This window comes from Mustela erminea, chromosome 14 (genome assembly GCF_009829155.1).
Source record: "Mustela erminea isolate mMusErm1 chromosome 14, mMusErm1.Pri, whole genome shotgun sequence".
Classification (NCBI taxonomy): Eukaryota; Metazoa; Chordata; class Mammalia; order Carnivora; family Mustelidae; genus Mustela; species Mustela erminea.
The window spans coordinates 28,923,240-29,065,591 of NC_045627.1; the positions used below are offsets into that span (position 1 = coordinate 28,923,240).

Consider the following 142,352-nt stretch of genomic DNA (forward strand, 5'->3'; position numbering starts at 1 on the left):
ACACCACATACTGGATGCTCATTTGGAGCCTATACAGCCTTTTGGAGAAACTTGCCTTAGCCCTACCAGGTACTGACACCTCGCTGGTATCTTCAAACCGAGTGACTGAGCCTTCAAGAGGCCATGCCACACTGTTCCATCACATGCTCCACTTCAGGATGAGGAGAAACATTGTTAAAGACCAATGAGCATGAGGGCGCCTGGGTGGCTCAGTGGGTTAAAGCCTCTACCTTCGGCTCAGGTCATGATCCCAGGATCCTGGGATTGAGCCCCACATCGGGCTCTCTGCTCAGCAGGAAGCCTGCTTCCTCCTCTCTCAGACTGCCTCTCTGCCTACTTGTAATCTCTGTCTGTCAAATAAATAAATAAAATCTTAAAAAAAAAAAAAAAAAGACCAATGAGCATGGGCCCATTGCCTTGCTTCTTTTGCTGTGAAATAATTTCCTTGATCAAAAGCAATGCTATGTGGAATACTGTAAAGGTGGATTCAGGTGATTAAATAATATAATGTATGTTATTTTACTTTCTTAGAATCATAAGCAAGCATATATACCAGAATTGTTTAATAACAGTAATATTGTCTATTTGCCAAAGTGAACATTTTAGACAATGAATGCTTTGGGAAATTATGTTGTAATAGCATTTTTATAGATGAAGTTTCCTTAGAGATTATCTAGAGGCTTTTAAACTTTTCCAAGCTCACAATCCATCCTTCTAACAAAATTTATAAGAAAACTATTATGTAAAACAGGTAAAATTAGACTTGCTATATTTAAAAGTAGGATGGGGTGGGAGGCAGTGCAGAGAAGAAGGCAACGCTCACCCGCCCAGTCAGGCACTTCCCAGAATCCCCCAGGATAAGCGTTCTCAAAAACACATTGAAAGAGTAATAGATTCCCTGCCTTTAATGAAGTGGCACCCAGTCACTTTTAGGCAGTTTTAAAAGGAGAGAAAATAAATGTAACTATTTTGATCCTACATATTTCACAAACGTAAAATATGGGATAGATTTTGATTTTTACAAAAATTCTTTATGAATAACTCAAATCGTGTGTTTAAAGATTCTGCTTGCACTTTAAGAATTTAGGTCAGGCTGCTTTGGCTAACATTCTGGAAACAAGGTGCAGTTTTTTGTCAGCTGAAGCATTTCACTTAATATATATGCCATTGCCTAGGTTTAACTTGTTTTTTGACATTAAATTACCACTCAGCAAATATGGATGGATGATTCAAAACTAGTTCACTGAAGCATAAAAGGAATGATGAAACTATTGACATAAATAATACAATAAAGAATAATTTGTAAATGAAAATAAGTAGAACTTGTGTGCAAATACGATTATAAATCTAAATGTGTTGGGACGAGTGAAGCTGGGAACCACATGCGTTCTCACAAGCCACTCCCCTTGCTGTTGTGGCGCTCCTGGTTTCCAGACGAATCCCAGACCACATGGCATGGGAGGTTTTATTGGGAAAGGTCAAACCTTCAGGGCCAGGATCAGCATGAAAGAAGGCACTGCTGCTCCCCCACACTTCCCATCAATCATGGAAAGAGCAGGACCTGGGCTGAGGCCCAGATGATCTGCTATTTTGTGTTTTTATAAGACAAATTTTAAAGAGTTGTCAACAGGGGAACTATATAGACTGCTTGGCATCCAAAGGTTAGAATTTGGAGAGCCAGGAGTTTATATGAGCTGTCTGAGACAGACAGCTGCTTAGGACATAGATGACACAAGTCCCATGGGTATTTACAATACTCCCCTGCCTGACATCAATTCTGAGAGTAGTGGAACTTGGGTGCGGCTCTTCTAGGTAGAGAATGGGTGAGGGTGGGATGCAGTCCTACCTAAATTATTGTTTAAGATTTCTTATAGACAATATTGCTCATTGCAAAACAACTAAATGGTAGACAACAATGGTGTTGAGCAAGCCAGGCTTAGTCTTTCGTGCTAAATATTCTAGAGTTAATTTTTGCTGATACCAGTCAAGGTGCCAGCGGGAAACAGATGGCAAAAGGTGGGAATGAGAAAAATTTAGTAAAGGAGCTATTTATAAACATGTGGGCAGACATGAGGGAAAGCAGCAAGGGATGGAGAACCATCCTGGGGTTAGCAGCAGGAGGGAGGCATCACCACTTCTAGGCCTGGAAGGGGAAAGCGGACACATTTACCAAAACCAAGAGACAGCTGTAGCTCTTCTAGGCCTGGAAGGGGAAAGGGGACACAGTTACCAAAACCCAGGGACAGCTGTAGCTCTGGAGAAGCTAAGGGATGGGCTGTGGCCTTGAAAGCCTTTGGTGTAGGAACCTGGTATTTCCAACCAACTATCCTGCAGGGAGGAAACAAGGGAGAAGAAATGACCCTCACCTCACTCTTCCCCGCCTCCAAATCCCTGCTGGTGTTTCCATTGGCCAAAATGAACCACAAGTCAGAGCTCAAGGAATGTAGTAAATCTAACTGTTGGAGTCCGTAAAGGTCAACCATCCCAGTCACAAGGATGAGTGGAGAAGGAAAAGAGTGGATATGAAGGGAAACAGAATGTCCACACACCAGCGAAGACAGAGTCTAGTGGCAGCTCTCGGTGGCGGACAGCTTGGGGAGAGCAACGGAAACAAGGGCATGGAGTGGTTTAAAGGGAGATGAGGAGTAAGATCCCGCTTTTTCAACAGATTGATCAGGAAGAAAAAGTGTAAGTTATAAAGCTATCGTAAAGAGGTCTCTGGATTGGGAAAAGAGAGTATTTTCTGATTAAGGAAAGAAACTTGCTCCATTTGACGAACAAAAAGGATCCACTGTGAAAGGAATCCCTGGAGAAAGAATAACAGATAAACCCACAATAGAGAGTATAGAGTTTTGAAGACAAGTTGCACATAATGAACAACGTCAAAATTGTACCAACTTTTTGTTGAAAATCATTACCAGTTCCCATAGTTAGTCTTAGAAGTACTTAAAGCTACTGCAATACGCCGTCTCCTAAACATATTTTACTAAGCTTTAAAATGTTCTCACATATGACTTGAACAGGTTAAGTACTTGATTGAAATAAGAAGGCCACTGCTGCTCCGCCACACTTCCCATCATTCATGGAAAGAGCAGGACCTGGGCTGAGGCCCAGATGATCTGCTATTTTGTGTTTTTATAAGACAAATTTTAAAGAATTGTCAACAGGGGAACTATATAGACTGCTTGGCATCCAAAGGTTAGAATTTGGAGAGCCAGGAGTTTATATGAGCAGTAGGTAAAGGTTAAGAAAATGGAATAGATTTCAAAATTGATTATCTATTGGACTACTTTCTTGGCTAAAATTAAATACAGAACAGAGAATGAGGGCAATTACTCACAGATTAACTCTTTTTGTATATTTTTTTCTTTCCACATCTAACAATTTTAATGTATTTCGAGGCAGATACGTGTGGTCTGAATTCCATCTGCAGAATGTCAGGGTGTCTCAGAACTGCTTCAAGGCCAAATTGGAATTTTTCCAGCTTGATCACTTAAGATCATCAGGAGTGTTAAAAGATTGAAGACCTCAGGAATCACCTTGTTTGAACTACTAGTATATCATTAATCACACTAGTGACATTATTTCATTTGTTTTTAAAGAACTTCATTCATATTTAAAAGGAGCCATTAACACAGGTACCATGAAATGTTTCCTTACCCTAAGAAGTCAGCTGACATCTTGCTATTGGAGCTCATTGCCATATATTGCCACACTAAGCCATCAACATCCATCATAGCATTGTCTAGACATTTCCTAAATGTTTCTCAGGTATTTAAAAATAAGGTTTATTTTAAACATCTAATACTTGAATTAGCAAAATTGTGAAAATGCCTCTCTTCCAGAAAATCTGATTCTATTTATAAAAAGCACAGGTTTACAGGTATATGGATGAGAATACTTTCATGAGAACAGGGACCAATCCGAATGGTCAAAATAACAGTATTGAGCTATCCCATATTTCACTGTGATGTGGTAAAAGTCAAAGGTCTTTTCAAACAATAATTGTAAACTACAAGACCCATATGTTTCCCTTTCTCTTCCATCCTACAACAATAAGATAAAAAATTGAATTTTACAGGCTTTGGTTTGAAGCCTTTATCTTCAAAAGAGACCTGAGAAGGAAGACTTAACTGACCTTTCCATGTAAGAAAGCACATCACCTACTGAGATTTGTCTTCCTTGTTGGCACCTCCCTACAAAAGAAGTGGGAGGCTAAAATCAGCTTCAACTTGTGCAAATTAAAAGTAACCTTCAGGCTAATGGGCTTTCAACACCACTCCTTACTGGGCAAAAAATTTTGTGTCCCATAAAATTAAATTACCTCCTCGAAAATGACTTCTCCAATAAATTACACCATTAAATACAGTAAAACTGGAATTCCTACAAAACAATTCTCCCCTTTCTGAGGAAACACTCCCATCACTGTGAAAATTGATTCCATCTTTAATGGAGTATCCATCTAGTCCAAAAAAGGGGCACAGAAAACCTAAAAACTATCAAAGAAATAGCAGTACAATTAAAGGCCAGAGAAATAAATCAGACCTTTGAGGTGACTAGAATGGCAGTTTGGAGAGATCAATGCTTTAGCACTTTATCAAATGCTAGATTTAAAGAACGTGGAGAATTGTCACCTAGCAGAAGGTGACTTGTTATTTTCAGTTTCTTTGAAGTAGCTATCAGAAGGAAGCAATCAAATAATGAAGCATTGTAATGAGTTTGTGAGGTGGTAGCTCTTATATTAACTCTGGCAGTCACTATAAATCGACTATATTTTCACTAATTGAGGAAGTTCTAATGTAGTTCTCTTTGAATGGGTTTGGAAGTCATAAACACATTGTTGAATGACTACTCTGTGTTAGGAGCTAAACCAGTTTCTTTAAGAATGAAGATATCAAGGAAAGGACCCTACAATTCACGTGAAAGATTGACCAAACATACACAAAATGGGAGAATTCATGAACAATAGTTGACAGTATGAATTGTATGCATAATTGAACTGTGAGGCAATTGGGCACAATTATTATGAGGCTATGTAAAGCTACAGTGCTCAATTTGACCTGAAAGGCCAAATATGAGTATATAGAGGGGGTAAATATAAGAGGTCCATGATGAAATATTGTCCTGGCTGCTGTGTCCTGGGTGGATTAAGGTGACAAGAAGCATAACACAACTTAATGCAAATCCTAATAACATCTAACACTTACAGGTGCCAGACATTGTTCTAAACATTTTCATATATTAACATGGTAAATCCTCACATGTAAAAGCCTCCTGTATTAGCATGTTAAATCCTCAATGCTTTGAGGAAGTCCCTGTTACCATCTCCTTTTACAGATGCGGAAACCAAAGCACTTAAGTAATGTCTGATCTTTACAGTAAACTTTCTGCATAGCAACCCCCATGCAGTTAAATACAAAGTGAACTTTCAAAGCGGGTGTTGTCATTAAAGAATACTAATAGAGCCACTAGATATATTATTTGTAAATGCTTTATTATGGAAAATCTCAAACATATCTAAAATATAGAGTAGTATAATGACCCCGCCCCCTCCATGTACTCAATCTTGATTCACCTACCATAACTCCACTCAATGATCCAAACCCCTCCCCTCACTATTTTGGAGTAAATGTAAACATTGTATCACTTCATCATCCCTAAATCTGTCCGTATGCATCTCTAAGAGGAGCCTCCTTTTTTTTTTTTCTTTCCTTCTTCTTCTTCTTTTTTTTTTTTTTAAGATTTTATTTATTTGACAGAGAGAGCCAGCGAGAGAGAGAGAGAGAGAGAGAGAGAGAGAACACAGGCAGGGGGAGTGAGGGAGAAGCGGGCTTCCCTCCGGAGCAGCTAGCCCCATTGGGAGCTTCATCTCATGATCTTGGGCTCATGACCTGAGTCAAAGGCAGACACTTAAGGACTGAGCCACCCAGGCGCCCCAACCTTTTTTTCTTAATATCGCCTTAAAAGTACAATAACTCCTTAATATCCAAAATCAATGATCAAGTTCCAAAAATATATCTCACTTTTTAAAAAAAATATATTTATTTATTTATTTGACAAAGATCACAAGTAGGCGGAGAGGCAGGCAGAGAGGAGGAAGCAGGCTCCCTGCCCAGCAGAGAGCCTGATGCGGGGCTTGATCCCACGACCCTGAGATCTTGACCTGAGCCGAAGGGGGAGGCTTTAACCTCTGACAACCCAGGTGCCCAGGTGCCGCATATATCTCACTTTAATATTTATTGAGAACTTGCTATGCTAGCATTAGACACCTCTCCACATACTAACTCATTTAAATTGCCTTTTTTTTTTTTTTCCCTTCTTGCTTTCATTCTTACTAAAAGGAACAAGTCTGTCTCCAGCAGAGGATTCAAAGCGCTCCTGAGTGGGTCTTTCCCCGCGGAGCAGCCCTGCAGCGGCCCGGGCCCCGCCCCTGCCCTCCCCCTGAGCGGCCCAAGTTCCGACCCGGAAGCCTCTTCGCGGAGGGATTCGTTCCCCAGGCTCGCGCCTGCGGCCCCGCCTCGGTTGCCTAGGCGACGAAGGGCCGCAACTCCGGGGCGAGATCCTGAGGATGTCCGTGGGGACCACTCCCGGGGGGACGACCCCCGCGGCGACGACCCCGGCGGGAACCACACCCGAGTCGGAGGTACGCCGCCCCTTCCCGGCACCCGCGACCCTCGACCTCACGCCTCAGGCCCACGCGGCGCGCGGCTGGGGCCCGTCCCCAGGGAGGCGCCTGGTTCCGGGATTGGGAGCGCGGCGACGAGTGGCGGCGGGGCAGGGAGCGGACCCAAGCGGACCGGAGCGGACCGGAGCGGACCGGAGCGGTGCCAGGGTCGGGGAAGCGCCCTGCGCTCCCGGAGCCTTACCGCCGGCCGCGCCCCGCCCCGGAGCGCCGCGAGAGGTGCCCTGGAGTGGAAACTGTAGAAATTCCTCCCTTGGTCGGTTCCAGGTCCCCGCGACCTCACAACGCAGTGCTTCTCCCGGATTCTCTGCCCTTGAACGGGATCTTGGGATCTAAAATGGACCGGTCCCGTTTGGAAAGTGCTGCTAATTCTTTCGCAGTGATCATAGTTCTGTTGCTCAAAGGTGTCATGGAATAATAACTCTTCATTGTTAGTAGATTGATTAATATTTGAAGGTCAGGGCTTGGTGTCTCCCTGATTATTTTACCTCTTCTCTAAATACGGAGATACATGATAGGACAAAGGAGGGGCCCTGGAAAATCGACCTTTTGGTTTTGGCTTCGTTGCTCATCATCCACTTGTCTCTTTACGAAGGTTAACTTTCTCCAGTGGTTTCCTGTATGTGGAAAAAAGAAAAAAAAAAAAAAGGAAGAAAAAAGGATTTATCTTTAGGCCCCTCCCAACACCAGCTCTCAATAATAAATGGGTTTTAGATTACTTTAATTGCGCATAAACTTGGTATCCTGAGATTTTAATGAAGAACATATCTGCCATTCCACATACTGCTAAAAGAAAATGTTTAAATCTTCACACGGAGTCCATCATGTTCTAGAAAGTTTTTTCTTGAGGTTTTTTTTTTTTTTTTAAGACTGAAGGTGAATAATAATGTTGTAATTTACATGGCTATACCCAACTCCCTTCTTCGTCTAAATAAGATTTTTTGTGCAGAAGCTAAGTATTAGCTGCTATTTTCTAAATGTAGAAACACACAGCCAATAATCTGGTGTCTTGCCGCAGAGATACATACAAGCCGTTCCCAATCCAGATTCTTCCCAATACTGCAGACCGCTAAATTAGCACACTGACTGTCCTAGGAGTCTGTTGAAATTAGCATACATTAAAAATACATTTTAATGTGATAAACTGGTTACTAAGCTAGTTACTCCCTTGTGATCTCTAATGTAAGTAATACAATTTCGAAAGTGGCAGAGCAAATTTCCCAATTAAGTCGTGTTATTTAAAAATACACAAAAACTTACCTAAGAAAATGCGCAATTGTCAGTGTACACTTGTTTGTATGTACTTGTCCATGTAGATATAGATATGTCCTTTCTGATAATTTGGAGCTGATGAATCTGCACTTCAAAAAAATAAAGGAAGAAAAGAAAAAGAAATACCCCCCCTTTTTTTAAGATGCAAAGAAGTGCTATGTTCCAAGAGAAAAGAAAATCACTTTTGTTTTTTATTTTTTTTTTTTTTTAAGATTTTTTATTATTCATTTGACAGAGAGAGATCACAAGTAGGCAGAGAGACAGGCAGAGAGAGAGAGAGGAGGAAGCAGGCTCCCTGCTGAGCAGAGAGCCGAATGCGGGACTCGATCCCTGAACCCTGGGATCATGACCTGAGCCGAAGGCAGCAGCTTAACCCACTGAGCCACCCAGGCGCCCCACTTTTGTTTTTTAGATGGGTCAGAGGAGTTGAGTTAATTATAGACCTCAGGTGATTGTCTGCCATCTTAGCACTGTTGGTGGGCATATTTGTTAACTTCTTGGAGGAGCAGGTATTCCCCGTGACAGGCAATTCAGAAAATATTCAGTCTTTTAGTTGGTAACAAACTGAAGAAATCAAGAGGGAATTTGGACTCATTGAGCTGTACTCACTTAGCCTATACTGAGATGAACAGGCTGATACACTGCATGGTAGAACCCAGTTTCCATTCCAATGATAGCAGGGTTCCTCTAGGCCACAGAGAAGCCAGTGGATCTGTAGAGCCTGCATTCTTTAGAGTGATGAGGTCTGCTGGCTGCCCATTTGTGCCCACAATATGTTTTAGGGGTTAGATGGAAAATATGGCAGAGACCCCTCTTTCAGTTAGATACTGAAAGGTTCTTCTTAGGTCAGATTCTTTCCAGTATTGATCTCCCAAGACCTGAGCAGGACCATGGGGGAGGATAACAAAATTATTACTTAAAATACTGTTGAGAAAACGGTACTAATATTCCTTAAAATGTTAATATACAGTAGTAGTATTTATAAAACATTTAGAACTTCTGGGAGTAGTGGCTATGGGTGTGGCGAATTTGACAAATATTTGGGCTTGTCCTTCTTTTTATTAGTGGTCTTTGGGTTTCCTTTCTTATTTTCAAGGTCCTGTTTCTCCTGTCTTCATCCTCCCTTTCAGATGATGCAAGTAATCTTTACTCTTTTCCTAATATATAAAGTATTGTTTTACTAAGGTTTAGTCTTTAACATGGCTAAAATTAATTTTTGATAGATATATTTGATATATTTGAAATGAGTACCTAATTTTATTTTCTTCTAGACATGAACCATCAGTTATGCCAGCTTCATTTACTGAATAACCATCCTCTCTCTTCCCCTTGAGAATGGACTACCACTATCACATTATGTGTATATACATGTGAATGAACACAAGGATGGGCAGAATAGTGGAACTGAATAGACACGCCAAACATTTATTTATTTATTCACACACACACACACACACACACACACACCCCACACACATATGTATACATGTATATGTATTTTTGAATTTCTGAAAATTTATATATGTTATTGTATATTTTTGAATATCTTTTTCTTTTCCACTGACCAGTTTTCCCATTCTTATGTCAATGCCATACTATTTTATATTTAGCTTTAATGTCTAATTTGGAAAGGTTCCTCTCACTATTTTTCTTTTTAAAAATATGTCTATTCTTCCATAAGAATTTTTAAAAATTAGTTTATAAAGTTCTAGAATGATATAGTTGAGATTTAAAATTGCCATCATGTTACATTTATAATGTAGGAAGGATTTAATTTTTTTGAAGTTTTCCAATAAATCTCCTTTATTAAGCTTTTTATTAAATTTTTGATAAAGTTTATAATTCCTATAGGTCCTATATCTTTCTTATTATATTTATAACCAAGTATAGTTTAATCACATTTCTGCCATTTCCATTTCTAATTAGTTTCTAATATAGAGAAAAGCAATTGGCCTTTATATATTCGTGTTATGTTACCATCTTATCAAATTTCTTATTAACTGAAACCATGTTAGTACAATGTCAGGTGTCTTAGGTATATAACCATGTAACCTTCAAATAAAGATTTCTTTATTTCTTCATTTTTAATGTTTAAGCCACATGTTTTCTTATTATATTAGTTAGAATTTCTACAGAGTGTTAAATTGCAATAATGTTACTAGCCAGAATCCCTTTTTAGTTTCTGGTTTCATGAGAATGACTTCAGTTTTTTACCATTCAGTCTGATGTTTTGACAAATAATCTTTTTTGTATTTCAGCTATTTTTTTCTATTCATGTTTTACTAAGAGTTTTGCTCCTGAATTCTAGCAAATTCCCACTTAATATTTCATTATTATATCATGTTTTATCATTTAATTTGACACAAAAAGTATCTTGTTAATGATGATCCATCCATCCTTGAATTTCTGAAATTAATCTTACTTGGTCATAATGATAGCTTATTTTTCCTAGTACACTGTTGGATTCAACTTTCTAAGACAATATTTTAATTAAAATTTTTACATCTGAATTCATGAATGATTTTGATTTATAATTTCCATTTTGTGCTTGTTTAGGTTTTTGTGTGTAGACTCTGCCAGCTTCTTAAAAATGAATTGTCTACAGTCTGTAATTATTAGTCCACAGAATTTATGTGTTCTTCATTGTTAGGTAGAACTTCAAGTGTACAACTATCTGGGCATGGTGACTTTTTTAAAAAAGCAGACTTACAGTTTAGTTTATGTGGTCAATTCCATTCTCTTTCTTACCCCTGTTCAAATTTGAGGACTTACACATTGTCTTATAATTTTCAAATGTAAGTCTATAGAATGTGTCATATGTTTATTTTTTCATTTAATCATGTTTGCCAAATATTTCTGCCTATTTTATTCATCACTTTAAAGAACTAGTTCTTGTTTTCACTTATCCTTCTTTAATCTGTTTTTTTTTTTTTTTTAATAGCTTTCTTTTTCTTAAATTGGCTCCTTAGCATGGCCTGGACTGTAGTGAGGCAAGTAGAGCAGTCTTCTTGGGCATAAAATTTAAGAGATGCCAGAAATTCAGTAGTCAAGATACTTAACTCCAGTGATATAGTTGGGATTATAATGCAGTCGAGGGCATTTTTTTTAAATTAAAAGTTAATACAAAAAACTCATAATGGATCAAAATTTTAAATAAAGGCAGAATCAGTAGTACTGATCTTCCTTTTTGCCTCAGGCTTTGACATGGCTCAACACAGTGTTGCTCCTTAGTTCATTTATTTTCATGCTTGAAGAGAGACTTTCTAAGTATAGAAATTGTAGGCTAGTCTATATTCTTTATGACTGTGAAACCCCTCTTAGTCATCTTTGATGAACTATGTTATCTTTTTTTTAATGAACATTTATTAAGAATCTTTTGGGATACTACCAGTGATGGATAGAAAGATATCTCAAAAGCTTAAATTCTAGAAGGAAGACATACAATGTGGAGAGTTTAGGTGAATAAGAGAAGAAATTCAGAGAAAAGATTATCTGGCATATAATATTAGGCTTACAATTTTATTGCTTCTAGTATAATTGCTAAAATTACCAGGTGGTGGAATAAAATGAGTTACAGTGAAGTTTAGCTTACATATTTTTCTAGTCAGAGATGGAATTTTACAGAGAAAACCAAATTACATATCACATTTTTATTAGCCTATTCATGAATTTTGTATTGTATCTTTAATTTTTATAAGTCAGAATATATGTGTTGAAAGAATAAAGACTTTTACCACCTTATATCCTTTCAAGTGCAAGACAGTATGTAAACAAACAAGAAAGAGCACTTGTTTAAAATAGGTTCAGGAATTCAATTTAAGACAAAAGAAAACAAAAACCAGAGGCAAACCCTCCTACAAGATGATTATCTTAAACTATCAAGTTTTAGTAAAAAATGAAGCACTAATATTAGGCATTTTACCTAGAATTATTATTGTACAAAAGGTTTAAGATTATTGTATTCCCTTTCATACAGTCTTGTGTGACCTATTTTTCTCTGTCCAGAAAATTTTCACATCAAATAAAATTGATCTGAATGTCTGTACAGTGTACCCTCCATGCATATTTTTGTTAATAATGACAGTAATCTTGTGTTTTAAAACATTTCAAAATGATTTTTTACCATGAATTCAACTTAGATTCAAATGACTTGCTGTAAGTCACAAAATAATCAGTAGTCGAACCCTCTGAGCCCTCCAAATCCAAGTCCCACTATTCATCATTTACTATCATCTAATAATGTCATCAGGTGATAGAGATGAATTCAGACAGTCGATTAACAACCTATGTTGACATAACTAGGATCTGCAGAATTGTAAAAAGAAGTAAAAGATTGAATGACTGTCCCTGAGGAATTTACAGTCTAATGGAGTTGGCAGTATAGAATAATTATACTTTACAGCTAATAATAAAAAACATAACCAACAAACATTTAACAAATATGTAGTCATATGTTATTGACTAAAATACCATCCTGTCTAAAAACTGAGTTCATACAATTCAATTTACAAGATCTAAGAGCCCACTAGGTGCAAGGTATTCTATTAGGTACTAAAATATTTTTTTTCTTATTGAGTTTATAAACTAATTGAATGATATAGTTTAGGTTATAAACTAATTGATTAACCAGTTTACTTTGCTAACCCTAGGTTACAAAAAGATAGCTAATAAAGTAGCACATTTTATGTCTAAATTCGATTTTTAAAAATAAAAATACAATAACCTAATATTAAATACAAACATTAAGTTGTTTGTCATTACCAGTAAGTTTTAGTTTGGGGATTTTAGTACTCTTGGAAGGAAATAAGGAAAATGTAGGATGTGCTCTTGTTAGCTATAGCAAAGCATTTTCTTGTTCTTCTTATTCACTAGAACCCATTCACATAGAAGGATAAATAAATATTTATTGAATTGAAAACATTTGCCCCCACCCTCCCCAAAATCTCACAGTTTTTTATTTTTATGGAGCGACTGCTTTTTACCTCTGCTTCTCAGTCTCCTCTTCCATCCCCCATTCACAGCTCTTCTCCCCATGCTCTGGCTCTGGGCAGTTTTATCCATTGTCATACTTGGAGGGACTCTTAAGCCAATATTTTTAAACTGGACTTTTCTGAGTCTAGCATTTCTAATTACCTTCTAAACATTTCTTCCTTGATATGCGTATTTCACCTTAAATTCAACCACTGAAATCAAACTTGTCATGTCGCCTTCCTAAAACGGGCATCATCTTCCAGTGCTTTTATTTTTATTGGTGTAACAAGAGTGCCACATACGGTTTTTACAGACTGTACTCTGAACAAAAGGACTCAGCTTCTGGAGGGCCTGAGAATTTCCACCTTTCTCTTTCTTCAGTCATCTATTTCTCTGTGTCCTTTCTCTGCTTCTTTCCTTCCTTCATTCCCCTACAAATTGCCCTTCCTTAAAGGACAGATTTATCTTATCATTTCACTGCTAAAAAGTGTCATGGGTTCCTTACTGTCTGTATTACTAAGAACAAACTCTTCAGCTTGTCATTCTTTGACCAGCCAAGGATCTAAAATATTTGTGATCTCTTGTGCAATATGTTGCATTTTGTAATCACTCAGTAAATATTTATTCAAGTATTAAATTTGAGATCTCCCACAATATGTTCCCAATGCCCACTTCCCACTTATGTCCAACTAGACCCTGATTTGTACCCAAGGCACCATTGTGTGAATTACTTGATATTTACAGAACCAGTCCACATGTGTTCTGTTGCTGATTCATTCCATCATTCTTGTCTAGTCTTACCAAGTGCATTTCTGGACCTCCTCTCTATAGGCTTTCATTGTCCTGTGTCTATCCTTGTCCTTTTATTATGACTCACTTATTTTATCTTCTCGTTTTAAAGTCACCCTTGGTTTGTTCCTTCCACTAGATGTTAAATTATTGAGGCTAACAAGTTTTTTACTTGTCTTTGCCTCCTCTTGAGCCCCACGCTCAATGAGGAACATGTAAGTATTTTTTAAAGTTTGTAATTCATTCTTGTTCGATCAGTTCCTGGATGCCTAAGAGGACACATACAACAAGACCACAGTCCTCCATTAAAAGTTTCAGATACCCAAGCAAAGATGAGGCTCATGCTCCTTTTCCTTTCTGAGTCTTTAGATGCTTTTACTGGATCTGCTCTCATCTCCTTGGCTTGCATTTGATTTCCATCCTGCATGAAGCAAGCACCCACTTGGCTGGTCCTGTGGGACCCACTCTGGGTCCTTGGACTTGGGTTGCCTGCATCATCTTGATAATCATGAAGTGACCCTCAGAGGAACAATGGTACCCCAAAATTAAGTCTACACAGCACAATTTGACTTTTGGGGATTGCTAAGTTCCTCCTCTGTGAAACAGAGTTGGCGTAATGCTGCTGTAATTTCTGTCTCTGTGCACCTCTGTGTAACTGGTCTATTTTCTGGGGAAAAGGAAAACTGGGAGAACTGATATGGGACCTATTCTCATTCCCTATTCTCACTCCCTGTTCATTTCCTGTGCTCTGGATTGCTTTAGTTGGCTCTGAAACTTTACTCTCACTTTAATTGTAAGACTCTCTGGTTCAGTTCTTGGACAGTTTTTCTTAAGGCTATTAGCTGGCATAAGAGACTGAATCACTCAGCTCCAAAGAAAAGGGACACTTGTTCCTTCCCATCAGAAAGTGTTTTTAGGTGACTAAGAACCCAGGGAAGTGTCAGAAGTTATTTCTTATGTAGCAGTCCCTATCGAGGAAATCTTATGCATGATAATTATTTGTGGCTTGCCGGGAACACACACATAAGACTGATCATCCAAGTCCTCCAAGCCCCCAGTGATTTAAGACTGTCACTGGGAGTAACCAAGATGCATTTGGGGATGATCAGCCTATTGGTGATTCTCTGGGAAGCTCTTCCCATAAGCAGCACGTTTGATCCACCACATGTTTTCCCTAGAATAGAACACAGACTCCTAAGTCTTTCTTTCTTTCTCATTGCTGGGTGGATGTCTCCTCATTGTAATGGTATGATGTTGGTATTGCATTGAGGATTGGTGACCAATCCTTTTGAGGACCAAAACTCTTAGAATAAAGAAGTGGTCCTGCTATACCCCCAGTTGCACTGGGTTTTCAGCTTCTAGGAGTAAGATATATGGCATGCTGGTCACTGCCAGGTAGACGTTGCGTCCTTGAATGAGACATAGTGGATATTTCAGTGAGACACGTGGCAGACTGGTCACTGCTGGGTGGATGTCTGCTTCTTGGATTTCCTAGAGACATGTAATCTACCAAAGCTAAAGCAATGAAAAAAAAAAAGAGAGAAAAGAAAATTTGAGAAAACCAGTTACTAGCAATGAAATTTACTCAGTAACCAAAAAATGTTCAAAAGTGAAAAACCTGGGACCAGATTGCTTCACAGGCAAATTCTACCAAACATTTAAAGAAATGTTAATACCTATTTTTCTCAGACTATACCAGAGAAATACAAGAGGAAGGAAAACTCCCAGATTCCTTCTATGAAGACAGTATCACCTCAATACTCAAACCAGATAAAGACACCACAAAAAAAGTAACGATAGACCAATATCTCTCATGAATAAAGATGCAAAAATCCTTAATATCCTTAAATCCTGTATATATAATATTATATAATATATAATAATATGTGGGGTATGTAATATAATATTATATAATATAATAATTTAACAGAGTATAATTAATAATTATAATTATTAACGATAATTAATATAATATATAATAAATTATATATAATATAATATATAATAAACTATATATAATATATACACATTATTCAGCCATAAAAAAGAATAAAATCTTGCCATTCATGAAAACATGGGTAGATCTAGAGAATGTAATGCTAAGTGAAATAAAGTAGAGAAAGACAAATACCATATGATTTCACTTGTATGTGTAATTTAGGCAACAAAACAAATGATCAAAGGTTAAAAAAGAGACAAACTAAAGGACAGACTCTTAACTACAGAGAATAAACTGATGGTTACTGAAGGGGAGAAGGGGGAAGTGGGATTAAAGAGTACATTATCATGATAAAAAAAATAAATACCAAAAACGTGTTTGTTAATTGAAAGCCATCACCCAGTTTTAAATACGCATAAAAGACAGTTTAACTAGACATTCAACTTTTGAGAGGTACCATTACTTGAAAATGAAGAGAAAAATGATTATCTAGAAGACTATTGTGTTTCACTTTTATTTCTGATAGCAACTAGAAACTAAGCACATTTTGATATTATTGGGTTAATAATATTATTGAAATAACTCATTCCTGTTGTTTTGTTTTTGTTTTGATAGAGAGATGCTGAATTCCAGGAACATGAAAAGATTCTGTCTCCAGATTTTCTTTCAGCTGCTCAAATCACTGAAATGCTGGCAGAGGACATAGATGGAGTTCAACAGTAAGTATTTCAATATTACAACCAAATATAAAACAGTTCTAATTCTGCATCTATAAATCTATATCATGCAAATATAGATAGATATATAGATATAGATATAGATATAGATATATCTCCATATATATATAATCTCCAGAGTCTGAAACACCAAAATTCTCAAACAACTGACTTTTTACACTGCTCAGCTGTCGTCTTTATGTGAGAAATGCATTTCAGACCAACATGCAAATGTTAACAGAGAAGAGGGATTTATTGTTAAAAGCAATCTTTAACATATGCTCTCTTCTACTTCTTTTCTCTTTCATTCGTAAAACTGTCAATTATGCACAGTAACCTTTAGGTATTCTGTCTCATCGTGACAAGAACAAGTTGTTTTTTCTGTAATATTAAGAATTAATATATTTTAATACTTTGGAAATTATGAGTATTAGCCATCCACCTGTGATTTTTATTGGATATAAAGCTATACTAAATACTCTAATTTCATGTTTTTTTCCTAAAAATGTGAATATAACTGAATTTATGGGAATAATTCTAATACATGTACATCTCATTCTCTATAGCAAATCATTTACATAGAACTCTAGTCAGATATATCTAACACACAAGTTCCTAAAATGTGTTTTGAGTAATCAGTCATCTTAAAAGTTATCTTGCTCTAATAATATGAAGACTGATTGACTATAATGTGTAGAGAGCCCACTTTACACATGATGTGATGTTCTGGACTGTAATGTCTCTTCTACAGGCCAGTCATCTGGATGTTAGGAAGGTATTGTGGACCATAATGGACAAATAGAAAATGACTCTGTCAGTGGCTATCATTTGCAAATCTTTCAAATATTGTGGAATAGAGGTGATTTACTACTAAGAAGGAAATATGACAGATGTACTGGCTGGAAGAGAAATCTGAGAAGGGAAGACATATTAAGAGCAGGCAAATGACACTGACAGGCCTTTTCCCAGGATGGTCTTCAGTTTCAGGGCCTGCAACTCTTGCTAGAAATCCTAGTATCTGTGACTTGGCCATATTGCTTACCATCTATATCTTTATAAGTATTAAGGCAATTAAAAATTTCACAGATTTTTAAACAAGTATATCATAGTAATTTTAAGATTTTTATAGAAATGAATGGCCATTGGAAATTCTGAATTTTAGTATCAGAATTGATTAGCAAAATTCTTTTATTAGTATCACTGATTATTTATGCTTTAATAAGTATTTTCCATTTCTAGATATTCCAAATATTGATCATTAAAGTGCAAAAAATAGGTATTTCATACTAGGCAAAATAATATGATGACAGATATTTCTTAGAATTTACAGTTTATTTGTATTAAATATCAAAGATGTTATATTAAATGAAATTAATATTAAATAAAAGATAATGCAAACAAAATTTTTATACTTGTTTCATTCTTACCACATCTTAAGTTGTATTATGTACCATACCTTGTGTGATGATCTTTTTTCCCACTTAAATGGCTCTCTTTATTGCCAAATATTTAAATTCTAAAAGTATTTTTAATCTTTAAGCGGTGATGTCTAGGATAAAAGAAATAACACAGAGAGTGATACAGAAATTAACTGTATAAAAACAACCAGGTTCAACATGGGTTGACCTTTTAGACTGTTTCATTAATAGAATTCACCTGAAGTAATCTCAGATTTTTGATATCAATTTTGGATAAATGACAATGTTATGTCAGGAGGTATTTCTTTGCAGAGTAATTTTTTGAGGTTCTTTATAAGATTTTTACAATAGTAATCCTAAAATATTTGCAATCAATCCTTCACTTCCCATTTAAAATAGCATTATTCTAGATGGAGATTATATACTTTTCAAAATGACAGAAATATAATTTAGGTACCTTGTCACCAAGTAACAGAAGTATGCCAAAATCATGCAGTCTATAAAGCTATAAACCTATTTAAATAAATTATAGGAAATCACACTTCCCTACATTTTAAAATTAAAAACTGTTTCATGAAAGCAGCCAACCCAATGAAACATTATCGTATCATTAAGACATATTTCTAGATTACACTTCAAGTAAAGTTAAACCTCTGAGTACATTTCTCATGATCTCCTAACTATTATCAAACATTCATGCTTTTAATGTAACCCTGATTTTTTACAGATACACCCAAATCCTTTTTGAAAAAATGTTAAGGACTAAATTGAAAATAACTAAACACAGAAATAACCCTGAGAGATCTTTTAATAACCTTCCATAACTGGGCTTCCATGAGCTGTTCAGCTCTTGCCTTAAGGCTTATTTCTGAATGTCATCATATTTAAAAAAATAAGATGGGCTTCCGATTTCAAGAGCATATAGGAATAATTGTAATACCTTTCCTGGGCTTCTTGATGAGATGAAGTAGATAGTTACATCACCTGTCACTATAGTAAGACTTCCTAAATCCCAGTTAAGCATCTTTCTCTTTCCCCATAGTTTCTAATGCCACAGCTATAGCCTTCTCTCCTCTCCCATGTCCGTCTTCCCTATCCCCAGACGAAAAAACTTAAAGATTTGCCAGTAAAATGCTTGGGACCTTTGCATTCAAATTGCAGCAGCATCTTGCTCCAGATGCTTCCCTGCATAACCTCCTTTGGGTGAAATCTGTGAGCTGAGATTAGAAATGGTGAATAGTCAGCCCTGCAATTCAAGTCGAAGGTTAAGATTCAATGGTACTAGGGAAGGTGTTGGAGGGGGTATGGGGGAGAGCAAAGATAGAGGTGGTCAAAGAAGTTTCACTAAAATACTCTTAGACAAATAGTTGGCTTCATTTACATATAATCAGACACTGAAAAAATGAAAATTAAAAGCAAAGAGCACATCAACTATTTAAGTCAAATATCTAATTTTTTTAAGGAACAGCATGGAGATGACAGATGAAATGTACAGTGAGAAGGAAGACTAACTGTTGGGAAAAAATGTTCAGAGATATTTGACTCCGGAGTTGATTGACTCAAGTCCTCCATAGTATCATAAAGAAATTTATAATTTAGAATTGATTTTTCTTATGACTACAAGGTGGCTGCCAGTAGCAATCAAACATACTTATTTACTCTTGTATTTTTGTTCCACAGAATAAAATAAGCCTCATCCTTAGGAATTAGAACAGTTTAGGAGAGTGCCCACCACAGACCAGTAGTTACTATAGAGAATGCCATATATTGAATACCATTATATTGCATTATGGGAAGAGGGGGAGATTATCTTAATTGGTTTAGAGGAATCAGAACTCACTTTTGTGGTTGAGGTCTACCTTGACACCACTGTAGATGAGATTTATGTTAGAGGTTAAATACAACATCAGCTTAATTTTTTCCCAAACTTGTTTCATCCTGCTGTAATTATTCTGATTATAGAACCTATTTCAATATTATGAATAATAAGGACTTCCTTTTTTGAAATGGCAGTATAAAGTTGTCATACGCCCACACACAGTCCTTCAGAAATCACATATAAGCAACAAGGAAATACCAATAACTTCTTTATCCAAACAAGGAGAATGCTGTATGTCCAAACCACAAAATAGAGGATGACTGCCAGAAGCATTATAGTTCAAGCAGAAATGAAAGAGAAAGAATGAGAAAGATACACATAGTTGAAGATCTTAGAGTGAGTTAAAAAACACAATTATTCTCCTAGGTGAGAAGAAAACCCTGAAGTGCTATTTCAAGAACACTTGTTTGCAATAGCAGGACAAGGATATACAGGCTTAGAACAGATAATTCCCATATTTACAGAAATAGATTTGTTTATGTGATGGTAATGAGAACCCATCCTACTTTTTTTTTCCTTTTCCCCACTAATTGAAAAATGAGTAAAAAACTAGAATAAATGATTCTGTACAGAAAATAGCTTGTCACATGGCCAAGTCTGAGTAAAAAAAAAAAAAAAAAAAAAAAAAAAACAAGGAATATGCATACAAAACCATTTAGAAAAAAAAGTAATTAAAGAATAGGGAGAAAAAACTGGCAAGAAAGAAAATACAACCAAATGAATATAGCCATGAGCAGAAAAAAAATAGTCAAACATTTATCATGAATTTAAAAAGACAACTTATGAAGCAACCACAGCAAGAGTATAAAATAGAGATATAAAAACTCAAGGAAGAGATAACAAGAAATAAAAAGGTAATAAAGCATGTAAAAAGGTAGAGTAGAAAAGAGAGAGCTCTGTGAACAGCCCAAGGGGCAATTAACACTGCTGAAAACCCTAAGGGACCTAGAAGACAGTATTGAGAAAAGTATAAAAAATGAAAAGGAAATTATTTCAAAAAAATATTTGAAGGTTAATAGAAAATTATAGCATAGACAAAATGAGTTGTTGTACTTCGAAGACAGAAGAAGGAAGAAGAGGAGGAAGGTGAGGAGGAGAATTACAAGAAGAGACCAAATGGAAGAAGAAAGACCAACAGGAGTGCGGACTCTTGCTCTCTTTATCTCTTCTTCCTCTTCCCTCTGTCTGTTTTCCTTTTGAATGTCATTGTGGACTTAGAATTTTGATATAACTATGAATATTTTTGGATTTAGGGCATTATAGAATTTTCATTCAAGAAAAAATCTTTGTGTTTTCAAAAACTTAGAAAAGGAGCTGTGCATTAATCTGGTTTTAATGTCTGGGATTTTCTTTTTGTTACAGAAAATTGAAAAAGTTTTTGAATTTCAAAAACCTTAACACCTGTCTAAAGGAAGCCATTCTACTAGATTAATTATGTATCTGGATTTTTGTGGCCAGAGGAATGGAATTTTCTGTTATTCAATATTCAAAATTTATGACTTTACTAGATATGTTACTTCATAATCTTAGAAGTAAGTACATTATTTTTTCTTTTTTTAAAGAAAATTTAGGCCACTATCTAAATTAATGTTCTTAAGCAAAAGTTCCTAATTTTCTTGCAATTCCTTTAGTGAAAATTATAAGGTTTTTTCTGGGTAGAGCAAAGATATATATAGTTGTGAAATTCCTTAAGTTGTGAAATTTCAAACAGTATTTAATAGGCTAAAGTTCTCTTAATTAACTTGCCAAAGATCTGTTAACTTCATTTAAAAATCTTATCAATGCTGTATGTCCCCAAAATATCATGTAGTTCACATTTATTTAGGTATTTTTTCATTGTTTGAACTGTTTTCATTTCATCTTACCTACAAGTATTACTGGGATATCTCATAAATGACTAATGAGAGGAGGTACGTAAGTCAATATCTAAACCCCATTAAATAGACATTACTCACATAACTTAGATTTTGTGACTTTTTTTCTTATATAACTTTGGAATGAGTTACTATAGAAAATTTGGAAATTCTTCCTTAGAGCACTTTTCAGTTGATAATTTTTTTTTTTTTTTCAGAATAAATACAATTGCTTCTTGGAAGAAAGGAAAGAAATCTATTACTGATATATTGCCAACTCTGTGTGCTAGGCATTAGTTTGGTTCTAATCTTTAACATGCATTATTGAACCTCAGAGCAACTCCTGCATGGGAGGTATTATAACCACTACCTCAGTAGGTTAAGCATCTGCCTTTAGCTCAAGTCATGATCCCAGTCTCCTAGGATCAGGCCCTGTGTCAGGCTGCCTGCTCAGTGGGGAGTCTGCTTGTCCCTCTCGCCTGCTCATGCTCTCTTTCTTTCTCTCTCTCTCTGTCTCTCAGATAAATAAATAAAATCTTTAAAAAGCAAAAAGATAAATAATTGTACCAATAGAAGAAAAAAATAATTAAACTTGATAATGAAACTAATTTGTATGATATTAAGTGATCAGACAGACTGGTTGTTTTTTCCCTAATTGAGGAAATGGACAAATATTTATAGAATCTTTGAGTACTACATGTCTCTAAACAGTAATCTTTCAACACCATTGCCAAAATTACTTGGCAAACAAGGAATCATGTAACTCTCAACTTGCATGGAAGATAATAATAAATAGATGCCAACTATAAGATGAAATAGATATTGAGATTATATGTTAAAGACTGAAACTGGTATTACAAAAATGCTTAAATGCACAACTGTGAACATCCTTGAAATAAATTTTTTAAAGAATCATGAAAAAAAAAGGAAGGTATAAAGAAGAAATAAATGGAAATTTTGGAACAAAATTATACAATAGCCGAAATTAAAATCTCATTAGATAGAAATAATAGCAAAATGGAAAAGAGACAAAGGAAAAAAAATTAGTGAACTTGAACATAGTGTGATAGTAATTATCCAATCTGAACAATACAAGAGAAACCTGCCAGAATCCCAAGCTGATTCTAAATTTATATGGAATGGCTAAGGAATTAGAATGGCTAAAACAACTTCAAAAATAAGGATAAAGCTCCAAAAAAGCATATACCCAATTTTAAGGTTTACTGTAAAGTTACAATAATAAAGTCAATGTTGAATTAGTGAAGGGATAAAAGCATAGCTCAATGAAACAGAAGACAGAATTCAGAAATACACTGATGCAAAAGTGGTCATCTGATTTTTTTTATAAATATGTAAAAGCAATTCAACAGAACAGTGTAATCTTTTCAACAAATGTTGGAACGATTTCTCTCTATATTGAAAAAAATATATAGCTCAGCCTAAGCATTTTATTTGATACAATTAGCTCTAAATGGATCATAGGCATAAAGTTAGAATGTAAAGCTATAAATTTTTTAGAAGAAAATTGGGAGAAAATCTTCATGACCTGGGGTTTTACAAGAATTTCTTAGACATGATCCCCAGACCATGATGCATATAGGAAAAAAATGATAAATTAAGACTTCATAAAATTATAATAGTTTTGTTTTATGAAAAGTCACTGTTAAAAGAATGGACAAGCTGGGCGCCTGGGTGGCTCAGTGGGTTAAAGCCGCTGCCTTCGGCTCGGGTCATGGTCTCAGGGTTCTGGGATCGAGTCCCACATCGGGCTCTCTGCTCAGTGGGGAGCCTGCTCTCCCGCCCTCTCTCTGCCTGCCTCTCCATCTACTTGTGATCTCTCTCTGTCAAGTAAATAAATAAAATCTTTAAAAAAAAAAAAAAAAAGAATGGACAAGCTACAGATAGGGAAAAAATATCTGTAAATCACATATTGACAAAAGACTTGTTTCTGTAACATATAAAGAGCTCTCAAAACAATAAGAAAACAAATAATTCTATTAAAAAATGGGCAAAGGCTGTCAAAAGGCATAACTCATGTCAACCAAGAAGAAAACGTTAGACAAAACCCAAACTGAGGAACATTGTACAAACTATCTCACTCTGGTACCTCCCATCTGGCAAGGTTATCAAAAATAGGAAAAGATTGAGAAATGTTCGACTCCAGGGTAACCTCAGGAACAAGACTACTAAATATAATGTGATATCATAGATGGGATGCTTGAAATTTCTTATTCTTTTTCTAGAATGTTAAGTAAAAATTGAAGAAATCTAATAATAATTTTAAAAATGTATATGTAGTAAAAGAAAGGGATTTAATGAAAGCAAAATATATATACACTCTGACAAAAAACTATTTAAGAAATAAACTTTAAAAAAAGAAATGTACAAGTCCCTATGTGAAAAAACTCCGAACTTTTAAAGGTCACAAGGAAGTTTTCTACATTTGGAATAAACCTTACAACATTCTTGGAAACACTCCACATCACAGAGAAGCTAAATCTCTCTAAATTAGATATATATATATTAGTATTCCAAATAAAAAATACCAACAGTTTTTTGTTGATGTTTTTGCCTGGACTGACTTACTAGGCAAGATGATTCTAAAAATATATGGAAAGTAAGCAAATACAAATTGTCTTTAAAAACTGTAATAAACCATAACATATCTTGTTATTAGCAGTAGAATTAGTAACAGTAGTGTTATAAAATCTCAAATATTTGAACACGGTGGTTAATGACCAAACAGACCAAAAGAACACAATGGAAAGTGTAGAAATAGAACCAAGCATTGGAATTCAGTATTTGATTGAATGACATCTCAAATCTATAATGAAAATATATACTATTCAATAAATAATATTGTGTCCTTCTAGAAAAAAATAAAATTGAATCCAACCCTCTTTCTGACCATAAACCAAAATATATTTCAAGTGGGTCACATTTTTACTTAAATATAAAATAATTGGAACAATAAAAATGTTGTAGGAAAATATGAATTAATTTCTTACAACCTTGGGTGGGGAAAACCTTTATAAATATGCCTCAAAATTCCAAAGACATAAAGACAAAGATAATTAAAGTTGATATATAAAAGTAAAAGTCTACAGAGAAAGATACCCAAAAGAAACAATTAAAAGAAGAATAAGTAACTGGGAAAATTGTTGCATCACAGACCACCAGCAAACTATTAAGTTCTATAATATAAAAAGAGCATGCAGAAGCAAGAAGAAAAAGACCAATAATGCAATAGAAGAACAAGCCAAGGATATGACTAAATAAATACAAGAGTGTTTTTTTTTTTTAAAGATTGGATTTATTGAGAGAGAGGGAGAGAGCATACACACACTGCACACACACACACACAGACACACACACACACACACACACACACGTAAGTCGGGGGAGAGGCACAGGGGACGGAGAAAGAATCAGAAGCAGACTCCCCACTGAGTGCAGAGCCTGACACTGGGCTGGATTGTGAGATCATAACCTGACCTGAAACTAAGAGTCTGAAGCTTAACTGACTGAGCCACCCAGGTACCCCAAAACAAGTGATTCTTAAACAAATGAAAAAATTTAATATTAAAGATAATAAGGAAAATCCTAATTAAAACTACACAGAAATGTCATTTGTCATATATCAGATTGACAAATTGTAAAATTTTGGTAGCATTTGAGCTGTCAAAGCTATGAGAAAATGTACTATCTTATATTACTAAAGGGAGTATATATATAACCCCCACCCATGAAGTTTAGGTTAGCAGCTATCTATCAAATTTACAAATATACTGTCCCCTTTGACCCAGCAATTCTACATTTGGGAATTATCCTATATATCCACTTACACACGTGTATGTAAGGGTCATCAGTTGCAGTAATGTTTGTAAAGCAAAACCTTAGAAATATCACCTGGAGACATTAGCATGACTCATGTTTAACATAATGTAGATACAGATATATAGTTGTACATCGTTACACATATATGCTTCTTAGCTCTGTCCATGGAGAGGGCCTAGAAGCAATGACATCCAGTATTAATAAGCATACCCAGGATCTAGGTCTTGCTTTATAATTTAATTCTCCAATAAAAGAAACCAGGGCTCCTTAGAGAAATGGCTGATTGTAGACCTGGAGCAGGGAACATAGAAGATGAGCCTGGGGCATATTGTAGTGACTAAGAGTAAATGCTCAAAAAATCAAAATGCTGGTGGTATGTCAATGGAATAGAGAAGACAACTGAAAAGATTCTAGTGTCCCAAGTTGGAACAATTTGAAAAAAATAACATAGTATATTGAATTAATAGTCCAAAGTATAAAATTAACATCCACAAATCCATACTGATACAAATTAATGATTGGTATAAATAATCAACTGGATAACATACAAATTCCTAATACAGAATTCCTAATAATTTATGTAGATAATTCACCTTCCAGAAGTTAAAGCACAATTCTTCACCCTTTCAGTATGAGATATACATTGACTTCCTTCCAAAGAGGACAGCATGGAAAGTGGAAAAACTGGAACTCCACAGCAGAGAAGCCAAATAAATACTGTTCAACCAGGTGACTAAGGCTGACATCGTTAATGAAGAGCCAGGTCAAATATCATATGCCCTTGATATAATGTGATAAGAATGGCACAATGGTCTTTATCCCCCAAATCCTTAACCCCTGCCTAATCATGAGAAAAATGTAGACAAACCCAAATTGAAGGACTTACTACAATATTTCCAACTCATACCTCTCAAACTGTCGAAGCTATCAAAACCCAGGCAAGTCCTGAGAAACCGTAGGGTCTAAGGAGACATAATGACTGAATGTAATTTGGTATCCTGGGTATTAATGAGCATAATTTCTTAAGACAGAAAAAAAGACTTCAATAAAAACTAAAAAATAAAGAATCCAAAGAAAGTATGAACTCAGACAATAATAAATTATCAATATTTGTTCATTAGTTGTGTCAAATATACCACAGCAATGTTAGCAATATGGGAAACTGTCTGGGGTATATGGGAACTCTCTGTGATATTACTGAAACTTTTCTCTCAAGCTGAAACTACTCTGAAATTAAAAGCTTATCAGTAGGGATTAACTCATCCCTAACATGGAATACTATGCAGCTATAAAAATAAAAGAATGAGGATGTTTTCTAGGTATGGTATGGGGAATTGTGTATTGTTATTGAGTAAGACAAGGTGTAGAATTGTGTGCTTTTGTGTATGAAAGACAAACATGAGAATTTATGTGTTATATATACAAAGAATACTAAGGAAAAATATGGGAAAAAAACTAATAAAAAACTTTCCATAGGTATCTAAATATACAAAGAACACCTACAACTCAATAGAACAAAAATAAATAACCCAACTTAAAAATAGGCAAAAGACTTGAATAGATATTTCTCCACGGAAGATATTCAAAAGGCTAACAGGTTTATGAAAATTTCAGTAGTCATTACAGAAATGCAGATTCAAGCCACAGTGAAATACCACCCCATGACTGTTAGAATGGCCATCATCAGAAAACAAGAGATGACAAATGCTGGCATGAATGTGAACAAAAAGGAAGCCTTGTGCATTGTTGGTGGGATTGTAAACTGGTACAATATGGAAAACAGTATGCAGTTTCCTCAAAAAAATTAAAAATAGAGCAACCGTATGACCTGGCAATCCCACTTCTGGGAATATATCCAAAGGGAACAACACCACTAACTCAAAAGTATATCTGCATCCTCATTTTGGCATTATTTAGGATAGTCAAGATGTGGGAACAACCTAAGTGTCTATTGATGAATGAGTAAATAAAGAAGTTGTGGTATATATATAATAATGGAATGATATTCATCCATAAAAACTAAAAAATTCCTACCATTTGTGACAACATGGATGGAACTTGAAGGCATTATGCAAAATGAAATGTCAGACCAAGAAAGACAAATACTGTACAATCATACATGTAGAATTTAAAACAAAAACAAAACAAAACAAAACAAAAAAAGAAAGAAAGAAACAAAACACTGAACCTATAGAAAAGGAGATCAGACTTGTGTTTACCAGAGGTGGAAGGTGGTCAAGTTACAGACTTCCAGTTACAAAATAAGTACTAGGGATGTAATGAACATGATGACTACTGTTAGCACCACTGTGTGGTATAAAAGAAAGTTATTGAGAGTAAATCCTAAGAGTTCTCATCATAAAGAATTTTTTCCCCTCTATCTTCTTTCCTTTCTTTTCTTTTTATTGTATCTATATGAGATGTATATTAGCTAAAGCCATTGCAGCCACCATCTCGTGATAAATCATGCTGTGTGCCTTAAACTTACAGTGACATATGTCAATTATTTCTCAACAACACTGGGGGAAAATTTTTTGTAGGGAAGAGTGTGGGAACTGAGCATGTGTGCAACAAAGGTTAAGGAAGCTTTTTTACAATGTATTTCACATATGGTTTTTGAACCATGTGAATGTATCACCTATGCAAAAATTAAATTGTAAAAAAGAATATATGATGTGAACAGTCCTATGGTTTGCAAACTTTAAACTGAGTGTTCACAAACTAGAAACAGAATAAAGAAAAGTAAAACATTTTCATGAATCTCACATTCCAAATTTGACAAGATATTTCCATTTTAAATTTTTTCCATAACTTACAACTGACTCAAAATATTTCTTTTAGGTGAAATTTTATATTGTTGATATCAGTTCAAAAATGAATTTTAAAAACTTGAGCAGGATCCATCCACTTACTCATAAATTAGGAGAGAGTGAAAGTGCACATATAAAACTCAAGCAGGAAAAAAAGTAAAAAAGTCAGGGATCTAGTTTTTCCTTTGGGAAGGAAAAAAAAAAATCCTCTCAAACTTTTAAACCTAACAAGGTTATAACTATCATGAGGAAAGAATATAATTTTAGCCAAGCATGCCAGAGAAAGAGGAAAAGTCTGTTTATACTTAAACTAAAATGTGGTAGAGTTCTGAGCCCACAGTGAACATTCCCATCCAGCAACATTTTAATAGAAAAAGCTACAGAGAACATAGTTGGGGCTATTAGTTGTAGCATGGTTGCCCATTAATAAAACTCCAGTGAGGAACTGCATTTTCTACTGATTCAGTTTCTGATCTGTTCCTTGTCTCAAGCTAGTGCTACAAGGCATACTGCAGACAACCCACCTAGAATCAGAGTGAATCAAGCTAAAAGATTATGCAACATGGGATATATACAGTTCTCTCACTAATGCACATTCTGGGGAGCCTGTGTGGCATAGTCGTTTGAGCAACCGACTCTTGGTTTCCACTTAGGTCCTGATCTCATTATCCTGAGATCGAACCCCAAGTCCGGCTCCGTGCTCAGCATGAAGTCTGCTTGAAGATTCTCTTTCTGTTTCCCTCTGCCCCTCCTGCTCTTGTTCTCTCTCTCAATCCATCTCTCTCAAATAAATATATAAATAAATCTTTAAACAAACTAACTAACTAACAAAAAACCAGTATACATTTTTGGGTTTAGTTTTTCCAGAGCCTGACCAAGAACGAAGCTGTCAAGTATTAGATTATTTGACCTCTGTCCAAATCCATAGGCTTAGATTTACTCCATTGTATATAACACGAATATTAGCAAATAACCATAGGATACTTTTTAGTTCTATGAAATTGAATTGCTTCCCCCTAAATAAGAATGATAATAATAGGTAACATTTGGGTAGGGTTAACTTGCGCCAGTTACCGTGCATTTGCTTTCCAAATTCCATCTCATTTAATTCACACACAACCTTGAAATAGTTCTATTATTCTCTCCATTTAAAAAAATTTTTAAAAAGTAAATGAGATTTAGAAAGATTAAATAACTCCTTGAAGCCACAAGCATCAGCCGCTGTGAGTGAGAAACTCACCCTTCCTACTACTATATTAAATGTTGCCAACTTTATGCTAATTCTAGAAAACACTATACATATGTAATATACTAGTGTACATAGCATTTCAGTTTCTCAAGTATTTGGCATGCATGTGTTATTTGATCCTCACAACAGCACCATAATTTTGAAAATTGGTCTTATTCTACATTTATAGATATAGAAATGTTATAGATATAGAAAATGAAACTCAGCTCACCTAGCTAGTAAGTTAGTTAGCAGTTATAAGGTAGGTACCATCTTAAGTCTTCCAACGAATTATGGCTAGCATGCTCTTTCATTACTGTAAATTTTTGAAGATAAATTTTATTTCTAACAGAACATACTATTTAAAAGGTTTAATCTTTCACATTTTAATCACATCACTAAATGTGGTTTTTAAAAGAGCAAATATTTCAGTTAGATAAGTGAAATGATAACTTTCCTAATTTTTAAAGCCATTATCTATAGAAAGACATTAGACATAGAAAAACAGTTTTAAAGTGTCAATTATATTTCAACATAAGGAAATAGTCATATAAATGTATTTTTGTGCTTGATAAGTATAATTACATCTGGAATTATAATCAATTATCTAAGAATTTCTTTTTTCTCTGCATCTCTAATTAATACCATTTTAGTAATAAAATGATTCAGATTTTTAATCCATTCATTTTGAATTGCTTTTATCCAGTAGATATTTCATTTCTGAAGCTATCCCAAGAAAGTTTCAAAAGAAGGGGATCATAGGGAAAAAAGTGTACAATAATAATTGAGCTCCCCTTAGAATGATATAGGAAAGCTCAGTTATCCAGCAATAATTTGTGTATCTGACATCTATAAAGGATGATCTGGAGGGAGGCTATGAGAGAGGGACAAATTGCCATTCATTAAACCAGTTTTTAATTGCTAACATAGTTTGTTTCATTCTAATTCCTACAAATAGGAATCTAGATGAAACAAATTGCAAGTTAGTGATTATAGTGTCTTCCTAAAATTTTTAATTGCTTTACTATCATTTTATCAGTAATCTGGGGTCATAACACATCCCAAAGTGAAAGGGTAGCTGTGTAACCGGAAGTGGCTATGTCCAACAATCAGCTTATGTTCTCATAAATCCTGTGCATTACCCCCTCTTGCTTCCCTGAAAAATTCACTCGGTTAGCGAGAAGTCCTAACTGCACTGGTTTCCTGAGAGACATAGAGGGTTGGTTGGGACTGACCTGGAGGGAGGAGCTTACATGGAACAGCTCAGTGTTCCCTGGAGCCTTCCTCCAAGCCCCCAGCAGACACCTCCCCCAGGAAGCTGGTCCAAACTTGCCTTTGCTAGAGACTTTCAGTTCTCCACCTCCAGACTCTTCAGTTTTACGTCTATACTCGTCACTTGTCAGTGTGTGTGTGTGTGTGTGATGTAATAGTATTTTGCCTGCCACAAGTAAAAATGAGCATAACTAAACAGGAAAAGAAGATGGAAGTTCCTATTTGTATCATAGACACTATAAATGTTAAGTCTAAAGTTTTTGACATTTATCTACTTTTTTTTTCAACTGGACACATGCCATACAAGATACTTTTGCTTTTTTGTTTGTTTTTAGTTGCAAGAGAAGAGACCACAATCACTGACTTGTTTATTTTTGGTAATGGTGGCAAAGTGGTGTCAGCGTCACTCGGCACTGTCATCTGGCTCTCACCACTTCCACCAGGCATACATTTGAGAAACAGCTTACATAAGTTATAAGTCTGTAGCTTGGAAAAGAAAAAAAATATCTTGATGTTTTACATAAAAATACATATTTCTGGCATCTATTGAAAATCTTCAGTCCCAAATTCCCACATGTTAACAATCAGTCAAAGCCAAGTGTTGGTTGACTCTGTTCATTTACATTTTCAGTTCTGATCAGCTCTCCTGTCTACAGTAACCGAACCTACTATGTAGGTCTTCCTCCCCAGCTAATCCAAACAACTTTTGTTTCATTTCCATATATACACTCTTATTCTAAGACCATTAAAAAGCATAGTTTCTATTTTAAAGTAATTTTTGGGTAGATTTAAAATTATCTTTGCATCTTAAAAATGGAAACAAAGTCTTTAGACAATTGTGTTGCATTATATTGCTGGGTGTATCAGCTATTCTTTTATAAAAAATGTAATCATTAACCTATCATTAAAAAAACATTGCTATTACCGTTGTCCACACAAATATTGAAAAAGTTAATATTTGCTCACTAATGACATCTTGGATTATTTTTTTCCCAAAACATCTATGAAAATAATGCTTAAGACTTCCCTGGATCTTATTTTAGCACTGCATATGTCTTTGGAAGACAGCATAAAATGGCTTGGAGAAGTTATGGCTGAAACAGGACCATCACATTCACAGAAAAATGAGGAATGGAATGTCTTTAATATAAAACAAGCCAATGCTGTCATCGATTACTTAAAAATCAGGTATGGATTTTCTTTCAGTAGCATGTATTTTTTCATTTCATTATCTTTTACAAAATTTTATTAAATAAAAATGAATTCAGTTTTTAGATATTTACAGAATTTATGCTGTAATTAACCCAGCCAATAATGAGATAATATTAAAATAATGAGAGAAAGTTAAAATCCAACAAGTAAATTTCAGGACATTGAGATTTTGGCTAGCTTTCCATTCTTAAAAAAAGGTTTGAATTTGATAAGAATGATTTCATCTGAAATTATAATAGATTATCCAAAAATTTCTTTTTTTCTCTGAATCTCTAATTAATATCACTTTATTAACAAAATTATTCTTTTAGATTAATCAGACTTAATTACAATAGACTATATTTTAGTAGTTGGCCTTGGCATCAAAATTTCACATTTTAGAATAACATTCATTTCCATTTAAACATTTATTTTAGATGTTTTGTATTAGAAATTAAAGAGATTTATGTGCAAGTTTCCTTAGGTTTATTATGTGCCCTGAAATATTTTGTAGTATTGACCAATTAAATTCATCAAGTTTTTCTTTATGCTTAGAAAATGACAGTGAATGGAGGGAAAGTGTTTTTATTACAGTGATTCTTCATTGGTGAAATAAGAAATCCTTCTATATAATGTCACAAGGTCTGTATTACAGTCATGCACCTCTCCCAAGTGACATTTTTAGAGTTTATAAATATTTAAATAAGAGTTGGTAAAATCTTTCTTTTGCCTAACTAAAATCTTCTACAAAATATCTCTTTTCCTCCATTACTATATACTGCAGTGTTTTCCAATTTTAAATTTTAAAAATTCCAAAATAAAGCATGCTGCATGATGTCCTAGACATGCTCATCATTTGCTTGGCAAAGATCCTGGCTGTTGTCTGGAAGCTTTTTAAATATTAACATGTTTTATTTGATAATGCTTATATACTGGTTTCTGGCATGAATTAATAATAGTATATGATATAATGTGTTTTTTATATAATAACACCTGATATAACATGATTTCTTAGCATAAAACATATACCTCCTAATGTATGTCTCTCACTATAGCATCCTTCTTTCTATTCTTTATCTGTTTGAGACCACCAGATCTCTCTTTGAAGAACACACTATTACATCTGAGCTCTAAATCCCAGAGGTTTATAATGGACACTGGGACTAATAGTTAACCATAACAGCTAAACCCATGCAGATGTCCTAATGATATTTTCTAGATGGTGAAAGATGGCACCTAAATTAAATTAAATGCTATATAAATGTGCAGAGAATTCCCCTCACCCACTGATTCTGTTGGGCAGAAAGACCTCAGAAAACAAATTATCCAGTTCTGAATTTCCACTTCCTTCCTTCCTCCCACACAAGGACCTTGCTTTACTCTAATTGATATGAAGAGTACTGTAGCTTTTAGTGAGAGACATACATTAGGTTTGTCTCTCTGGACAAACACTCATCAGTGAATTTCTTGACATTTCATTTCAGAAAATGGTTAAGTTAGGAAAGGATTCCGGTGTTAGTCACCATTAAATGCTTACCAGGATAACTTTACTTACCAAAAATTTTTAGCCTCATTTCTAAAAGCAACAACAAAAAGTAGTATTTGAGAGATAGTCATGTAAAGTAAATCAAAACTATTTTTGATGCCATTAAATCTTCATATTGTGATTTAAAGAAATTATACATTTAAATGCATCTGTTACAAAAAAAATAAAATATCAGTTAATATGATATCTATAATCGATACTAAAGTTGTGTAAAGACAAATGTCATTTCCTACAATTTCTATTTAGAATGACTCATAGGTCCACAAATACAAATTTAATGGCAGTTAAACCGTATAATATTTTTCATTTTAATGACTGCAAAGAAGTTTTGTAAATATGAAGCTAACTCAATTATTGAAAGTATAAGCATGTTTCAATTTAATCTGATATTAAATTTACTCAACCAGTGAAACTCTCATCAATGTAGAGAGAGTAGTTTTTAGAACATGACCTATAGAACCTGAAACTTAACTGGCAATAAAATTGAAATTTTATTTGATACTGTTAATAGAATCTAAATTGTATACTCCATCATGTGCCTGTGATTTGAAAAAAACTAATACCAAAATTCCTCTCTAATGTTATTGTAGGTACTGACCAATCAACTCAGGTAATATATATTGATATGTTTTATGTAATACATACAAATATAAACGCTACTGCAACTTGTCAATATAAGACATCATTTAGATATATGTGGTCCAAGTATACTTCTGTCATTGTGTATTCTACCCATTCATTGGGAATCAGGTAAAGGTAATGTGCACAGGCATTTCTCAATATAAGAAAATCAACACTGCCTCTCTGTGCACAACAGGGTATCCTACTTCCTGGCACGGAGCCCAGATGTCTTGACCCATTTTATTTCTTCCTTTGATTTAGAACTAAGACAAGATGTTTAACAAAATAGTCTAGGGGTTTGAGTCAGCTGGAAGTCTTCCTTCTAAAGAAAGAGAGAGGAAATGTATTCCCATAGCAGAGGTGTCACTTTGTTCCCATAGGAAGTCATTGAATAGTTCCTTGATAAAGTTAGAGAACCTCAACCAATATGGGGACCAGAGTGAGGCAATGGAGGCAACTTATCCTAGCCCTGAAAAGTGCCTCTTCAGTAGGTGTCCTACTCCCCCCATCTGTCTTACACTAGTCCTGGCCTTGCCCCAACTTGTATCTTTGACCACTGCATCCAAGTCATGAATTTTATTTTCATTGCAAGAAGTGAATTTTCCTTTTGGCATGAGACAATCTAATTCTTATATGCAATGAGGAGAATAAGTCTGACAGATTATAAAATTGCAGGAAGGAAGATTTATGAATTAACTTATTTGTGTAACATGAGATGCAAGGAAAATTTTACACTAATTCACTGAAAGGAAGTCAAGTTATTTCCAAATACTCTACAGGCTTCAATTTTTCTACTCAAAATCAGTTATGGCCAGTCTAATATTTTTAACCTTAAAGCTCTCTCTAGGTAAGCAATGTAAGGGAAGGAGAATGTGAATTTATTTTGCTTCATTGAATCATCAAACTTCACTAATCTTGATGTATTTTCTAGCCAACAAATCAAGCTAATGTCAAAAGCTAAGTTAGTTTTCTGAGTGTTGATGACTAATTTGAATATATGAGGGGTTTTTTTCCAAAAAAAATTTAAAAACCCATGACTGAAGTCTGCATGCACATCACTTTTTAATGGATTGTGTTAGTAGTGAAATCAACTGCTGATAAAACTCAGAGAGACCCAGCTGCCTGAGGATTTCTTCATTGATTTCAAATGAATTGAAACTTTGATCCATTACAGCATTCAGGAGAAGCCATTATTATACATGCTCTGTAGCTACATTTTGCAAATGTTAATTTCTCAGTTATATTAAAATCAATTTTCTTAAATAGCAAAAGGCACCAGAGTGAAAGAGAAACCACTAAGACAATTTTTTTGTTCTTGGGCATTTTGCTGTATTATGAATCTATTAATTTTCCCAACCAGCAGGAAGAGAATTAGAAAAATCCAAATATTATCACAAACAGGATATTAGAAATCAGCCCTTCAGTAAATCTTTAACTCTCAATAATACTTCACTGAAATCTTTAAACTTACTAGAAAAACTTGTTTTAAGACTCCTATCCTTTAGCTCTTCACAGTTCTTATACACTGACCGCCTAATCTTTGGATAGAAACTGAAGAATTATCTTTCTTAAATTAATTCCTCTTTTTGACCTGTGATCAAATATTCTATAAGAAAACCAGATACCTTCTAAATGGATTTCAGTTCATGTTGCATCATTTTCAGGTGTTATCAAAGATTAATTTAAACTTGAAACAGTTTGAGAACATGAGACGTAATTGATATGGAAGTAGATTATAGAATTCAATGCCTTCATTCCAGAGGAAATTGACTCCGGTTTGAAGCAAAACATGAAAAATAATGTGAAATTTAATGTTATTTAGGGGCAGTGCATTATTTGATTGTCAACCAAGAAAAGTCAAAATGTAGTCTAATTGCTCCCTTATCCCAAACCTCTCCACACATCACAGATTAATTTACTGATCTTATATTATGTACTGTGTTATACTGTCAATGTCTCAAAAGAGTAAATCATTAGTTTCTCACCATTTCTGGACAATTCATTTGGAATAAAAGATGTAGCTAACTCCATATTAGTGTTTAATGTCTTTCGTTTGATCATTATGAACAACTTTCCTTTAATAAATACTCCTACATATTTGTTTTCTTTCCCAATATAAGCTTATCAGTGTTGCACATTTATTTTTGTATTTCAGCTTATTTCAACACTACAAGCTATATGAGTTTCTATTCTATTCTACCAGGGAAGAAATTGTGATAGGAACTGAGGTAAGTAATTTATCTAGATGGAACCAATTAAGCTGAATCACTTAATGCATGCTGATCAGCATCTGGATCTTTAACTGCTTAAAGCAACTTCTTGTCAAGATTACTCAAGTGTTAATATAACCAACTAGTAGTTTGCAAAAAGAATAATTACATAAAGTGAGCTTTGGATTAAGAAAATAAGCTGTCTTTGGGCATTAAAAGCATTGTTAATCACATATACTTTATGTATTTATGGATTATTTGACAAAGCAAAATTGAATAGGTTATGTATGTCTTCATACAAAGAAAATTTAAGGAAGTGAGATAAATTAATTGCTAAATCTCTTCTAATTTCACATTTTTTTCAATCTACTCATTTTTTTAAGGTCTAATTCAAATCCCACTTCCTCAGTGAAGCAAATCTTCCTTAATTGCATCGCATCTCAAAGGAAGGGTATAGACAATGTCTTTAATCACATTCTATTATTTTATTCTAGTTTATCTCTTTCTGCTGAATACTGGGTACTCTTACTACACCAATAAGCACATAATGATGCACTATGCTTCACACTTTTTAAAATTATTTTTTGTGGATTAAAATAGTCAACACAATTCAACTGTAATTTCCTTGAAGGCAAGGATGAGGCACTGTTTTTCTATCAAAGCGTCAAGTATAATGCACCATAGTGGCCCCTCAGTTGATACTATGTAAGTGATTCAGTGACATTGAATACAATGACATTTCTATAAAAAATTATCTACCTAAAGATACCTTGGAACAGCTTTACATATTAATTACAAACTCATAATTGCTATAAATAAATCGTGGGTAAGAAAACATCTTAAGGAGGCTAAAGATGCCATAAAAAGTGCTCCTTTTGTTGTCAACTACTGGAGAAGGTAATGTTGCCCAGAAGTACCAGACAAAGGAGAGGCCCTGGTCACAAGTAAAGAGTGAATATGGTATATTTACATGATCTTTTTAATTTTCTGGATATTAAGCACCAGGTGGAATGTGCAAACTTTTTTCCTGCCAGAGTGTTATTTTTCTGAAGTTTATAAAGTGCTTATATCATTAACACCTAAGTCACTGTTACTCATCCTCCATGTGGGTACGTTTTCTTTGTGTTCTCCTCACACTGTATCTTTTTTGTTTTTTTTCAAAGATTTTATTTATTTATTTGACAGAGAGAGATCACAAGTAGGCAGAGAGGCAGGCAGAGAGAGGAAGGGAAGCAGGCTCCCTGCTGAGTAGAGAGCCCAATGCGGGGGCTCGATCCCAGGGTCCTGGGATCATGACCTGAGCCAAGACAGAGGCTTTAACCCACTGAGCCATCCAGGTGCCCCTCTTCATACTGTATCTTAAATTATGTGTCACTTGACAGAGTTTTACTGAAAATATTTCCATTGGAGAATTGCATCATTAGTGCAGCAGAATTGCAGTAATGATCAGTTAGGAATAAAACCCTATCTCATCTATTCAGCAAAACTTTGGGAAAATGAAAATGGTTTTAACAGCAGCATAAGCAGATATTTAAAATCATCAAGAAAAAATTTCATAAAGAACTCCCTTTTCCTTTGTTAGTTACACAATCACGCCTTTCTTCTTTGTTGTAAGGATATATTTAGGTGACATTTATGCTTATGGAAAGATAAAATGGAGAAAGTAGACTGGGATTGGTGCCTTTATTTTCCTTTGTCTTTTGTATTTTCTCAAGCTGACCAGAACTATAAAAAAAATCTTTAGTGAATGGATATTGGGTTTTCAAGTATTAGACCACTCATGGTACTTTAAAGGATTAACCAAAGCAGATATTATACTATAATATTTAATGTCAGTGTAGAAGTGTCTGATAACTCTTGGTGCAAATATGTTTTTTTAATTAACGACCTTTCATAGAGGAGACAGAGGTCTGCCCTGCTAATGTGATTATTCACGCTGACTTCAGTGCTCTGGGCCCAAATAAGGTCGACACAACAACTGCATAAATGTTTCAAGTTTGACTCTCAGGCTAGTGTTCAAATTAAAGAACACTAGCAAAATTTAGTTTCTTTCTTAATTATTGATAGATGGTTATAATAAAACATGCAAATCTCCTCTAAAAATAATTACTAAATATTAATTTCCATCATGAAAAGAACATGAGTAAACTATATTCATACTTTTCTTGGGTTTTAGTTTAAAAAAATCTTCTTTTTGTTTTGGAATTTAGTGATCATTTCTGGCTGTGTCTACTCACCTTTTCCAAGAAATTTCATGTTATGCTTAGATCATTGAAGCATATTTTCAGTAAAATCATAATCTTGACTTGAGATGCTTCATAGTCTAGAAACATTTCTAATAGATACAGTTCTATACTGTTCATGTTTTATAGTTCATTTGGTGGTTCACAGATCATATATGTTGGAAGGCAGTAAACAATCTGATTGAGCTAGGATAATGACAGAATGGAAGTAGCAAATTCCCATAGTTGTGGCCTCCTGAGAGGATGCAGTATATGAGATTCTGTCACTATTTAAAGTTTTGACAATGCAATTAACCCAGATACTCTGACAGAAGAATTGTAAGGGAATCAGAATCTCCTTTGGGGATATGTATTTCCTTTAACCTAAGGCCCCACCCAGCAAGAAACCTGAAAACTGTTATGTTCTCTGCCTTTGTTACCTAAAAACTACATGAAACATTTAAAAATTGCACACAAAGAACGTATCAGATATTAACAATGGTGATGATCAAAACCTCATAGCAGATATCCAAAGTCATGGTTCTAGTCAGGTATCTGCCACCCAGCATCTATTAATATGAGATGATACAAATATAAAATTATTTATTTATTCATTCAACGTATGTTACTATTACACTGTAGGTTTTGTTAACTTCCAGGAATACACAATGATAAGCAACAGTTCTTGTCCTCAAGGAGTTGGCTGTCTAATGAGAGGAGAAAGGTGATTAAATAATTATAGTATGGAACCCAAAATGTTATGTTCCTATGGGAACAAATAGAAGACAAAGAGGAACATCTAACGTTTATAGGTTTATAGAAGTTTCTAAGAACAAGTAATATCCTAAGAGAAAATCTAAAGGTTGTGAATGAGTTAGGCAGTGTACTTTCAGCACCAAGAAAGAAATCCCACTCAAAATAGTTCATAAAATTAAAAAAAAAAAAGAAAGAAAGAAACAGATATATTACTTGATCACAAAGTGGTAAATAGAAAATGAGCTGGACTAAGGTTAACCAACTCTAAGTAGCCAAACGATGTGAACATGTGAATGTGTGTATGCATGCATATGTCTCAATTCTCATCTCTCTTGGACCTTTTTCATCACTTTTCTCTGATTCTTTTTGTTTTGGTCTCATTGCCCTCTACTGCACACAGTCTTTCCTCCAACTGGTGGGAGATATGTCAGAGGCAGCTCCAGTTTAGCAACTCCAGGAGAAAGGAACATTCCTTCTCACATTGTTGACATTATTGGCTATGCTTGTGCCATGTGTCCACTCTCAATTAGCCACCGAGGCCAGAGGAGTGGAGTCATGCTCCTGGAAGACCCAAACAGCCATACTGAATGAGTGTCAGAGGATGAATAGCTCCCCCCCAAAAACAGAAAGAGCCTTTGCAAAAGGGAAGAGTGACTTAATCAAAAGAGTGAACTAAGCAGACATGTATGACTCTTCCATCCAAAATTCCATGAGGCCAAAAAATCAAAAAATCCATAATGTAATGGGTAAAAGATTTTATAACATGTAAAACTATGTTTAGATGAAACCACAGCTAATACATGCAAAGAAGATGCTACGGAGTTAATGATATTTCCGTAAGCGTCCCTCATTGATACGAAAATGGGAGAAAGCTTTAGAAGGAAAAAAGCATGTAGGGGACTGCTTTCAGAGTAACTGCACTGTTCATCTCCTTTACCCTCTGCTGCTTGTGATAGGGACTCTATAGCATTTGCTCCCAAACTAAAGAAACTAGTTTGGACGTTGACACCAAAACTTCAGTTCTGAAGTTTCCAGGAGAAATCATGAATATACCTTCAGTATAAGGTACTGGTGCATATAATTGCCACAATTATTTTCCTTCTCCTGTAGTCTCTGGCAGCAAACTTTTGCAAACAAACATCTCCAAGCAAGTGAACCAAGACCCATCTAATGTAAAGATAAGCTGGCAGCCCAAAATCACCAAGCAGTTGAGGAAAATAAAATCATAGATAGACATTAAACTCTATTAATAAATCAAGAATAGCTAAGGAACAGAGTTGACAGAGCAAATGGAGAAGACTTTAAGTCTGATTAAGATTCTCAAGAAAGTTTGAAAGTTTATTGTATTCTTGAAAAAGGAACTAATAGAAATCTCGGAAATTTAAAATAAGATTTGAAAACTTTTAATAAAGTATCAGGTATAATGTTGAAATATAGAAAAAAAATACTTAGAACTGTGAATTACCAATATTTACTTGAAGGGATGTAGAAAATCTTAACAGAATGATAATTACATAAGACATTGAAAAATCCAAATGTAAAAATGGCTCCAGCGTTAGAAGATTTTATAGACTAGTTTCACCAACATTTCTAAAGTAGATAATTCCCTTTTATATAAAAATCATGATAGAGGATAGAAGGCATTAGGGAGCTTTCAACTCATTCTTTGAAGTTAGTATAAATCTGAGAATGCTTTCAACTTATTCTATGGTTGACAATAAATTATAATCAAGAATAAAAAAGAATGACACAAAGTTATGGTCAATCTCAGGTATGATAATAGATACAACAATCTTAAGTAAAATATTAGGTTGGTGGGATTATGGACATTGGTGCGTGCTGTGAAGTGTGTAAACCTGGCGATTCACAGACCTGTACCCCTGGAGCTAAAAATACATTATATGTTTATAAAAAATAAAAAATAAATATAAATAAATAAAAATAAATATTAGGAAGTGAAATATAGTAGAATATTGGATGTTCAGATAGGATTTATTCCATATGTGCAAGTGTGGTTTAACAGTGGGATATCTATTAATGCAATTCAGTACCTTATCAGCTTAAGAGGAGAAAAATCAAGTGACCATCTCAATAGATATGGTAAAGTATTTGATAAAATTAGACACCCATTTTTCACTTAAAAAAAACTTCAGTTATTCAGTAATATATAATTTTTAACTGAGAATATACCAACACAAGAAACTCTCTAAAACCATCTTAATGACAACATTAAAATACCATAAGGAATAAGACAAATCTGATTATTATTACCAGCATTGCATTTTAGTTCCTAGCCAATGTAATAAAACAAAAAAGAAGTCAAAGTAGAAGAAAAAGAAAAATATTAAAACAAGACACAAAGCTTTTATTATTTGCGGATGGTATGATATGAATCCATCATTAAGAAAATAATATTTTCTTATACATTAGTAACAGCTAATAGAAATAAAAAAGGATCACAATGAGAATAATGAAAACCATAACAAAAACATGCAAGGATAATACAAAAAAAATAAGTAGTTTTAGTAAAGTTAATTGGTTTTGATTCTGAGTAAATAGAAAGTAAAACATGTTCCCAGTTGAGAACACTCAATTGATGAAGACATCATTTCATTCCAAATTGGCCTGTAAACTCAGTGTAATCAAAAAGTGCCATGGTTATTGTAGTACTTTACCAAGTAATTTTTTTAAAAAATTTTTTTGTGGAACATTTCAATCAAATACAAAATAAAGGAATAGGATATTAACCCTCATATATCCATTACCTAGCTCCAACAGTTATGATCTTGTGGCCATAATGGCTAAGTATTTTTTTTAAGATTTTATTTATTTATTTGACAGAGAGATCACAAGTCGGTAGAGAGGCAGGCAGAGAGAGAGAGAGGGGGAAGCAGGCTCCCTGCTGAGCAGAGAGCCCCATGTGGGGCTTGATCCCAGGACCCGGGATCATGACCTGAGCCAAGGGCAAAGGCTTAATCCACTGAGCCACCCAGGTGCCCCATGGTTAAATATTTTAATATGTGATTCTAAAATATAATGAATTTAAAGTAGTTCTTTAAAATCATCACATATGTAGTTAATGTTCAAAATTATCTTATAACTTGTCTGTATTTGTGTTTTATGTATCCATTTGTTTGTTTGTATGTTTCTTTGAAGTAGCACCCAAATAAAATACCCATATTGCAATTAGATTCTTATGTCATTTTAAATTTATAGGTTCACTATTTGTATTTTTTTATTTCCTTATAATTTGTTGAAAAGTCCACATCTTCTATCCTATAGAATTTTCCAGAGCCTAGTTTACCAATTGTGTTCTTGTGCTATTCTTAACATTTCTCTATCTTCCATATTTCTAGTAAATGGATAGTTAAATGTTGGAAGACTGACTAAATTAAAGTTCAGATGCTTAGAAAGAAGAATTTACAGGTGGCTATGTTCAATTTTATTAAGAGGCAAATAAGGTTTAGTTTTCTTTTTGGTGATGTTAGCAACCACTGATCATTATTACTAAATCTATTATTTCATTAAGGGTTAAAATTGGTGATATTCTACTTCATCATTCTTTTTCTATTTATGAGCTGGATACTTCCATGAATAGAAACTTCCTCTCTTTAATTGTTTGATTAAATTGAGGTACAGTTCATATAGAAAAGACAGGATAAGTGCTAGGTTCTTCTCCTTTCTTCAATAGTTTTAAAAATAGTAAGTTGGATTTTTAGTATCCTCCAAAATTGACTGGTAGACTGCATGATTCCCCCCAAGCACCTCAAGATGCTTGGATACTAATTCCTGAAACCTCTGCATATGTAGCCTTACATGGCAAAAGGAGCTTTGCAGCTGTGACTAAATTAAAGGATTTGAGATGGGGAAATTATCCTGGATTATCTAAGTGAGCTCAATGTAATCATAAGATTTCTTATAAAAGAAAAAGGGAGAAAGGAGAGTCAGAGTCAGAGACAGGGAGAGAAATTTAAAGATGATATTACTAGCCTTAAAAATGGAGGAAGAAACCATGAGCAAAGGAATTAAGGTGGCCTCTAGGGGAATGGATGAGGCAAGGAAACAGATTCTCCTCTAGAGCCTCTAGGATGAATGCAACCCTGTCAACATGTTAAGTTGAGAACTTCTGACATCCATAACTGTAAGATAGATCTGTGCTGTTTCAAGCCACTCAGTTTGTGGTAATTTGCTATAGCAGGAATAGGAAACTAATATAGACTTTGATATAATAGCATGCATTTGTTGCATTTTGATCTATTTTAATTACTATTTTTATTAATGCTCAAGTTGTCTCATCTTTGATCAATGATCACATTGATCTGTTTGCCAATCCCTGTCTGAATACCGTATTGTTTTAACTACCATCACTTTACAGACTGTGCTGGTATCTGATATGGCAATGCCTTTTCCTCTTCCTCCTCCTCCCTTCATCTTCCTCCCCTGTCCACTTCCTCCTCCTCCTTCATCATCATCATCATTATCATCATCGTCATCATCATCATCATCATCATCATCGTCATCATCAGTATTTGATTGATTATATAGTTCATTATACGATAGTTTATATTTCCACCAATATGAAATTTGGAATTAAACACATGTGTGTATTTCTAGTATGTAACATATACAAGTATTTAGAAGAGTGACATTTAAAACCAGTCAGGAAACTAGAGATACAGTAAAACACATCAATGAAACTAGAAGCTGTTTTTTTGAAAGAATCAGTAAGATTGATAAACCATTGGCCAAACTAATCCAAAAGAAAAGAGAGAGGACTCAAATTAATAAAATTATTAATGAAAAGGAAGAGATCATGACTAACACCACAGAAATAGAAACAATCATCAGAAATTATTATCAGCAGTTATATGCCAATATAACTAAGCAACCTAGATGAAATGGATTGAGGCAGTGATCAAAAGCCTCCCAAAAAGCAAGAGCCCAGGATCTGATGGATTCCCTGGAGAATTCTATCAAACATTCAAATAAGAAATAATACCTATACTCCTGAAGCTGTATCAAAAAATAGAAACAGAAGGAAAACTTCTAGTTAGTTCCCATGACCTCCTCTGAACCAGTTCAGAGGAACTATACTTAAAATGCCATCCCGATCAAAATTCCACTGGTATTTTTCAAAGAGCTGAAACAAACAATCCTAAAACTTGTATGGAACCAGAAGAGACCCCGTATTGCTAAGGAAATGTTGAAAAAGAAAAAAAAAAAAAAAACTGGGGACATCACGTTGTCTGACTTCAAGCTTTACTACAAAGCAGTGATCACCAAGACAGCATGGTACTGGCACAAAAAAAGACACATAGACCAGTGGAACAGAGTAGAAACCCAGATATGGACCCTCAACTCTATAGTCAAATAATCTTCAACAAAGCAGGAAAAAATATACAGTGGAAAAAAACAGTCTCTTCAATAAATAGTGCTGGGAAAATTGGACAGCTGTATGTAGAAGAATGAAACTCGACCATTCTCTTACAACCACACACAAAGGTAAACTCGAAACATAAGGTAGGAATCTATCAAAATTCTAGAGGAGAACGTGGGCAGTAACCTCTTCAACATTGGCCACAGCAACTTCTTTCAAGATATGTCTCCAAAGGCAAAGGAAACAAAAGTGAAAATGAACTTTTGGGACTTCATCAAGATCAAAAGCTTCTGCACAGCAAAGGAAACAGTCAAGAAAACAAAGAGGCAACCCACGGAATGGGAGAAGATATTCGCAAATGACAGTACAAAGATCTGATATCCAAGATCTATAAAGAACACAAACTCAATACACACAAAACAGACAATGTTGTCAAAAAATGGGCAGAAGACATTAACAGACACTTCTCCAATGAAGACATGCAAATGGCTAACAGGCACATGAAAAAATGTTCATCATCATCAGCAATCAGAGAGATTCAAATCAAAACCACATTGCACCAGTTAGAATAGCCAAAATTAACAAGACTGTAAAAAACAAGTGTTGGAGGGGATGTGGAGAAAGGGGAACCCTCTTACACTGTTGGTGGGAATGCAAGTTGGTGCAACCACTTTGGAAAACAGTTTGGAGATTTCTTAAGAAATTAAAGATAGAGCTACCCTGTGACCCTGCAATGACACTACTGGGTATTTACCCGAAGATACAGATGTAAGGGAAAAAAGGGCCACATGTACCCCAGTGTTCATAGCAGCAATGGCCACAGTTGCCAAACTGTAAAAAGAACCAAGATGCCCTTCAACGGACAAATGGATAAGGAAGATGTGGTCCATAGACACTATGGAGTATTATGCCTCCAGCAGAAAGGATGAATACCCAACTTTTATATCAACATGGACGGGACTAGAAGAGATTATGCTGAGTGAAATAAGTCAAGGAGAGAGAGTCAAGTATCATATGGTTTCACTTAGTCGTGGAGCACAAGGAATAACACAGAGGATATAGGGAGATGGAGAGAAGAAGTGAGATGGGGGAAATCGGAGGGGGAGACAAACCATGAGAGACTGTGGACTCTGAGAAACAAACTGAGGGTTTTGGAGAGGAGGAGGTGGTGAGGTGGGGTGGGTATTATGAAGGACATGTATTGCATGGAGCACTGGGTGCAGTACATAAACAATGAATTTTGGAACACTGAAAAGAAATAAAATGGAAAAAAATAAATAAAACAAAAACCAGTCAAGATAATGGGCTGTGTGTTTAATTTTAAAAGTTAGATTTCTACCTCACCCCAAACTTGGAAATGAGTCTAACCTATTAAGAGATTTATTTTCTATAATAGCAGACATAATGACAAATTATAATTTGGCCCCATGCTTTCTCTGATAACAACTAGAAAGACTGAACAGGGTTTTTTTTTGTTTTGTTTTGTTTGTTTTGTTTTGTTTTTTTTGTTTTTTTTTTTATTTATTTTTTATTTCCAGCATAACAGTATTCATTATTTTTGCACCACACCCCGTGCTCCATGCAATCCGTGCCCTCTATAATACCCACCACCTGGTACCCCAACCTCCCACCCCCCGTCCCTTCAAAACCCTCAGATTGTTTTTCAGAGTCCATAGTCTCTCATGGTTCACCTCCCCTTCCAATTTCCCCCAACTCCCTTCTCCACTCTAAGTCCCCATGTCCTCCATGCTATTTGTTATGCTCCACAAATAAGTGAAACCATATGATAATTGACTCTCTCTGCTTGACTTATTTCACTCGGAGTGTTTTGTTTTTTTAAGACTTGATGAATTGTATGGTGATTAACATACCTCAATAAAAAAATACTGTAAAAAGTAAACATTAAAAAAAATCTTAAGTGTTTGAAAGTATATGTGCTAGACAAGTTCAAAAAAATTGGGGACCAAACATACACATGAAAATTGCTCAACATAAGCTGGCATCAGTGAAATACAAATCAAAACCACAGTAAGATACCACTTCACACCAGTCAGAATGGCTAAAATTAACCAGTCAGGAAATGACAGGTGTTGGCAAGAATGCAGAGAAAGGGGAGCCCTTCTACACTGTTGCTGGGAATGCAAGCTGGTGCAGCTACTCTGGAAAGTCCTATGGAGGTTCCTCAAAAAGTTAAAAACAGGGGTGCCTGGGTGGCTCAGTGGGTTAAGCCGCTGCCTTCGGCTCAGGTCATGATCTCAGGGTCCTGGGATCGAGTCCCGCATCGGGCTCTCTGCTCAGCAGGGAGCCTGCTTCCTTCTCTCTCTCTCTCTGCCTGCCTCTCAGTGTACTTGTAATTTCTCTCTGTCAAATAAATAAATAAAATCTTTAAAAAAAAAAAAGTTAAAAACAGAGCTACCCTATGACCTAGCAATTGCACTACTGGGTATTTATCCAAAAGATACAAATGTAGTGATCCAAAGGGGCATGTGCACCCAAATCAAACGTTTATAGCAGCAATGCCCACAATAGCATTTACACACACACACACACACACACACACACACACACACACACACAGTGGAATACTGTGCAGCCATCAAAAAACCCCAAATCTTGCCATTTGCAACAACGTGGATAGAACTAGAGGGTATTATGCTAAGTGAAATAAGTCAATCAGAGAAAGACAATTATATGATTTCTCTGATATGAGGAATTTGAGAGGAAGGGTGGGGAGCCATGGGAGGAAGGGAGGGAAAAATGAAACAATATGGGACTGGGGAGAGAGACAAACCATAAGATACTCTTAATCTCAGGAAACAAACTGAGGGTTGCTGGAGGGGAAGGAGGTGGGAGGAATGGGGTGGCTGGGTGATGGTCATTGGGGAGGGTATGTGCTATGGTGAGTGCTGTGAATTGTGAAAGACTGATGAATTGCAGACCTGTACCCCTGAATCAAATAATACATTATATGTTAATTTAAAAAATGGGAGGGCAAAGTAGTGAGCCTGGCATTTGGAAATGTTTTGGTGGACAAATGGTACTAGGAGAACAAAAACTGGAGGGGAAGGGAAACGTAGTAAATCCAACAAGTTGCATGTTGGGACTCCAAAAGACCACACTCAAAGAAATCAGCCCTGTCATAAACTGAACTTCAACTTCAAATGATCTCAGGTTTTTGTATATTTAAAGAGTATCAGTAGTTCCATTAACCTCTTCTGTAGAGTAAAACAAACTCGTGCTACACTTCAGATAATATCAGTAGTTGTTTTTTTTTTATAACCAGTGTCTGCCACTCAGTAAAATTATGAGACACACAAAAAATAGAAACAGATCCAGAAGTGTTTCCAGTGGTGGAATTATTAGTCATACACTGTAAAATAATTATGCTTAAGAAATAAAAAATATTCTGGAAAATAAAATATAAGATAGTGAATTTCAGCAGAAAATTAGAAACTATTAAAAATACTAAATGGATATTTTGGAATTAGAAAATATAATAATTGAAATTAATAACCAAATGGATGTATTTAACAACAGGCTAGTCATGACTACAGAAAAAACTGGTAAATTAGAAGATTAATCAAAAGAAAATACCTAAGGTGAATTATGGGTATGCAAAAGCATAGTAAACACAATAAGAGATATAAGAGAATACTGACAGAGTGAAAAGGTATGCCATAGAGTAACTGAAGTCAATTCCACAATAAGAAGATAGACACAACATTTAAAATTAATTTTCTAGAAATAATAAGTTTTACACCACTTTAGATTTTACTCACCTGTAAACATACCATAGTAAAATTCACATCTAAACATATAATAGTAAAATTTCTAAAAATGATAGGTTGGAGTAGTTTCCAGATCTGCACGTAAGGAGTTTGAATTCTCCACTCTATCCTAACAAAGAGTAAAAAGCTGAACAGATTGAAAATGAACAACTTCATGGATACATATGAGAAGGAAGGACACAGGGCAAATGGCTTCCCCCAAGATTGGAGAAACGGCAAATTCAGGTCACTGTGGCTTATTGTAATAGACTTATAAGTAGAAACTGTCATGGGAACGAGTGCCAGGATAAGAAGGCCTGAAATGTAATTGACGAACTGCTGGAAGCTCAGTGCCAACAACTCTTGAGATTTAAAAACTCTAAATGGGCCCAGTCATGAGGGGCCCCACGACATTCTGAGATTTGTCCCCCAGAGCATGATTAGAAATCCACAGTAAATATTGAGAAAAATATCACTGTATTTCTGGCAGGGGGAGAGGGAAAAGAGCCACTTTGAAATATGCCAGACCACATAGTTATTCTTAACAAGACCTGCACTCAAGGGAAATGAGTTAACCAGAGCCTAACCTGCTGAGGGTATTATCACAGTCTGACCAACCTGTGTAATTGGAAACACCCAACTCCAGCCCACTCTAGCCATCTGACCCATCTAAGGAGGGAGAAAAAAGCAGAAACTCTTGTGAATGCAGTCCAGAGGCAAGGGCTACCTAAAAGACTGATATGTTATCATAGAACCATAGAACATGTTCTCTACCCTCATGCTTTACCACCACATTACTGAAGGCCAACATACAGTAGTTTCTTTTGCCTTTTTACTATTTATATTAGATCCAAAAGATGAAATACTTAGGTATAAATTTAAATGAATAAGTACAAGATCTGTATAAGGAGAACTATAAAGTTCTGACAAATGAAATCAAGAACTAAATAAATGGAAAGGTATATTCCATGATCATGGATAAGAATACTCAATATTGTTGTCAGTTCTTCCCAATGTGATGCATAGATTAAATGCAATCACAGTTAAAGTCTCAAAAGTTATCTTATGAAGATCAAAAAATTCATTTTAAAGTTTACATGGATAGACAAAAGGGTCTGAATAGCCAATACAAGGTTGAAGAAGAAGAAGAAAATTGGAGAACTGACACTACCTGAACTCAAGACTTACTATAAAGCTAAAATAATCAAGATAGTGTGGTACTGGTAAAGGACAGACAAATAGATTAATAGAACAGAATAGAGAACTGAGGAATAGACCTTTATAAATATAAATATTTATAATATAAATATTGATCTTTGACAAAGGAGAAAAGCAATATAGTAGAACAAAGGTGACTTTTTGAACAAGTTATGCTGAAACAACTGGATATCCACACAACAAAGAAATGAGTCTAGATACAGAACTTATCCTATACAAAAATTAACTCAAATGAATCACAGATATAAATGTAAAACACAAACTACAAAACTCCTAGAAGATAATGTAGAAGAAAACCTGGATGATCTTGGGTATGGTGATGACTTTAAAATACATTAACACACAATTCATTGAAAAAAAATGATTTAGCTGCACTTCATTAAAATAAAAAACTCTCTGAGAAAGTCCATATCATGAGACTGTAAAGATAAGCCACAGACTGGGAGTAAATATTCATAAAAAATACATTTGATCCAGAATATACAAAGAACTCTTTAAACTCAACAATAAGAAAACCAACAATCTGATTATAAAATGGTCCAAAGATCTTAACAGATTCCACACCAAAGAAGATATACAGATGGCAAATAAGCATATGAAAAGATGCTCCACATCATATTTCATCAGGGAATTGCAAATTAAAACAATAATGGGACACCACTACACACCTATTAGAATGGCCAACTGAAACACTGACAACAACAAATGCTAATAAGGTTGTAGAGCTCCCTAATGCATTCCCAAGAAGTATTGAGACACATTTTATAAATTAAGTGCAGGCATATAAACATGTTTCCATACTAATATATTGACAGAGATCATCTGGGTGTTTACACAATAAAAGACTGAATAGAAAAAAATAGGTGAACTCCCAATCCATAAAACTAAATACTTTGCAAGTGTGTTGCTGCCACGTTTTAAATATAAATTAGGTTTAGCTGAAAAGTAATTTATAGAGTAAAAATCTGGTGTTGTGTTATAGCATCCCAAATTTTTTCTGAGAAAATAAAGTTGATATCATGAATTATGTATACATAGTACATTTTAAAAATATTTATTCATTTTAATTTTACCAAAGTGACAACATATCAAATCTTGGATCATTTGTACTTTCAAAGGTTGTGTGTATATATATATATATATATATATATATATATATATATATATGTATATATATATATTTATACACATATACAAATATATATATATTTAAACATACATGTACATATTTGTGTTTTAATATAAAAACCTTACATGATTGCTTTGATAGTTTCTCTAATTTACAAAATGTAATAGATAAAGTTTTATTTTTGACTGTTTAAGTCTGCATACTTGATATGTTTCAGAATTTTACTTTATAACATGGACTTCTTCACATAGACTCCCTCTGCACAACTCCAGGAGGCACCATTCCATTGTAGTCTATATGATTAATGGAGTTGTGCATTGTACAAACTGCAGCTGCTATGGAGGCCCTGTTTTCACAAGTGGTACTGTAACAGAATCTGATTATTATAAATATGGTATACTCAGAAAGATATTTAAAGAGAATGATAAATATACCTAAGTGGTTACCTTGCCTAGAGTCATGTTTTGGCAGTCTTTCATAACCCAAAATAATACCACTTAAAGTCAGCAAATATAGAAAATTCAGACCTCTCTAAAATCAGTGAATGTCAATTGTATATAATTTCATTTTCTGAGCACTTATTCCTAAAGCAAAAACAAAATAAAGAAAACACTTTTTTCTTTCTTATTTCAAAACCCACATAGATTATGGGTGTTAATGACACTGCACTTAAAAATTGTTAGCTTTGGGGGGGGAAAGTAACCAGATAGGAACATAAATTTTATTTTCTTTCTTTAAACTATAAAGTTACAGTGTCCTGAATAGACAAAATATGAGACTTATGTAAACACTCACTCTTTTAAGGGAAAAAAAAAAGCAGCAAAAACAACATTGCATGTCTGGTCATATTTTGAAAAGGGGAAAGGCAACTGAAGCGTATCTGTAAAGATACCTTTTTTCTATTCAGTTTACCCTTGAGATGTAATGTACCTCTCAAAATAACCTAAACTTATCCAGATGATATTTTTAATCTTGAAAAAAGACTTTTTTTTTTTTCTTGTTGGATGATCCTATTAGCAAACTGCTGGAAGGGAAAATCATACAGGACATAATTTGTAGTTTGACCTACTCACATTGGGTGTTGCTAAAGAAAATCAATCAGAAATTGTTGTGTTAAAATAACTCTATCTGCTCTGGCTGGCATGTGTGACTGACTTTAGAATCTATCATTTAAAGAAAATGGTTGACGTTTGGGTATACAATTTATCAAATTTCACTCTAGTCCTTTTTCTCCAAAGCACAGGAAAATAATCATCCCTCCCTAAATATAAATCTTTTAAGAGAAATTCAGAGATCTGTCTTCAGTAAAATAACTGATAAATAGCAGAGCATAATTTAAAGATGGTTTCCATCACAGATCACATGGCGCCTAAACTCTTGAACCTGTCACTCAAGTCTTTTCATCAGTTGGCCCACTAGCATTAATCTCAGCTCCTCTCTGACCAGTTTTCTGATTGGTCTTTTCATAATTACAGGTTTCCTGCTTACTGCTGCCATGCAGTAAACTCTTCCTACCGCCTGAAATGCTCCCCAACCTCTCTTCTGCCAACCCAAAGCTATTATTCCCTTACAGCTCAATTTGAGGAACACTTCTTTTAAGGAATCAAAGATAGAAAAAGAAAAGAAGAAAAGAGAAAGGCAGGAAGGGAAACTAGAATGGGTGGAAGGAAGGGAAGGAGGGAAGAGTACTTTCAATCATTACATTTTTATTTCCTCATTATTAAATGCCTTCCAAGTATAGCACTATATCTTGGGAACTAATTACATAGCTCTATGAGATCAGAGCAACTGATTTTTTTTTTCCTCTTGTTTTTCTCAGTATAGGAACTATTTTTATTTACCTAATGTTTTGGTAATTGTTTACTGAACCAATTAACCTAAAAGAAGGGACATTTTTTTTATTGACCAAACCCAGAACATTATAGTTGGGGCTATTATTTCAGTGGTTAATTTAAAAAATCTGAATCACCCCTTTTAAATATCAGTCATTCAACCCATTATCAGAAAATTGAAAGTTGATATAGAAGAAATATGTTTACATTACTCATTTTTAATTATGAAGATTCTACTTTATATGGACCACCTAGGGAATGTTTATTGAATAATGGGAATGTCTATTATAAATTGAGGCTACTAATATAGTAGTATTAAGACAGCAGAGGCCGCTAATGCATTGACCACATCAAAAGTATAGCTGTTTTAGGGGATGGGAACACACCACAAACAGAAATCAAACAAACCCAAAAAATAAAATTTATACTACAAATGACAGAAAGGCATAAACAGACTTAATGTTTTACACAATTTCTTATAAATCAATGAGAAAAAGGTGACCACTAATAAAAAATTAACAAAGCATATTTAGAAGAGAAGATATATAAAAAGTCAATAAATGTATATAAAGATTTTCACACTAGGACTCAAATGCAAATTGAGCTAAAATAATCATATTCCCCAAAATTACAATGGTAACATACTGTCTTGTGAGAGTGTGGTGAACTGACATTCTCATATACTGATGGGAGGAATATAAAATGGTAAACTCTCCAGAGAGCAGTTTGACAAGCTATATCAAACTTTAAAATGTGTTTACCTTTTGAGCCAACAATTTGAGTTTGAGTTTATCCCAAAGAGGAAATCAGACTATAGGCAGAATTGTTTATTTGTATAAAGTAGAAAAAAAAAAATATAACATCCGAACTGTGAATTACCTAAGTGCCTATCATTAGAAAGCAGTTTTATAAAAATATGTGGTGACTTCATATAATATATTGCAGTCATTATTAAGAATACTCATATAGGATTGTGTTTATGATGGAAAATTATTCACATTATGTTAAGTAAAAAAAAAAGACTACTGAATGTGTTTATTGTGATTGCAGTTTATAATTTTATATCCATATATATGTATATATAGAGAGAGAATACTCCCTGAAGGACAGACATCAAATCATTAGCTACAGTCATTTGATAGTAATAGTATATATCTCATAGTATCTGCTTTCCCTTTATGTTTGTCTGTATATCCTCAAATTTTTTGCAGTCAGCATGTATTACAGCATGTAGCTTTTTCCCAGAGTGAAGACTATATAAGTTTTATCTCATTTCCTTTTACTTTTCTTATTCAGCATTATTTCTTCTTTTTCTTGCTTATTTAACTTTAAAAGATTGTATAACATTATGAAAATGTCTGCTTTATTTTGAAGAGATGCTTTTCATGTTTATGTGATTAGGCAGTGTTCTTTTTCCCTAAAGCAAAAGGTTCTATTGCAGATGATTTAATTGTTACTCGAGGATGAGCATCTTATTATTCATGAGTTATATAAATCACCAAAATGTCCACAGTGATCACAACAAGACTTGGAAAACAAGGATGCTAGCTACAGGGAGTTACTTTATTACTTAAGATATTATCCAGCCAATAGATGGCAAGAAGTGGCAGGATGAATGGAGTCTAAGAAAAATCAATGTCCCTATTTTGTGATTACATACTCAGCAGAATCCATTAATAATCCAAGCTTCTGGTTTAAAGAAAAAGTACTCTTTTCATTCTTCTCTAAGATGTCTGGACATGTCTAAAATAGATTATATAATGTTCAGAGACCGCATGTTAAAAGAAGCATATTCAAATCACAATGTGTTAGGAGAAAAATAACCTGGATTTTCCATGACCAGAGAACTGACTCTGAAGAAGAAAAAGTTAAGAGAAGATATAATAACTATCTTCAGATCTAAAGATCTGGCAAGATAAAAAAGAGATTTGTCTTGTCTGTTTGACTCCCAGCTGGCAGACCAAAGACCAGTGACTGGCTACTCTGAAGGAAGATTTTGACTAGGTATATGCAATCACTTTCTAAAAAATAGACATATACAGAAATGGGAAGGATAAGCTGTGGAAAGGCAGGGGCTTATGCCTTCCTCACTCTGATACTAGCAACTCCTAGCATAGATCCTGGCAAACAAAAGGCACTTACAAAATTTTATTGAGTGAATTGAGAGGTAATAAACTTTATCTTCATTGAGTGTACTCTGATTCAGCTATATGATTATTTTGGAAAGATATTTTGTAAAATAGTTTACAGCATTAGATAGGAGATTGAGTCAGATTATCTATAAGTGTGTGGCTATCCATCCCAAATTTTTCTAGGATTTTCTAGTATAATTCCAATTTAAACTATTTTGTCCTGTTCTTCCCTTGAGTATACTTCCAAATGTTGTTTTGTTAGTAAAGTTAATAAAATTTATGATGAGCCGGTCTTACTCTAGGTAGCATAACTAATAGAATGACAAAGTAGATTCCTTTCTACAGGCTGGAAATCATGTTGGACTGCTATAGTTGGTATGGATAGAGAACTACAGTTGTTTATAACTGGGAAGTCGTTCGCTATAAATGTATAGCTAGCTCTATCTTGGTGAATGCAGACTTAACTGTTACACATTTCTGTAATCAAACAAAGCCAATCAAAATTGTATGTAGAGTAACATGTTTTTATTGATTATTTTCTTTAAGAAGATGATTTTGGTCACAGTTCTATACTATTCGGCCATACATATACCATAGCATTCAAGTGTTTCCATAGCATTCAAGTTTGATTACGAGGCCAGACTTAAGTCTTCATGTTTGACAGATGGTTGGGAATATGCAAGTAAGTGTGCATTGTGCAGAAAAGCATGCAAGTGAAGAGTCAATCAAGAGAGAATAAACATGCTTAGAAAGAGGCCACCTTATTGGTATTCTGACTACAGAATCAAGCAACTTTCTATGCAAATTATGCAGCTGCATCAGCACCATTGACACTATAGGAGTAAAGAGGATAAAAATCCCAAAGTTTTCTGTGGCAAACTAGCTCTGTGCTTTATCAAGGAAATAATAGAAGGGTAGGTGAGGTAGAGTGTTTTTTGTTGGTTGGTTTGTTTTTTTTTTTAATTGCTTATTTCTTTTGTTTGCTTGAAGCACTAATGACCATAGCAAACGTGGCAAGTTTAACTGATGAATATAGAGTTTCAAAGCTCCCAGAGCATGGCTTTTGGACTAATAGAAATTTAGATGGGAACAGCAACCTACTTTCCCTTATTTCAGGATTAGCATGCCTGCTGGTACAGACAGAATTCTTCCAGTGTTTATGGGTGGAGTGTCTCTCTCTTTCTCTCTCTCAGGCTCTATCTCTGTATGTCTGTCTTTCTGCCTCTATTTCTCTCAAAAGAACAACCAAATTGGTACAACAACCCATTATTCAGAGAATGTTTTACGGTTCTTATTCGATACTCAGTAGCTTAAAGAATTAGGACATTTTAACTAAAGAGATCAAGAATTTTAGATGGGAAGAGACACATAGAACTAACAGTTAAGTGAACAGATATGTTTGCTCCATTTAAACAGCAAGAAATCAAACTCGAATTATCTTTTTTTCAATAAAAAGCAAAATATATAAACATCACATATTAATATTTACAATTTGAAGCAACTCTTCTATGAAGCCATTCCTGACTTCCATAAGCCATGCTGAATCCTCCCTTCCTACTGACCACTGTTGGGATTTGACATTAAGGCATTGCATTTTACAGTGTTAGTTTGTATGTCACCTGACTATGGAGGGGGTTCCTCTCAGGCCTGCCCTTGCCTTTTGAAACACACACACACACACACAAACACACACACACACACACACAAACACACACACACACACACACAAATACACATGTACAAAAACACAAACACAGTTGATTCCTAGGAGATAGAGGGAGATAGTTAAATCTTTATATTGTAAGCTTTCATTACAAGGTCAGCCCAGACATTAGGCATCTGGATATATCTGGATATTTCCCTGCCCCTTCATGTTTCTTCTAACATTCTTAAATATATGTACACAAGTTCCTTAACACTTCTTCATTCAAGAGCTGAAGCTTAATTTCTCTTTCTTTAATGCAGGCTGGATTTAATGACTCTCTTTTAGAGAACAGAATATGGCAGAACTGATGGGATGTCACTCCTAAAATTAAGCTGTAAAAGAACTGTGGCTTCCATGTTGTAATTACCATAAGGCTTGCTTTCACTCTCTTGATATCTGCCTCTTGAATCATTTGCACTGGCATAAGCCATCCGCTGTGTCATAAGGACACTCGGGAAGCTTTTGGAGAAGCCCACTTGTCTGGGACCTGAAGCCTGCCACCAACCACATGAGTGATGTAGGAAGAGGATCCTCATCCCAAGGTGAAATGATTACAGCCTTGACCAACAGCCTTACTGGTGAGAGCCCCCGAGCCAAAACCACCCAGCTGAGCCAGCTTCAGATCCTGACCCACAGAATGGTTGACTTTAAGTGTTTAAGTGAATTTGAGCTGCCACATTTGGAATAATTTACATAGCAGCAGATAAATAACATATTTCCTATTTATAGCAATAGCTGAAATCTCTTTTTCCTCCAATTTCAGTCACCCTCCAGTTCTCACATCTTCATCTTTCGTTGTCTCCTCCCCTGTGTCAGGCTGCTCTTGCACAACACACTTGTCCTACTCTGATGGCTCCTCACTCTTAGGAGGCCTCCTGGAGTTGAAAAAAAATCAAATTCTCCACTGTGAATGGCTCATATCCCAAATTAGATTGCACATAATAGGTGCTTAATAAATATCTCTTCATTGTATAATCAAATTTCAATTTCTTCTGATTTGTGCAAATAAAAATCATTCATTTGAAAAATAGTATTTTCTTATTAGGTCAGACAAGAATTATAAAGAGAACTGTTTAAGTGTTTGAAACTAAGCCTTTCATAAGCAAGACTTACTAGTAACTATAAAATCTCACCTGGTACCTGAGCCAAGCAGATATTGGTCTCAGTGCCTTCTTTGGCTTCAGAAACCAGAGATAGTGTGCATTTAAGTTCCACATGGGCAAAGCTCAACAAGTATTTCACCCTGAGGAAAAATTGTAGGTTCAAGATCACTGTCTTATAAATGCATTTCCAGTACTAGGTATTGCCAGTAATTTTCAGATTTGTGTCTATTGCTACCTTTAATAATCAAGATAATTATTAAACAATTGTGGTATGCCTGCCATACTAAGTTCTCTGAGTCAGTTTGTTTACAAATACTTTTTTCACTATCGGTGTGTGACATGGGTTAGCAAAACAAACACAGTTACTTGTAATGCCAAATAGGCAAAAGAAATGGACAGTGATTTGATGAGCCCACAGGCATGTAATCATAAGCCAAGTACTGTAAAGGAAAAATACAGATTACTATAAAGACCTGTATTAGAAAGCTTTCTCTAATCTGGGACAGAGAATCACAGAAAGTTCCTCTGAGCTAATTACCTTGGGTAGAGATCTAGGATAATATGTAACTAGGTAAAAGTGTAGGGCTGACGGGAAGCTAAGTTAGCTGAGCATTTACAATATACCAGGAACTGTCTAAGCACTTCAGGTATCAACATAGGTAATCCTACCATAGGATGTGGGCTCCAACTTAACCACATTTTAAAGATATGAAACCTGAGAACTAATGTCCACATTATGTCTGCTGTTCCAGACTTTCTGCAAAGACTGTGACTTAAACCCTAGGGACACCAAAGAAAACTGTGAATGAAAGTGATTGTTCAGACCACTTTCTAGCTAAGCAGCATGTCATATTAATTACCTATGGAAGTTTTAACAATTGAAATACCAACAAATAGAACATGGTATAACTTTATTACCTTCCAAACATGTTTTCTAAAAAAACAAGATATAAATCATATAACAAAAATTTTGTTTTAAATTATTAAGCACTTTTATAATTTTCTTGATTTCTTTATGCTTTCTACACAACCACCCCAGGCTATCCTTTTTTATATAATAAATACTGCTAAACAAATACATATACTCGGCTTATATACAGTTTATGAAAATGGACACTGTTACTGTATATTAAGTTACAGCCAACATTGAGAAAAGAGCAGGGAAAGTACTTTATTATTCTTTGTTAAGTAATGAATATTTTGGAGTAATGTAATCCTTAAACACAAATGAGCATAACTTTGATATAAATGTAAATTTTTTAAATCTTGAGATGTTCCTTAAGATAAACTCTATGACTGAAGTCCTGAATGTTTAATTGTTCCATTTTTACAAAATGAATGCAGTCATTTATTCAATATAATTAGTTATCTAGATGAAAACAATTATAATTGAACATAGCTATTTCCTAAATACATTTTAAATACCATAGATAAGCCTACATTAAATACTTGGTCTATTGTTTGGATAGATTTTGTTTGCCACTCCAAGATCCACTCCCCCTTTTTCTACCCTACTCTGTGCCTCAGAAGGCCAGCATTTCTAGAAATTATCAGTAGGCTCCTTTAGCCTTTGACCTCTAGCTGAGCCAGTGGGGTGACAGGGGGCATGAGTGGGAGGAGAGAAACTGAACTGGTTTTCCTCTCAGCTCCCTCTCTACTGGGTCAGTGCATATTGGGTGTGTCCTCTAGAGAAGGATAAGGTTCCTGTCATGTCGATACAGCCCTTCCATCTGTATTCTGGAAACTGTACCATCCCTTTCCCCATAAGGCCCAAGAATAAAAATAGATAAGAGTGCTGAACCATCCTTGTTACTTTCTCCCAAACCAGCCTCCATCTTTGTAAATGATCCCGTTATTAAGCCCTCCTCAGTTACCCAGGGCCAGTAATATAGTTATTTGTAGAAGCCTGACCATATAATAATTGACAATAGGATTGGCCTCCAAAATTTGCCTTCACGGAATTCTGAACTGGGCTGATCACATATGAATGGGGTATCCAGAAAATTTACTGGACAGGAGTAGGGTGAAGTGGAAAGGCAACACCAAAGAATATGGTATTAGACAAAGAGGGCAAAACAAAAGATGAGAAAATAGAGGTTGAGGAGAATGAATGTATTGATGTGGGTGCACTTACTCAGGATTCAGGACTTGAAAGTGTGGCTCGAGTACCCAGAAGTGGCTTTACTAGTCTGCTTGGCTTGTTAACTAAAGATTGAACTCAATGGTGGACTACAGTCAATTAGGATGATGTGCCAGAATTTCTCTGCTATAATGCAAGGAGAAGATTCAGATAGCTCAGGAAGAGGAAATAATGTATAACCTATTTAGCCGCTTGCTAACCATTATCCCTAGGTGGGTCCGGAGGACACACTTCTTTGATCAAGGCATTAAGAAATGCATTGGTGAGGGAGTCAGTAAGATCACTGGTGGCTGTTCTCTGTAGGCTGACTTTGAGCATGGGAACCATGTTTGGAATATAGATCACATTTGCCATTCCTACGACATGCCTATACTTTAACCACTAAATGAATTTTTAGTAATATTAGTGAGAAAAGAATGCTACAATGAAATCCCCCTTTTAAAAAATCTCCCATAAAATCTACACTGGTCACTAACACTTTAATGAATATACTTTGCATAATTGATACAAAAAAAACCACTGAGTCCTATTTCAGGTTTGGCACAAGGTGAAAACGGAAACTGATACATGAGATTGGTCCAAAGTAAATCACTTACAAGTTGGGTTTTCATTAACAATACTCTTAATCTCTATGAAGCCCAGTTTCTTCATCCACAAAATGAAGGGAATAATATCTGTCTCTCATAGTTGTGAGGATAAGCAAAATAGAGGGCAGTAACTCAATTAATTAAGTTTGCCGTCTTCTGGGCTCCAACACCTTGGGCATTTCTCTCTCATAGCACTTGCAACCTAGTACCATATGCTATACTGCAAACCTCTTAAGTTTGGGATCCATGTCTCTTTATATCATTTTATATCCCCAGGGTCAATACCTCAACACATCATCAGAGGCCAACTGTGTGAGCAGTTGAATGAAGAATAAATGTGTTATGTTGATAATGAAATGAAAGTGGTCAGCTTGTGATTTACCTTCTTTTCTATTCCTTTGTGTGTTTAAATTTCATTGCCATCTGCTCCCTTTATAACCATAAACAAATTACTTAACCTTACTGAGCTGTAGTTTCCTCATCTTTGAAACTGGGAAAGATTTGTATCATTGAACTTTCAAGTGTTATAAAAAATACATATATAATATATAATATAAATAAATATATAATAAATATATAAATATATTTATAAATAAAATATAAAATATATAAAAATAGTGAAGTTATAAAAAACTTTCAAGTGTTATAAAAAATAAATTATAGGGGCGCCTGGGTGGCTCAGTTGGTTGAGTGTCTGACTTCATTTCAGCTCAGGCCATGATCTCAGGGTCATGAGATAAAGCCCAGGATCCGGCTTCATGCTCAGCAGGAAGTCAGCTTGAGGTTCTCTCACCTTTCCTTCTGCCCATCTCCACCCCATGCTCACTCTCTCTGTCTCTCTCAAATAAATAAATAAACCTAAGAATAAAATAAAACAAGCTATATAACATTTAAGGTATCTGGAAAATAGGGAATACTTCATAAATTTTATTTCCCTTTCTCTTCCTCCTTTGTATCTCAAGGGCCTGGCACATTATAAGCACTGAAATATTGTTATCTGTGATGGATCATACATGCATTTCTAATTTTAAAGTTTATACACCATTTATTCTTTAAAAAAACAACAACACCTAAGTATCAGATTACTGTCCATGGGATTTCAAAATATTTTTAAGTCTTTTATAGTTCAAGTGTTCTAAGAATTTGGAAGAGGCCCCACTTCTGAAAACTATTTCAATAAATCCAAAATGGATAGTTGTGGAAAATATTTAACATTCAATAGTTAATTTTGAATAGAAAGGATATATAGTTAATTTTTTCCTTTTTATTTATACAAATCACAGGAAACAGTTTAGATAGGTTATTCAAAAGAAGCTCCCCACATCATTTCTAATGGGATACATCAACTCAACTGTTGCCCGAAGATTATTCCTAACAAATGTACATATTGTTTGACTTTACTTGGAATAAACAAAAAGCTTAAAATTAAATTATTGCTTAGACATAAAACCATTAAGTTAAAATAAGTCCAGACATTTGGAATTAAGTCAGTTTAAGATAGTCACCTTTGATTAAAACATAGCTACAATGTTTGGATTATTTTATTAACTTTATGTCATAACCATAAAAACTCAGTTAAATTTTAACAGTAAGTTCATAGTGCCTTTACACAAATTCACAAACAGAAAAAATCAGTGTCTTTACACAAATTCATTTAAATACTGCAAGGGACTCCAAAAATTACTAAACCACTAAGACAAAAGACAAAAAAAGAAGACTTTAAAAAGGGTATTTAAATCTCTACTGGCCTGCCTTTCTTTCTTCCCTTCAAATAGAAAAACATATATGTGTAATTGACAAAACTCAGTGCTATTTCACTGATTTTTTTAGGGCTCTAGTACTGTATCACTATCTAAAATATAAGTAATTTGAACTGATTTAGAAAAGGAAGCTTTACTTGGAGCCTTATTTGTGTTGAGTGACTTTTCAGAAATCACATTTTTCAGATTAAAGGGAATGTTTGTGGTAACATAAGCTGCACTTGCCATTTCAAAATTATAATGAATTAAAGGATGAAGGACATGTTAAAGTATGAGTGACTTCATAAAATAAGCATTTTACATAACTTGTAAATTTAAATTTTTGTTAACTTGAAGACAGAATGATTTAAAAATGTAATGTATCAATTTGCCAAAGAAAAAGAAGAAACTTACCTACTTACTATTTTAAAAGATTTCCAGTGAGATTTTTGTATGTAGTCAATGGAAAACTTTTGTTCTATGCCATAGATTTCCAGTTCCTAATACAGCATTGTGACAGGAGGCTTTAGATACTGAATCTGTGTCCGTGTGTGTGTGTGTGTGTGTGTGTGTGTGTGTGTGTGTGTGTGTTTAAACATAGATATATATAGAGAGAGTGATAAAGATTTCATTATAATAGCCTCCTTAAGGAGCTCTTAGAGTGAACTAGAGAAATCCTAAGTTTCTGTTGAACAGTTTGGATCCTAAAAGCAGTTGTGATGTTGCTGATACTACCTGAATATACATACACTGAGATTCTCCCCTTAGGACAGTGACAGATCTTGGTACATACATCCTCAACTACTGGGAAATATTAAAAATGTAATAGGTTGTGTGGACAAGCACAAATGTTAGAGACACAATGAAGAACTGAGGCAGAATTGAGTGACAAGGATCATCTCCTACATAAGCGCACTCCTTCAAGACTGGGAAACATGACTATTTCATCCAGAAGCCAACACAGAATCAAGCAAAAGGAAGAAATAGAGGAGTATGTTTCAAATGAAAGAAAAATGTAAAACCTTGGGAAAAAACTTTAATGAAATAGAGATAAGAAATTTACCTCATAAAGAGTTGAAAATAATGGCCTAAAGATGCTCACTGAGGTGGGGAAAAGAATGAATGAACACAATGAGAACCTTAACAAAGAGATGGACAATATAAGAAAGTACCAAATAGAAGTCACGGAGCTGAAAATCATGATAGCCAAAGTGAAAAAAGAAATACACTAGAGAGGTTCAACTGCAGACTAGATGAAACAGAAGAAAAGATCAGTCAGATGGAAGAGAAGACAATGGAACTCATCCAGTCAGAGCAGCAAAAGAATGAAAAAAAAAAAAAAAAAGGTAAAGATCACCTAAGGGACTTACAAAACATCAGAATACTAACATTCACTTCAGAGTTCCCAGGAGAAGAGAGAAAAGAATAGAAATCTCATTTGGAGAAATAATTACTAAAAACCTTCCCAACCTAGAGAAGGAATCAGATATCCAACCCAGGAAGCCCAGAAAGTTCCAAATAAGATGAACCCAAAAAAGACCAACACCAACACATGTTATAATTAAAATGTTAAAGACAAGTAGAGAATAAAACAATTTATTACCTACAAGGCAACCTCCATAAGATAATCAGATTTTGACCAGAAATTTTGTAGGCCAGAACAGAATGGCATGATATAGTCAACTTACTGAAAGGAAAAACTTCCAATCAAGAATATTCCATGTGGCAAACTTATCATTCAGAATTGAAAGAAAGATAAAGAGTATTCCAGCAAAAGCAAAAGCTAAGGAGTTCATCAGCACTAAACTGGCCTTAAAAGAAATGTTAAATGAACTTCTACAAGCAGAAAGGAAAGGACACTAATTAGTAATAAGAAAACATAGAAAAGAATACATCTCACTGGAAAGGTAAAAATATAGTAAAGGTAGACATGATATTATATAAAGAAGATCCTAAGTTGTCCATCAAAAAACTGTAAGAACTAAAAAATTCAACAAACTTGCAGGATAAAATGTCAAATATACAAAAATCTGTTGTTTCTATATACTAATAACAAACCATCAGAAAGAAAAATTAATGAAACTCTCCTGTTTGTAATTGCATGGAAAGGAATAAAATGAGTAGGAATAAATTTAACCAAGAAGGTGAAAGACCTGTATATTGAAAACCACAGGATATTAATGAGAAAAAAAGGAAGACACAGATAAATGGAACAATAGTCCATGCTCAAGATTTGAAATTATCAATGTTGTTAAAATGTCCATACTACCCAATGTGATCCTACAGATTCAGTGCAATCCCTATCAAAATTCCAGTGAAAAATTTCATAGAAATATAACAAATATTCCTAAAATTTGTATAGAACCACAAAAGACCCCAAATAGCCAAAGCAATATTGAAAAAGAACAAAGCTGGAAGCATCACACTCCCATATTTCAAAATATATTAAAAACCATAGTAATTAAAACATTATGCTATTGATATAAAAACAGGCATATAGATCAATGGAATAGAATAAAGAACTCAGAAATAAACCCACACATATATGGTCAATTTATTTATTATAAAACCAAGAATATGCAATGGGGAACATTCTCTTCAGTAAATGGTGTTGGAAAACCGGAGCAGCCACATACAAAAGAATGAAAGTCAACCACTATCTTACAGCATACACAAACATGAACTCAAAATGGATTAAAAATTTGAATATAAGACCTGGGGCACCTGGGTGGCTCAGTTGTTAAGCATCTGCCTTTGGCTCAAGTCATGATCCCAAGGTCCTGGGATCAAACCCCACATCTTGCTCCCTGCTCAGCAGGGAGTCTGCTTCTCTCTCTCCCTCCCCCTATTTGACGTCCCTCTTTGTTTGTCTCTCACTCTCTCTTTCAAATAAGTAAATAAAATATTTTTTTTTAAATAAAATCTTTATTAAAAAAAAGATATAAGACCTGAAATCATAAAACTCCTAGAAAAAGCATAAACAGTAAGTACCTTGATACAGGTCTTTGTGATGATTTTTTGAATCTGGACACTATAAAAGCAAAAGCAACATAAGCAAAAATAGAGACTGTGGACTCTGACAAATGAACTGAGGGTTTTGGAGGGGAGGAGGATGGGGGTTGGGTGAGCCTGGTGGTGTGTATTAAGGAGGGCACATACTGCATGGAGCACTTGGTGTGGTGCATAAACAGCGAATCTTGGAACACTGAAAAAATTTTAAATTTAATTTAAAAATAAATAAATAAACAAGCGGGACCAAACTAAAAACTTCTGAACAGCAAAGAAAACCATAAAGTGAAAAAGCAAGCTACGGAATGGGAGAAAATATTTGCAAAGCATGGATCAGACAAGGAGCTTATATTAAAAATATATAAAGAACTCACATAATTTAATAGCAAATAAAAAACACAAGCATTCTTATAGGAAAATGGGTAGAAAATCTGAGTAAATATTTTTCCAAAGACCTACAGATAACCAAGAGGTACATGAAAGTATGTTCAACACCATTAGTCATCTGAGAAATACAAAACAAAATCACAATAAGATATTATTTCATACCTGTTAGAATGGTTATTATCAAAAAGACAAGAGATAAGTATTGGCAAAGATGTGGAGAAAAAGAAAGAAACACTTGTGCACTGTTGGTAGGAATGTAAATTGGTGTAGCCACTATGGAAAAGAGTATGAAGTTCCTCAAAAACTTCAAAATAGAACTAGCATGTGATCCTGCAATTCAACTTGAGTATCTGTCCAAACAAAGAAAATACTAACTTAAATAGATATTTATTACAGCATTATTTACAATAGCCAATACATGGAAACAACTTAAGTGTCTATCACAAATGGATAAAGAAAATGTGGTGTGTGTGTGTGTGTGTGTTATTCAACTGTTAAAAGAAAAAAATGAAGATTTTGCAACAACATGGATGGACCTCAAGTGCATTATGTTAAGTGAAATAAGGCAAAGAAAAACAAATACTTTATGATGTCTCTTATATGTGGAATAAAAAAGAGAAAGAGAGAGAGAGAGGGAGGGAAAAGAAAGAAAGGAAGAAAAAAGAGACAGAAAACTAAAAAACAAAAACAAAACCAGATAGAACTAATTGGTGATTGCCAGCAAGGTGCAGCAAATAGCAGGAGAAATTGGTGAAGAGTTTCAAAGGGTAAAATGAAAGAAATATATTCTTACTTTTCAAAATAGTAGAAATATGTTCTTTGGGGGCATTAAACAATAAAGCATAAATTTTACAGATAATTACAGATTTCTTCAATGTGAAAAGTTCTTCATTCAAAAAATAATTATTCTGGCACATATCCCAGCTCTGATTGATTATCTTGTAATGGATCATGCAGTAATCAAGAACAAAAGAGAAGTGGATACATTTTTAGAAATCCACTTGAAGGCTTTGGAGATCTCACAAGGCAGTTAGGACTTAAGGCACTAATCCAGAAAGAAATGAACCTAATATTTTTGTTCTGCTTTTCCTCTAGGGGCATTTATTTTAGAAAGTACAAGGCAAGAAGTTGAGAAACAGGTAGAGGACAGCCTTTAAGAAGCAGAAAAGCCAACGGAACTTTTGGCAATTTTATAAGGCTAGGAAAACAAAGGTTAGAGTATGACTATTCCAAGGCTGTCAGGATTAAGAAATCGAGATCACGGGTAGAAGGTAGATGTAGAGCAGTGAACCTTATACTCTAAGTCAGCTATCCACTCCACACATATGCTGATTCTTAAGATTTGGCACGCAAATGATTCAAATGTTATGCAGATGCACCTCTTCAGCAAGCAGATCTTTAAGCAGTCTTAAGGTATGAGGGGCATAAAAAAAAAAAAATAAAGTTCAAAAATCCACTGGCCAGTTGGGATCTTAGAGTGATATATCCTAAGAATGGAGGTGAACTGAGGCATACTTAGGCTTACAGCGTTTGGAAACTAGCTCCATTATTTTTCAGTCCATAATTGGATTAAAATTACTCTACTCCTACTTATGCCTGCCTGGAGGAAGATAAAACAAGTCAGTGACCTGATGACAACTTCAACTGGCCAAATATATGTGTAATGGACTCCTAGAAAGAGAAAGGGAGGAAAAAAAAATATTTGAAGAAACAGTGACAAATTTTTATTTGAATTTCATGAAAACTATAAACTCACAGATCTAAGCAAGAAGCTCAAGAAACCCCAAACATGAGACCCATAAAACTCAAGAGAAATCTTAAAAGCAACCAGAGAATAAAAATACATCATCTTTTTTTTTTTTTCACATGGAGGAAAAAAGATAAGAATGAGAACACAGTTCTCACTGGATGAGAACAAAGCTCTCCTTGAAAACATGCAAGCCAGAAGATGGTGAAGCACTAAAAGAAAATAAACTGTCACCCAAAATTCTATATCCAGTGAAGATACCTTTCAAAAATGTAGGTGAAATAAATAATTTTCCAGAGGTACAAAAGCTTAAAAATATATCATCAGCAGACCTGCATTACCAGAAATGTGCAGGTGAGTCCTTCAGGCAGAATAAAATGATACTAGAGGGAAATCTGGAGCTATACAAAAGCATGAAAGCACTGGAAATGGTTAATATGTGAGACAATATAAAATAATGAAAAATTATGTAAAGCAAAAATTAAAACTATATTATTGGATTTATAACATATAAAGAACCTAAATGTATGGCAACAGTAGTACAAAGGCCAAGAGGAGAGAAAAAGGAGTACATCATCCTAAGTTTCTATACATGAAGCGATACAGAATATTACTTAGCATAGACTGGATTAAAGGTGTATACTATAAACTTTAAATTAATCACTAAAAATACACCAAGAAATACAGTAAAAAGAAGAATTGAATGAAATAAAAATATGCTCAATTAATTCAAAAGTAGACAGAAAAAGAGAACAAAGGACATATAGGACAAATAGAAATAACTTGCAAGGTGTTAGTTTAAACTCAACTATATCAGTTATCACATTCAATGGAAATGTAAAACTAACGATATCAATTATCACATTAAATGTAACATCATAAATAAAAGGAGATCGTCAAATTGCCAACTGTATGACCCAGCTATATGATACCTATGTTAAACACACTTAGAATATAAGGCCACAAATCAGCTAAAAGTAAAAAGATGGACAGTATATATATATATATATATATACATATATATATATGTATATATATATATAAAATTCTAATAGTCATAATAATATATATATATTTCTCATTCTAATAGTCATTAAAATAAGGGAGGAATAAGTTTATAAATATCAGAGAAAGTAGATATCAGAACAAAGAATTGGCTAGTGAAAAAGAAGGTCATTTCATAGTGATAAAGGAGTCAATTCAAGAGGACAAAAATTCTAAGCATTTATGTGTCTAAAAACAGAGATTCAAAATGTGTGAAACAAAAACTGATAGAATTATAAAGAGAAATGATAAATCCATAATTACAGTGGGAGATTTCAACCCCTTTCAATGACTGATAGAATAAGAAAACTAAATGAATAAAGATATTGAAGACTTGAATAATACTACTAAATAAAACAATACTACTAAATAACTTGACATAGTTGAATTTATAGAATAAAAACAGAAAACATTTCTCTAAAATGAACAAAGAATATTTATAAACTTGTCCATATTTTGGGCCATAAAACAAGTATGAATTAATTTCAAAGACTTAAAACCATGCAAGATGTTTTCTGATCCAATTAAATTAGAAATCAGTAACAGAAAACTCTGTATTTATATAAGCTAAATAACACAGTTCTCAACAATCCATAGATTAAGAAGAAATCAAAAAGGAATTTTAAAACTATTTTGAATGGGGTAAAAATGAAACAAAATATATTAAAATTTATGGGATAAAACGAAAATAGTATTTACTGGGAAATTTATACCACTAAAGAAAATGTCTTTATCTCTGACCTCAACTTCCACCTTACGAAATTAGCAAGAAAGAGAAGATTAAATACAAAATAAATAGAAGAAAATCAGGAAGTAGGAATAGAAACCAATAAAATACAAAAACAGAGCTCTTTCTTAGAAGATTGATACAATTTATGTCTCTGTGAAGCCTGACCAGAGATAACAAAGAGAAAAGACAAAATCACCAATATCATCAACAAGAGAAGTAACATTACTAAAATTTCTACAAATGTTAAAAAGATAAGGGAATATTATTGTCAAGATCTGTGAAGGGTCTGAGATTTTACATACTTCACAGTTTAGCTATCAGTTTCATGGATGCTGGCAGAAGACAGACTCCTGAGCCAGAGACAAGTTAGAGAAATAAATGTAAAATACCAAATTACACCAAAAGAAAGAATTAGGAAGGAAATTAAAAAACTAAGAGCAGAAATTAACAAAATGAAAAATATCAACCGATAGAGGTATTTAACTAATCCCTGAGGTTATTCTTTAGAAAGACTAATAAAATCGATAATGTCCTAGCAAGGCAATTTAAGAAAAAAGAGAGTACAAAATACAATGTTAGTAATAAGAGGGAGATCTTTTTTAAAAATCATACAGACATTAAAAAGATAGTAAGATAATATAAACAATATTGTATCTAAGTTTTTATACTACATAAAAATTATAAATTTTATAAAATCTAATAACTCTATTATATCAAAGAAATTGAATTTAATTAAGATGTTTTAAAATTAGCTTAAAATATTTTCCTAAGGAAATTTCCAAGGCCAGATATCATCATATTTAAGAAAGAAATAAAACTAATCTTAGGGGCGCCTGGGTGGCTCAGTGGGTTAAGCCGCTGCCTTCAGCTCAGGTCATGATCTCAGAGTCCTGGGATCAAGTCCCGCATCGGGCTCTCTGCTCAGCAGTGACCCTGCTTCCCTCTCACTCTCTCTGTCTGCCTCTCTGCCTACTTGTGATCTCTGTCAAATAAATAAATAAAATCTTTAAAAAAAAAAAAACTAATCTTATATAAACCTTCAAAGTTTATAAAAAGATTAACAACCTTAATTTCAAAACTTGACAAAAACATTACAAAAAAAGGCAAAGTCTTGATCTGTCATGAACATACATGCAAAAATTCTAAACAACATGTTAACAAATCAAATGCAATGGCATATGAAAAGATAATCCACCATGAACAAGTTAAGTTTATTTCAGGAATTCAAGATTTATTTAATATTTGAGAATATACCAATACAATTTATCACCTTAGGCTAAAGGAGGGCAATAATACTATCTTCTCATTAGGAGCAGAACAATCATTTCATAGATCTGACACCCAGGCATTATAATGTCTGCTAGAAAATGTGTAATAAGTATCATAATTAATGATCAAATATTGAAAAATTTACCCCTGAAAGCGGGAATAAGTATATCTGCTCTCACTACTTCTATTCAGTATACACTGGCAATTTTAGCCAGTGAAATAAGGCAGGAAAAAAATTGGAGGTATAGAAATGGGAAAGATCAAAAGCTACCATTTTTCACATTTGACCTGATTGTATATGTAAAATGCAAAAGAACCTACAGGAAAATCATTGGAACTTACAAAAGAATTTTGTAAATCAATGAGCAAATAACCAATATACAGAAATATTTTTTCTATGTACTAGCAAAAAACAATTAGGAAATAAAATTTAATAAAATGACAACCTTTATAATAACATCAAAAAGCATGAGATCTAAATGAAAAGTGCATAAAGCATATATACACAGAAGACTACAAAATGTTACTGAATGAAATTAAAGAACACCTAAACAAATGAAAGAATACACAGTGGCCATGTGCTGGAGGACTCAATATAGTAAAGATTGACAATTCCCTCCAAATTGATCTACATATTCAACATAATTTATTAAAAATCCCAGCAGATTTTGTGCATTGACAAACTGATTCTACAATGTGTAAAGAATAGTGAAAGACAAAAATGGGCTAAAATGATCTAGAAGGAAAAATTAAACAGTTTATACTATCATATTTCAAGATTTGTAAATCTACAGTAATTAAGACAATGTGCTTAGTTTTGGACATCTAGACCACTGGAAGAGAATAAAAGACTCCAAAAAGAGACTCACAATTACATGATCATTTAGTTAAATGACAAAGGTGGCAAAGTAGTACAGAGAGGAAAACATGGTCTCTTCACTGAGTGATGTTGGATCAAATGTATAATTTCATAAGGAAAATAACGAATCTGGACTCTCAACTCACAGTATAAACAAAGATCAATTTCAAATGAGGTGTACATCTCAATATGAAGGGTAGGGACGCCTGGGTCACTCAGTTGGCTTTTGATTTCATCTAAGGTCACAATCTCAAGGTTGTAAGATCGAACCCCATATTGGGCTCCCTGCTGGGCATGGAGCCTGCTTAAGATTTTCTCCCTCTCGCTCTGCCCCTCCCCACTCATAAATATATAAATAAATAATGAGCAAATAAATAAATATGAAAGTTAAGCATTTAGGCTATTTAGGCTAGTAGAAAACCTAGAAAAATATCATAATGGCCTTAAAAAATACTAACCAGAAAATAAAAACCTTGATCAACTATACTGTAATAACATTACAGACTTGTTCCTAACTGAAGACACAATTAAAAGGACAAAATTTCAAGCAGATTGGGAGAATGTTAGGAGAGAAAGACTTATCTGCAATAGATAAAAAGCTACAAAGCAGTAAGATATAAGACAGAGAAGCCAATAGGAAAAAATGGCATACTTGAACACATGCTTCACAAAAGATACCCAAATGAAAAGGTGTGTCCAACTTTGTTAGTCATCAAGAAAATGCAAACTGTTGGAAGCTGACCTCTCTCTATACGCTCGCTCAGCATAGTTTCTCCATGTGGCTAGCTGGGCTCATTGCACCGACGGCACTCATTACATGGATCCCACAAGTGAAGTTTGTAAAAGGGAGGAAGGGGAAGCTGCCAGTCCTTTTTAAGGTTAGGTTTAGAACTGGACAGTGTCACTGTGACCACATTGCATTGGTAAAAGTCGTCACAGAACCAGCTAGGATTCCAGAGGAGGGGAAATTAATTCAACCTCTCAATGCAGGAAGTGACAGAATTTGCAGCCATCCATAATCCATCACATCTTCCCACCTCCCTCAAAATTATGCTTTTCCAAAACTAGCTCTATCATCAAAGTTCACTTCAAACCCTTTCTCTTTTATGAATTATTAACCCCCTAAACTGAAAATAGCTCTTCCATTTCCCCCTGTGAACTCTCATTTTATCTGTACCTTTCTCGGGGCACTTTTAACTCTCAACCTTGAATTATTTATATAAGTCTTATCTCCTCTACATTTCAAATAACATTATTTCTAGTTGCTGAAATAAGAAATTCATATTGTAAAAAATTATCAGGATATATGTCTGAATTGTATGTGCCTCCCCCACATTGCTTTACAAATACGAGATGATTAATAAACATTTATTGAGGAACGTTGGAATAAAATCCAAATTTCTAATAGACCAATACTAGAAGTTTCTGAAAGTATTTGACTTGCTACTTTCTTCTTTATCCTTAATCATATTTTTAAAATATAAATAGATAAAATAATATTAAATAATATTTGTGTATATTCTACCAGGCTCATATGAGGGGCAGGGTACCATAATAAAGAAACAAAAGAAAATGACACAATGCTAAAACTGAGCTCTTAGCTATGTGCCAGGAACAGCTCTGAGAACTTCATCTTCACAGCCCTACAAAGCTTTTAAAGAAAAAGAAGAAATAACCAAAGAATGAAGAACAAAGGAAACAAAAGAGTCAGGAGAAAATGTATCCTATAGACTCCTGAGCAGTTCCAAGACTTCTGAAATTCTGACATAAGTTGGCTTACTTGATGAGGGAAACCAGACTCTAAAAACATACTCAGGAAATGACTTTCAGGGAAAAAAAGGCATCTTTCCTCTGAATTAGAGTCTACATTTTCCATATTTATATGGAATACAGTCTATCTCATGAATTCTTATTTTTGAAAACAAAATTATCAATTCTTCCTTCCTAGAATTTCAAAGGCTTCAAATTACCTTGGTGTAATTTTTAATATAATATTAAATCCTTTAATCATGCATACAGGAAAAGCAAAGCCTAAGAATGACTTACTTTTTAAAAATTGTGCTCTACCTAGACATAGTAGTCCACACTATAATTAGAGAAAATTAAACATATTTCTGATACTTTTTTTTAACAATCAGAAAGTATTATGTGCTCAGTGCTATGCTTTATGACTGTTGAAAATTTTAAAGGAGTGTAATATGGTATCCAACATCAGAGAATATGCAGTCTGTTTGACAAGATAAAATTAAATAATTAGGGACTTAACAAAAAAGGTTTTGTTTTTTAAAAAAAAGACAAAGGGTCAGGAAAGGGAGTAATTACTGTGGAATATAACACAAAAATAAAATTCTGTGGAGGAGTTGGGAATTGAGGTAGACCTACAAGGAATTATAGAATTTTAAAAGGTCAGCAAAGAACGTCCCAGATTTGAGAAGGTGGAAATTCGTGACAATATGAGCAAAGCCACAGAGGCAAGTATGTTATATTTTAACTAGATAACAGGGAAGAGACTACTCATCTTGAGCAGGGCTATGTATTAGAGAGTATTGGAAAATATAATTTAGTGGGTAAGCAGGGTAGATTACTATAAATGGATGCTAGTCAGTGTGTGTGGTTCAGGCTTGGTACAATAAACAACTCAAAGGCGTTTTCATACTTCACTGTGAGAACATTTAATGAACTAAAGGGAACTTGCCTGAATTTTAACATAGGAAAATTCTTCCTGAAGTACAGTACATTTGGAATGAAAGCTTTCTACTTTTTTGCCATGAATTCAGCATAATTTTCCATAAAGAGATTATTATTTTTGACATGAAGCAAAGGTCAAAGTTTGGGTGTGTATTTGTGTCCATGAACATGATGATGTGTGTAGATGTTTTAATTTACAAAGTCAGGGTCAGGAGGCAGGTTAGGGCTTCAAAGTGTCATAGTAGACTGTTCATTTCAGTCCAGAAAGTAGTCAGCTTACTGGAAAATACTCAGTCAACTGGATTTAAATTAAAATAGTTACATATTATTTGTGAAAAGCAATCCCAACTTATTTAAAGAAAAGTATAAAAATAAGCATTTTTTTCCACAAAGAGATTTTTATTTAAACATGAAGCAAAGGTCAGAATTTGTGTGTGTGTGTGTGTGTGTGTGTGTGTATGTGTGTGTGTCTCTGTGTGTTTAACTTCCAAAGTGTGGTTCAGAAGACAGTTTATTACGACATTTAGTCAATCCAACCAATCAAGTTGGTCATCTCAGTCCATGAAGTAGACAATTTACTGGAAAAATTTCCAAAAAACTAACTTTAAAACAATATATTTACTAATTCTTTGTGAAAAACCACTGTAAGTTTATCTAATGAAAGTATTAATAAAGGTATTATTTGTTGAGATCTAAGAGCTTCTCATTCTGTCAATAGAAATAAATTTGATTAATCTGATGGGATACATTTCTCACAAAAAATGGTTAATTTCTACCCAGTGCCTATATCTTCTAGGTACTTAAAATTGATGTTCAATTCATTATAAAAGGCCAGCAAAACTGCCAAATGAAAAACTTGCATCAATTACTTTTCATTTCACAAATATGCTTTGAAAACACTGTTAATTTTACAGAAAGTCATTAGGTTAAATAAATTACCACTTGGATACACTTACTAATGAAGTAAAATAATTCCAATATATAATTTACTTCTAAATGCCTCAGAGTTTCAGAAAGTATTAATAAAACCCTGACTTCCTGTATCTTAAACCAAACAATAAGACTGATCATTGCTTTCCTGGGTCTTACTAAAACAAATTATGAAAACTATAATGGGCTTCTTGGAAAGGTAATGACATGGGCATGTTTACAAAACTCTTTTCTTTGATTTCTAACTGAAACTAAGAGAAGTTGGGCTGCTACTATAAATGCTTCAGACCACATTGAGAGAGGATACAGAGAGCCAAGTTTAGCTCTCCAGTTTATGACACAGTACAGAGCTGCAGGTGACATGTGATAAAAAAAAAAAAAATCTAAAGATTCCTGCTTTTTTGTTATTGTTAGCTTCAGAAAGCCAAAAAATACACAGCATAGGGTCTACTTTTCTACTCCAAATGAGCAAGATTGCCAAACAGATGGGAAGTGGTTTCTCCAAACAGCACGCAGTCATCTCTGACCTGTTCTTTTAATCAAAGGTCATGCCATCTTGGGACAAACATTAAGTGGTAGGGTATGAAAGCCTTCTTTCTATGTTATTCTCTAGATTTTTTGATATTTTTTGACTGGAGGCTGCTTCTCTCTGCTAGGAGTTTGTTCTATTTTGTGATTTGCTCCCTTAGCTTTCAGTTACTGATTTGGGAGGATGTCAAGGGGCACCAGATAGAGGGTCCCTCACTCAAAAATAAGCAAACAGTTTTTTTAAAAGTATCTGTAATTAACAACAACAAAAATGAGAAAGAAGGAAAAGAAGAGGAGGAAGAGAGGGAAGAAAGAGAAAAAGAAAAGAAAGAGAAGAGGAAGGGAAAGGGAGAGAGGAGAAAATGAATGAAAAATACACACTGGCCTATTAAAAATAGATGAAGAAGACTAAAGATTTAGAGAAAAGATTTTAAACTATAAATGTTTCATAGCCCCAAAGAAATTAAGGAAACATGTATGACATATAAAGATATAAAACAGAGTAAAATGAAAAAAGAACTGATACTCTAGAGAGAAAATGATGACATCCAAAAAATTAAAATATTTAAAAAATAATAAAGAGTAGAAATGACCCTAGAAAAACTGACCCATGACATGGAAATCACATAAGAAGTATGTGGAAAAAGACAGAGACAAGGATTATAAGAGTTTCAGTGGAAACCCAATATATGGAGGACTGCCACCTCTGAAGAAAGCAGCAAAAGTAACAGAATAAAAAAAAATCAAAACATAATTGAAGTAATATTTCTGAAATGAAGAAAGACAGGATATGAAGAACAAAAAAAGTCACTGTTCTAGAAGAAAAAGGTAAAGAATGACAAACTCTGAGACATATCCAGGTGAAGTTATTGAACTTCATGGCTAAAGCATTTAAGCAATAAACATGTCACCTGGGGTGCATGGGTGGCAGTCAGTTGAGTGTCCCCTGCTTGGTTTCTGCTTGGTCATGATATCAGGGTTGTGGGATCAAGCCCCATACTGGGCTCCATACTCAGGGAGTTTGCTTGGGATTCTTTCTCCCTCTTCCTCTGCTCCCCTCATTCATGCTTTCTTTCTTGCTCTCTCTAGCAAAATAAATCTTCAAAAAAAATAAGCTACCAACAAAGGGAGAAGGAAATCAAAAACACAAATTTAAGAATTCTCCTTAGCAGGTTTAGATGCAAGAATATTTTTTTAGGGGCACCTGGGTGGTTCAGTTTTTAAGCCTCCGCCTTCGGCTCAAATCATGATCCCAGAGTCCTAGGATCCAGCCCCACATCGGGTTCCCTGCTCTGCAGGGAGCCTGCTTCTCCGTCTCCCACTCCCTCTGCTGTGTTCCCTCTCTTGCTGTGTCTCTCTGTCAAATAAATAAATGAAATCTTTTTTTTTTAAGAATATTTTTTAAAGATTTTACTTATTTCTCAGAGAGAGAGAGAGTACAAACAAGGGGAGCGTCAGGCAGAGAGAAGCGGCTTCCTCTTTGAGCAAGAAGACGGATGCAGGGCTCAATCCAGAACTCTAGGATTATGACCTGACAAAGGCAGCCGCTTAATTGACTGAGCTGTCCAGGTGCCGCTAGATGCAAGAATGTTGTGGAGCAATGTCAAAGGAATTCGGGGGAAAAAAGAGATTTGACTCTAAAATTGCAAATTCAGTCAAATTGGTATTCAAATATCTAGACAATATGAAATAATCTTGGATATACAAAGTTTGAGGAAGCATATCTCCTAGGTATCCAGGTAACATTTTTGAAAAATCCATTAGTGAAAACAATCTAGTCAATATAGAGAGATTCATCCAAATAAAAATTACAGAAACGGCAAAGTCACAGGATGAGAGATGGTTGGTGAATACTGAAGTTGGCTGAGCATAAAATAAGGCCAAATTCCTAACTAACGAAGCATAAAACAATGTAATCATTATAATTTCCAAAAGAAAAACTACATAATGTGGAAGGAAAATGGTGATAAAAGACTTCGTGAACACCACAGGGTTCTGGGCATGAAACAGCATCCTCAAGAAACTTAAAAAAAAAAACTTTGCTTGCATGGGGATGAGAACTCCCATAAGCTGGTAAGCTCCTAGGTATAAGCAACAGCAGGAAAGGCATTAATACTTCTGGTAGAGAGTATTAATGTTCCTCCATTTCTTCTTCTTCCTGGGGAGGCTTATATCTCTGTGCTCCACTGAAGTTAGTGTTGGCCATTACTTGTCTGAGCTAAGAAAATGTGAGCTGAAATGTCATGAAACAGATAGGCAGAGACTTTTAAAAAAATACTAATTATTCATTTTAAAGTGAAAGAGAATGAGGGTGGGGGGAAGGGCAGAGGGAGAGAATCTTTCAAGCAGATTCCCCACTGAGTAGGAGCCCAGTGCAGGGCTTGATCCTACAGCCCATGAGATCATGACCTGATCATAACCAACTGAGCCACACAGGTGCCCCATGAGCAGAAATTTTAAGTTATATTGTGCTTCTCCATCCTCTGGATCCCAAACTGGACACCAGATAGCAGCACCACAATGAACAATAAACAGCTTTTATAGTTGTAAGTCACTGAGGTTTGGGGGCAATTTTTCAAAGTAGCAAATGTAGCTTTGTCTCACTAGTGTACTATCTCTAAGCCTGAAGAGGGAAGGAAAAGGCAAGTTGTCACTAAAGTATAAGAAGTGATGGAATCATTGAAAAGGAGCCTAGAACAAAAGTCAAAAAGAGGTATAATATAGGCAAAAACCATACTAAAGCAGTAGGAAATAGGGAAATAAGTACACCAACTTTTCTTTCTCTTTGCCCTTACATTCTCATTGTGGATCAATTGGGCCAAATCCAACTGGACTAAGAAGTAATCCATTCCACAGAATTCAGTGTCACAAGTTGGGTCTCCTGTAATCAGATGCTAAGATTAGTTTAGATGCAAAATCTTTACTAGGCATCAACACATGTGAAGAGAAGGGGGATGAAACAGGATCAGACAGAGAAAGACATAAAACAACTACACAATGAACTGCAAAACATAAGCCACCCCCCTGTAGAGCTCTGGAGTGAGAATTATTCATCAGAGCATCCCACATAGGACCAAAATGGCCACCATATGTGTCCATCTTGCCAGAAGTAGAAAGCCTGGTAACAAAAGCTAGTTGATGTCACCTGGCTGAGTCATTTTGTCTATTCAGTCATTTAGGTCTTCCATGGTGGATGGCCTAGAGTAGGCATTAATGTGTGATACATATACACACACACAAACTATCTTTATATTTCATCTAATGTTTACAGAGAAGACGTTAACTTTAATCTGTCATCAAAAAATTGTAAATGCAATACTTTAGTCCTCGAAGAAAGCCTCTACAAATTCCTATATTTAGAAATAGTACATAACACACTGGCAATAATTCATTAAAATTAGGAATGAAAAACAACTGTAAAAGAAACAACACAGTAATAGGTGCTTGCAAATGTTAAAAGTCTCTGAAATGACTATAGCCAAAGAGTAAATCCAAACCAAAATTGCTAGAAAAATAAAAAATTTAAACACTAATTGCCAAATCTACAGAATACAACCAAAGCTCTACACAGGACCTTAAAGTTGTTTTACTATGAAATAAAAAAGAACTAATAAATAATCCTACTCAAGAATTTAGGGAATAAACAACAGTTAATAGCAAAGAAATCAGAAGAAAGTCATTAATTAAGAAAAAGAAGAAATTAATGAATTTTTAAAAAGAAAAGCAGCTTAATGAATAAATAATCGTTTCTTTGGAAAGAAAGTATACTAAGTAAAATTTAAAAACATAAAGGGAAAACACTGATACAAAACTAAATGTGAATTAGAAAGTAGAAATGACCATAGATCACTATAGAAAAATGTGGTTGAGGGAGAAGAAAAAATTATCAAAATAGTCACAAGATGATTTTGAAAGCCTAAACCAACCGATAGCTGTACCATGGAAACTAAAAACAAAAAAGTCTTCAGAGGTGAATTTTTTAACCTTCAAATGATAGTTAACGTGTATTTAAACTCTTACAGGGTTACAGAAAGAAGAAAGGCTGCTCATGTTGTTTAGGAAGCCAAAATAATGATTCTAAGTCTTGTCAAAAGTAATCTAAAAGAGAAAACTATAAAGCAATTCACTAATGAATATTGGTGCAAATAACTCAAATACAATTTTAGCAAGTACAATTTACTGATACTTTAAAAGATCAATATGCTGTGATTAAGTAGAGTTATTGCAGGAATGCAAGGACAGTCCTCTGACCTAAGCCATTTCTTAACAGACAAGAAGAAAAAATTATGTTATTTCCTTGATAAATATTTAAAAAGCATTTAATAAAATTTAATAGTCACACACACTGCTGACAAGAGCTCTTATTAAAATAGTAATAGAAGGATACTTTTAACATTTTTAAGGTATACATTTCCCAAACTTAAAGCTAAAGTACAAATACTACAAGCATTCCCATTAAAAATAGTGCCCTAGAGTTTCTGCTATTATTTAACAATTTTAATGACTTATAGCCTGTATAACAAGAGAATTAAATAAGCAAATTCATCTCCTTGGGCTGTCATAACAAAATACCACCCAGGCGCCCCCATATATGAGATATGAGATGGCATTCAAATCAAAAAATGAAATATGAAAATGGAAAAATGTCCATTACCAGGTCACTCTTAACATCAAAGAAAACACCAGATAAATAAAATATATAGTTAAGATATTAAATCATAGTAGAACTAGATGAAAATATGAGTGAATTAATTTTTAATTTCTTTATAATTCTGGATGGAGAGAACTTTTCTGAGCATGTAAGAAAAAGATCAATTTATAAAAAACATCATAATTACATTTTTAATAGAGAGAACAAAAACAAGTTTGAAAAATTTTTAAAAGAGAAATATTATTTGTAACACATGTTAAACAAAGAATTAATATCCTTAGCAACTAATATATAAGAAGAGAAAGAAAGCGGCGCCCAGTGGCTCAGTGGGTTAAAGCCTCTGCCTTCGGCTCAGGTCATGATCCCAGGGTCCTGGGATCGAGCCCTGCATCTGGCTTTCTGCTCAGCAGGGAGCCTGCTTCCTCCTCTCTCTCTCCGCCTGCCTCTCTGCCTACTTGTGATCTCTGTCTGTCAAATAAATAAATAACATCTTTAAAAAAAGAGAGAGAGAAAGAAAACACTACTACTGTAATATAAACAAACAATGTGAACAGCATTTCATGAAAGAAGAAACAAGTGTGTCAACTAGATATATGAAAAAAAATATTCAGGTTCACTAACAATCACAGAAATACAAACAAGGTAATGTTACACTATTTCCTTTATTAGACTGGCAATCCTGAGTGTTAGCCCTTTTGTGAAAAACTCTCCTGAATGGTCTGTGGAAAATTAAAGTGGTACTCTGCTAGAGTATAATTTGTTAAAATGTATCAAAATTTTAAAAAGTCATATCCTTTGATAATGGCAATTCGAATTTCAGGGTCTTAGTCTAAGAAGAGAATTCAACATGTACAGAGATATATCTATGAGGACTTTTATCCTAGTGCTGCTTTTTACAATCATGAAAATTTGGAAAATAATGTTCCTCAACAAGAAATTGATTAAGCACATATGAATACATCTATCCAATGTAAGAGTACATAATACCATTAAAAATAATGAACTCATGAATTTTCACTCAAGATTGACAAGGAAAGATTACAAAATACCTCTATCCTATCACCCAATTTCTTAAAATAAATATATACATATGCTGGGGCACCTAGGTGGCTGAGTGGGTTAGAGCCTCTGCCTTCAGCTCGGGTCATGATCCTCAGGGTCCTGGGATCGAGCCCGGCATCGGGCTCTCTGCTCAGTGGAGAGCCTGCTTCCTCCTCTCTCTCTGCCTGCTTCTCTGCCTACTTGTGATTTCTGTCAAATAAATAAAATCTTTAAATATATATATATATACATATGAAATATTAAATGTAGCAATATAAAAGATATGGATTTATCTTATATCATATTTGGGTACATAGAATAATGTCTGGGAAATGTTTACATGTTAAAGATTTCTGGGATTTGAACAATTTTTAGTTATTTTTCTTTTGTATTTTACTATTTTGTATTGCTTGACTACATTCACAATGATTCTGTTCTTTTTTTCAATTAAAAATCAATAAAATCATTTTCACTGGTGGGGAAAATACTATGACAGGGGATATGTTTATTCATTCCAATAGTTAGAAACCACTATTATTAGTGGAATCATATATGATTGCCCAGAATTGGACGACTTACTTTGAACTCCCACATCACTTCATTTATTATACTTGTATAAATTATACTAATGAAAGACAAAATGTGATTTTTTAAACTATCATCTTCCACCAGATTATAAATTCTTAAAGTTATGACTATTTCTTATTTGAGTCTCCTACAAATTTTAACATAAGGATGTACTAAGTAAGCATTGATTGAGTTGAGCCAATTAAACTTATGCAACCTTTTAAAAAAATCATGATCTTTATACCTATTATACTAATAAAACTGGAATTTTCAAATCATTCTAGTGTCAAAAACCAAACTCTGCATACTGAATAAAACAAAGCAGAAAGATAGATTTATCAGAAAGCTTTTGACCTGCAAGTTGGGAAATTCAAGGTTACAGGAAAAAAGAGTTACAAGTAGCTCAAAGACTAAGAGATTTTTATGGAATAAAGGTGAAAGTCCTTGGCTTTTTTGGCTGATGGGTTGCCCAGTTGTCTTCTTTCTGATTTGGATCAGGGTAGCTGAGTCAAAGGAATCAGGAATTGCGGGGATGGGATAAACGAACAGATATGGCATTTAGGTTATTGGCTAGTATCCTCTCCTGGTTCTGAAAAAAAGCTGTAAATTCCTGTAAGGTTAGGTTAGCTTTCCTTTATGTGCCTTCATTGACTCCATTTTGTCCTTAACATAAGTGACTTCATTTTAGTGTGTTTCTACACTAGTTACAAACAAAAAGACTTAAGAATTGGCCGTTGCAAAAATCTCAAGAATAATTTTTACAATAGTAAGATTTTTACTGGTGTTCTCAGAATATTGAAGAAAGAGATTTAAACCGTTTCAAGTTAATTAAAATGCATCCAAAAGAACTCTAGAGTTCAAAGAATGTACAATCAAGCCCCTTACACACAGCATTTCTCTCCAGTAAAAAAATAACTAGAAATGTCTGTTTTCATCTATAACTCTGCAAATAGCACAAGCTCAGTTTAAAAAAATGATTTTTGAATGTATCTAAGATAAAAGAAAAGCAGAAATGTTTTTTTGATAATTGTCTGTCATTCTGTTCCTTTTCTGTATTTTCTGTAATGTGCATCTATAATGATCAAGAATATTTTCTAATTTTGTAAATGATCAGCATGACTCAATAAAAAAAATAAGTTTGAACACCTAACCAGTAATATTTTTAAATATTCCTTGAGCTGGAACAATTAGATGTTTGAATTACGTACTCTGAATGCTAATGTATGAATACTTTTCTCCTGTTCCACATTCATCTCTCTATATATAAACTATTTAAATCACAGTATAATTATGGAATATGTTAGTAGAGGGAAGGCACAGTGTTTTATCAATGCCTGTAAGCATCATTTACATTAACATCTGTTACAGAATTGGTTTTAAATTTATTTCTAGAGCCTTAAAATCTGTGGGTCACACACATTCAGTGTTTTTAAACTATAATGTCATAGGACTAAAACCATTTTTTCAACCTTCCTTTGTTTTAACATGCTTTTGAAGGCACCTGAAAATATGGGTATTTTATCTTTCTATCTAATTTCTTTAAATCCTTTTACCTCTGTAAGTCTTCTTATGTGCTGTGTTTTCCATTTTGTTGTTGTTTGTTTTCTTTTAAATATACAAAGTTAGTTCTCATGTTTATATCCGGGCCTTTACCACTTTGCATATCAATTTTCAGATGCTGGCAATAAACGTATTTTTCTTGAAATATGGAAGTATGAGATAGATCTGCCAGGACTGCAGTTGACTTATCAGTATTTGTAAATTAGCACCAAAGATCACCAGGTGATTGTGGATCTCTGGGTAAAAACATATCAATGGGGAACTAGCTTCATAAGTAAATTCATTAGATATCCCCTTGCCAATTCAAAAAGAAAAATAATCCTTAATATTTCTATGCATTTTATATCTTCCTTCAAAGATGAAAAAATATATTGAACTCTTGAGATTATAAGGGAAAGAGAATATAATAATATTAGTTCCTTTTATAAACAGATAGCTAACCTGATTGTTTCAATTAATATTGAATAAACTCCAAAAGATTACGTCAGGATTTGGAGTTTCAAAAATTTTGACCAAGTTAAGCTTCTGCCAGCACACCGGGCAGGAGGCTGGGGAAATACAGTTTATCCATCCAGAGTCCAGAGTTTAGTCACTACAACTGGCAGCAGGATGGGAGATTGACGTGGTCAGAGCCAATATTCTTAAGTCTTTCCTCCTTCCTCTCTTCATCCATTTCCCTTTCCTCTCTTGGAGTTTGACTTGGGCCAATGGGGAGACAGGGAGGATGGCACATGTCTAGAGTTAAACTTTTGATTGGCACAACTTTGAAAACTGGTGGCATGTGGTGGGGGGGGTGTAGAATTGTAGAATTGAGCAAATAAGTTTGTCAAGAAAAATGGGTTTTTTTCACTCTAGGAGAAGGAAATTATATATGTGGTAAGAGGAAGACTACAACAAACCATATGGTATTAGAGTTATCAGTGTGAACTAATGGATTTTAATATTGATAGATGATAGATAAATAGATAGAGCATAATACAATGATAATTTTTTCTAATATCGTCCACTGAGATGACCCAGCACAATGATACCTTGGTAACATTCAGCACACTAAGGGCCCAGCTCTTGGTTTCTAAAATCCATTGTCCAGTAAAAGAAATGATTGGCTTTGGATTTGCGGGGGAAATGTTAGATGGATCTAGAATATGTTGACATACTAGAAAGCAAAGGAGTATACAAAGAGTGATGGGATCTTGTCCAAAGGACACATGATTCAGCTTGAAGGGCCTCCTATTAGCCAATCTGAACATCAGAATAAATTACGATATGAACAAACCATAGTCATTGGAGCAAAATATGTATCCATGAAGCGTGACTCTTATAAATACATGAATTTTAAAAAATAAATATATGTGGGAAATAGGATACATCAGTAGAACAACTAATAAATCCAAAAAGGATAATGAAATTAGAATATTATTATTTAGTAATCATCACAATAATAATTTATTTCAGCATGAATGATCAAAGAATGTTAAAACTAAAGGTGTAAATTTGATGAGGAAATAATATTTAGTCTTAATGTATCTTCCCATAAAAATTGTTATTGTTTATTAAATAATAAGTCTACTAGGTTGAATAATTGACTTCACAGCAGAGAACCCTAGCCAATACTATCCTATCCAAGTAATACACATTAGTATTATAAGAAATTATGCAAATTGACATTGTTATTTACTGATAAGCTGCAATGAGAAGAATATAATATCATAGAGTACTCCTGTCAAAAATGCGTTTAAGAAGGTATGTGCTATGGTGAGTGCTGTGAAGTGTGTAAACCTGGTGATTCACAGACCTGTACCTCTGGGGCTAATAATACGTTATATGTTAATTAAAAAATAAAAAATTTTTTAAAATGCATTTAAGTCATGAAGATCAAATGAACCCCAAAGAACAATATCCTAAAAACTAACTGTAGGCTCTTCAAAAATATCAGGGTCAAGAAAAATAATCTGATAAATTGAAACAAACTGCAGAAACATTTAGCAACCAAACACGCTTCTTCAGGATTGGATCCTAGACATATAAATGACATTATTAGGACACTTGGCAAAATTCTGTTGGAATCTGGGGGTTACATGACAATATTAGATCAAACTTAATTTTAATAGCTCTTCTGTGACTATACAGAAAAATGCTATTGTACTTAAATTTACTCTGAAGTCTGATAAGAAATGCAGCATTAGTTTGTAATTTAATCTCAGCAGTTATACAGGAACTCTGTATTATTTCCATAACTTATGTGTAAATTAGAAGTTGTTTGAAAAGAAAAAGTAAAACAAACAAAATTTGATCAAACCTCTAGGTAATATTTTTTAAATCTTAAGGTCTGAATTATGGGAGCACTGGGAATTTATATGGGCCCTTCAAAGAAGTTGCTTCCTCATGCTATGACTCTTGTTTCTATTGGATTTTGTTACATAATCCTGCCCAAGGAAGCACAGTGTATCATTTTGTTTACCTAAAGATGAAGCCCATATAAAATCCAGGGTTGTAAACTTCCCTTTATCATCCTCTTAACTATTGTAGTGTGAACTCAGCTAATCTCATATTTCATCTTCTGATTGTTCTTGTTTTTAAAATCAAAATGATAATCACTCCTCAAGACACTGATTTTTTAGTGGAGTCAAATTTGGAAATTAAATGAATTTTGCTAAATGTTTAAGAAATGGAACATTTTGGCTAACCAAAAGTTGCTTTTATTTTGACATGTTAGATCTTGCAAAAAATCTATCAGTATTTCTTACTGATTGTGGTAAAAATAATAAATGAAGAAGGAAGGAAGGAGGGTAAGGGAGAGAGAGGAAGAAAAAAAGGAAGAAAGAAGAAAAATAGTTTTCTTAATAAAACTCTTTTTAAGGAAGATACTTTAGTATCCAAGAGTGATATAAAATTCAGTGGAAACCTGGTCCATCCTTAATATAGATCCCAGAAGTTGCATTTTTTGAGTTACTAACATCAAGTCATTTGACTACAACTGAAATAATCTTCGACAAGTGTGCCAGGAATACACAATGGGGAAAGGATAGTCTCTTCAGCAAATGGTGTTGGGAAAACTGGACACCCACATGCAGAAAGATGAAATTGGACCTCTGTCTTACACAACACACAAAAATCAACCCAAAATGGATTAAAGACTTAAACATAATACCTGAAATGGTAAAACTCCTAGAAGAAACATAGAGGAAAAGCTTCATAACATTAGTCTTGACAATGATATCATGGCTAGAACACCAAAACTGTAGGCGACAAAACCAAAAATAGACAAGTAGTAGTACATCAAACTAAATGCTTCTGTACAACAAAGGAAACAAAACACGATGAAAAGGCAACCTACAGAATGGGAGAAAATATTTGCAAATTATATATCTGATAAAGGGTTTATTTCTAAAACGTACAATAAACTCCTACAATTCCACAGCAAAACAAAACAAAACTGATTTTAAAATGGACAAAGGACTTGAAGAGATATTTCTCCAAAGAAGTCATGCAAATCAACAACAGGTATAGATAGTAAAGGTACTAATATCACTAATCATTAGAGAACTGCAAATCAAAAACACAGTGAGATATCACATCACACCTGTTTTCATGGTTATTATTTAAAAGAAAAAAGATAATATGAGGATATGGAGGAATTGCAACTCTTGTGCACTGTTGGTAGGAATGTTAAGTGGTGCAGCCACTATGGAAAAAGAGTAAGGATGCTCCTCAAAAAAAAAAAAAAAAAAAAAATTAAAATAGAACTACCATATGATCCAGCAATCCCACTTCTGGGTAGGTAGCCAAAAGAATTGAAATCAGCACTTTGAAAAGATATTAGCACTTCCATGTTCATTGCAACACTGCTCAAAACAGCCAAGATGTGGAAGTAACATAAATGTCTATCAGTGGATGAATGGATAAAGAAAATGTGATATATATATATACACATATGTATATATATATATATATATATATATACACATATGTATATATATACACACACACACACACACATACATACATACACACACACATATATATATATATGTATTGGAATATTATTCAGCATTTAAAAAGAAGGAAATCCTACCATTTGCAACAACATATGGATGGATCTGGAAGACATTCTGCTAAGTGAAATAAGCCAGTCACAGAAGGACAAATACTGCATGATTCCACTTATATGGGGTATATAAAATAGTCAAATTCATAGAAGCAAAGAACAGAAGAATTGTTGTCAGAGGATGAAGGGGGAGCTAGACGGGGAGCTATTCAATGGGTATAAGCTTTCAGATAAGTTGCAGAGCTCTGCTGTACAACATACTGCCTATAGTTAAAGAAAGACATAAAAGAAAACTTTGGGAGGTAATGAGTATGTTTATTACCCTTATTGTAGTGAGAGTATCATGAGTGTATGCATATGTCCAAGCTCATTATACATTAGATATGTAAAATTTTTAAATGTGTTAACAGTATACTTCAGTAACTGGAAAAGATTTTTGAACATAGATGTCCTAAAAACAAAAAATCCAGTAAATAGAATGTTCTGGTTAACTAGATTCCAGATTAAAAAGCAAAGAAAACCTTAATGGTATATGATTCTATTATTTATGGTAAGTATCTGATTATGTAATTTGCCAATTTTACATAAGAATAATATTTAAAAGTCATTTTTATTGTATGGAAACAGTTTATCCAAGTCTTTATTTTTTTATTACTTTTTAATCTACTTTTTGAGTTCTTTATTGGCTTAAGAATCTGTAACTATGAGCTAAAGGAAAAGATAATTAAATTAAAACAGGCTGTCCTGAATCCCCAGGGGAGTGATGAACTAGTGTTTTAATTACCAACAAATTTAATTATTCAACACAGGTATAAACCAACACAAGTTTTAGAGCACTCTGTTTTAAGTAAGTGCTTTGCATTTTTATGAAAATATGATGTCATCAATTTCTAATATAGAATGCAGATTAAGAAAGTTATGAGATTTGTACTGCAGTTATATTCTTTTACTTCAACTACAAATTCCCAGAATATTAAAGCTATTTGTATTTGACCATAAAGAGAGATATGTACCACCCAAAAGTTAAGCCAGATTGATGTAGGGATTTTTACCACTTTAACTTTCTACCAGTCTTTCCCTCCATTGTTAGGATTTACCTAATTGCATGCCATTTTTTTGGCAAAACTATACTGAAATGACTAATTTACTTAATGGAAATAGATTTGTTATGTATGGTTGTAGAACTGTGTAACTTTAACTACTGATCTTGTTACTCTTCAAATTTTATAAAACTGTCTATTCAGTATAGCTGTTTTGAACTTGTGTGGCATTCTGTTAGTCCTCAAAATAACAAGACAAGACCCACAAGAGGTACATGATAACTGCCAAGAGCACAATTATTTTCAAATAAATTTAACTCTGGTAAAATAACAAAATATTTTATCTCCTGGGAACGACTTGAAAATACCCTAGTAAAATTGAAAGTCAGGACCAGGGGCATTTAAAACATCTTAATTTGGACTAAATCCCCACTTTTATCATTATAGTGAATGTTTTTAAAGCCCTATTAGGAGGAGGTGAACCAGTTTGGAAAGGCTTTGCTATTTATATTTTGATTATATTTCTATATTCACTGAGATTGATTTATCTATCTACTGTATGGTTAGCTAGGCATACCATTATAAGTAATATATTTATTTGTAATAACTTTTACATATCCTACTTATAGAAATGTACCACTTATAAGTAGTAATGCATTTATCCATTGAATGTCTTTTGGTTTTGATTGCTTATCCTGATAGTTCTAAAATATTCTTGTTATTTGTTAAAATATTATATAACTTTAATCTGTTTAGATTTTGCTTCATCCAGACCACACATCTTACCAAGTTTGCTATATTTTGTGATAAGATTTAATGTTGAGTATATGCCACAAAAGAAAGGTTAAATTACCTGTATTCTTTTTTAAGAAAAAATATTTGCCACATATGAAATCTACCTATCTTGAGTTTTGAAAACTAGACTTTTCTAATTAAGGAGAAGGAATCATTATTTTAGATGTTTAATCAAGGATCAGCTAATGACAGAATGGGTTGCTATAGTTGCAATTTATACCAGAGTCACACTATAGTGCCCTCCTGTGGAGGTTTGGTTAAAACTTCACTTTTATGCCCATGAGAATGACTTTCACACTAAGTGACAAAATCATTACATTCAAATTATTGAAGTTTGATATAATTTGGTCATTTTTTTCACTTATGACGAGATGTTAAATTACTTTTAAAATATAAGAACATTCACAGTTCAGAATATTTGCAGTTGAAAATACAAACTGAAACATGTCAGCTTTTTACCTATATTTCTTAATTATTTTATGGAAATAAATTTCTTGCCTTGATTTTTCCTTAAATAATTAAATAATGAAGAAGAAAGAGTAGACTCAATTCTATAATTAGAAAGATAAATTCTTCATCTAAGACATTTTCAGATTTATGTAATAGAAACAGTTTTATTGTAAGAAACATAAAGACTGTAATATTCTTAAACTACAAAAGAAAAAAATGATAATAAAGGTTTAGTCTAGAATATATACTTAGTTATATTTGCCCAAAAATATGCAAAAGGTGACTTTTTCCAAACTCGAGCCCCCGCCCCCCCCACCAATTCAAGATTTAAACTTTTTCTGAGGATAAGTTAATGTTACATATTGGGTATTTATTTCAAATAATTTGGTTTGTTTGGTTTTCCTCTCAGCCCTAAACCTTCCCCTACTCTTAGTTTTCAGGGTTTGGAACTGCTATTAATTACCACATATGGCACACAGACACACGGACACACATATACTCAATATATATCCGAAGCCCTTTTCACTCTTGGCACATATTAATATTCAAGTTCAATGTGTACAAAATCCTCAGATCAGTGGATTTAGGTGTCTCCTGATTCCTCTTGTATTTAGTCTTTCCAGTAGCCTACTGCTTTGCTACCCAACCTTTTCTATTTGGTAATGCTAAGATACCTGCTAACTTCTGAGAGCCTAAAGCCCACCTTCCTTCTTAAACGGGAAATTAGACAGGTGTTAAGAATCAGTAGAACCTAATAAGGACTTTCTTGAAGAAGTAGGAGAGGAGAAAAACATTAAAAAGAGTTGAGACAAAAACCAGAAAGCTATCTACAGCACTTTATGTCAACAACAAATACAATGGATTTTTGTCTCTTCACATAAATCTCTTTAAATCTGTCTCCAGCAAATGGGAAGGGAAAAACACTGGTTTTTCAAAGTTTAAACGTCTGTAATTACAGACTATTAGGTAACTGGCAACATTCATGACTAGAGAAGTAAGTGGAGCTCTTTCTGAAGCAATAGCCATGATCAAAGAGATTATAAGTAAGCTCATCCAAACTAGAAGTGTTGGATAAAATCTTAAAATAAAAATAAGATGAGATAATGTGGAAGAGAGTGGAGAATGGCATTCATTTTCTTTAATAAAATGAGATTAGAACCAAAGTTGAGAAACTCAACCTAACTTAAAAGTAACCTTAAAATTTTAGAAGTATTCTTAGTACTGCATATCCTTGTTCTTCTACATTCTAAAACAAATCTAGGAGAAAAATGGGATTTCCCAGGGCCAGGAATGTAGGAAGTTCCATTGACAAGGAGTGATGTAATATGAAATATCTTTATAGAATAGTAAAGTCACTGGAATAAAATTGGGGCCCAGGCAGAAATTTTCCCTCACAGGGATCCAGGACAAAGCCCCAAAACTGTTTACAGCAAGAGCATCATGTGGTCCTCAGTCAAAAAGGAACATGTGGGGCTCCAAAGACAACCTCAGAAAGCTAATTCAGCACAGGAGGAACTTCATCTCTCTTTCTAGACTCCAGGCAGGTTTCTGTCACAATAAAATCAGATAAAGTCAGCCAGCTAAAACATCTAAGACTAGGTGATGGTAATCCTTCAATACTGAGTCTTAGTTTCCCACCAAAAGCCCCTGAGGCAGCTACATATGCTAAACCAGTCCAACACCAATACAGCTTATTATTCCCTCACACTAATATTTTTTGAACTTCTACCATCCCATAAGCCCTGGAGGTCGTCTTGGAAAGGAAACTTTTTTTAAAGCCTAAATTCCTTTTTTTTTTTTTTTCCTACTTCCTGTAGCAAAATTGCTCTGAGGGCTTGATGACAGGTGGGAAAGAAGAAAAATGAGGGAAGAAATAAACATTTAAAGAGATGCGCACAGGGGTGCCTGGTTGGTTCAGTCAGTTGATCGACTGACTCTTGATTTCAGCTCAGGTTGTGAACTTAGAGTTATAAGATTGAGCCCCACATGGGGTTCCACACTGGGCATGGAACCCACTTAAGATTCTCTCTGTGTCCCTCTGAATATGCTCATGTTCTCTCTCTCTCTCTAAAAAAATAAAATAAAATGAAATAAAGAGATGCTAACAATTCTAATCCAATGTTTCCTATATTCCCTTCCCTTATTAGTTCTTAAATAATATCCCACCAAGGGATCTGTGCTACTATCTAAGCCTGACCATGTACCTGAATCATTTGTAATATTTTCAAAAATTTATTCTTGACTTCCCCCACCATAATTCTAGTTCAATAGGTCTAGGTTAGGGCTTGGCATCTCTACTTCTTAAACACTGCATGGTGATTTTAATGTACACACATGGCTGAAAACTGTCAGATAAAGCTTTGCCTGCTGCAACTAAGTTGAATTTTCTGGCATAGTTCCTACCATCTCCTAAGTATGTATGGTTTATTATTTGACAGTTGTGGACAATATGATCTGTGACAGAATCCTGATTTGTCTCCCAAAATCTATTCTCTCATTTTCCCCTTAATTGAAGATTTTGGGGGGAACATCTGGATGGCTCAATCAGTTAAGCATCTGTCTTTGGCTCAGGTCATGATACCAGTGTCCCGGGATTGAGCCCCACATCGGGGCCTCAGTGGGGAGCCTGCTTCTCCCTCTCCCTCTGCTGCTGCTCCTCCTGCCTATGCTCCCTCTCTGTGTCAAATAAATAAATAAAATCTTTAAAAAACAGAAAATTTTCAGTTGTGCAAATCATTGACTGGAATAGACTTCATTTTCCAGCCTCTTTTTCAATAAGTAAATAAGTAAACTTAGCCAAAACAATTCTGGTTGATGGGATGTAAGCATAAGTAAAGTGTGGAATTTAATGGAAGTGTCCTTAAAGGGAAGAAACATATCTTTCTTTTTCCCTTTGTGCTATTTTTCTGGCTAGAATACGAAAGGGAAGCACCTGGGTGGCTTGGTCAGTTATATATCAGACTCTTGATTTCAGCTCAAGTCATGATGTCTGGGTTGTGAGATCGAGCCTCACATCAGGCTCTAGAATGGGCATGGAGTCTGCTTAAAAATCTCTCTCTCTAACCCCCACCCCTAAAGTCTCTGTCTTTCTCACTCTCAAATAAATAAATACATCTTTTATTTGCTTACAAATAAAATTTACTTATAAATTAAAAATTTACTTATAAATGCAACATGGGGGCTTAAGTGGGTAGGAGAAGAATCAATGAAACAAGATGGGATTGGGAGGGAGACAAACCATAAGTGACTCTTAATCTTGCAAAACAAACTGAGGGTTGCTGGGGGGAGGGGGGTTGGGAGAAGGGGAGGTGGGGTTATGGACATTGGGGAGGGTATGTGCTTTGGTGAGTGCTGATTCACAGACCTGTACCCCTGGGGATAAAAATACATGTTTATAAAAAATAAAAAATTAAAAAAAATTTACTTATAAATAAAAGATGTATTTATTTATTTATTTGTGAAAATGAGAGATCGAGAGAGAGCATGAGCAGGGAGAGGAGCAGAGGGAGAGGGAGAAATAGAATCCCTGCTGAGCAGGGAACCTGATGCAGGGATCAGTCCAGGGACTCCAGGTTCATGACCTGAGCCAAAGATAGGCACTTAACTGACTGAGCCACTAGGTACCCCAATAAAGGAATCTTTAAAAAGAGAGTGGTATGGTTTCAGGTGGAGCAATTATTTTGGACCATGGAGTAATCTTGCAAATAGAGGCCAGGCCAACATGAAGGAGAAGCAAGACAGAAGGAACCTAGACCCTAAAATAATAGCCTTCTATTGCTAAACTCTTGATTTTTATGTGAAGGCAAGATAAATTAGAATCTTGTTAAAGCTATTGAATTTTGGATTTTCTGTCACTTTAATAGCTAAATGCTATCCAAATACACCAATATCACTACTTTATATTATTAACAAAAAAAGTTACCCACTTTTAATTTTAAAAATTAAAAATGTCTTTAATGATAGACCCAGAGTCAAAATGTTATATTTTATCCTCTCAAAATATTTGTATTTTTCATATACTTCTAACATAAACATTGTAGTATACATTATATTATATGCTAATAATTATATTGAATGATACACATTGTAACACTTAAAGTCTTTTTGAAAATAATAAACAGTAAATACTTCATAAATTCAAACTTAAATAACTTAAAATTTCAGAATGTCAACCTGGTCTACAGTAATATTAATAAAATATAAGTCTGTAAAAGAACAGAGACATAGAATGTAGACAATATTACATGGGGTCTGTTTATAAACAGCATCTTGCTTTCTTAAGTGGGAAAGGTTTCTAATTTGGCAGTATTCACTGTTTGTATGCAAATGGGCATTGTTATTATAAATGAAGTAGTTTTGTTTTTTGCTTTTTGTTTTTTAAGATTTTGTTCATTTATTTGAGAGAGAGAGAGAGCATGCGTAGCATGGGGGGTGGAGGCAGAGGGAGAAGGAGGGGCGGACTTCCCACTGAGCACGGAGCCTAATGTAGAGCTCGCAGGGCTTGATGTAATGCACGCCTCGTTGCGGGCTCCATGCAGGGCTCTATACCAGGACCCTGAGCCAAAGTCAGAGACTTAACGACTGACCCACCCAAATGCCTCTGAAGTGAGGTTTTTTAAAAGTCATTAAGGTAGATAGAGAATCTCTACTTGTAATATTTTATTAACAATTTATTTGTTATGCTAATCTTTTTAATAGTTGTTCTTCAAGAGACTAAGTCTTACAGAAAGTTGTTTAGGTGACTATTTTCTTGATTTTCTCAAGAATGATACATAGTAAGATTCTATATGCATAGGAAAGAAGTTAATTTATTATAAACAATGAATGCCTTAGCACAAAGGCTGACATCTCTGGGAATCCTTGTTGAGAAGCTTAGAATGCTACCACTTAAAAGTAAAGCTCTATTTAGAAGATATTGTATAAAGCTGTCAAATTGAGGCTGACTTTTCACTCAAGTCATCCAAATTAATAATATTAACTTGAATTCTTCAGAAATTTGAGCTCATTTTTTTATTCCATCTTTGGTAAGATGGAATGTTAAAAAAAAACAATTCTAGATTACAGTTTTTAAGCATGAGACTGATGATAGAAGTAATATTTTGATCAAAGTAACTTGGTAATATTCTACACAACATTTGAAATAAAAACATATTAGAGACAAAAAGATAGATGAAGAAATTAGGAAATTGAGAAATAATAAAAAAATAGACCTGGGATATAGCAATGGAAATGGAAAGGAATGAGCATATGCAAAAGTTAACACAGAAGTTGATGCCCATTTAGATATTGAAAGACTAAGAAGGTGAACCAAATCTTGTACAGATATGAGCAAGAAGACCTGAAAGTAATTGTGCCATTGACATAATTAGAGAAGACATTTTCATAATGATAGTAAGGGTTGTGATGTTAAATGCATTAAATTTGATGTGATAATGGAATGAGAAAATATAAACTTCCTGTAGACAGCTAGAGATAGACAGCTAGATATATTATAAAGGTCAATTGTTTGAATCAGAAGAGGGAACTCTTTCTTGTATAATAATCTATATCTAACTAGCTTTGTGCTTTTACCACCCACTATGACATCTTGACACAAAGGTACAGGGTCCAAGGTCATATTGCCATGTGAGTGTGTCCTTTAGGACCAGGCCCCAGACATGTGTAAGCAGTGGAAGAGAAACCAGGTTTGAAATGTATTGAGATAGACGTTAGTCTATGGAAAATTCTAATAATTATCAGCAGTGTAAAAAGTTATTCAGGTCTTGCAATAAGAGTTAAATGACATTTTAAGAACTCTAAAATATATTTTTGAAGACTTGGAAGAAAAACCCAAGTGCAAATGAAATGCAAACATTTTATTCAATAAATTTTGAATATACCATTTTAACTGCAATTTGGGCAGACTTTTGGAATGTTTTAGTTCAACAAGTGAGAAATTACAGCTTGTGATTTGGACTTATATTCAGAGTACCTTCTTTTGTCATCTTTAAATTGATTTATTAAAGAACTGAGAAAAATTTAAAGTATGGTAGAATATGAAACAAGGGTAATACAGATGAGCAATTAAATCAGTAGAAATTATTCTGACATCAATGAGTAATTGTAAGCCCCCAAAATTCAGATCAGAACAAAAGTAGTAATCCAATAAAAAGAAGGAATACATTTTAAATCGAAGCAATGAATAGTCTTCTAGATTGCTTGATAGTCCAATTAGTGAAGAGGAGTGAATCATAGGAACACATTGTAAAAAGATTTTAATTTCTTTCATTTTTACAAAAAATACTAATATCAGTGAAGATAACCTCAAACATATAATATTCCTCTACAACGAAGACATCGACACAAATTGATTAATGAGTGCCGTCCGTTCAACAAGTAAAGATTATTTTACATTGTTCGCTACAGAAGAGAACCTGAAAAACATCTTAAATTCTGCAAGTCATATACGAAAGGAAACTTGGGTACAGGTTTTCTGAAATCTGACATCAATCCTCAAATGTACGTAATACTACATGATACTGCCGATAATGAGTTGCAAGGCTGAAATTCCATTTACAGGCTAAAAGACCCACTAAGCTTTACATTATTTCTATGGAAGATAATATTACAAAATCGTCATCATGTGAATAGCAGATGAGAGTATAAAATGCAAAAAGTTAAATATATTACAGTTGTGAGGTCAAGCAGTTAATATTATTTTTCTATTCTATTTGTAGAATTTGTCCGTTTTTTTGTTTGTTTGTTTGTTTGTTTGTTATACTTTATTTATTTGAGGGAGAGAGAGAGTGAGCCAGAAAGAGAAGGAATGTGAACTGGGGGAAGGGGAGAGCGAGAAGCAGACTCCCTGCTGAGCAGAGAGCCCACTTCCCGGCTCTGTTCCGGGACTGCTGGATCATGACCTGAGAGGAAGGCAGACGCTTCACCTACTGAGCTACCCAGGTGCGCTGTCAGCTCTTTAATATATGTAGTTTCTCGTTACTACTATTACCATTCTATATATTCACTTTTGTATGTAATTTTGTATCATTAACAGCTTCACGTTCCCTCAAACCTATATTTGGCTGCCCCTTGTACCTGGTTCCTATTGGTAGAGGAGAAGAGACACTTATTTTCCATAGCTATAAGGTGATGGCTGTGGTCCTGGGAGCTTGGAGAAGTTGGTGGTGGCAGGGAAGGCGGATCGAAGTAGATGTCAGATTTCAGAGCAAATCTGACAGGACTTGCTGAAGAACTCGATACAAAGGCTGAGGGAGAGAGAGGAATCAGGAATGGCCCCAGGGTTCTGATTTGAATAGCCAGATGCGTATCTGCGCCATTACCTGGAAAACTGGGAAAGGAACAGGTTAAGGGATAAAAAAAACAAAGAGTTCCTCTGGACAAGAGAAGTTTGTCTTGATTTTCCCCATCACACCACACTGCCTTTCATGCTGCCTATCATACTGTACTTCATACTATAGTCACACCCACACCAGATTGTAAACTCTAAGTAGAGTAGAGAACTCACTGCTCTTTGCCCTTATGAGCTTAAAATTTCCATTCAGTTGAATTTAACATGTATCACAGCGAACATATACAAGATGCTCTACCAGAACTAGCTTTAAAGTCTTTGAATCAAACTTGTCCTACAAAAAAATGCAAATGGACGAGAACCCAGGTTTAGAATGAAGTAGACCAGATTTAGCACTCTACTTCAGTCTCCTGCCAATTGTGGCATCTGGGAAAAATACCATAACCTCTCAGAGCCTTTTGTTTCTCGTCTAGAAATGAGAACAATTATCCTTACCTGGTAGGATTATCACAAGTAAGAGTAAAACAATCTATGCAAAATGCTCATCACAGTGCCCAGCATCCCTGAGCACTGAATAAATGGTAGGATGCACTCGCATTTGGTTTTCTTGCTAATACAGATAATGTCTATACCACGAGCATCACAAAATCAGTGTACTAGAAAATGTTGAGAGAGAAAAGTTACACTTTCAGCATAAGAACATAAATTATTTCAGGAAAAGATAATAGGCTTCTGTATTCTTTCAGTCCTGAAAAGGGGGGGGGGGAATTAAAGGCGCTGTGAGCAAAAATAGAATGACTTTACCCAATTCTTTACTGCACTATTTAACCTCTGCTTTCTTAATCATATGCACAGCAGGGGAAAGGATGTGCTAAAACAATTCATGTGTCATGAACAAAGCAGCCACAGATTTTAGCTCAAAAATCACACTAGGAAAACCACCAGTTGGAAGTAAAGTAATAAGGCCAAATTTATTTTTTTAATTGAGTCTTGAGTTACAAGCAACCCTTTAATTACATTAATCAAGCAGGCTTCCTCTCAGCCAAGGATGGGGGAACTGCATTGTTCTAACTTTTGCTGAATTTGTTTTAAAAATTGCTGGATGTTATTTAGACATATGGAAAATAAATCCTTTGATTTCTTTTTAATTTTTTTCCTGATGTTTCAATGTAGCTCTAGCAAAAGACACACACTTACTTCTTAGACATAACTTACTCTAAAAGGCTATAAATCACATTTTCAATTTAAAACATTTAAATATTTAAAACATTAGCACTCCTCAAATAAAATTTTGTTGTTGGAATTTTACATCATAATTTTTATTCCCACTGTTCTGTGCTTTGACTTTTTGATATATGTTCCCACAAAATCCCCAAGAAAATGGTTCTATCGATTAAATGTCAGTCAGCAGGTTACTTGCCCCATGTGATAGGTGGCAAATCTAAGGCATACTGGAAATTAAATGACTTGCCCAAAAGTTACGTAGTTAACCAACACCTGCCCCTTATGACCCTCGCTCTTCACCAACACTGAGTGCATCTCTTGTCAAAGTGCTCTTCTTACTCTCTGTGTTTATGTAAATGCCACTTTCCCTGTCTATCTTTCTGGCTGGGATTTGCCCTCTCTGTCTGACTCTGTCTGCTTGCTAGCCCTATTTCTTCTTTAAGATTTAATTCAGGTACCTTGTCCCTTTTACATCTCCCTGGGAGATCCCCTCTTCCCTTCCACCGCAATGAAGTGGCTCTTTCCTCTAAGTTTCTAGGACGCCCTACATATACTTATAATAATTACTGCACACTGCCAATTACTGTGCTATTTCTACCAAGCCCCCCACCCACACACTGGCTTGTGACCTCCTTGAAAGTTGGGGAATGTATGTTGGTCATGTCTGAATTCTCAGGGCCTAGACAGCAGTTGGCTTATTAGTACACCCTCAGTAAAGATATGATAAAAATGGTTGTATATGTGAGAGTTTTGGAAACGTAGATTGACTTGTTTTCTGGGAGAAAGCTTTAAGGAGGAGCTGGGAGTTTAGCTGAACTTTTGAAGACATACAGGATTTATATTAATATCTTTACAGGAAATGTAAAGAAACTATATTTCTGTCACTGCCAGTCATACTTTGAGAATGCAATAAAATAATTAATATTTTACAGTAAGGGCCCTAAAAGTATACATTAAATATTCTATGTTGTCTCATTTTTTAAAGTGATTATTGCCATGTAATTTACACTTTGCTCAAGTAAGTATGACAAACGTGGCATATTTTTCATCGGTGTCACCAAGCAGCCCAGCAACAATTCATCTGATCTAATATTTCATAAATGAAACTTGTTTGAGCCAGGTGGTTTCTTTCAGATAAGTGAGGATAATCTTGGTTTGTAATCAAACAAAACTACACCTCCAGGGGCACTCTCGTGTTGCACTGGTGTATCAGCCCTAGGAGGCACTACAGAGCCAGAGCTGACACCCTCAGAAAGGAGATAACGTTCTACGCCCTGGTCCTTACTCACTGCCATGCAGCAATCGTAAACCAGCTCAATCTCCATTTAAGAAAAAAAAAAAAAATACAAACACCATCTGTGTCTTAGTAAAAAATGGAGTTAAATAAAACCGCTAATTCAATAAAGTTGAAATAAAATGACAAATGCTTCAGGAGGGAGGTACTGTGGAATGAGTTTTCATTTCCAAACACACACCTATATTCTGCAGACCTGTATTTAAGTAGATCATCCATTTGTTACTTTTCTCTTGAATCAACATCTTGTCCTTTGAAAGAGTAGCAGCATTTCAGTGCTATTCCTGTGTGTGTATAGTCAGTAATGTTTGTCAAGAGCTTTGGGAGAAAAGGACTACACAAATGTCAGTAGTTATTAATATTTGGGTTTTCAAAAATATATTTAACTATCAATACGTTTTCCATAATCTATGACCAGAGGCCCATTTGTATCCCTCCCACTATAAACATTTTAAGTAAAAATAACCATTAGCCAACAATAGTATTTCTTCTGTTCTTCCTTATAAGCAAAGTAATATTTATCAGCAATTAACAATTATGCTCACATTCTTCATGAGCCAAGTTTATTTTAAAATGTTTTTATAGTCAAGTGGTTTAATGCCACTTATTCCTCTGGCTTTGGATAATTATTATGAAGAGGAGCTAGCTGACAGTGGAAACACCCACATACTCCTCCATGCCCTTCCCTTTCTTGCTAGTGTCTTCATTTGGCTGATTCCCTAACTGGTACATCATTCAGTCATCAGCTAAGTAAAGGATGACTGACCAATAGTCCCCTATTCTAGCCCAGTTGTAGCCATTTCCACACATCGTTATAATTGATTTCGTATCCCTTCCTTCTAACTTCACCTCCAGATTGTAACCCCTTTGAGCTCAGAAATCCTACCCAGATGGAATGCACCCATCTCAATTGAACGGAACTGAAATCTAAATCTTACTCAAGAGACAAAACTCTTCTTTTAAATATGGGATCTGGTACAGCACATAGCTTACTAGCAAAGTCACAGCAAAGCCAGCAAAATGGCTTTGTACTTTTCTGTTAAGTGGTATTTCTACTTTGTTTTCTTTGAAAGATCCAAAGTATTAAAAAGGGGGGGGCAGGGGATAATGGAACAGGTGGGTTGACCTACAGCTGGTTCTCAAGTTCTCTAGCTCAAAATCTAGTTTAGCTTAAAAAAACAAATTGATTTGAGGACCTCTCACCATGTGCCCCATCCACTCATGCATTTTTAAGAAGTATACAGATTCCCACGTTTGGCATTGACTCATAAAGTGAAGAATAGGCCAAAATGTAAAGACAGTGCTACATAAAGCAATCTACAAATACGGACGTATCCTCTTTCTGGCTTAAACCAGCAACATTAGCCCTTCACTTTTATGTGCACTAAATTTCACTCTAGTTTTAATAATAACATCAATAAATATAATAATAAAACCTTGTTTATACAAGAGGTTCTTCTAGTTAAAAATGCAGTGAGACTCATGGTACTTTATACGACCCAATTTATATTCCCTTTGATGATTTGAAAGTGATAACTTCGCGTGATTCATTGCCACCTAGTTCTGAATTTTAATAACATAATGACTCATCGCGATTTTTACATTTCTTAGAGAACCAGCTTGGCCAAACTATTGCAATTGTTTTTACTGGGGTCATCTGAACTACGGTTCCCAGAATGCTCATGAAAGGGATATGCTTATGTGTTTCCAACAGCCATAATCCATCATGGCTGGTGCCAGGTCGACACATTATGAGTTTACAGTGTCAGCCCAGTGAATTAAAGCTTTGTTGTAGACCAGCTTGCTCTGCAATTATTTCCAGTTCATATCCTATAAATCATCACTCTTCACATGACAATCAGCAATTTCCACCTAATATTCTAAACATCCATGTTTTATGTTAATTGTGCTGTCTGATTCTGCACCTAGAACAATGTGACACAACTGGTACCAATAGCTTAGAAAATAAATGTCACTATCACTAGAACCTATTTAAGGAATATTCTACCTTCTCACATTTTTGTCGAGCTGTTTGGTATTTATGTTGAAATAATAGGAAATGAATTTAAATAGAAACACTTCTCATGTCTTATCTCTGCAAACAAAAAAACATAATTTACAATAAATTAGCACCGCAGTTGTTAGTGTAGCTTGGCTCTATTTTGCAATTCTCACACCGAGGCTCACAAGTTGACACTTTTTCTGATAAGGTAATCTTTATAAGGTAGTTCTGTAGGTGATTAAATCTGACAGATGCTAGGGAGATGGTGAAGTTCAGAGATGTAGCAGCAAACGCTTTAAAAAATTCTTGCTAAAATAATAAAATGCCTATGATCTACCAGCAGGAAAATCGATCTAATAAAAGAATAAATCAGTTATAAGGCTGTACTTCTGTGTCTACAACCAAAAATAAAATTATTTGCCAATAACCAAGTAAGCAAACCAATTATAGCAAAATAAACTGTAAGGAAAACGCTATTTTTTTTTTTTTAGAAGAAAGAATGGCCGTAAAATATTATCTTCCCAGGAATTTCTTAGTATTTACCATCATTGCTGAGATGAACAAAACAAAATGTTTCAAAAACAACTAGACGCTAAAGAAATAGAATTTGCCTTTTCATAACATTTTGATCTTCTATCTGTTCTTCAAAACATGCCTTGAACACCAGATCCCTCAAAGTAAATCTTCCTCTTCTCTGGGCTATGAAGTAATCAGGTGGCTGATGTTCACAGTGATACTCCCGTCCAAAATCAGTGAAGGCTCAGTTGTAGATTGTATAATTAGATTAACCCAGCTAATACTATGGCTTAGTTTTGCAATTTACCTTTATTATCTGAATGGTTTTAGTCCTAGTTTCTTACTTCTAGCCAGATTTCGAAACAGTAGCTCATTGTCCTTGCTTGTTTTTGAACACTTAAATGATGTTAGCTTTGCTGGAATCGATTGATACTACAATCTGTTGAAGCACTATATTACAGCATGTGCTGTTTTCTGATTTTCTTATCTAAATATCAGTTGCCTAATGTATGGAGTTCATTTATAAATACCAGGAAGTTCCCTACATCAAGTAAATTAACATGCCGGGCCACATTCTCTGGCTTCATTAGCAACTCTTCATGCCAGGGCTGTGTTCATACAAGTATGAAAACCAGAACGATCCTTCAAGGCTTTTCTCCTGGCCTGAATAATTTCTTCATCAGGGAAAAGGCTATACTCACTCTAATATTCCAGTCTTACCACCACGATCTATACATTTGGTATAACTCCATCTTACATGGACACCTTTTGGAAGAAACGAACCATTAATAGAGAGAAGAATACATCAAGGAGCCAGGCTAGACACCCAGATCAGGAGCGGTCTGAGTTATAGGTCATAGTAGATGGCTGAAGTTGGGGGCACGGGCTGGTGGCAGGAAGGAGATACAGAAAAAAATCATAAAATTTGGTACCTTGTATGTCAGTAGAGTTCTATAGCAGGGGGACATGGTGATAGAGTGATCTATGAACCACAGTGATTTCTTACATTTAATTATTCAATAAATATTTATTACTTTCCCATTATTTATCTGCTGCCTGCCAGGAAATGAAGAGGGGAACAAAACAGACCAAGTCCCTACCCTCAGGAGATCTTTGCTTATCGTTATTGTAGACATAAATAAGTGACATGAAAATGTATATTTAAAAAAAAAAAAAACCTGCACACTTTTAAGCTGTCTCTACATGCCTGACACTGTGTAAGTGCTTTACACATACTGATTTAATCTTTACAAAACCCAAGTGGTGGGTGACTACTATTATCCCCATTTTCTAGATGAGGACAGTGACCTTTGTTGTAGGACCACGTATGAATAAGCCTCCTCAGAGAGCTGCAGTTATGCCTTTTACTGTGTTTCAATATAGCTGGTGATATTTTGGTGCAACGAATTTTAAAATAAAATTTGTGCATTCTGTTTTTCACTCAAAATAAATGAATGATGCAAACTATGAAAACAGGTGTCTACAATCTGTAAAACAGAACACTATAGTCCCTATAGGACAGCTGTTGAGATCAAGCCAAAGCACCACTGGGTCTCTGCTAAAAGAGTAAGTTGGTACAGCTGTCTAATTCTTTTCATGAAATGGATGGGGCTGATCAGAAATTAGAGCCACAGGGTGGACAATGAAACTCGTCCACAACGGAATGAATATCTCATTCACCCAGGTTTGACTTTAAAATTATATCAGCCATGAAAATTATTTCACTGTCTTCTGTCGTGAGTAATCAGGCTATATTTAATTTTAATCATTAAAATGTAAAAATAATAAAAGCCACCAAAATAGTCTATAGTCAATTTTCTGATAAAGCAAATTTGTTTTTTTCTCCATTTGTGATTTAAATGGGCTCCAGAAAGTTTTTTGGGACTAAGTGTTAATTAAAAATATGGAAATGGATTTAAAGCACATTACAGCACACAGTGGAAGAATAATCACAAGAGATTTGTTCACACAACCATACTCATTTCTCAATGTGTTTTTTAACTGTCTAGGTTATTGGTTGCTTTTCTGCATGTGCCTGTTCCTAGAAGAAAAAAACTGTGATTCCAAAGAAAACAGTAATTACAATTACAACAAATGAGACAAAATGCTGCTTGAGTGGGAACATGCAGTTTTAGTCACCAACAGCAAACTGGTGCTCCTGTGCATTCCTGCTTACACAAATGAATTAAGCATGTTCTCAAATTTGTTTTTAAACCGAATGCCTTTTACATCTTGCCATCTCAAAAAAAATTACAACCTCCATGTCTTATTTTTGTTGAGTTAATTTTGAATTATGCACAGTAGGGCTGTGGGGAACTGGTAAATAAATTCTTCCTGAAATTCCCTGACCATTTATGGTCAGATCCCTAGTGTGCATATATCATTTCACTTTCCTCATCCTATATTTTTTCACTTGTAAACCAGAGAGAAACATTATTGGGACTCCATAAAAAAACAAGCAAACAAACAAACAGTGGGGTTCACTTGCTGCCGAGGATTAGGTGCATGGATTTTGACGTTAAATAGATCTGAGTTCAAGTTCTGCCGGAATTTGCCATTCTCTAGTTAGTTGCGTGATCTTGGCTGAGCCCAAACTCTTGAGCTTTAGGTTCTTCATCCAAATGAGGTCTATAAAACCTCTCTTCACAAGGCAGTATGAATCGAAGGACCTAATATTTATAATGTGCTTTCTAACTAGCTCAATGCCAAGCTCCGAGTAGATTCTCAATAAATGAGAGTTTCTTTTCTTCATCAGCAGTGTTCATTTTCCTGGATGGTGAGCAGTACTGCCACAACTCCAATGGGTACCATTCATATTTGTTTTGGGGGCTGGGGATGACGGTGGATGGTCAATGGAGAGCAATGTGAATCATGGACCCTGGAGGTGGGCAACTCAGAAAATCTAGGCATTTTCTGATGTTAATATTACTTCCATTAGAAGCTGTGTAGGGAGAAAGTAGTATCTCTAAGGAATTCTCTAGAATTTTAAACTATACTGTGTAAAACAATTCTTAGTCAATTTAAGCAATGCAGTCAAGTCAGTGAGAGGTGGTTTTGTTGTTTGGCATTATGGTAATCAAGCGAATACTCTAGGATTCATTCATAACTGAGAAATACAGGTATTGCCCTGATGCAACAATAAACCATTAGATTTGCTTCTCAAGTGGTACGATTTTTCATGTTAACCTTTTAAAATTGAATCATAGCAGATCAAACAAGTTGTCAGCCCTGAAAATTCTTAAATGAATCATTACCCTAATGGAGTATTTAATACCTAATGAACGCTGCCTTTGTACAAAGACCTGAGCTAGGGTCCCAAGACAAATAACACGGTCTTTGCCCTCAAGTCGTTTCCACAAAGTGGTGGGAGATCAGGCCTGCATAGCTGTGACTCAAAGTACATAGAACAAATAGTCTTCAAGGGGAACAAGCAAAATGCTCTAGCACAAGGGAGATCAAGGAAAACTTCACCGAGGTGAATGAGCTAGCCTGGAAGGGCAGATGTAGTATTGATCAGCCAGGATGAGGAAGAAGTGCCCTCCCAGCAAAGAGGGCAGCATAGGCAAGACTCACAGCTGAGAAATCACCTCCATCCACCCTTGCTGGCTGACTGACTGACTTTCTCTTTTTCCATAGCAAATGTTTATAGAGCACTCACTGTGTTGTAGGCAGTGCTTAGTGGGAAAGTAGTAATGCGGTATGGCTGGAGTTAAGATCTCTGAAGGCAAGATCTTGGCTCTGGAGGCTACAGGTGGGCACAGTTAAGAAAAATAAGGGGGCTCGTATGACACGCATCACAGAGGTGCCCCCCAACACTGATTTAATGTTAAAGCCAAGGGAGAGGGAACAACTGAAGACAACCTCAATGTTTTGAGTCCAGAAACCAAGAAGTTGGTGATGTCCTTGGGAGAGAAAGAAAATGAAAGAAGAACTGGTTTGCAGAAGATAATTAAGTAGAAATAAATGGACAAGCTGCAGCCTGTCTAAGACTCCATTAAGTACTGAGAGTGTCATCCAAATATTCTTCTACATCATGACAGAAAATACTGAATCTGAGGATCTGCACAGGCTGGCGACTTTGAGCCTTGTTTAAAATAGAGAAAAGCCCACTTGAAATTTAGTAATGTAGGAAATAGCATCTGTAACTGAACTAGAGAAGACCTAGCTTAACCCCCTGATTCTACAAATAAAGAAAACATGTTCCAGAGATACTCTCTACTGAGTGGCAGAGTCAATCCAGGACTCTGACTACACATTTAAGGGGGGAGAAGGGGAACCAGATTTCTAAAACATTCAAATCTGAAATACAGATACCACCTAAATTTTTCAGATTTGCCATGATTTCAATTTATTTTTAACAGATTATAGGTGAAAGGTGAAAGGGGTTTTTTTTTGTTTTGTTTTGTTTTGCAGAAGTCTACTGCTGTGTGTCATTGTCCACAAAACCAGTTTTGTAATTAATTTCCAAGAATTCAGATTCCATGAAAAGCCTCAGAAACCTAGAGGACCTAGAGCTGTTCCTGGGAAGGAAAGACAAGACTCTTTTTAAGTTATAGAAATAATGACACCCCCATGTATATAATAATGGGCTGCACGGCATAGAAGGAAGGACCTGGGTGCTTTCTGAAAGAGCCCAGTTTCCAGAACGCCAGGCACACAAGAGTAATCAACAGCAGTTTTCTCCCAAGCAAGAAAATCCTGCCCTGCTGATCAAAGAAGAATGACTACTGCACTTAAAGAACCAGTTAGTGGAGATTTTTTAAAAGGAGGGCTGGGGGAGGGATGGTGGAGGGAGTTAGGCTGAGGGGGAAATATTTATAACTGTGACATGTTTCCTTGTAATAATTTATGAGCCCACTGGAGAAAAAGGAAACACACAAACTATGAATAAAATATCCCGAATGTAAACATCATGCCTTCTGCGAATTTTCTTTATTTAAAAATTAAAGTTGAGGTTGACTAAAGTAAATGACTACATTTTCGTGGTCTCTTATTTCCTTGATGCTAAGGGTTACCAACTGATTTACAACTTCCTGTGTTGTTTTTTAATCTATATTTGTCAGCACATTTTTAATGTCAGATTACTTAAAATAGACATCTTGGGTCTAAGAGGTCAGGAATAATAATATTATGTTGACTTTTCTAAAGACTTCATAGCACTCTACAAACATTCTGGTTTAGCCTTTAAAAAAAAAAGCTTTTTATTTCTAAATGAAATTAATTTCAATATAGTTTTAAGAAATTTTTTGTTTGTTTTGGAGGGGTTTTTTGTTTTACTTTTTTTTTTTTTTTTTTTTTTAACTTCCAACGGATGATGACTTCAGGACCGAAGTGCAAGTCAATTGGTATGCTTTGAAGTTAAGTAAATTACATGGATAGCTTTATCCAAATAGTTTCAGCCTCCTCTTACTCAGGTAATTTAAGCTGTGAGAATAACAGGAAGTCCATGAAAAGAGAAAAACTAGAACCAAAGACTTAGGGTTCCTTCATTTATTGTAGTTTCTCTTCTAATCATTATGACTTACTGTCTCAGATTATTTTCTGCAAATTCCAGGTACTTGTTCAAAACGAGTATTCTCAAATATAAAGCCCATGAACTAATTTCATCTTCATGGAACCTATCATAAGATATAATTAGAATGAAACATAAATAAAATCAATTTTTTAAATTTATATTTGAAAATTCAAAACCAGCTTCTCAAAGCAGCAAATATAATTGCATAACTTGTCTTTATCATGCTGACTAATTTACAGATCCTGATACTTAATTCTTGAAACAGGAGATAATTTAGAGTATTTCCTCAATTTTAAATATTAAAAACCATCAAGCTTTAAATAGAATGCCCGGATGAAGCTAAAACACATTTATCCATGATGAGAACTGTTTGAAATACTCTACACTGAGTTCAGGGATATCCCTTTCAGAGTGTAACTTAGCTAAACAAATACACTCTGAGTGGCTTTTTGTTAGTTATTTTCCAATTATTTATAATAGAACCAACCATACATTCCCTCTCTCACCCTAAGGAAGTTGCAAGATAAGGTCAATCTAAGAATCAAAAGTACAATGTTGAACTTAGCAGTTTGAAGAGGTCCGGTGTTCCAATTTTCACAAAAAGGACATTCTAAAAAATGTGTCCAATAGGCCCTAAGTCCTCACCTTTGATGACATCTGTTAAAGGAAATCTTTTGGGCGTGAACTCAGTTTGGACAACCACGGGCCACACTGGATGCTGAAAAACGAAAGGTGAAAAGAGTGATACATTGGATGGGGAAGGGTGAAGAGGCCGTTTTTCTAATTTTGAAAGTTAGATGTAAACATCTCCTTTTCTAAATAGGTGGTTTGCCTTAGTCTCGATCATGTCACAGAACAACTAACTATGTTATGCTATCTAGGTCTCCAGAGAAAAGTTATTTGGGTCCGAGGAACTCTTCAAATAAGGTGGCATTGAATACATATTTGGTAATTTAAAGGCTGTAACTATATGGAAACAGGGTGACAGCATGTTCTTATCAACAAACTCTTCTCCATTAGCTGGACTCTTAGGGCAATGTTAATTATTTCATACAGAAATACCATGGACCGATATTCTCAATATGGCTACTCTACTCTTTCTTCCAGTGCTAGCATTAGAAAGATGATCCTTTCAATAATAACAGTAATTATAAATAATAATAATAATACACCTTTGGGTTTAATAATACTTTCCCTTTGAAGAACTCCCAGAATTTTCATCCACATTATTTAATTTGTGCTTGAAACAATTCAATGAAGTAGCCAGGTAGCAATTATCATTATCCTACTCTTACAGATAAACAAACTGAGGCCTAGGGATTTTCTTGGCATCACACAATTAGGAACAGAGCCAAGTCTAAAGCCTATAATTCAGTGGTCTATCCTCCAGATTATTGCCATCTTTAGAAAATATCTGGGTATGTGAAGAACTGTTCAATCCCTCAGGAAATGTTTACACCAGAACCAGATCAAAACATCTTTTCCTTTTAAATTGCATTTACACTACAAGAAGGTACTTTTTTTTTTTTTCCCCAAATTCATTAGAGAGGATTTTCTTGTCTGAGGTCATTAAGATAGGAGTACTCAGATTTCTTTTCGAATTGTAATGTTGGCCTTAAGCAGAACTACGCTTGGAAATACTAGAGATGTCTCAAATACTCTGGAATCAGTTTCTTTAGTTATTTTACTTTAAAAAAAAAAAAAATTTCAAGCCCAAGTTATAACAAAAGATCTAAATAAAAATGGGCACAAGGTGTTAACTCAAGTGTCCTAGCCGGGCTGCAATTTGGTTTACTGTGGTCTTGCCACTTCATCTGGAATGGGGAGTCTTCATTTCCTGTCCTAACTTTTCGTGGGTCACTGGTCACTGTTGAGGTGATCAGCGTGTGGATCTGATGGTCTCAAAGCTCTGTTAAGTTATAGATGTTCAAACTGCCAGTGTGTTGTGGATAAAAATAGAAGTTGCTATTAGATGTCTATTCATACCCTGCAGAAGCCTGGCAACATTTTGAACCTTTTCAAAATGTAAATACTGCATATTAAGCACAGGAAAGAAAATTAATGTGCTGCATTTGCAAATTTATTTCCAAGTCAAAAATGCAAAGGGGAGGAGGACTCTTGTAGCAGAATTGATATTCTACATTTATGGGATATATTAAGAAGTTTGTAATGGCCTGAACACAAAAGAAAACACTTTAGAAATGGATTAATTGAAGTTTCTCTGATAATCTGAGCTTTTGAATTTCCTCTCTTTTGATTTTAAATTTATGGCCTCAGTATGACATTACCAGAGTTTATTGCATTTTGCAGGTGGCACTCATATGTTGTTACTTTTGGTGTGGTATATTGTGGGCAATGGGTTACAATTTTTGTTAAAAATTTCCAGAACCACACATGTACCTCTTCATTAGACTTGCAAATGAGTAATGCCTTTTTTCAAGGGGAGAAAATAGTTAAAACATTACAGGAATTTTTTTGCCTTTTTTCCTTAGTATTGGGAAATGTTTGTAATAAAGTTTGCTTTTTGAAACTTTGACATTTTGTAGTAAGTTTTGATTTACATATGAAGTCATCATCTGACAATTTGAAACAAATGTCTTTTTAAAGCATACCAGTTTTTTGTACGTATTTCTATCGCTCCAAAAAGGTTTAACAGATTTATCTTGCTTTCTGCTGTTCAAAACAGTGGAGAGTTGTCATTTCAATGGCATTTTTAATATCTTGAATATTTTAATAATTGGATTTAATAATTTAGTAATTGCCACCTTGATCATGGATTTTATCAGTACAACCACTATCCACAAATCCACCCACACTTTTTTTCAAAGAAAAATAAAAAATAAGTAACAATAAACAAAAACATTAAAAAAAAAAAAGGATAACAAAAACAGTAACCCAGACTTCGTACTATCATTAACACGAACACATAAAATAGAAAAAGAAAGCATGTAGTAACACAATTTTCAGATACAATTTTTATACTTCTCAGACACAATAAAATCTGGAGCAGATTCTAATTCCTATAAGCATTCTTTAAACCTACACTGACCCTGTACTTAGTTCCAGGAGGACTCAAAATTCCTATCACTTATTCCCATGATAGATGTCCATTTCATATTGAATATGTAAAATCTTAAAAGTATTCTAGTGATTTCATTTGGCTTGTAAAGTAAAGATCTTGGATTTTTTAAAACCTACATAATGTTTCAGTGATGAAATTTTGTACTTACGAGTATTAAATTATGCCAAAAAGCCATTTACTTGATATTCTTTAAATACCATAGCACAATTCAACTAAAGCTCAGATTGTAGACCATCTTAAATAACACTAATGCAGTGTGCACGTAATGAACAATATAGCTAACTTAAGTTAATTTTCATGTAACAGATAACATCTGGGGGAAATGTATATTGGTAAGTTATGCAAAACTAATTTTCTAGCGACCACATCTGTAGATGTTATTTATTGTATGTTCACTTAACAGTCCATTATTCTGTTTAGAAATCTATTCTCTTCTTTATTAGAACTTTTAATGTACTCACCTTGGTTCAAATGGTCTGCTCATTATCAGAAAAAATATAAATGGCATTCACATGGAACAACATGATTGTTTTTATTATATCCATTTGTGTGCAAGCATTCAAAAATGGCAAGAGAAACACATTTATTGCTTTACATTCAAAGTAATATTTAGGGGGTATTTGAAAGTCAAGCAAAACCAATCATTTGGCCAAATGGATGTATGTGTATAATCAGAAACTCCTGATTTTTAATCTCAGCATTAGGCCTCAGGCAAGTCACTTAAAGTCTTTTCCTTTGTTTCCTGCTCTGAAGATTATGGGTGCTATTCTCTTAGAGAAGAAGAAAGGGTGCTTGCTAAATCAGGGTACCAAATAGGAGCGTTTTTTTAATAAACATACTTGATCCTTTTTCTGTTTTTATTTTCCTAGGTTTAAGAGGTAACATATTAGACTTTTGAGGAAAAAAATATGAGACAATTACAATGCTACAGGAATGTATAAAAATAGTTATAAAACTAGCTTTATTTAATTTGCCTCAACTATTCATAGACTTGAGGAAATTATAACGTTCTTTCAGAAAATCTAACTTAATAAAGCTGACCATGTCTTTCTGTTTTAAATAGATTTTATTACAGAACCAGTGATGTTGTAAAACATGAGGTTTTGTTAAAAAAAAAATACAAAGGCCTAATTGTATTTTTTTAAGAAAGTATTGCATCAGACGGTTTCATTTAAACATATTTGCTAGCTCTCTGCTCTCACCACAATTATTGATTCTAATTTTCCTTAAACTTATTTTTTAAAAAGACTTCTTAATGGGGGAAAATCACTATGATGCTTCTGGCACTAGATTTATTTCAAACTATATATTTGATAGTATGTCTTCTTATTAATGAGGTGACATTATATTTACCCCCATCTAAAACTGGGGCGTTTCTTTCCTTTGTAGTATCTTAGTAACAAAGCCAAATGTAACTCTTTGTGAAAGAGAAAAATGTGGCTATGATTTGGTTCACTGATAGTATGCAAAACACTCTGAAGAAATTCTCACCACAAGTTTTTGTGCAGCAATTAAATCAAATGAATAGCTGTATGAGTTATGAGATATATTCATAAAAATCAAGCAAAAGATGTTCTTGAGATAAATAGGAGTTCCACTCCACCAAAAAAATTAATTAATTAATTAATTAATTAAATAAAAACGTAGGGCTGGAAGTGGCCCAAGTTCCCAAGTATGTGCCCGACACACACACACAAACACACACACACACACACACACACACACACTGCCAAAGACCAGGAAAACTGGGTAATTGGCAAGTAGTTCAGATGAGCCTCGTAAAGAAATGCGGACCACAGAGGTGTGAGGGACGAAACTTGCCCACAAATGTGTCTCTTGCACTTATGTGTACCATCCGATGGAAGAAAAGGCATGAGGGGGGAGGGGGGAATCTGTTACCACCAGGATGCAGAGGTGATCTGCTGAGAACTTCCACGAGAGGGTCAGAAAAAATTCGCAGAAAGTCCTAGCCTGTGTGTAGAAAAGCAGAGCTGCAAGACAGATTTGGCAAGAGCAGCAAAATAAAATTCTGCTTCAATAAAAGAAATATTTTACCTTGAAGGTTTGCTCATGCTTTCCTTCTCTGGGCATACAGTAAAAGCAGCAAACCCTACTGGGTTCCTTGCTCTCTGCTTTCCAATGGCTGAGTTGCCACCACTTCCCCCAAATTCCCATTCCTCACCCTCTGTGAGCGTGTGCACCACTCATTAAATGCTTCATCATCCACCCTTGTCTCTGGATTCCCATGTGCAGCTTATTTATTTTACTGATAATGTTGCAAAGAACACTAAATTATATTTAGCTGTTTCATTTTCCAAGCTTGGTAAAATAAAGAGCAATATAAGGTGTGGGAGGATGAAAAGAAGACACAAATAATTTTGTGGGAAGAAGAAAACGTTTGCATGTCTCATTTAGGGGAAAAGATGACTTGTGAACATGATGAAAGAAAAGGATTGTTCTATATTTTTTATGTTTCTATTAATGTTTCGTCAATTTAAGAAAAATAATCTGGAATGATGTCACCTAACAGAATAGATATTAAGTGATTAATAATAAATCAATAATTTCCAAGTACAGCAACATGATGACATGGATACTGAACACTGCACAGGCTGAGAAGTCGGCACAGCAGGGTTTAACTCCCAGCCTGGGCCCTCGGTGATGATTTGACCTTAAGTCAACCATTTAATCTCTTGGTTTCCAAATTGCCTTGACTATTAACTTCTATCTAACACTTCAGTCTTTCTCTAGATTTACTAAGCAGCAACTTTCTATAAAATCGAATTAAAGTTAATAATATGAATTCAATATGAAATACATTGGGATGACCAAGCATTAGCTTAAGTTTTCAGGACATTCCCAAACCTATCTAAATAAAAAAATATTACAAATATTCAATTATTAATATTCATAATGTTTCAATCATTTTGAAACATTACAGTCTGTAAGTTATACATGATCACATGTTTAACATGAAAGTTAACTTGAAATATTGTGGAGAAGAGGTTGGGTTATGGATAGTGGGGAGGGTATGTGCTATGGTGAGTGCTGTGAAGTGTGTAAGCCTGACGATTCACAGACCTGTACCTTTGGGGCAAATAATACATTGCATGTTAATAAAAATAATTAATCAAAAATAACAATTAAAAAAAGAAATATTGTGGAGAATTTAGAAATGAATGGATGATGATTTCCAGTTTTTCCAGGTCCTGGAGGATAGTAATTAGCTGGTGATTTTATGCATTTCCAGACTTTTGTCTTTAAACATGTATGTTCATGGTTTGTCTTTGTCAGCACATGGTGGGTAGCTTCACCTCTAGGCCTCAAAAGCAAGCTCCCTGTATAAACGAGAACATCAACGTACTGATGTACAGTGAGGAGTTTAATAGGGCATGACGATCAAAGCACTGAGCTCGGCACTTCTTTATAGATCAATGGAGATGGGAAGTCAAATTACAATCAAAATGTTGAATTGTTAGAATCAGAAATTTAACAAAACGAATTAAATGATTCAGATGTTTGCCATCATCAGTACCTTCCTCTCTTTCTCACCTCCAAGTCATGGTGGGATGGACACCACTTAAGTTGACTTCTTTGACTCCTATTTCTTCATTTCCAGTTTTGACCTACCATTGCCCTCCCTCAGTTTTGCCCACTTGCTACACAATTCTGAAGTGCTCCTGGTGAGGTCTCGCCTTGCCCTCTGTGTTTTCGGTTGGTTTTGCAGATCTCCTCTCTGATTCATAGTGTACTGACTTTATGCATTAACCTTCAGAGCCTTTATTGTCCTCATCACCAAGTTCTCGGTGGTCACTTTGCCATTGCCCCCAAGAATGGCCACACTCTGCTGAGTAACGTTGATCACCATTAGGCTGTTGGTAAATATTTCAAGCGCCCAACCTCTGCCAGAACTGGAGAAGGTATACAAAGGATCTAAAGCGTGGTCTCTAACTTCAGAGAGCTTGAAGGAAACAGGAGGGGACACTGATGCATAAAACAATTAAAAATCAAAAAAAAAATTAAAGATCAAGGCCGTATAAAATGGAGTCCTAAGCCACATAGTATAGAAAGAGAATAAGACAGTGAGAAGAATAAAATGCTAATTATCAGATACAGAGATACAGAGAACAAAAAGCAACAGAGAACTAAGAGGGCAGTGGTGTCAAGAATTCAGAGGAGATAGCACTTAAAAGATAATAGACTTGGAACTATGTATAAACATATGCATACTCATGTAAAAATTTTATGTTACATTAATCATACATAATTCTGTGTTATATAATTTTAATTAGTTTAATTGATAATAGGTATATGATGTATGTTATATAATATGTGCTATGTATTATATACTATATATTCATTACAATATATAGAGAGAGATGAATGAACTGGCCGAAATTGTGGTTAGTCACCAAAGGCTTTTTCATAATACAGCTCTTTTCTTCCCCTTCAGCAAGTGTTAGAGGTTGTCAAGCCTTCAGGTGGTCTCTTCCCAGATCCTCTAGAAGAAGGAATCTCATTTGATATTTATTCAACATTCATAGAGACACCCCCAAAACTGGATACAGAAATGAAGGTAGGCGTCCTTCTGTCTCTTAATTCACCTTGTTTCAGCATTATATTCTCTATGGGCAGGAGAAAAAAAAAAATGCTCTTCCGTTGTCTTCCTTCTGATTTTTCCCAGCTCAATATAAATATTTCTTTTAGAGTTGACTAGCTGGTGGGCCAGCTGAGGATGGCTCAGCAATTTTAATCTCTCTACCTTCACTTTCCTCAAAGTAAGCACTGATTAGCAGCCCCATGACTTGATCTGTCCTGATGCTCATGAATAACAGAAATGCGGGATAACATCCAATCAAAATCTTCTTCCAGATTGACATCGTTCCTTGTAGAAAAGCACCCAGGAGAGGACTGTGGGCACATATAAATCACTGAATGTTCCAGAAGTCACTTAAGTGTGCTTTCCTTTTAATATTCCAGGGATTGGATCAAGAACAAGGCCCTGAGGAATCTAAATCAGAAGCCAACACTTTCGCCGTGGATCCTTTAATGGGTTTCACCATCAAGGATATCAAAGCAGTGTTGGATCAAGTCACAGATGATATTGTAATTGGCCTTCAGGTACTCACCCTTGATAGTGTGCTCACTTACTTTATTATTACTGGTTAATTAGCCAGCCTGAGCTTTAATGTCTGTAAACACTACCCACACTCTGCCAGCAAGAGTGATCCTTAGGATGGAGGACTTCAATTTCACATCTCCACGTAATTCACAGTTGAGTCATCAGAGACTCAATAAGATCACAAAACAGATTCACCAACAACACCTAGTGGTGGGGTGTGTTGCCAGTTTCCAAAATCCCCCATCATCAGAACCCAAAAAGTCACACAGTAAAGACTCCATGCCTGTCACACTCTAAACATGGCTCATACAAGAGTAAACCGAGAACGAACGTGGAATTTCAACCACGGTTCTTAGGTAAGTCTTCTCACCAAATTTGTAAGAAGAGGCCTAAAAATCCTTGAGCTCCCTTTCAGGTAGTTTGTTCATTTTTAAGTACCATTAGTAGCTAAGCCATGTTCACCAAAGGCTGCATGGAAATGGGGATGGGACAGCTATCCCGGTAGCTCACGGATCAATCAGTTTAACTTTATGTTTAATCTTTTTTTCCTGTCCAAACAAGACAAAAACCCATCTTTACCTGAACACAAAGATTTAACATCATTTTTCAGGCAAAATGGTTAAATAAGTGAATTGGATATCTTAAGAAGATTTATGATTTCTTGTAGAAATGACCATGAATCAATAGAACAACATACTACATGGTTAAAATATTAATGCATCTCAGGGAGGGATTTAATTGTTATCTGAACATGAGATGATATATGAAAAGCACATCATATTAACAACTAATTTAGAGAGAGCAAAAGATTGGCTTGGCATAAGCATACCTTGTTACTTGTTTAATCATCAAACGCTAATGCACTATTTACATGAACATTTAATGATTTGATACGAACAGAATCAGCCAAAGTCCTCAGCTTAATAAGGGGTGTTTAGTGTTTACCAGAAATAGTGGTAGAACACGTTTTACACAAAGCTTTATTGTTAACAATCCCATGAATGTAATAACTGGTTACTGTGTGGAAGGGCAGAGTGCAGTTGAATTAAACTGAGTTCAGAACATATCTCCTTTTTAGATTTGATAACATTTCATCTAAATATAGTTTATGTATAATCATGGCCCTGGGCTCCTTTGCCATCCTGCAGCTCTGAAATTATTGCTGAGGAACTACTAGACAGTAATAGAATTGTTTGCAGGCTCCCAAAATTGAAAACATCTTTACCAAGGCCATGTTCCATGTAGTGAGCAGTATATTTTTAACTGTTCATTGAATTTTTTTTTTAACTGTTAGAGTTTGCAACACTTATACCACTACTCTATAACAGAAAGAATATGATTACTGTATGCGTGTATTATTGTCTCTTTGGCCTGAAGCCAACCTTCCTGGCCCTGGAAGTTCATTAGCTGGTTCATCTAAATGCAATTAGGCATAGAAAGGACTTAGACCAGAGGTGGTGGGAGCAGATCTTTTAGGTGCCACAATCCTTTCCATTTTAAGTGGATTCATGGACATTAATCTGGGCCAAATTACTGCTGATTTTTTCAGTAAAATGGCTTGGTGATGTGGATTTATACAATGTCTCAAGATATAGCAAACCCTTTTATGTCTTTTCTCTCAACAGTCCTGGTAAACTACATGAGTAAGAGTCAGGCACTTCCCTGATAAGTAAATTGGAAAATGATAGACATGGAAAGACTAAATCATTTATCCAGCATTTCCAGAGTCAGAAACTGTTGAAAGGCCCCGAATGGGAGCTGTGACCTGGATTCTAGTTCTAATCCCAGTGTTATCCACAAAAACCACACAACCTCTAATATCACAACCAGACTACTTTGGACTTTAATACTCCAGTGGTGTGGCACGATTTCAGTGTTTACCCTTGTGTCTTGGTCAAGTCCCAAGTTTAATTACTCTCTGCCTACCTAAAATTTTTCCCCTGTTTTAGATAGGTAGGTTATTTTCCCCTTCTAAACCCTGACTTCCAATGTTGCTCGCTCTTAAAATTGCAACGGTCCTGTTCAAAGGTAGCCACATGTCAGTGGTCAGGGTAGGAACATGCTGACTGGCTGTAGGAACAGTTAATGAATTAATATTTGCAAGATGTTTTCAATTTTCCAATAGTTTTTTTTTCTCCTTTATTTAAGAGCCATGTTGTTATTATAATTTTTGGAGGAAACAGCAGTAGAGAATTCATGTTTTGAATCCAGTTTTTTTAAAGCTCCTTCTCCAGTGTGGTTTCAGGCATTTTCACTTTTTATAACTCAGAAATTTCAGAGAATGTAGTGCGAATCTTTAAATTTTTTATGTTAATCCACTTACTTTCCCATTGACGCACTTTATAGTTCTAGAGATTTATTAAGAATGAAGTTATCTTGGCCCTGAGATGTTAATTAAAATTATACTGAATAGAGCAAACATTTTAAGCTTATATAGTTTAGGTATTATAATTTTAAAGATACATTCAAAATGAAATTATTTTGGCCCTGAGTTGTATAATAAAAATTATACCCAATGGAACAAACTTTAATATATTTAAAGAATTACGTTTCAGAGAAATATGAATACTAACACTAAATTCTTACATTAATTGTTGGCTGTTGGCCCTGTCCAAGCAACAGGGCAAAATAATGTAAAAACCTTGAGGGAAGTTTGCCATCTTGGGACTTGAGGTATTTTTAGGTCAACTTGAACTTCCAGGTTAGAAAAACTGAATGGGAGAACACCTCAAGGTAGTGGTCAGTGAGAGGATACTGAGCCCAGGTCATAGGTTTTCTTTCTTTTTTTTTTTTTATTAGGTCTTGTACTATTATTATTTTTTTAAGATTTTATTTATTTATTTGACAGACAGAGATCACAAGTAGGCAGAGAGGCAGGCAGAGAGAGAGGAGGAAGTAGGTCCCCCTATGAGCAGAGAGCCCAATGTGGGGCTTGATACCAGGACCCTGGGATCATGACCCAAGCTGAAGGCAGAGGCTTTAACCCACTGAGCCACCTAGGCACCCCGGTCATAGGTTTTCCATTCTTACCTTAAAGGCAATAGAAACTTTCCCTATGCTAGTGGTTGTGGGATAGCTAATCATCTGCTCAGCAGCATTTGAAGAATAACATGGAGATGTGGTAGACTAATGACAACCTCGTTCTTGACCAGAGCAGGAGGCTTTTCATCCAGGCTCTGCTGGTTGTACCTGAACTGAAGTACTGATCACCATGGTCTAGAGATCTGAGATGTCAGCACACAATGCTATTTGGCACAGACTTTATCCTCACGAACCTTCTCCCCCAAGCCCACACCTGTGTCAATGATTTTTGTTTCGGTGAAATACCAGAGAGGTCTCTGGGTTAATGTGCAAACACAGGTGACACAGTAAAACAGAAGCTGGTGTCCTTAGTTGAAAGAAATGAAAGTATAAGACATAGAACACATAGAACACATCAATTGAAAGTGGGAAGAGTTAATTAACTGCTTAGTTAGAGTAATGTTTCTCAATCCTTTGGAATTGTGACAAGATTATTTCTTCAAACCATTTCAATTTCTATATCATCTATTAGGTTGCACACCAGAAAGAAGCAGGAGTAACATATTTTAAAAATATTTCACAGTCATACTACTGAAATATAACATTGGTGAATATATCAGAAAATTAGGAGTTGGAATTACAAATTTAAAAGTTAGCATGTAATGTTAACATACTTAATTTTTAACTACTTAATTTTTCAGGTAAGAACTAATACCCAAGGTGGCTAAGTGACTTATCCATACATAACTAAATTAATCCATCTCCTAGACCAGTGCTCTTTCCACCTCTACTAAAACCATGACCGAGGGGATTAGTGATTTCTGAAAAATGACAGAGTTCCTTTATAATCTGGAGACCCATGTTCATTCTTCCTTGCCTCCTCACCCAACCACCAAGAAAGGAAGAAGGAAAAAAAATGAGAAACCAGAGGCCAGAGCCTCAGGTAGGGCTTGATAAAACTTGAATCGGGGCACCTTTGTGACTCAGTCGGTTAGGTGTCTGACTCTTGATTTCAGGTCAGGTCATGATCTCAGGCTGCTGAGATGGAGCCCCACGTCAGGACTGCACTCAGCAGGGAGTCTGCTTGAGAGTCTCTCCCTCTCCCTCTGCCCCACCTCATGCATGCTCTCTCTCTCTTTCAAAAGTAAATAAATCTTTTTTAAAAATAATAACAATGAGGGATGCCTGGGTGGCTCAGTTGGTTAAGCGGCTGCCTTTGGCTCAGGTCATGATCCCAGCGTCCTGGGATTGAGTCCTGTATCGGGCTCCTTGCTCCATGGGGAGCCTGCTTCTCCCTCTGCCACTCTGTCTGCCTGTGCTCACTCTCTCTCTCTCTGACAAATAAATAAATAAAATCTTTTAAAAAATAATAATAATAACAATAAAAAATAACTTGAATCAAAAAGACAGATACTCACATAAGGATCTAGAATTGTTAACATCAATGATCTTTCAGAAATATTGATTCTTACCATGAAAGTGAAACAAAATCTTATCCGATAAGGTAACCAGGGTGTACAATTCAAAACTATCTATTACAGTTACACTCATAAATAAATAAAGAAGAACGAACATTTATATGTAGCCCAAAACAGTATTTGATTTTTTAAATGTATTCTGTATAAATTGAAATAACAGAAGTTTCTCAAAATGCAGTAACCCCGAAGACATCAAATTATGTTATAGATGTTAGCATTCTAAACTTCAAATTGCTTATTAATAGTTATGTGTATGAACTACTCCTCGTACGGTCGTAAACGTTTCTTAAATCACCTAAACAAAACACCAGTTTTGCCACATCGCTCGCCACTGGCTTCTCAATACATAATTTTATTATCTGTCATGAAAAAGGGAAGACATTTCCGGGACTACTAATGTTCAGATAATGTGGAAGGATTTCTGGAATTGTGCAGGTAGTAATGTCAGCCCACAGAATATCACTGCCAGAGGCTAAATGCTATCACAGCTGCAGCAAACACTCAAACCTGTCAGCAATCACGTACTTTTTTCTACCCAAACTGTACCACAAAGTGGCATAATTCCAAGAGTTATAATGTATGATGAATATTCTTAATTATGAAAACTGTTCTAATTGTGAGATTATTTGTGTTGTGATTTCACAACAGAAGCTTTCTGAGATCTCATTTAGAAGGTATTACACAGGAGACAAAAACATCATGGCACAGGGGTGGGGGGAGCCACGACGCCGCCCTCACTGAGCCCAGAGCAGTTATTCTGATTCGGTGCTTATTGGTAAAGTCTGTCTGAAAATACAGATAAATTATCCTATCTCCCAACACAAGGCTATGTGAAAAATGGCTGTCCCAATACCACTTCCTGTTCACAGCAGCCATGCTATACGTCGGGAATGTGCACAGAAATATGATAAAGTTTATCACATCACTACAGGCTGAAACACGGCTCTGTCTGCAAAACAGGAAGGTGTGTGAGGGATAATGTCTGTCTTTAGGCACTATAGTATGTCAAAACCACAAAGACAATGTGCAGCAAAAGATAGCTCCATCATAACCACTTTTTTATGATTGTCTTCACAGACCGAGATAAACGAAAAGCTGCAAATACAGGAAGAGGCCTTTAATGCACGAATAGAAAAATTGAAAAAGGCCTGAGGACCCAGTACAAGGAGAACGATGCTAAACTTCACAGAAACAAACACAACCAGCCAGAATAATAGACCCTACTTAGCAGCCGAACTCCTTCATTTTGTTGGGAGAGGAAAACCAAGATCCACATTTTATTATCTGAAGTAATTAGAAAAGTATTGGCCCCCATTTTGCTATCTCCTGTCCCGTAACAGCCTCCAAATTTATGGCACTAAGAGTAATAAGGACATTTTGTATACAAGAGTTTGGAGAATTATATATAAAAATACAATTACTTTTACGATACTCCTTTGACATTTTGACTAATAAATGCTATTCATCTTCAGGGAGAATGAAGCCAACTTTTTTAAATAAGGAAAAATAATAATAATTTTATCCATATTGACCCAGTGAGCTGCCACATTACTGGAGCCCTGTGAACAGATACGATACTGCCAAGGATAAAACATGCTAAACAATAGTAATTAAAATGCATATACTATGGGTTTTTTTCTCCCCCTTAAATCACTTGGTTTTCTTATTTAAACGTTTCAGTGTGAAGCCAATTTTCTGAAATTATATAATGCAGTTTGAAGCACTTTAATTTATTCTGTACTGTATTTGTTATTTCTAATCTTGTTACTCTCCCAGGAGAATACATGACCTATATAAAAAGAAGCAATGTATAAATGGTTATTAAAGACCAACCTATATATAGATTGTAAAAATCTTAAATACAAATCAAACTCACAGAGCTCTTAAAATTAACTGTTATATTGCAGTAGAATGATTGAAAACACCTCAAGCCCCTTAAATATGCTTAGTAAAATATGATTTTAGAAGAAAAATATCCATTTGCCAACTGATTGTTTCAGGTTGGATAAATTAAAATAATAGCTAGCTAGATCCTTTCCAAATTTCTTAGACTTTAGAGTATCTGAGAATGGAGAGCATTACTGGGAAGGGGAGAGTTCCTTCAAGAGCTCTCCAGCTGAGGAGTGCCTGGATGGCTCAGTCAGTTCGGCGTCTGCATTTGACTCAGGTCATGATCTCATGGCTACTGACATGGAGTCCTACATCAGGCTCCCCATTTAGCTGCTTCTCCCTCATCTTCTGCCTGCTGCTCCCCTTGCTCTCTCTGTCAAATAAATAAACAAAATCTTCTTTAAAAAATAAATTTTGAGTTGATAAAGGAATATACACACTCAGTTAAAGACAACGACAACAAAGTATAGACAATGAAAAATACATTTCACCCAAGCTGGGTACCCCCATTTCTCTCCCTATGAGGCGAACATGGCTTCCAGTAAATTCTTTTTTTTTTTTTTTAAGATTTTAAAAATCTTTTTAAATAATGCTGAGTTTGATCCCGGGACCCTGGGATCATGACCTGAGCCAAAGGCAGGCATTCAACTGACTGAGCCACCTAGGAGCCCCCCAGTAAATTCTTGAGGAAGTATTTTTTATCCATTTAAATAATTGAATACTTGCATAGAGTGATCTTTAAAAAAAAATGTAATTTGCATGGTCTTTACATTGCTCCTTTCATCAAATAATATATTTTGGAGATAATTCCCTATCAATACATTTTAATGACCATACAATATTTCATTTTATCAGTTCCATAAGTTTTTAAACGAGCACAACGCTACTTTGCCATTTTTATGAACATGTATGATTGTACCTATAGGATGAATTCCTTGAAAGGGAAATTTCTAGGTCAAATTTAATGCCTTTCAAATATATTTCACTTATCACTACATTGTTACCAACAGCAAGCATTGGCCAGTTTTTTATCTTTGGTATTCTCCTAAATAGAACATAATGTCACAGTGTTGTGTTAATTTGCTTTTATCTTCTTATTCCACACAGACTGAGCAACACTCCTATGTTTATAAGCAAGTGTGTGTGTGTGTGTGTGTGGTAAATCCTCCTGATAACCCTAAGGCAGAGAAAGATAGGTATTATTAGCTTCATGTATGGTTGTACCTGTTGTGGAGCCTGAAGCTTAGAGAAATTATTAACTTGAACCGAGTTGCACAATTAATAATGGATGGATCAGGGCTTTAAACCCAGGTCTGACCTATTTTATAGATGAGGAAACTGGAACACAGGAAAATTTTAGGTACCTTTCCCATGATCACACAGCCAGTAAGTGGTAGAAACAGGTTTTGAATTTAGGTCGCTATGATCATAAAACCCACATTCTTCACCTTTATCTTCATTGAGTTATCTCATTGTCAATATGAAACAAAGTGAAAACTGGCCTTTCTTTTTTGTAGTAAGTTATAATAAAGGAACACACTCATTTTGTTGTTACCATATTAAGTATTTAGAAACGTTGCCCAAGACAGGAAAGTATAACTCAGCTCTGTTCGCTTGTTCATTCATTCATTCATTCATTCAATTATCCTGTCCATAGCAATTGAGTACCAGGGCAATGAGTAGTGAGCCAAACAGACATGGTCTCTGCCCCCAGTAATCTAGTAGAGGAAACAGTTAATACTAACTGTGATTAACTATTTAAGCTTTGGGGAATTATGAGACTATTGAACAAAAGTTTGGAAGGTCATGACATGTTCCACTGGTTTTGACATTTGGGCTAGGAACTGAGGGATACCTAGAATAACTAGAATTTCAGACAGAATCATGTGCAAAGTCCCTGGGACACAAGGAGAGGCTGAACAATTTAGACACAGTCAAAGTTCTCTCAGGGTCCCATAGACTACATTATAGAATTTCATTTTTTGGCTAATAGCAATGGAAACTTGTTGATAAATTTAAAATAGCAACTGACATCCGATTCGTATTTTTTAAAAGGTCATCTCCCTGGTGCTAGGACTTCTATCCATGGAGATAAGGAAAATAGTATTTTCGTAAAAGGATTCCTACTGCTAATGATGCTAAGCTCTACTTCTTAGCAATTCCTACAAGTGAGATACATAAAGAAAAATTTTGACTTTTTGAAGTCACAGAGTTCACCTACTTGAAGCAGTCTTTGACACAAAGGCAGCCTTCTGAAGAGCCAATTAAAAACCAATACTAACCTATTACTTAGACAAGCAGCAATCTTTCTCTTAGCACCCACAGTAAGATATCTTTCTTCCATCTGCAGAAATAATTTGAGGCACTTTCTTCCTCACCTCCATGATAAGTTTCAAAGAGAAAATATATTCATTATGTTATGAACAAGCCACAGACTGCCACAATTTCAGGTATTTGCAGGCACTGTTGCACCTATATATAGCTGTGGAGTCATTTTTCCAAAATCCGAATATAAAGCCCCTATTTCTATCCTCCATTTGATTGGAACCATTCAACCATCCTGGTAGATAATAAGTTTGCATGTTCTTAGATTGCATTTCATTATGCTTCAGTTCCCCTAGAGAATAAACGTGCTCTTTTTCCCAACAATTGTAGAAGAGAAATACTTTTGACATCTCAAATTTCAGAGAGCCTCAGGAAGACGTCCCTCTTCTGGACATCAAAGTCTTTGTTTTTTTTTTTTTTTTTTTCCCCCTGGACATTGATTTGTTAAATAAGAGAAGGCTATACTCCTTCGTGGCAGCCAAAATATCTATTAATTTAAGTTTCCTAAGCAAAAAGGAATCTAAATCAAAATAATACCATCTTGTTGGAATTTAAATTCCAAAACAAAGAAAGAATACCAAAAATCTCTTTTGTTTTTAGGGTCCCTCCTTTTTTCATGGAAGTACCAGCAGTGGAGATTGGCTTATCTTTTTTCCTGGTTAGAGCCACCAAAGACTTTTGTATTATTTTTATTTAATTTTTAGCTTCAGAGAATGTTCAGTGCTGATATTTCCAAGGCTCATTTGATGTTTGTTTCTTCTTTTGAATATACTCAGGGCACTTTCTAGCTAGGACGAACAAAATAAGACAGATAATGTCCTTGATTTGTTGGAGTTCATGGAATTGATAAAGTTTATAATCTAGAAGCAGATGATAAACAAAGAAAGAAAAAAGAGGATTTTAGATAAAAATACATGATGTTAATAATTAACACAAAGCTATGGGACAGAAGGTTCTGGGATGTGGGAAAGCTACTTTACCTTGGGTGCTCCCTGAACTCTGCTTTGGAGTTGTGGCTTTCAAGTTGAGATCAGGGTAGGAGAAACCAGCCATGGGCTACACCATGGAACAATTGTTCCAGGCAGTGAGGATAGCAAGTAAAGTGCTGTTGCCAAGTAGAACCTCCAATCACACAAAGCAGCTCTCAGGAGAGACAGGTCTACCCACATCTCACTTCTGGGAAGTAACCTGGCTGCTCTACACCTCAGACTCTAGTGTCTCGTGTTCTGAATCCAGTACCTTTCCACTCTGTCAAGTTGCCATGGTCATATTGCCATATCTAAAAAAATACATACATAATTATAACCACAAATGCTTATTGGGATAGCCTGAAACCCAAATAAACCCACCTACTTTACAGAATCTTGGTCTGAATCTTCCTTGCAAAAGAATTTCAAATAAATTATATAGATATTCTACTCCAAACGAGGAGGAGCATAACTCCCGTCATTACCTATGAGCTGCACAGAGTGACTTCTTTCCAAAGAATACAGTATGGAGAGATTACCTTAGAGTTAAGAAACCTGACTAATGCTACTTCCTCCATATAATCAATATCAACATCAATAGTCAAAAATCATGTTGATGTCATATACACTTGATATGAGTTGATGAAAATAGTACTTTCCTCCCAAAAACCAATAACCCTTGACTAACCATGAGGAAAAAATCAGGCAAATTCCAGTAGAAGAATATCCTACAACATACCCTATCAGTACTCAAAACCATCAAGGTCAGGGGTACCTGGGCTCAGTTGGTTATGTGTCTGCCTTCAGCTCATTTCATGATCCCAAGGGTCCTAGGATCAAGCCCTGCATCTCATCAGACTCCCTGCTCAGCTGGGAGTCTGCTTCTTCCTCTCTCTCTCTGCCCCTCCCCCTTCATTCCCGTTGCGTCTCTTGCTTTCTCTCTCAAATAATTAAAATCTTTTAAAAAAAATCAAAATCACCGAAAACAAGGAAAGTATGAGAAAATGTCATAGCCAGAGGGAACTTAAGGACACATGACAATAAAATGTGGAATCCTGGATTCTGGAACAGAAAAAGGAAATCTAAAGAAATATGAATATGAACTTTTGCTTAATAAAAACATATCAATATTTGTTCAGTAATAGTACCAAATGTGCCATACTAATGCAAAACTAATAAGAACAATAGCAACTATCAATAATAGGAGAAACTGTGGACAGGGAGGGGAGCAATATACAGGAAATCTCTGTACTATCCGCTTAATTTTCCTGTATATCTAAAACTGTTTTTAAAAATCATCTATTACAATTGAAAAGAATCTCAGTCAAAACAAAATTAGTTAGGAGGAAAGATATCCCTAGTCAGATTTCACCTCTGTTGTGGTGACATTCCCTTCCGGTGACACATGAAAAATCAGATATAGCCATCTTGCAAACTGGCAGGAAAAAGAAATGCTAATAAAGAAGGTCAAAGTGATAAATTCCATTTTTAAGAGAAACTGCAAACATCATCAGTCTTGGGCCTCACCCTACCTTCTCAGTTCCATAGTACATTTTGATGCTTTCTAAAAATGTGCATAACTCATAAAAGCAGATGGTATATGGGTTTCTTTTAAGTACCCAACTCTACAATATAACATGATAATATGGTCTATCAGCTAACCTTAAATAAAAACATCAACCATTTGAAGGATAGTCCCAGTCTCTAAAGGTGTTCTCAACAAAGTAAATTTCCACTAGATCCCACGAAGTCTTCTCTCAATGAACATTTCTTGACTTATATAATATGGGCATAATATAGAAAGTGCTGTCTTTAAACACAGAGAGGATAGATAGATTAGATAGACAGATGATACATAAGTGATATCCAGTAACTTAAAATCAGGCATGGCAATGATCTCCTGCCATTATACCACCAAAAAAAAAAAAAAAAAAAAAGTTAAAATATCCTGGATATAAATCTTTTTTTTTATTGATTATCAATCTCAAAATTTTAAAAAGCTCCTATTCATGTACCAATAAATTTTATATGAATGCCTTGTCATTCCTACTGTCCTTCCTAAAACCAACTTTTAAATTCAACCAGAATAAAAGTAACATGGTGCTCATTTTCAGACACCAGAGAGAAGTTAATCTTATAATGATCAACAAAATGCTTGTGGCTTTTGTTTCCTTATCTTTTTCTGTATAATGACTGATAATATTATTTTTCATTAACCCTATCCAATCCCCTTTTCAGTTGTTACTGGACTTCATGGGTTAAGATACAGTTAACGTTTACGCTGAAATTCAAAGTGAAACAATAAGAGTGTTCTCACTCTACCTTGCCAGACGCAGAACTTGTTACATCTGCTTAGGAAATGTAGCTGAGTGACTAAACAAATGTGATGACCCATAGGATTCAGTTTTCAAACAGACGGACCACAGGACCATGGTGATGAAGTTCTTGAACACCATCTAATTCAACCCTGTCACAATGAAGAAACTGAGCCCTGACAAGTGAAGATTTTGTGATCATAGTTAATTTGTAGCAGGACCCAGGTTAGAATACAAATCATTCATTCATTCATTCATTCACTCATTGAAACATGGTTATGTTCAACACATGGGGTAAGAATTGACACTGGGCACATATAAGCTAAAACAGACAGAACCGTTGACCTCATGGAGTTTATAGTCTATCGGGAGAGGTAAGTTTTAATCAGTCACACAAGCAATTATAAAAATGTAACTGTAATGGGTGTTATTAAAAAAAAGATATACTCTTGCAATGAGAGCTTATTTAGAGAATTATGAGCAAATCAAGGAAGGTTCCACTGGGAGAGTCACATTTAAAGGAGTCACTGGGAGAGTCACATTTAAAGGCACTAATGAAGCAAAAAGGGGAGAAAAGAGTTTTCGGGCCAAGGGAACACCAAGTGTGAAGAACACGGGAAATAGAGACTGTGAAAAGGGGTGTGCGTGGCCAGAGCCTCAAAAGTGAGCAGGAGTATTTTCCAAAATTGAAAATCCTTAGGTAAATGGAAATTGGATTATGCAGAGCCTTGTGTGTCAGGATAAAGAGTTTTGTCTTTGTCCAAAATACAGTGAGGAGTTATTGAAATTTTTGAGAGATTTGGAGGTGGTTGGTGAAGGACAAGCCCATTTGCCCTATGCCAAGATGATTCTAATTATAATTATGAGACCAGGGAGGATGGGGTTACCCACCTAGGAGACTTTGCCAGCCTGGTGCTCTGTTATACTACATATGTTTCAGAAGCCATCCACCAAAATCCACTCTCCTAGAATGGCAGGACTCCATTTCCCAGGTCACATGGCAGTTGGGTGTGAACGTGTAACGAAGCTCCAGCCAGAGAAATGTGAACAGAAGTGAAATAGGCTACTGAGGCTGTTGCCCAAGACCAGACAACACCTCTCCTTGTTCTGTCTTCCACCTTTCTGCTGGATGGCCGTGAGGAGAGTGACATTTTGAAGGTAATAGAGCAACTGTCTGCCTAGATTCCTAAATGCCCCCATGGCAAGAAACACTTCCCAACCTAGATCCTGTGTCCAGACTGTCTTATGAGAGAGAAATGAGCTACTACTTCCTAGGGTGACTTCATCCCGGGGTCTATCTGCTACAGCAATTTAGCACGGCCTAATTAACTCAGTGAATATGTCTGTCTGTGTTTATGCATATGCACTATGTCTCATATGGGTCAGTGTCTATAAACTGGGAAAACAACTAGCAAATTCATTAACTAGGGACCTGCTTTAGTTTTATTACATAAGGTAATTACTTCTTAGTTTATATAAGCCCACGGCCCCTCCTAGACTGACATTCTATGAAATAATTGACTGAGCCTCACAAGTGTGATGAATTGCACACCCAGGAATTTCCCATGAGAGGACACACCTTAAATAGTTTCTAGTTTAAGCAAGGCCAGTAAATTTTTAAATGTTTGTGGTTAGTTAAGGATTACTCTAATATAATAAGAAAAGTATAAATAAGACTCTAAATTATTAATTCACTAATAATTTTTTCTTTCGGCCAAGGTTATTTCCTGAGTTGAAATACTCTAATTCACTGAAAATTGTTTACTAAATACTTCTACAGGAACCTCACTAAGACCCACATTAGAGCAAATATTGAATTTTGGGTGCTATCAATATTAACTATATTTATTTCTAAAGACCAACGTGTATTTCTGAAGTATTATTCTGGTTTGGATAGTCTACAAGTTAAAATAAAAAACACACTCAGATCATAGACAAAGTTGGGAGTAGAAAATTGAGATTCTGTCAGGGAAAAAAAAAAAAAAGAATGGTCATTGGGCTAGCAGCTCCATGCATACTCCTTCTCCACAACACTTCATACTTCAGGATGTCCTACCATGCTTGGCATTTTCCAATTCCAAATTTAGATAGAGTGATAGGTAGATGAGAGAGAGAAAGAGAGAGCTTTTCCTCCTTTTCAAGGATTATGCTACTGGTGCTGATTATTATCTACGGATATCTACACCCATCTATGGATGGGTGTGGTTTTTAAAATGTTTGCCATCCAAGAAGCTAAATGTATTCCAACATGCCTATGAAAAATAGCAAGAAATTGTTGAAACCAAACCTTTTCAGCTCTTAAGGTGCTGGATTCATATTGAATTATTATTATCATTTCCTTTCTGCTGAAATTTTGATGACATGGTCATCATTCATTCAACCAAGTGTGGCCATTTCAGATTCAGTTAAGTGTCTTTATTCAAGGCATCCTCATAGGCTCCTTTATTTGTTAGAACTATTTCAAAATGAATAGTCAGATGAATCACCAAAGCATTGCAAAGCAAAACTCATGTGTCAGGGATAAACTGAGGAAACAGAACAAACAAAAAGATGAGGCAATTACAGGCTTGGGAAATTGTTTATGATATAATATTGAATAAAAAAAAGGAAAAATCTATCATTTAATATGAAATGTGTGTTGTGGAGAAAATCTGATAGGCAAAGAAAAAACATTCAGACAAAATGGGGGTTATCTCATGGCGGTAAGATTACAGGGGATTCTTAAATTTTTTGCAGTATTTTCCATTCATTTTATATTAATTTTTTTTAACTAATAAGAAATAAGCACTGCTTTTACTAGGCTTAAGTTATCCCCTAGCCTGCACTGTCATCACCCTTTTGCCAGCACCTGGGCCAACCACATGGAAGAGGGGCAGAGTTGGGGCAGACCTGGAGTCTCTAGAGCAGAAAACATTAGGAGATAGCAGGTACCTTTTGGACCAGTGCAAGCACAGAGAACCTTCCAAAATGTCTGCTGTTCTAAAAAAGCTCCTGGTCTTAACATTAGCAGGCCCGTGGTGTTGGGTAAGTGGACATATTGCCCATTTGGTAGTGAGATGACTTCTAGAGCTGGATTCCACAGAGGATTCTGTTGGAAGGAACCACCTACTAGCAGGCATGTCACATAACCCCACTGGGCTTTGGGTTTACTGTTTATAAAATGACTGCCAACAGGTAAAAGGACGTGACATTGAAAAGCTTTTTCCTAAAACTCCCTGATTTTAAAAAACTAGTCTTAAAGGAACACAGCATGTTAAAGAATGTCTCATTTTGGCTTAAAATTGAAAGACCAGATGTATTCTCATCTAAGCCAAGAATGAGACAAGGGTAGTAAGCAATGAAGTAATTATATGAAGACCTGTCTAATATCTGTCTCCAAGTCCAGGCTATAGCTCTAGAAGGACAGCGACCGTGCTCTATCTCCAACATCTAGCACAGTGCCTAGCAGAGTAGGTGCTTCATTAATATTTTGTAGATGGGAGAGCAGAGAGCAAGCAGACACATTGGCTGGCTGGCAGTTTTCACCACCAGTATTGAACTCTTCCTAACACTACAATAAGACAACATATGGAAATTAAAAGTATAATTAACACAAAGCTAAAATTCTTATTGTTTTTAGATCATATGATCATCTACATTGGAAACCCATGAAAAAACTGTTTTAAAAAAATAAGAAAAAGCTAAAAATAAATATTAAAACTAGATTTTCTATAAATTAATGGATCCCAAGATACAATGGAAAAAAAAAAAAACCTCTTATAGTAGTAACACAAGTACTAAATACTTCAGGTGGAAATAGGAAACGTAAAGAACCTGGCTGAAGAAGGACATAAAACTCTCCTACAGGGCATTTTGCTAGATGTAATGTTTAAATATAGTAAAAATGTCTTTTTAAGTGTAATTCCACTGAAAATCTCAGGGTCTGTAATTGCAAATGCCAGTCTGTGATCAACATGAATGCTGAAAGAATAAAAAAGGGAAAAGGCTTTCTGATTTAAAAACGTGACAAAACTAAAATACTTTCAAGTACGATATTAGTGAAAAAAAAAATAGTCACCAAATTAAGAATTTGTTTTACAGTGAAATTTACCTAATGGCCAAGTCTATAAATTGGGTCCTGAGATCCATTCTTAGATCTGCCCCTGTCTGTAAAAGTAGTGTGAGCTCACTCATCTCTAAAATGGGTATAAAAAGAATTCTATAGTCACAGGACAATGGGAAAATAAAGAAATCTATAAGAAACGATGCTGAGAATGTTTATAGCAGCAACGGCCATGGTCGCCAAACTGTGGAAAGAACCAAGGTGCCCTTCAATGGATGAGTGGATAAGGAAGATGTGGTCCATATACACTATGGAGTATTATGCCTCCATCAGAAAGGATGAATACCCGACTTTTGTAGCAACATGGACGGGACTGGAAGAGATTATGCTGAGTGAAATAAGTCAAGCAGAGAGAGTCAATTATCATATGGTTTCACTTATTTGTGGAGCATAACAAATAGCATGGAGGACAAGGGGAGAGCGAGAGGAGAAGGGAGTTGAGGGAAATTGGAAGGGGAGGTGAACCATGAGAGACTATAGACTCTGAAAAACAATCTGAGGGTTTTGAAGCGGCGGGGAGTGGGAGGTTGGGGAACCAGGTGGGGGGTATTAGAGGGTATTAGAGGGTATTAGAGGGTATTAGAGGAGCACTGGGTGTGGTGCAAAAAACAATGAATACTGTTATGCTAAAAAATAAATAAATGAATAAATAGAAATGATGCTGAGAAAATAAACTGAGGAAAAATGTTTATTTGTTACATATTCATGTTCTTACATATTCAGTTCTTACATACATCTTACAGAGTATCAACAAGCTAAAGCATTAAATGCAAAATGTTAAAACTACAGAATAGCTAACAGAAAGTGTAAGTGATTCTTCTCTTGTTATGGGGAAGGCTCTAACAAACAAAAGAAATTAAACAATATCACAAAGAAAAGGCAAAAAGGATCATTTTAACTACAGAGAAATTTGGAACTGCTCCATGTAAAAAAAAAGTCATTGTAAGTAAAAAGAAAAAGAAAAAAAAATAAGAGAATTAGAAGAAAAAAATAAATAAAAGAGAAAAATATTTTAGGCAAGACATATGACAAATATGGAGTTAACAACTTTAATATATAAACAGCTCTTTAAAATCAATACAAAGAATACTTAAAACTCAGTAGAAAAATTGCAAAGGATGTGAACAACTAATTCACAAATTAGAGAACAAAAGAAAAAAGGCAAATTGTCAGAATAATGAAAAAGTGTTTAACTTCATCAGTTCTAGAATTTCCAAATGCTATGTATTTGATGTATTTGGAGTCAAAGAAATCCATAAAGGGAAATGCAGAAATGAAAGCATTTTGTGTACCATTTATGCCAGAAATTGCCTAAAATTGACTCACATATATGAAGCATTGTGAAACTCCCATTTAACCCTGGTGTGTTAAGGAGTACTTCGAAAATTTTAATGAGATATTGGAACTCAATTTTGATAACTTGCACTATGCCATTTGCTCACTCGCTCTGCCACCTTGTGTTCTCTAATTTTCTAACGTGGTGCATGTAACTTTCCAATATGACCATGTCCACATCATAAATAACCAATATGGATGAGCAAGAACTAATTAGTTGATGAAAAGTCCCTGAGGAAACCGTAGAGAGATCTAGTTGTGGATCTCGTTTTCTTACCACAGTCATTACTTGTTCAAATGTAAGATGATTATTAAATCAGTGTTTGTCCTAATGAGGTCTAAAATTCCTGCTCCCTATTTCATCCCTTCAGAATCAGAACCTGGAAATTGGCATTTTAACAAGCACCCCACTGAATGCTTAGGGACTTTCAAGTTTGTAAACTTTAACTATAATGACAGACCACCCAGTCCCCTCTTTTGCCCCCAAAATTGGATAGTCTGAAGGAAAAAAAAATGCATGCTGACTAACAGCCTCCCTCTGTACATACAAGAACGATACGCACCTCAATTCTCAGATCCTCGTTATATTTGAGTTGACGTCTCTTTAGGTTTATTCTCCCAATTCCATGCATCAAATTACACTCATCAAAGCTGCCAGTCTTCAAAAGTGCTTTCAGAAGGCACATAAATTCAATCCTGACTCCTTATGATTCAGACATTTAATCACACCATAAACTTAATGGAATCCAATTTGAATGTAGACACCTCAATAGCTACATTGCATTGAATTCACAACCTTCATAAAATGTGGGTCTCAAAATGAATCACCAGCTTAATGAAAAGTTCAGAGGAGAATTCCGCCCTCTCATTGGTCACTGTCCTGGGTCTTCAGCTGCCAGGAAAAGGACTGGAGCTGTCAACACAACACTGTAGCCCAGGCAACCAACCATGCCACTGGGAACTTTTCAACACTTGAAAAAAATAAAAGTTACTATAGAAACTTTCAGATGTTCTTTAGATTGTTTGGACAGCCCATGATTTATAACAGTAATGATGCCAGGGTCAGACTTCACCTGTCAGTTTAGGACCTCCCTTCATTAACAGCCCAGGAATAGGTTGCTTTTGGGGTTCTCAGACTCTTGCCTGATTCCCACCATAAAGTGTGTTCCTCGAGTGGTGTATGTTCTCTGGGTAAGAAGAAAGGGATAGAGAAATAGTATGCTTCCAAAAGCCCAACAATTACTTCAAACAACAGGAAATAAAAATACAACTGGTTCTCCAAACATCCAGATGTGGTCTCAATGATGTTTGGCATCCTCTAGGTGAAGACATCTGGGTGATCGATTCTGACCTTCCAACCAGATGTTTAGCCATAGTGACAACTCAACTTTGAACTGAAACTGAGTAAGAATTGCAGTTATTATGGAGCTATCTTTGTGAGCTCCTTATATTGGGAATGTCTTCTCACATTAGCTTTCCTACCTTGGGTAGGTGGCTTTGCCTGAAAGAACCTCAGGGTCTGCAGAGACGCTGAGATCAACCTTCTCAATCGTGCTTTCTCTTCGTTAAGCTTTTGTTGTCATTGCTAAGCTAAGTAGAAGGAAGACCAAATCCTTTCTTTTTTTTTTTTTTTTTTTGAGGACAGCTGATGGAATCTACCTATTCTTAAAGAGTTATTTACCTGAAGTAGGAACCATGTCCATAAGGGAAGGAGGTAGGGCTCTCAAAATGTCTTGTAAACTTTTTGAGTCTAATATGCTGAACTGCAAATTTAATCCACTGAAGTGGTTTCATGCAAACACTCCTCTCAAATTCCTTTTGTACAAAATCTTGATGCATAATGTATAGAGTCTGAAAATGGATTAAGCTACATTTGGAGATGGTTTGAGGTTTTTTTTTTTCTTTCTTTTTTTTTTTTAAAGCAAGCAAAAACAAGCGGTTTTTTGTTGTTGCCTTGTTTAACCCTTCCTGCTCAAGCAAGCACACATGGATTGTGTCTTCTCAAAGCTGCCTTCCACACAATGTTTCTTGGTTGTTTTTTTTTTCCTTTTTCTTACTGTCAAAAAGTTTGAGATGTTAGAAGTTTTAATTAGAAATGTGAAGAGTGAATTAGAATCATTTCCCTCAGATTTCCCGACTCAAGCAAGCAAATAGACTGGTAAAACCTTCTGATTTACTTCTGGAAGATAATTTAGCAACCGAGTCAGCAAATGAGTAGAATCTTACTGAAAAAAATGTCTCCAGGTATTCCTGGATCTTAACTACCCTGAGGGCTGTGGCCATAGGTGGAACACTTGGTCTGTATGTTGTTGGAAGATGTGGTAAATGCTCAGAGACACATGTCCACCAGTGCCAATCAAGGCCAAAATGGTGGAAAAGGAGACAGCCAGGGAGGATTGTTGAAGCTTTGAAAGAAATCACAGATACTAGGAATCTTACACTTAACGCTTTGATGAATCAATACATTTGTAATGCTCTGTTTCATCATTTGCTTATTTTTGCATATCATTTGAATATTATGCAAATTGTACTGAAAAAAGAATTGTGGCTAGAATGAGGAAATTTGGGCTGAAGCCCTAAGTTTGACCTACATTGTTCTGTGAACTTAAAACCACTTGCTTTTTCTAGGTTCCATATCGTCATCTGATATATAAGGAGAACCACCCTCCCTCTAGCTGCCCACCTGCATCCGGGCCAGTGGGAGAGCGAATGAGATGGGTGGGAAAGTATTGTGTCAAGTCTCAAGCCTCATGGACATGGACGATTTCTCTGTTTTGGGTTAACTACTGTCTTCTTCTGAGTAAATGGTGGCATCCTTGGCTGTTCTGCCATATATTTCTTCACCAGGCTTCTCCAAAGCCAGGGTGAAGAGAACAGTTGGTTCTCAGGGAGACTCACAGCTGCAGCACAGCTGGCCACTCCTGGGGGTGTCACATACTGGGTCCCAACAGGAGCTTTCATGCTCACACGGGGCTCCATACATGACTCTTAAAAACATGGCTTCAGATCAATACAAAGAACCAACAACCCCCTGACTCAAGATTTCTTGTGGTTCCCATTCTGAATCCTCACCTGGTACCACCTTGTTTCTGACCTCATGACTAGCCGTTCTACTATTATTTGCCTTGCCCCTCCTGCTTCCACATCATTCCAGTTATCAGGTTTGAGTCTCTTCTCCATTGTGATTCAAATGATTCACTTACTCATACTCCCTTTCCCTTGTGCCCAGCACCTGACACCCCAGGCCAAGAATAGGACACAAACAAAAAGCAGGTTTTATTGGCAGGTATAAAAATTGAGATCTGCCTCCCAAAACAGGCCATGTAAAGCTTTCTGCCAACACTACAAACATTTTCTCTTTTGGAACTACAGACTTAGAACAATTGGACAGTTTCAGATTCTATAGGGGAAGACGACAGAAGAAAAAGAATGTTTTTTTTCCCAATTCACCTCCTCTTCCTACTTTAAATGTTAACACACACTAGTGTATGTGAAAACACAGAGGAATCATATCCTGTTTGTGCTTCTCCATATAGAGCTTGATTTGTTGGATGCAGTGTTGAATGGAAAGGGAAGACTAATTTAAATTCAAATTCATTCCCCATGACTTCACAATAATAAGGACCTTACTAAACATTTTTTAAAATCTCTACAATGTAGTGAGAGCAAGACCATGCCTGTCTTGTTCATTGGAGTATTTTTAGGACCCAGCACACAGAAAGTGTTTAAAAAATATTTGTTGCCTGAATGAATACATAAGAAGAAAAAACAAAGTAATATTTGAAAGATTTCTTATTATCTGATGCTGATAGAGAGTAAAGTTAATGATTTAGAGAACAAGTATCCAGCAGTACAGCTCGCTAATACCTTTTAAAATGTGTTGATACTCATAAATCCAAAATAAACGACCTGTAAAATCACTTAAGAAGAAATAATACGCATTTAATCAGGCTTCCAGAGGAAAGTCTCGGGGAAAAGCTGAGAACTTCAAGAATTATTAAATCCCTTCCAATTCAATCACTGACCGATCACAGACACACCGCATGTCCCTCTGCCCGCAGGGCTGTCACATTCGGCAGTCCTGCTCAGCCCTTCGTTATAAAACTCCCAAATTACAGCCACCTCCTGGAGCCAGAGGGAAAGGCTTTGGATCAGCTGCAAAGGGTAAGTCCTCTTACAGGTCTACCCAGCACGCTTTTCCACATTCCACAGAGGGATCTTCAATCAAGGGGGAGAAATTGAACACATCACCCACATCCTAAAGCCAGCATCTTCAAAGTCTTAACACACGGCTTTAGCTTCAAGTCAAAGGGCTCTTCCTCTGGCAAATAAAATTCAAAATACTGTGAAATACCAGTCTGTGCTTTATAATCCTGTTGAAGTTTTTGGAATTTAACAGTGTTCTGGTACCTTCCATTCCATCCTGGATTTTACCTCTTAGTCTGTTAATGAGAGTTACTTTACCTTTCCCAGAGTTTGATTAAGGTCCTGAGGGTGGTAGTAAAATGGATCCATCTTTTTGTTACAAACTCAATTAGCAGAAGTTGGAATTGCTCTCTTCAACAAAGTTAAATAAATTGTTAATGAGAAATTTACCTTCACTTGATTCGTTAGTTGCCTTATTAGCTTGGAGTCAACACTATTAAAGGAGAAGATGCTTATTAAAGCTTAAGGTGTTTGCTGGATTGAATGTTAAAAAGAAGATGGCAGGATAGCACTGCTGACTGCCTGCTTCCAAAACCCGGAGGGGTTTCCATGATGCATCCAAAATAAGCAACTTTGAGCCTTCATTTGGGGTTTCCTCATCAGAGAAATAGAGATGTACCTGGTAGGTAAACGTGCCACATTCCCATTGGTAGGTAACATCTACAGCTTCTCTTTTTGGCTACTGTGATGAGATGGTTTTCTAAGCCATATAGACACTGGCCTGAAGGAAGTCCACTCAGTTGCAAGTGAGTCTGAACACCTTGCCTCCTCTGATAAGGAGGGATCTAAAACATGTTGGAAGAGGTCATCAAGGGGGACATGACCACTCATTGACCTGTGAACTAAACCCACACAATCAAAGGTTTCTCATTCCCTCTCCTGTCCTTAGAAGGAACATTCTACCTACCTTCCTCATACTGGGAACCAGTTTCAAGGAGTAGCTTTGAGAGAGCAATGTGTTGTTGAGACCATCTGGACAGTATATGTGACTGAACCCGGTTAAGACCTCTAAACGTTGAAGGTTCTGGCAGGAGGGTACAGAGAGCTACTCATCTTACAACTTTCCAAAACAAGCCTCATATGTAAATTCCCTTGTTTATTAAATCTTCCACCTACCAAGCTGGAGTGATCTACCATCTTGGTTCTTTCCTTGCCCTTCCTGTGTGGGAGCCAGTTTTTCAAATCACCACCCGCACCATAAACATCAGGGGCATAGGAGAAGGAGGCTATTTACTCAAAAAAAGTTTATGGGCAGATCTTAAAACCACCTCCTTGCTGTGGAATTTCTAAAATGCCTCACTTTGACAACCAGGACTGGCTCTAGGCATGGTTGTGAGGTCAGTCGTGACTGTTTTCAGCCCCTTCTCCATTCCCCTCTTTAAAATTGCTCCCGTACATTCCCACCATGTGGCTCCTCTGCCAGAATCTACAGGCTGATTCTCTCTAGTTCATCTCAACATCTTCATGGCCATTGGATGGCCCTGCAGAGGCTGGCAAGCTAAGTGGTGTCATTTCCCAGAGTGGCCTACATCTCAGGTTCCACACAAGACCTAACTTCAAGCAAGCAGCCACTCCCCCGGGAAATATGGAAGTAGACTTCAAAATGTAGGCTATACTCTTCTACTTTCTCTAGCTAGCAAGTGTGGAAACATACAGACAATCTAACAGAAGCCCCGGGGTCCAGACCTTAGCACTATGGCTACTGAGAGGCAGGCCAAGAAGGACATTTGTTTTGTTGTTATGGGCTGGGATAGACACAGTGAGGTACAAAAGTCGACAGTTGTAGAGGTGACTTTCTTCTTTATCAGCTGGATCATGGCAGCAGCTGCCTCTGTGGGTCAGTTCTGAGGTGTTGTTCTAGAGTGTGATTCCTGAAAGGTCAGCTGAAAACCTTTTCCCCCTGCTCTTCTAGGGGTTTTTGTAAACTCCTTATTCCTTGTATGAAATCCATTTCCACTAAAAGTAGCTAGACTGAATTCTGTTACTTGCAACTAAACTCTAACAAAGACACTTCTTTCCTGCATAACAACCGAATGCTTTAATGCTTGCCCCCCCAACTTCCCAGATGAAATGAGTTGATAAATTGATTCACAATAATGTAGTTAATAACTACTAAAGTAATTTGGGGGTACTTGCCTTAACCCAAGCAAAAAGATTCTAATGGTGAATTTCCAAACATGAATCCTTTACAGTGTTGATGGGAATTTTTTATTCCTACGTGGGGAGGCATATGTTTTTTAAACTATAAAGTAGCTGTTGCTAGTTGTTAATGATGACAGAGATGATAATTATAGTGGTGACGTCAAAAAGCATGAGAGAGCAAATCAAACTTGTAAGGTTCACTCAGCTGATATCCCCAAGTTCCCCTACTCTCAATCCTCTAACCAGGGAAGGAAACACCATGGTCACCACCCAGCTTCTCACTCCTCACTGCAGAACTCTCAGAGGGAGTGTTCTGTGATGTCATGACAATCCCATGAGAGAGAAAACCTGCATCAGAAGGAGACAAGCAAGAATCTCCCTGAAAGTCAAGCACATTACTCTCAGAGAAGACAAAGACAGGTGAAGAACGGGCTGTTGAGTGGAGAGATAATTGATGACGTTTGTGTGCAATGCCGCAGAGCTTTTTGGAGCAGCCAGTCTGTGGAGGCACTACCCTGACACTTGTGGAGCCCATGATACAGGAGAAAATTTTCTTTCCCTATTTTCTTTCCAGGCAAAGAAAATGATTTCTTAATTATTTTCTGTGTGCCGGACATTCCTCCATTCATTTCAATCACTCAACAAACACTTTACTTGTGTTTTTGTTGCTATTGTAGATACTGGTGAATAAACTCTATTTACCAATCCTGATGTGACACCAATACTCACATGGAAATTTCTAGATTACAGTTGAGGTCCGTGTTACAAAGAAAAACCATAGCACACTGCCTGATGTGGGAAGGGGCGTAGGCATAACTAAGTCTTGGGGTTCATGGGATACTTTCCAGAAGAAAAGCCATTCCAGCTGAATTTTAAGGACTGAGCACAACTTAGTCAGGTTGAGGGAACAGCACAAGCAAAGGCTCTGAGGTTGGAGGGAGCATAAACCAAGGGGATACATATTATTACCTCCACTTTATACAGGAAGCAACAGAGACATAGAAAGATTAGGTAACTCCCTAAGGTTACGCAGAACTTAGGGCAATAGGAACCCAAAGTCTCCTTCCATGTGATCCAGCTTCCGTGAGAGGCGGAGACAAATATACCAGACAGGCTTTTAAAAACAATTACCAGGAGACCCTCTCAAGCCCTTCAAGGCCACCCCTCCTCCTGAAGGAGTTGAGGACAGATTTTCATTTTCTCACTCTACTGGGCTCGAGACTAAATTAAATGAAAAACCTGCTATTTCAGACGCAAAAGTCCTGGGTGCTTTTCGGGAATGAAACCATCTTCCCTCCTCCCCGGGGCCTTTCATACCATTATGGTGCAGTCCCAAGCTATCAATGAGAGTAAAAAAACGGGGCTTTGCGGTAGAGGAAAGAGGCTATTCACACTGCTCCTGATTTCTATAAAAGAGATCTTTTGATCTTTGAAACAGCCAAAAGGGCAGTTTGATCTTCCTCAAACTCATTTATTTTCAGATTCTTGCAAATTTCTTTTCTGTAGGTTTACTTCCTTAAAAAGCTCAATATTCAATTGAACAGTGACTTTTATATATTGAAATGCAATATTGAATAGCTGACGCCCTAATAAATGCCATCCTGGCTATAGAGGATATTTTAAAAATCATAAAAGGGCCGATTGAGCCCGATCCAGGCAAAGATGACAAAGCGAATTCAATGCTTCTTTTGAAAATGAGTCATGGTCAGAAATACTCACTTTGACCAAAAGCATTTCTTTGAATGCCAGAGGTAAATTTGCTCACTTTCATTTTCTGCCTGGATTTCAAGTCGGCCCCACAGAACTGAACAAAATCAACTCCGAGAGGCCCTGGCAGCTGTTCCAGATGTAAATGTGAACAGGATCGTGAGTTTGGGCCTATTCCCTTCAATGTCTCATTTTCAAATTATGTAGATGATGTTCATATAGGGATTGATCACACTTTGTATATTTTTTCAGGGAGGAGTAAATCATTGCTATTTTCTGCTGCTTTAACATTCCCCAGGACCACCCTTTCTTTTACATAGGAAAAGGATGTTTTACTGTCATGAGCCTCCAAATTACTGGCAAAGGGAGAGTTTGACATATGTTCCCAGTCGTGGGGGACTCAGGGGAGGACAGGCACAACATACTCAATCGATTAGCCAAAAGGAACAGCCTTTGATGTCAGGGAACCTTTCCAAATTTCATTTAAGACTCAAACAATCTGTGGGAAATCAAAGTTCTCAATCAGAACCTTTGCCCCACTCCTCTGGGTGCAGCCGTGGCTGGAGGAACTTTTGTTTTAACTATTTGTAGATGATGACTCAGCCTGAGGATGTGTCCATCCTGTGGCCCTTTCGACACTAGGCTCATTGAGATGATAACTTCATTTCCCACTTTCTTCTAGTCACGTGTGCTTTTTCCCTTTTGTGAGTATGTTTCAGGAAAACGCACATGAGCACTGCCCAAGAGGCCACTATGCAGAAGCCCCTCCTCGGCGTGACCTTCAAAGAGGGTCTGATTGTGTAAAGTATTATAGGAATGCCCTATGTTTTGCATACTTCTAGTATCAGCCGAAAGGCAGATCTGACTTGGGAGAGGAACGAAGCCCAGGAGAAACATGATGGCCCATGGAGGGGAAATGATACCTACCAGGAAGGAGGTGAGGGAGAAAAAGGAAGACTCAAAGATGCATGGAGGAATCTGGGTCTCACTCTCAGAAATAGCAAAGTCAAGAGGAGGAGCCGAATGTGCTGTCTGGTTAGAGATCATGGTTCGGATTTTGAATAAATTTGATTTTAAGTGGTACTTTGGATATCTTAGCAGAACAGGCACTGCCTACGAGCCTGGATTACTTCGGTATTCAGAGGCAGATGTTTATCCTATAAATAAGAACATAAGAACATTCCAGAAGAATATTCCTGAACCTTCACCTGTTCTGTACTTGGTCAGACCACATCCAGGATGCTACACCACCTTCAGTGTGGAAACTACAATTCTGTTCACCTCAGCACTGTCAGTACTTCGTGCTGGTTTCTAATATAGACACTGACTAGCTAGAGTTTCCACAGACAAGAGTGGTCAAGATGGTTACACTCTGGACAGCAGTTAACACCCTAGAGATGTTTAGCCTAAGAAAGGATGACTTAGAGAAGAAAACACTGAAGATCTGTCATTTGAGGAGGGATTTGATGGACCCTTTTCTAGGAGGGAGGATCTGTGGGAGGTACTGGGGGTGGAAAGATGATCTTCACAGTTATA

At 35.4% G+C, this 142,352-nt stretch overlaps 1 protein-coding gene across 1 annotated transcript; it reads left to right on the plus strand.

Annotated features, from left to right (window-relative positions):
* The first annotated feature begins 6,454 nt into the window (after window positions 1-6,454).
* CABCOCO1 (ciliary associated calcium binding coiled-coil 1) lies at window positions 6,455-121,555 on the plus strand. Its single transcript, XM_032312546.1, is given in 8 exon segments — window positions 6,455-6,643; window positions 16,269-16,372; window positions 21,029-21,198; window positions 31,710-31,854; window positions 36,180-36,252; window positions 114,659-114,781; window positions 115,186-115,326; window positions 120,904-121,555. Coding segments are annotated over 8 exon segments (906 nt in total). The 5' UTR covers window positions 6,455-6,568; the 3' UTR covers window positions 120,979-121,555.
* The last annotated feature ends 20,797 nt before the right edge of the window (window positions 121,556-142,352 follow it).